The 144,179-nt window shown below is 36.8% G+C and overlaps 2 pseudogenes; both read left to right on the top strand.

The window, feature by feature from the left end:
* The first annotated feature begins 50,606 nt into the window (after positions 1-50,606).
* Positions 50,607-52,619, top strand: LOC110193260 (transcription intermediary factor 1-beta pseudogene; annotated as a pseudogene).
* A 4,051-nt stretch (positions 52,620-56,670) lies between these two features.
* Positions 56,671-114,403, top strand: LOC110193261 (large ribosomal subunit protein eL42-like; annotated as a pseudogene).
* The last annotated feature ends 29,776 nt before the right edge of the window (positions 114,404-144,179 follow it).

The raw sequence follows: 144,179 nt of genomic DNA, 5'->3' as shown, positions 1-144,179 counted from the left end.
TTTGGTCTAGTATATTTTTTAAGGTGTTGTTTTCTTCAGAATTTTTGGGTCTCCTTTAGCAAGCTGTTGACTAATTTTTCATGGTTTTCTTGCAGCACTCTCATTTCTCTCTCCAATTTTTCCTCTACTTCTCTTAACTAGGTTTTCAAAATCTTTTTTTGAGCTCTTCCATGGCCTGAGACCAATTTGTATTTTCTTGAGGGCTTTGGATGTAGGAATCTTGACTTTGTCATCTTCTTCTAGTTGCATACCTTCATCTTCTTTGTCACCAAAGTAAGATTCTATAATCTGAGCTTTTTTCCTCTGTTTGCTCATATTCCCAGTCAGTCACTTGACTTTTTAACTTTTTGTTAAGGTAGGCTGTTTCCAGCGTGGAGGGTGTATTGTTCCAAACTTCAAGGGTTTTATGTAGCTGTTTTCAGAGATACTTCTAGGGACCTGTAAGTTTTCAGTTCTTCCAAGGTGGTATGTTCTAAGGAAAGGCATTTACTCCTCTCCTGGCTTGTGCTCTGATCTATGAGTGACCACAAGCACTCTTCTCTGCCCTAGAAATGAGAAGAGACTTCCCTCTTCACTGCTGCCACAAGCCCTGCTATGCCAATGCTCTTCCTTCCCCCAGGACTGCCACCCAGGACTGGGACTCAAATCCAAACATGGGCAAAGCAAGAGAATCCCACCTCAGCACCAGCAAAGAGATCCCCACAATCCCTCTCTGATCAGTTGCTCAATTCACCCCACCATCTGTGGGCTGAGAGCTCCAGAAGCAGCCACCAGCTGTGACTGCTGCCCTGGGGCTGCACTAGGGCTAAGACTGGACTACTCTCCTCTCTCACCCAAGTCCAACAGACCTTTCCCACTGACCCTCTAAATTGTCTTTAGTATTTGTGGGTTGAGAAGTCTGGAAACTGCCACAGCTTCTCTTGATACAGTCCCTTGAATTCTCTGCTTGAGGTTTTCTGGGCCCCATCTTTGCCAGTGGTGCAGCCCATACTGAACTGTGCTCCTCTCCCAGCCCAGGGCAACATAATCTTCCAGTTGACCATCCAGGTTGTCTTGGTCTGGAAATTTGTTTCACTCTCTTTTTGTAGGTTCCGCTGCTCTAGAATTTGTTTAGAGTCATTTTTACAGGTATTTGGAGGGGTTTGGGGGAGAGCTCAAGTGAGTCTCTCCTTTTACTCTGCCATCTTGGCTCTGCTCCCATTGTTACCTTTCTTAAAATATAATTTTACTGTATTTTCACCTTAGATTTTTCCCTTTCCCACTCCTCCTTTGAGAAAGCAAGAAAAACAAAAACATTGTGAATACTTGTATTCAATCAAAATTAATTCCCACATTGGCTATATGAAAAAAAATGTACCTCAATCTGCCCTCTGAGTTTATCTCTTGTCTCTCTGTGGAGGTGGATAACAAATTTTATCATGAATCTTCCATATCTATAGTTGTTTTCCACTATGTTAAGTAGAATTTCTAAGTCTTCTGGTACAGCAATTGTGGAGAACAATCTGTTAGGTTTTCATGATCTTAAAAGAAAGGAAAAGAAGGGAAAGATCTATTTTTCAGGTCATTTGTTTTTGCTCTCAGATACCTCACATTTTCTTGTGTTTCTCAGTTTTTTTAAAATTTTGTTTGAATATTTATTTCTATCTCATGAAGTCAGCTTTTATTTGTTAAATTCTAATTTTTAAGAAGTTGTTTGTGTAAATTTTGTATCTCTTGTTCCAAGTTGTTAATATCTTTCTTCCTTAGCTCTCATTACTCTTCCCCATTTCCCCCTTAACATTCTCATTTTTATTAGCTCTTTTAAAAATATTGCTTGCCTTCTTTTAAGATTTCTAATTGGACACAAATTGTGCTCAAGCTGCATTTTTGAGGTTTTGTTACAGATATTTTTGAGTACTTTTCTTCTTTTGAGTTTGTGCCTTGAGCTTCTCTGTGACCATACTAGCTCTTTATGGTAACATTTTTTAAAAATTTGCTCATTTTTCTGGCCTTCTTCTTGACTTTGGACATTGTATTACAACTGGGGAAATGTCTTGGCCCAGCTTCTGTCCTCTTGGGTCCTTCTACTACTCTCACAATTCATGTTGTGTACCTGCAAGGTTTAGTACTCCCAAAGTGATAAGATTTAGGGCAAAGTCTGATCTCTGCCCTCCTAGTCTGTATTCTGTGAATTCCTGACTCAAGTTTCAGTCTTCCAGCTTGTACCTGGTCAGGAATTTCAGTAGACTCTACTAGCTTTGGTCATTATTTGCCTGCTGGGAGGTTCTGAGTAGTTGAACTCCAGGCTCCCTTTGTCATGAGATTCATGCCCTGGTTTCCCAACAGTTTGTGGGCTTTATCGTGGGCTTGAAATTAGAACTGAATCCCTGCTCTTCTTCTGGGATTGGGGCCACCTGATTATTGTTTGCTTCTGAACTTGTTCCTTCATCAGTAAACATCTAGGGTCTATGGCTATTAGTATTCCATATGACTATGCCAGTCTGCACCCCTTTCTGTCTCCCTAAGCTGATTTCAGCTAGATAAACCATTTGCTATGACTCTTTCTTGGATTTCCTGATCAGAATTTAGTTTAGTGCATTTTCTAGATCTTTGTGGAGGAGGTGCTGTGGACAAGCTAGGCTATATTTTTCCTGCTACTTTGCTATCTTGAGTCTACATTCATAACTGCATTATCAAAATGTTTCTTTCTTTTATTCATTTTGTTATGGTAAATTTAGTAGAAGGTACCATTGTTGCTTTATCTTGGATTGTGTTTTCTATCCAAAGAAGAATTGAAGGATACATGAATGAAATATTTTTCAGTGGGAAAAAACAACATACTGCATTTGTAATCAGATAAATTGGGTTTAAATTCTAGCTTTGCCACTTTGAAATTCTACATTTTAAAAAAAAATGTAACCACTTTTAATGCTTACCCAAATGTGATGTTGCACTGATAAAATGTAAAGGAGAGTAGAAGAAATAATTTTCTGGTAATTACATCAATGAAGACTAACAATTGCCATAATTTTCAATCAAGTCCTCAATTTTTCTCCATTTAGTTTCTCTCATCGAGATACCCACTGAAGCAACTGTTTCTAATCGATATAAATGGCTTCAGGAAGTCTCTTAAACCCTCTTGGTGTCAGTTTCCTCATCTGTAAGTGAGGGTTGAAAAGATGTTTTCCAAAGCCATCTAAACTCTAAGTTTATGATTTCATGAAGTGGTTCTTGGTCCCTCTGTGTTTTTCACTTAAGACCAGGCTGATTGGGAGAAATGGCAAGAGAAAGTTAATTCAGTAAAAAGTACTTAATAAAACCTGAGAAGACTTATATGAAATGATACAAAGTAGTGAGCAGAACCAGGAGAAAATTATACATAGTAATAGGAATTTTGTAATGATAAACAGTGAAAGACTTAGATATTCTGATCAAGACAACAATCTAAGACAATTCCAAAGGAGTCTTGATGAGAACTCATCTCTTTCCAGAAAGATAATTGATGAATTCTGAGTGCATACTGAAGCATATTTCTTTCACTTTATTTTTCTTGCTTGTTTTTGCAACACTGTTAAAATGGAGATATATTTTGCATGACATCATATGTGTAATTGATATCATGTTCCTTGACTTCTCAATGAGCAGGGGAGGGGGGCTACTTAAAAAAAGTGAATGTTCAAAATAAAGAAATAAAGTACTTTATAAACATTGAACTGTATAAATGTGAGTGGTTGTTATTCTACCCAGAGGAGCAGTTGTTAACAGTATTAAAGGTTTAGAGCTAGAGGAGACTTTAGAGATCATTTATTCCATTCCCTTCATTTTACTGAGGCTCAGAAAGGTTATGTGACTTGCCCAAGGTCACAGAAGTGGTATCACAGAGAGGATTTAAACTTTAGTCTTTTGATTTCACATTTAATACCCTTTCCACTGTACTATCCTGCCAAATGATATATTCTTACACTGGGGAGAGGCTCCCTGGCACATGCCAAGTGCTTAGAGTAAGTATATTCTCTCTCACACATTTTCAGAAGGGAAAGAGGAAGGAATTTCATAAAAGGTGAAATCCTCAAAGCTCTTGTCATCTGATTTTCAGTGAGTGAAAAGGAATAAGACTGGTTCATGGAAGTAGTCAGGCACTGAACCAAAAACACATTATTTTTCTATTTTTTCCCTTCTGGTAAAAGTAGATATATTTTGCTTATGTCAATGATGAGCTAAGGTGCCCATAAATATACTTTGGCATTATGTGATATTGAAACAGCTCAATGAAAAAGCTTCCTTTCTTTCCCTAGTTTAAATGATATTTAATCTCAATCAATAAAGTATTATCTACTACATATAATGCTCTGTCCTTGGTGCTGAAGATGTATATATGTAAACATGAAAAACTTCCTCTTCCATTAAGGAATTTACGTTGTATAATCAGAGACATCACATATACATATAAGACAAAGGTTTTTTTGTATTGTATTAATAACTTTTTTTCCTATTGTATTAATAACTTTTTCATTGAGCTGTTTCAATATCACATAATGCCAAAGTATATTTATGGGCACCTTAGCTCATCATTGACATAAGCAAAATATATCTACTTTTACCAGAAGGGAAAAAATAGAAAAATAATGTGTTTTTGGTTCAGTGCCTGACTACTTCCATGAACCAGTCTTATAAACTCTACAAAATAGCATACAAAGGGATTACCTTGACCTGAGGTTCATTATATTGACCCCAGGTTAAAAGCTGGTTAACTGTTAGTAACAATGTGGTTACTTAAATCTCTAGAGAAGAAAGCATCAGGAAGCAGAGGGTAATGGCAGAAGAAAAAATAAGTCAGTCAGTCAACAATAATTTGTGAGCCAAACACTGTAGTAACTTTTGTGGATATAAAGGAAAAGAAAAACAAAATCTTTATCTTCATGGAGCACTCCTTCTAATGAGGGAGCATGAAAATAACTATATATATAAAAGATATAAACAGTGGAAAATAGTCTCAGAGAAAAGCCACTAGCAACTGATTGAACCAGGAGGGCCCTCTACAGAAAGTGAAATTTGGTGGGGTAGTTAAAGAAAGCTAGCTAGGAGATAGAGATGAGGAAGGAGAGAATTCCAGGCAAAAAAGGGCAGCCAATGAAAATGCAAGAGATGGAGAATCATGTGCATGGAACAGTGGATATTTCTATGTCATTGGATTAGGGAAGTAAGGACTAGTCCCCTGGCTGGACAGGACAAAAGGTACACCTATTCAGGCCTTAGTAAGTTAGAAATGGAGTCTTTGAGTCTATAAATTACAGAGGAGTTGTGAATCTTCATTGGTGGAAGAAATTTTCATATTCAGGAGTTTCCCATAAGGATGATAGCACAGATCCAGTTCTCCTCATCCTCTCAAATCCAACATTATCATATTCAAGAAGACTATTAATATATTTAGACATAGACTTAAGGGTGATATTGCAAAAGTCACAGTTAAGGGACTTTTCTTCTTTTATTCAGTCCCTCCCCCCAACACTCTTTTGTTGGACAATTTTTCATTTCTGGTTGACAAACTTTGAGCTACAATGAAAAATATTACATTTTAAATTCTCACATTGTTTTATGCCATAATAAATATTATGGAACACTTGAATGACAACTTAAACTGAGCTATTGACTATTAATACCAATACAATGACAATATTGAAACCACACTAGTGTAAAATACCAACTTCCAGGACTGAGCCATTAGAATAATATATCTTTTGTGAAAATGTACAATGGCAAATTCCATAGCTTTGCTTCTGATGGGCCTCACACCATGTGCAGAAGCATGAAAAAGGACATTAAATCAATCTGAGCCCAGGATTTCCCCGATTTTTATTGATTTGTGTTTAACCTTTAAGAGCAAACTTTCAAAACTAATCCCTTAAATTGCACTTAAAAATTGTATGCCCGCTCATGCAGCAAAAGCCACATTTTTTAGGCCTGAAGTAGTAGGTTTTCAAGTGCCAAGGTACTATAACATTTCCAGGTCTTCATGTATTTTTTTCATTTTCTCACTTTAAAAATATCTTATTAGCTAAAACATCTCAATGGACTTTTTGTGGCTGCCAATGGTTTGAATTCACCGGAGGACTGAATAAGCAAAGTAGAGTTATGCAAGACTTGGCTCAGGTTCAAGAACATTATGCTTAATAATACACTTGGTGGGAAAAATTAAATTATGAGGACTATTTTCCCCCTTCCTCACCCAATTTTGTTTGGTAGGTATTATATAAGATTTCTATGATGGATTGCTGGTTATCACAATCTATAGCTGATGAGCCTGTGAAGCCAAAGTTGAAATTAGGGGAAAGGTGTCTTGAGAAAGTATTACTAAAAGACTCAGTCATTACTAAGAAATAAGGGAAAGTTGATCTTGAAATGAAGCAGTGCTGAAACATATCTCAGCTCTACATAATCTTATCATGCTCTGCCTACAAAGGCAAGTTTAGGGAGGGGTTGGAGAACAGGAGCAGTAATAGAAAGATACAATAAAGCCAACTATTTCAGAAAAGCTATATGAGAAGGCCAGGAAATAAGTGCAACACAGAAAGAGGTGTATAGTGTGGAATGATCTGGTATACTGTAAAATGCATTGACTAAAGCAGTTACTTTCTACCCTACCCCATTCCCATGAAGAAATAAGTTTTAGAATGACAATGTCAGGCTTGTTTTTACAAAGGAGGTCTATTGCTGCAATGTCAAATCTGATTCTGATTTAATCATTGACATAGAAAGCATTCCACTAGGTAGAAAGATAAAATAGGTGACCTTGACATCCCTCTAACTCTAAGATTCTATAATATTTTCTCCCTATCTCATAACAAATTGCTCTCACACAGTTTTTCAAATTAATAATCTCACATTTATGTAATATTTTAAGGATATGCCACAGATTTTGGCTAGGTATGCTAGAATTGTATGTAATTTACACTTGTAATTTCCTATGCATGCATGAACCACACAATCTCCTTTGGTGTAATCACAACAAAGAATAATATTGTGACACCAGCAAAAAAAAAATAAACAACAACAACAACAAAACTTTAAGGTTTGCTAATCACTTTCTCAAAACAAAACTGAGAGATTGTACAGAAATTATTTCCATTTTACAGAGAAGATAACTGAGCCTTGAAAAAGCTATAACTTGTTCAAATTGGCACAATCAATAAATTTGAAAGCCAAGATTTGAACCATAGTCTTTGACCCCCAGTATCAGAGTGTTTTCTGCATCAGACTGCCAATAACAGCATCAGCAACCCAAATTTCTATAACACCTTGATTAAAAAGTACTGTCCTTTGCCGACATGACTCAGATGCCTTCTTGTCTTGGAATTTCCCTCAGTGCCTGGGAACGTCTTCCCTAGGATATCCCTCTGCTATGCCAACCTCCTCTTCTCAATGATAAGTTCCCTCATGATGGTTTTGGTGAGGCAATTGGGGTTAAGTGACTTGCCCAAGGTCACACAGCTAGTGAGTGTTATGTGTCTGAGGCCAGATTTGAACTCAGGACCTCCTGAGTCCAGGGCCAGTGCTCTATCCACTGTGCTACCTAGCTGCCCCTATGATTTTAAGGATATTCCCAGTTTAGCCATGTTTCATTTCTCTCCCAGCTATGCTTTTGAATCTATGACTATTTTCATCATGTCCCTGCATGGGTAGCTTCCACTGTGCCTCTTCCCTTCACCCACTCTAACTCAATTCTACCCATTTTATGTCTTACATTTCCCTATCAGAATGTAAATTGGGAGCTGAAAATTGGTGTGTGTGTGTGTGTGTGTGTGTGTGTGTGTGTGTGTGTAGGCATCTGGCAAGGAAGTGTGATTTTGAAGTCCAGAATGTCAGGGATAGGGTCCAAAAGAGAACAAACGGGGCCTCTTTATTAATAAGAAAAGGAGTGCTGGCCTTACAAACAGGATATTCCATGGTGAGCTGGCCACAGGAGTGATAGTATGATTCAGGGTGAAGAGTCCCTGGGCTCTGAGAGAAGGTCCAGGATAAAAGAGAAAAATTGATATGATGTGATATGAAGTCAAGAAGGTCAGGAACAGATCTAGGAGAGGAATGAACTCAAAGAGTTCCTTAGTTCAAGACTCAGGCACTGCCATTCATGAAGAAGATTTCTTTAATAGTGTACTTTTAATAGAAGATCATTTAAAGAGAATCAGCCTTAAAATGAGAGGTAAGAAGATCTGGTCTTTGCTAACTTTCTCTGATATTTATCTGAGTAACTTGGACGGTGCATGTCTGAAGTGAAAGGGCAGTATTTGATTAGCATATCTACAAAGTGTCTACTCTTCAAGAGAAGTCTAATAAACTATTTGAGTATTTCATGTTTCTGAATTTACTCATGCACTCTATATATTACGTATTTTTGGTGTGATAAATACTCCAAAACCACATATACATTTAGTGCTTCAGTAAGAGCAGAGACTCTCTTTCCAACATTTGGAAACCTGTATAAGCCATACTATGCTTTACTCCTTTGTTCCTTTCATTTTACTTCAGAATGAGACCAATGAGCTAAAAGGAGAAATTGAATCTCTTATGGATCAGCCTCTAGGATAAAAAGAACTCAGTTTGTTAGAGCCTAGAGTCCCTTAGGACCCTGGATCCCTTGGAATAAGACACTGAAGTAAAGAATGCTACTCTGTTTTAATTTTACTTTGTATGCTTTCTTACCTGGATAAGGTGGCTGCTACAAACTGAGCTGACTCATTAAGTCTTTGAAGGATAAAAAATTTCTTCAAAAAAAAATAAACCTCAAACATAATTCTAATTTTCTTTCCATAAAACTCATTGAAAAAAAAGATAAAAATGCGTAAGGTGAAAGCATGGATTGTGTCTCCTTCTTATAAAATGTAGGGCTTCCATTTCATCAAATTTGGGGTTTTGAAATGATATGATCATAATGAAAGAAAGGAAAGAAAATTCTCAGAAAGTTGTCAAAAGAGTATTAAAATATGTGATTTGAATAAGACAGATCCAGTATTGAAATGGAAGATGCAGTTAGGTCACAGGCTTCCCCATTTTTTTTTTTTTATTGCCCACATTGTCTGGAAACTGTTCATCTGAACAAAGAGTTTTATGGATGAAAGACTGGTGTGAAGAAACATGAATGTCAACTCAGGCTCTGAAAGGCAGTCTGCTAATGAAATATTCTAAAAGTCATTTTCAAGGTGGTTGAAAGTCCTCACTGATGTGTGCCAATGTTTCTGATAAAAAGGATATCAAATAGTTATGCAAGCAGTTGCTCTGGGGACTGAAGTAATAACTAAGCTGATATACACTCAAATGTTCTGGGGAAGGTCTTACATGTCTTTTGTGTCTTTTAAATCTTCATGGGCCAGGTTTGACTATATATTTTGATTAATGCCTCAAATTAATGTGTTGTCTCCTGTAATCAGAATGTGAACTCTTTGAGAGCAGTGTCTGTCTCAAGTTTATATTCTTATACTTAGAATTTAGTGCAGTGTTTCATGCATAGTAAATGCTTAATAAATGTTTTTCCATTCCATTCTATTTTAAAGGTGAAATAAATTTTTCATGCTTCTTGGGTACCATTTATTTTCAACCATCATTGGGTATAGTAAGCATGAAGTTTGTGCCATAGTCACAAACTTCATGCTTATTGTATCCTTCATTATTTACTGTGGGACTTGATTACCTTTTAGAGAGTCTTCCACTTGACTTGGTTTGAGCCACTATTCAGAAATCTGGGGAAATTTCTACATTGAACAACTCAAAAGACTGTCACCAACTCCACAAACAGCTCACCCAATTACATTTGAGGTTTCCTTATTGTGGAGCCCTATTTGTTTGTCTTCTTCTGAGTGCAATGGCATCATAAATTCTGACCTTATACCCACTCGGAGTGCATCATCCCTTATCTCAGTCCAGTGGTTCTTCCAACAATTTAGGAGAGATAGGAATATGTCCTTTCTCACAGGACTACCCTTAATTCTTTAGTGATTAAATTGTGAATTCCTTTAGAGCAGGAACTGACTTTTTGCCTTTCTTTGTACCCTGGTGCTTAACCCAGTATTTGCCATATAGTAGTCACTTAATACTTATTGACCTAATTTGTCTTAGGTTACATTTCCATGTGATGAAATGGCATAAAATGTAAATTAAAAATGTAAAAACAGAACTGTAATTATATAGGTTTCTTAAAGGAAATAATACATTGAGAATGCTCCTTATAACCATTAATTATTATAAAGCCATATTTTTCAGTCATAATAGTTCTAGGACTTGAAGGGATTTTTAGAGGGTATCAATGCCAAACACTCATTTTACTTTACTTTTTTGTCCATTAATTTATTTATTTTTAGTTTTCAACATTCACTTTCATGAGATTTTGAGTTCCAATTTTTCTCCTCATCTCATTCCTCCCCCAACCCCAAGACAGTGTGAGTTCTGAATATCCTTTTCCCTAATCTGCTCTCCCTTTTATCTCTCCTCCACTTCTCTCATCCCCTTCTTCTATTTTTCTATATGGCAGCACAGATTTCTATACCCTATTGCCTGTACATCTTGTTTCCCAGTTGCATGTGAAAAAAATTTTTAACATTTGTTTTTAAAACTTTGGGTTTCAAATTTTCTCCCTTCCTCCCTCCCCATCCACCCTTATTGAGAAGGCAAGCAACTTGATACAGGTTATACTTATGCAGTCATGCAAAACACTTCAATAGTAGTCATGCTGTGGAAAACTAACTTTATTTCATTTAATCTTATCCTGCCACCTGTTTATTCTATTCTTTCTTTTGACCCTGTCCCTCCTCAGAAGTGTTTGCTTCTGATTACCCCCTCCCCAATCTACCCTCTCCTCTATCATTGCCCACTCTCTTATCCCCTTCCCCCCTATTTTCCTGTAGAGTAAGATAGCTTTCCATACCCAATTGAGTGTGCATGTTATTCGCTCCTTAATCCAAATCTGATGAGAATAAGATTAACTCATACCCTCTACCCTTCCCCACTTCCCTTCCACTGTAAAAGCCTTTTATTGTCTGTTTTATGTGAGTTAATTTACCACATTCTACCTCTCCCTTTCTCCTTCTCCCAGCATAATCCTCTCTCACCCTTAATTTTATGTTTTAGATATTATCTCTTCATATTCAACTCACATCCACCCATCCATCCATCCACCCATCTATCTATCTATCTACATACATACATATAATTTTTCCCTCCAACTACCTTAATACTGACAAAAGTCTCATGAGTTACAAATATCATCTTTCCATGCAGGAATGTACAGTTCAACCTTAATAAATCTCTTATGATTTCTCTTTCTTGTTTACATATTCATATTTCCCTTGAGTCTTGTACTTGAAAGTCAAATTTTCTATTCAGCTCTAGTCTTTTCATCAAGAATGCTTGATAGCCCTCTATTTCACTGAATGACCATTTCCCCCCTGAAGGATTATATTCAGTTTTGTTTGGTAGGTGATTCTTGGTTGTGATCCTATCTCCTTTGACTACCAGGAATAGTTTCACATGCAACTGGGAAATAAGAAATACAAGAAATGGGGTATAGAAATCTATCATGCCCTGCAGGAAAATAGAAGGGGGAGGGGATAAGAAAAGGGGGGAAGAGATAGAAGGGAGGGCAGATGAGTGAAAGGGGTATACAGAATGCATGTCATCTTGGGGTGGGGAGGAGAGGTGGGCTGGAGAGAAAATTTGGAACTCAAAATCTTGTGGAAGTGAATGTTGAAAACTGAAAGTAAACACACACACACACATATACACACACACACACACACACACACACATTTTTTTTTCTCCTCCTTGACCTGGGAACTCTGGAATTTGGCAACAATGTTCCTAGGAGTTTTCCTTTGAGGATCTTTCAGGTGGTGATCAACGGATTCTTCCAATTTCTATTTGATCCTCTGCTTCTAGAATATCAGGGGTGTTTTCCTTGATAATTTCTTGAGAGATGATATCTAGTCTCTTTTTTGATCATGGCTTTCAGATAGTCCAATAATTTTTAAATTATCTCTCCTGCATCTATTTTCTAGGTCAGTTGTTTTTCCAATGAGATATTTCACATTGTCTTCTATTTTTTCATTCTTTTGATTTTATTTTAAAATGTCTAGATTTCTCATAAAGTCACTAGCTTCCAATTGCTCCATTCTAATTTTTAAGGAAGTATTTTCTTTAGTAAGCTTTTGGATTTCCTTTTCCATTTCACCAATTTTTCTTTTTAAAGCATTTTTCTCCTCATTGACCTTGTGGATCTCTTTTGCATTTGGGTTAATCTATTTTTAAGGTGTTATTTTCTTCAGTATTTCTTTGAATCTCCTTTAGCAAGCTGTTAACTAGTTTTTCATGATTTTCTTACATCACTCTCATTTCTCTTCACATTTTTTCCTCTATCTCTCCTACTTGCTTTTCAAAATCCTTTTTGAGCTCTTTCACGGCCTGGGACTGATTCGTATTTTTTTGAAGGCTTTGGATGTGGGAGCTTTGACTTTGTTGTCTTCTTCTGGTTGTATGTTTTCATCTTTTTTTATCATCAAATTAAAGATTCTATGGTCTGACTTTTTTTTTTAAAGCAGTTTGCTCAGGATCCCAGCCAATTACTTGAGTTTTAACTCTTTTTGTTAAGGTAGGGATCTGCTTCCAGTTGGTGAATGTACTGTGCCATACTTTGGGGGTTGTGTGCAGCTGTTTTCAGAGATACTTCTAGAGACCTGTAGGTTTTCAGTTTTTCCAAGGTGGCATGATCAAGGGAGAGGTGTTCACTCCCTTCTCGGCCTGTGATCTAGTCTATGAGTGACCACAAGCACTCTTTTCTGCCTTGGAACTGTGAGGAGGATTTTCTATATACCACCACTACAAGCTCCACCATGCCACCATTCCTCCTTGCCCCAGGACCACCAACCCAGAACTGTGACCCAGATACAAGCACAGGCAAAGTAAGAAAATATTGCTTCAGCACCAGCAAAAAGATCCCTATAATTCCCCTGTGATCAGCCACTTGATTCCTCCTCAGTCTGTGGGCCAACTCTGGAAGCAACCACCACCCTTGGGCTGTGCCAGGATTGGGGCTAGGACCAAGCTTCTCTCTCACCTCAGTCACAGACTTTTCCTACTGACCTTCTAAGTTGTCTTTGGTGTCTGTGGGTTGAGAAGTCTGGAAACTGCCACAGCTGCCTGTGATTCAGTCCTCTGAGGCCTGCTCCAGGTTTGCTGAGGACTGTTTTATCTGCATGCTCAGGCTGAACTGCATTTTTCTCCCAGCCCGGTGTCATAGACCTTTCTAATCAACCACACAGGTTGTCTTGGGCTGAAAATTTGTTTCATTCTTTCTTTTTGTGGGTTCTGCTGCTCTAGAATTTTTTAAAGCCATTTTTTTACAGGCATTTGGAGGGGTTTGGGGGAGAGTTCAAGCAAGTCACTGCTTTTACTCTGCCATCTTGGCTCTGCTCCCCAAACACTCATTTTAAAGGGAAGGAAACTGAGATATAGATGTGCTGAATAACTTGTCCAAGGATGTCAAGGGGTACATCTGAGATTTAAACCCACGTCCTCTGACTCTCAATCCTTCCTCACTACCTGGTTACTCATCTCTGTCTATATCACCTGTGCCTAAAATATTCCTATGTTAAAGAGATAAATGGAAGAGGGGTCATGAACTTCCCATCAGTCATTGAGTCCCTTTCATTCACTCAACTCTAATAGTCACCCAATCTTGTATTTGCAGGGACTATTCTTAGTGTATCTATTATTGTATTTCTTAGAGTTTTTTTTTTTAATTCAACCTACTGTACATATGTCTACCTCTATCTTTTTTGCTTTTGTTAGTTTTAACATTAATTCTTGTTGTAGCCTTCCTCTCAACTAAATTCTTTAAAGGTTAAAAGTTAGAGGATACTAGAGGATACTAGAACAAACATGTATTTATTGACTTTACTTTTGTACTTCCTTAAATAAAATTGTAGGATATAATTTCCTTAAAATAAATTGTAAGCATTGTTCATTCTTTAGGAACATATTGAAGTCAAGTCATGTCATAGATATATTACTCTTGGTCAAAGGCCATTAGGAGTGATCTTTAAAAGGGATCACAAAGAAAAAAAAAAAGGACAATGCTAGACTGAATTTCCAAGCATAAAATTGGGTAATGTTTGACTCTTTTTCACAAAAGGGCAGATAAGAGAAATATGTTTTCATCTTGTTTTAGCTATAGAAGTTGAAATAATTTTATTTTTATTTTTGTTAAGCCTAATATAGTGAGGCTCTAATACTTATAATAACATGTTGAAGTATGAAAGCGAGTAAATTGTCTTTTCTAATATTGTTCCATAATGAACACTAGTTAAAATTACTCCCTCCCACCCATCCACCATGTTTATCCCTCTCCATCTCAATGATATTTGGCTTTTGGTGTGGTTTCAGGAACATTTTTTTTTAAATCAATGTTTCAAAGTTCTGTGATTTTATTGCTGTGGGAACTACTGACAACTAATGCAGATTGCAATCTATACAAGTCTAATTAAGGGTTTCATGAGTCACGGTGCTTGAAAATATTTGCAGCATCTGCTTGTGGTCTACTCTGGGTGATGAAGCACTTTGAACTTAGGCAGGTAAATGCTCAGATGATAGACATATAGACTTTCCAATAGAAGCCTTCATTAAGACTTCCAGATATTGCCTTCCCCTATCAGAGAGTTACCTCTATGTCACAAAAAGGCATGAGGAGAGAACTTTAGCATTGGTTGATGAATAAACTCAGGGGTGTGCTGAAATCAGCTTAAACAAGCTTTCTTTAAAAAAAATAGCGTTTATTTTCCTCCCAACTACACATAAAAACAATTTTTATCATTTTTTTAAAATTTGAGTTCCCAATTCTTTCCCTTCTGTTCTCCTCTCCCCTCTTATTAAGAAGACTATTTGATATTGATTATACATGTGTAATGATGCAAAATATATTACCATATTAGTCATGCTGTAAAAGAAAACACTGACTAAAAGGAAAAAAATAACAACAAGAAAAATAAAGTTAAAAAAAGTATTCTTTGATCTGCACTCAAACTTCACCATTTCTTTTTCTGGAGGCAGATAGTATTTTTCATCATAAGCCCTTTGGAATCATCTTAGATCATTGTATTGCTAAGAATAGCTAAGTCATTCACAGTTGAGCATCGTACAATATTGCTGTTACAATGTATAATGTTCTCTACTCATTTCACTTTGCGTCATTTCATGTAAATCTTTTCAAGTTTTTCTGAAAGCATCCTGCTTGCCATTTCTTTTAGCACAATAGTATTCCATCACAATCATATAGCACAATTTGTTCAGCCATTTCCTGATTGATGGGCATCACCTCAATTTCCAATTCTTAGCCATTACAAGAAGAGCTTCCATAAACATTTTTGTACATAAGGGTCCCTTTCCTTTTTGTTCTTGTTTTTGTATCTTTTTGGTGTACAATAATAGGGGAATTGTTGTGTCAAAGGGTACACTCAGTTTTATAGTTATTTGGAAGTAGCTTCAGATTGCTCTTTGGAATTGTTGAGTCAATTCATTACTCCACCAGCAATGCAGTTTCAATTTTCCCACATCCCCTGCCACATTTGTCATTTTCTTTTTCTGGCATGTTAGCCAATTTCATAGATGTATGGTGATACCTCAAAGTTATTTTAATTTGCATTTCTGTAATCAATCATGATTTAAAGTATTTCAAACTAGCTTTCAAAGCCAATTGTCAAATTTTCATTATGAGCATTTACCACTTGAAAATTTGCAAATGCTACAGATTGGGGCTTGAATTATTGTTTTCTTAAGTTTTGAGACTTAAGAAAGTGATGGAGAAAATGCTGATTGTAGATTCAACTTAAATGTGTGTCTGTTTTTTTTTTCCCCAAGAACCAGTGCAAACTGGGAGAGAGGTTAAGATAAAGGGAAAGTGTATCCTCTTAGAATCACATAATAGAGTTGAAAAGGACCATATAGGTTATGTAATCCTTTAACTATCTCATTTTGCAGATGAGAAGATGGAGAGCACATAGAAAAAAATGACTTCTTAATCATCACATAAAAGTAAGTGACAGAAACAAGACTAGAACACAGTCTTCCTTATTTCTAGTTCTGGGCTTTTTTCATTCCATGATTATATTCCCTCTTGATTATAGACTCTAAGGTCACAGTTTGGCTGGGCAGGGACAGATTTGTATTACCTGTGTCCAATGGTGTAACAATAGAAAAGTCAAAATTGCAAAGCCTGTACACAAGATGAGAGAAATCATGATGCTGTTTAAATTTTTGATAGGATATTACTAATACTCTACAACTATGCCTGGAAAATATCTTATCCTAATGGAATGAATACAAAAACAATATTTCTTGGACATGAATCAAAGTGCTATTTTTATTCCTAAAATTAGAAGGAAAGAATATCCATTGTCTCAGTAGAGAAAAAATGATGAACATGTTGGTAGGTTTGTAAAGCACAACAGAGGAATTAGATGATTTGACATTTTCTAGTTGTGGTGGCCTTGGACATAACAAAACAAATGAATAATAGTTAATATTAAGTGACCCTCTGAAAGGAAATAAATGTGGCAGGTGCTGGGGATTTATATACATTTATAAATATAATTGCTACTCTCAATGAATACAATATGCATACCAATCAGTATAATACAAAATTGGGAGTGATGGAGACAATTGAGAAATACAGGTAGTATACTATACAGGTATTTGGATGGAGGGAATTAGCGTCTGGGAAATCAGGAAGGTTACACACATGTAGAGGATGTGGCACCTGATCCATTGAGGAAAATAAATATTCTGAAAGGCAGAGATGAAGAAGCAGTGGGTTCAAGGCATGGGGACAGACCGTATCAATTCATGGAGGTGAACAACAGCATGTCAAATTCAGGGAAAGAGGATATGAACAGGAAAAAGTCACCAGATTTAGCATTTAAGTGTTCTTTGGCAACATATTGGTGAGTAGTTTCAGCAGAGTGGTAGGGTTGGGAGCCAATTTTCAGGGGTTGGAGAGTGTGTAGGAGGTAAAGAAACAAAGGAATGAATGTAAACTGCTGTTTTAAGGAGTGCACTCCAATGGAAAGATAGACAGTGTCATAGTTTTGTTGTTGTCATTGTTTTTGCGGTGGGGGAGGTTGAGTGATAGAGTCAAGGGAAAATCTTCTAAAGGGTGGAGAAATTGAAAGGGATGATCAAAAAAATGTAAGAGGGCAAACTCCTTAAGAAGAAGGGAAGAGATGAGATTAAGTGTTCTAAAATAAAGATTACTTTGGAAAACAAAGCATCTAATCCTATGACTCAGGAGCAAAGGAAAAAAGATAGTAAAGATACAAAGAAGTCTTTCAGGTATTTAGCAGGGGAAAGAAAAGTACCCAAATTCAATTGTCAATAAACAATAAGTGCCTACTATGCACTAGGCACTGTGCTAAAATACTGGGGATTCAAATATGAAAAAGTAGGTTCTTGTTCTTGAAGAGATTATGGTATCATAGGGGAAGATAATGCACAAAAGGAAGCTAAAATGCATGTTGGGGGAAATAGTGATGTTGCTCAAGGAGGGGACATTATAGAGAAGTCAGATAAGTACCAAAATAGTGCAAACTGGTGGAAAGGAGGATCTGCCTGTGCTGACTTCTATCCTTAAAAGGAGGCTTTGGAGTTCTACTTTCAAATTAGAGGGGCAGAATGTAGTGATGAATTGTGAATACCAGGACTGATTTGGTTTTGTAGGAAGATGAGGTTTTTCCCGATGATAACCTTTCTTGGGCATGGCAGACAAATCAGAATAATCCCAAAATAGTGAAGACAAATGGGAAATGAGGATGCATGGCAGAGGGCTTCAATTTTGTGAAGTAGGAAGTAAGATACGTGCAGAGACTACAATGTGTAGTAGTGGCTTTGAAGCCTAGAGAGAAAAAAAATTCATAGAACCATTAAATCTCAGAATTGGAAGAATTTTCAAAAGTCGTGTAGTCCAATGGATGCGTGAACAGGACTCCACTCCTCAACAGCACCCCCTCTCTGCACTAAGTGGCCACCCACTATTTGCTTGAAAACATGTTTGCTTTAAAACATGAGGAAGAGCTCATTACCTCAAAAAATAATCTGTCATTCTGCAACTTCCACATAATTTTGTTCTTTGTCACCAAGCAAAACAAACCCAATCCCTATTTCACGTGACAAGCCTTCAGAAACTTAAAGACAATTATCATATTTCCCCAAAGTACTAAGTTTTTTCTTCTCTAGACTAAATATCTATAGACTTTTCAACCAAATATAACACCAAAACCTTTAACTAATCTGTATGCTACCACTGGGCATGCCACAGTATAACATTGTTCAGTAATCCAGATGTAATTTCATAATGGTAGGTTACAATGGGACCATCATCTTCACTCTACAACAGGTATGTGAGAGTCAATCAAAAATAAATAACAATAATAATAGCTAACATATACCTAACACTTTAAGATTTGCAAATGCTTTGCAAATATTATCTTATTTGGTCCTCACAATCCTAGGAGCTAGATGCTATTAGTATTATTACCGTTCTAGTTTATTTTAGCTTTGCAAACACTGTAATTTATTTAAACAATGAGCAAAACAGACCGTAATCACTAAAGATAGCTACTCCCCTTTCAGATACATTTAAAAATCTATTTTTGAGTCATTGATAATAGCTTCCACTTACATAACATTTTAAGATTTGCAAAGCTTTTTCTAACAAGCTCATGAAGTATATAATCTAAATATCACAAACAATTTACAAATAATGAAATCTTAAAGCTAATGTTTGCATGAGGGGCAGTATTGTATAGTAGACAGAGCTAGCCTCAATCTAAGTCTCTGGTTGTAGGGGACTTCAGAGGTCCCAACTCCAGGACTCAAGCTCCCTGATTTTTTTAAATTTAATTTTAATTCACAAGATTCTGAGTTCCAAATTTTCTCCCCATCTTGCCCCTCCCCTGCCCCAAGATGGCATGCATCCTGAATACCCCTTCCCCTAATCTGCCCTCCCTTCTATCTCTCCTCCCCTTCTCTTATCTCTTTCCCTTTCTATTTTCCTATATGCAGGATATATTTCTATGCCTCATTTCCTGTATTTCTTTCCCAGTTGCATGTGAAAACAATTTTTTAACATGTGTTTTTAAAATTTGGGTTCTGAATTTTCTCTTTTCCTCCCTCCCCCACCCACCCTCATTGAAAAGGCAAACAACTCGATACAAGTTATACACGTGTAGTTATGCAAAACACTTCAATAGTAGTCATGTTATGAAAAACTAACTATATTTCACTTAATCCTATCCCACTCCTCATTTATTCTATTCTCCCTTTTGACCTTGTCCCTCCTCAGAAATGTTTGCTTCTGATTACCCCCTCCCCCACTCTGCTCTCCCCTCTATCATCGCCCTGCTCTCTTGTCTCCTTCCCACCCCCCCATTTTCCTGTAGGGCAAGACAGATTTCCATACCCAATTGAGTGTGTATGTTATTCCCTCCTTAAGCCAAATCTGATGAGAATAAGATTCACTCATTCCCTCTCACCTTCCCCTGTTTCCTCTATATTGTAAGAGCCTTTTCTTGTCAGTTTTATGTGAGATAATTTACCCCATTCTACCTCTCCCTTTCTCCTTCTCCCAGTATAATCCTCTTACCCCTTAATTTTATTCTCCAGATATCACCCCTTCATCTTTAATTCACCCTATGCCCTCTATCTATCTGTCTGTCTACCTATCTACTCTATCTATCTATCTATAATTTTTCCCTCCAACTACCTTAATACTGACAAAGGTATCATGAGTTACCAATATCATCTTTCCATGTAGGAATGTACAGTTCAACCTTAATAAATCTCCTATGATTTCTCTTTCCTATTTACCTCTTCATGTTTCCCTTGAGTCTTGTATTTGAAAGTCAAATTTTCTATTCAGCTCTATTCATCAGGAATGCTTGAAAGGCCTCTATTTCACTGAATATCCATTTTTTTCCCTGCAGGATTATACTCAGTTTTTCTGGGTAGGTGATTCTTGGTTGTAATCCTATCTCCTTGGCCCTCTGGAATATCATATTCCATGCCCTTCAACCCTTTAATGTAGAAGCTGCTAAATATTGTGCTATCCCGATTGTGTTTCCACAATACTTGAATTATTTCTTTCTGAATGCTTGCAATATTTTCTCCTTGACCTGGGAACTCCGGGATTTGGCTATAATATTCCTAGGAGTTTTCTTTTGGGGTTTTGTTTCAGGAGGTCATTGGTTGATTCTTTCCATTTCTATTTTACCCTTTGCTTCTAAAATGTCAGGGCAGTTTTCCTTGATAATTTCTTGAAAATTGAGGTCTAGGCTCTTTTTATTTTATCATGGCTTTCAGATAGTCCAATAATTTTTAAATTCTCTCTCCTGGATCTATTTTCTAGTTCAGTTGTTTTTCCAATGAGATATTTCACATTATTTTCTATTTTTTTTTCATTCTTTTGGATTTCTTTCACAGTGTCTTGATTTCTCATAAAGTCACTAGCTTTCAATTGCTCTATTTTAATTTTTAAGGAAGTACTTTCTTCAGTAAGCATTTGGACTTCCTTTTCTATTTGCCAGTTTTACTTTTTAAGGCATTCTTCTCCTCATTGACTTTTTGGACTTATTTTGCCATTTGGGTTAGGTTATTTTTTAAGGTGTTAGTTTCTTCAGTATTATTTTCGGGGTCCCCTTTAGCAATCTGTTGACTAATTTTTCATGATTTTCTTGCATCACTCATTTCTCTTTACAGTTTTTCCTCTACTTTTCTTACTTGCCTCTCAAAATCCTTTTTGAGCTCTTCCATGGCCTGGGACTGATTCATATTTTTCTTGAAGACTGTGAATGTAGGAGCTTTGACATTGTTATCTTCTTCTGGTTGTATGTTTTCATCTTCTTTATTACCAAAAAAGATTCTATGGTCTGCCTTTTTTTGCACCTTTATTCATAATCCCAGCCAATTTCTTGAGTTTTAAACTCTTTTTTAAGGTAGGGGTCTGCTTCCAGTGTGGAGAATGTACTGTCCCAAGCTTCAGGGGTTTTTTGCAGCTGTTTTCAGAGATACTTCTAGGGACCTGTAAATTTTCAGTTCTTCCAAGGTGGTATGATAAGGGGTGAGGTGTTTACTCCTTTCATGGTCTATGCTCTGGTCTGTGACTGACCACAAGCACTCTTTTCTGTCCTGGAACTGTGAGGAGGATTTTCTCTATATCACCACTACAAACTCCACCATGCCAGCACTTCTCCCCACCCCATGACCACCACCCAGAAGTGTGACCCAAATCCAAGCATAGGCAAAGCCAGAAATTCCTGCCTCAGCACTGGCAAAGAGATTCCTGCAATCCTCCTCTGACCAATCACCTGATTCCTCCTCAGTCTGTGGGCCAGAAGCTCTGGAGACAGCCACAACCCTCGAGCTGTGCCAGGATTGGGACTAGGACTAAGATTCTCTCTCACCACAGTCAGAGACTTTTCCCACTGACCTTCTAAGTTGTCTTTGGCTTTTGTGGGTTGAGAAATCTTGAAACCACCACAGCTGTCTGTGATTCAGTCCTATGAGGCCTGCTCCAGGTTTGCTGAGGCCTCGTCTTTGCCTGTACACCCATACCAAACTGCACTCCTCTCCCTTCCTGGCACAATATACCTTTCTGATCAACCATCCAGGCTATCCTGGGTTAGAAATTTGTTTCACTCTGGTTTTTTTGGGTTCTGCTGCTTCAGAATTTGTTTTGAGATGTTTTTACAGGTATTTGGAGGAGTTTGGGGGAGAGCTCAACCAAGCCATTGCTTTTACTCTGCCATGTTGGCTTTGCCCTATTACCATTCTATAGATGAGGTAACTGATAAAGATTAAGTCACTTACTTGCCCAGGGTCACAAAGCTAGCAAGTGTCTGAGGCTAAATTTTAAACTCCAGTTCTAGTCCTCTATTTACTACAATGTGGAATTCTGTGCAACAATAAGGCTCCAGCTGAGGTCACATTATGAGTTTGTAGTAGATGAAATTAACATTATTTCATGATATCCTCCACTACTTTTCAATGGTTTGATATTGCCATCAGAGAGTAAGTAAGGGATCACCCAGAGTTGATGCTTGTTAGGTCTTGAATTTTGGAAAGACAAGAGAAAAAGGGATTGAAGGGCAGAAAATAATGAGTAGTTAGTCAACTATACAATCAACACTATGGAAGGGAGAAATTTAGAATAAGGTTAAAAGATTAAGTTGGATAAAGGGACTTGTGATCATTGTGACAAAAAAGAGGTATGAGGTAGTGGGAGATTTATAGTGGTTCACACCTTACTTGAAGCCAGCAATGCTTTTGATATGGTTTCATGTTATGACTTACATGGTCATAAATGTTTACTTGTGTTAACAATACTGATGAGGAAGGTGATCATGAACATATAATAATAATAATGATAATAATATTAACTAATGTTTATTTAGCATTCACTGTGTACCAAGCACTATATTAAGCACTTTATAATTGTCATCTCATGTCATCCTTACAGCAACCATAGGAGGTAGGTGATATTATTACCCCCCATTTTACAGATGAGAAAAGTGAAGCAATCAGAGATTAAATGACTTGCTTGGGGTCACATAGCTAGTAAGTGTTGGAGGCTGGATTTGGACTTAGGTCTTGCTGCCTCAGGCCTTGCATACCAAAGACTGAGAGCATCTGATCCTGATCAGATGAAACTGGATTGAACTGGATTCCCTACCTTTAGTTAGTTATCAGTTGGATGCTGTATTTTGTGTCATGTACATTTCATTACTCAAATTTTTTAAATTCTCTGATTTTTAAGAATGCATATTACTGAAAGTAAATTTCAAAAAGTTATAGCTCTTAAAGACATCATTGCAATGAGAAAGATATTGCAGTGCTGTTTGTGTGAAGTCTAGAGTTTCAATGATCAAAGGAGATGACAATAAACAGGATTAGTCACCTTGAATGGCAAAGGGAAATGATGTCATAAATGAAAGACAATACCAAGTTTATATGAATTATAATTCTGAAACATTATAATTAATCATTAGAAAATAAATAAATATCTTATAAGTAGTGCTAGACCTGAAAAAAAAAATGCATACCAATGTGATCAAAGTCTGGTTTCACTGTGCTATGCACCAAAATATTTGAACTTACTGCTAAATTATGTAAAAAAAAAGCAACAAGTGTTTATAGCAAAAGGAGGACCTTTTATACAGTGTTTTTTTTTAAATTTGTAAAAGGCTTTAAAGTTTGTTGTATATTGTTTACTTCCCCCAAGTTATTTGACATATGAGATGGACAAAAAGGAGGAATTTCCAAGTTCAAAATTATGGAAAAGGAACATTTTTGAGTGATGTTAAGATCTGAAGTGGCTGAGACTGAAGTCAGGAAGAACTGAATTCAAATCTGGCTTCAGGTACTTATTAGCTATGTGACTCATAAGCAAGTCACTTAACCTTTATTCGCCGTAAATCAACGGAGAAGCCAATGACAAACCACTCCAGTATCTTTGCCAAGAAAACACCATGGACAGTGTTGCTGTGTTTCATGTCCATGGGGCCATGAAGAGTCAGACATGACTGACCAAGGACAAGATCTTTAAATCTTTCTTGTATTCCTGGGATAGAATAGTGAAAGAAGGCAATGAAGTTAAAGAAATTGGTGAATTGGGAGATCAGAATTATTTAAGGATCAGTTTGAACATTGAAGTTACTAAGGATTAGATGACAGCTTGTAGTAGAAATGAAGTTTGTGATAAGATTATGGAATTCCACAAGAAAGGAGGGAAAGCTTTCTGAAGGTTGTTAAGTGATGGTGACAAGTATCTGGATTGCGCATTTTAAAGGGATTTAAAGAGATTCAGTGAACTTCAATGAAAGAGAAGTTACTAAGCATGGGTGTGCTAGTAAATGTTTAACCATGACTGCGAGGAAACAATGTTTAATCTGCATTATTAGTAACTTGTCCTTAATATTCTTAAGTCTATGCAGTCAACAAAACAATGAATCAAGTCCTAATATGTAGCATTTGCCAATATCTGAGGTGTAAATGTTTACACTGAAAATTTAATAATTACTGCATGTGAGCTGTTTTGAACTACTTTCAGCACACTCCAGTTAACCAAGTAAAGGTGGATTTTCTTGTTTATTTGTTTCAATTGTGTCCAACTCTTCATGACCCTATTTGGGGTTTTTTTTTGGCAAAGATCCTGGAGTGGTTTGCCATTTCCTTCTCCAGCCCCTTTTACCATAAGGTTAAGTGACTTTCTCAGGGTCACACAGCTAGTGTCTGAGGCCAGATTTGAATTTAGGAAGATGAGTCTTCCTGACTTCAGGGCAGATACTCTACTCACTCTGCCACCTAGCTGCCTGTTGGTGGCTTAGGGTGGTTCTTTACATTTTAATCCATTTTTTGGAGTTTTTCCCTCTGGGTTAAATAAAACAACCTTAAGCCTACTTTCCCCTTACTACCCTTAAAATACTCAAAAAATTCTATCATTTTTACCTTGAGAATACTTTTCTACAGGCTAAAAAAATCCCAATTTCTTCAACTGATTTTTGTATTTCATTCATTTCCTCTGGAGACCATTTTTGTTGCCTTTCTTTTTATGCTGCCCATTTGTCAGTATCTAGATTGTGATTCCCTCAGAGTTGAATGCAAATATTTCAGATGTTGTTTGACTAGACCACACAAAGTAATAGTGGAACTTTAATCTCAAATATTTAGGACTCCATATCTTTTTTATTAAAGCCTAGAATAAAATTTTTGGGGATGGTTTCCATCTAAAACTCTTTACTTGTATTATACCTGCTATTTATTCACTCTCCATATGTCTTTCACAAAATCTATCTATACCTCTCCTGCCCTATTTGTGCATATTGTTCCCTGAAGTCACAAGTGAACGTCATAAAAATGAACAAATTTAGGATGACAGAGATGGGGGAATTTAACTACTGGGCATCTTGAGGTCTTGTTCATCAACATTACAGCAGCTATTTAAATTTTGCATTGAACCACCAATAAATCTACTGTTATGAAATCCAAAAAAGTAGAGGAAGTATAAAGGTAGAGATAAAGTATCATTCTGGATCTGATTCCAACTAATAGAGAGAAATCTTGCTGTCAAAGTGGAAAGGACAGGAGCAGCCTTGGGAGAAAAAGAAAACATTTCATCTTAGAGTTCATGATATATAAAGAAAAAACTGGGCATGGTGCACAGATTTTGGGTGAATGGAATCTTAAGATTTCAGAGAAAGAATAACTAGAATTTTGTTGCTGAAGATTCTTCAGGGTAAAATTCTTCAAGAAGAAACAAATTGTTAAGAACAAAATTCTAATTATAAAAAATCTACAAATTGTCCATGACAAAGAAAAAGGCAGCTTTCTAAGATGACTAATATGATACACAAGGAACTTATTAGTTAACTCAGATTTTTAAATTATGTGTATAGGACAACAATTACAACAATGTGAACAGAAAGAAGGACATAAACAAAATAAGGACATATACTATATAATTACAATGAGCAAATTTGACCCTGAAGAAGTCAGGAGAAAATGTACTTCTCCCTTCTTTGCCTAAATGGGGGATTATGGGCATAGAACATTGTTATGAATTTTGTAAAATGACTCAGTTTGTGTGTTTGTTCATTGTGCTTAACCTTTTTTTTCTCTTTTAGAGTCTTTTTAATGTGATCACTCCCTGAGTAGGAAAAGAGGAAGAGGATGTATTTAGAAATGAGGTGGTAAAAAATTTCAAATGCCAATACATATTAAATATCTTTGAAGTTGTGAGCAAAGCAATCAAGGAAGAGCTATGAATATTATTCATACATGAGCAGAGTTTGAAGTAAAAATTATGATAAAGTTAAAATATAATAAAAATATAGAGACCTTTGATTTCAAAGTAGTTAATGAAAGATGAATATAAAAATGGGACATTGTCATAGAAGGCTAATTTCAAGATTGCTAGAGTTTGAATTAAAAAAGCCTTTATAGCTTGAAATGTTTCATTTTTAAAAATTTATTTATTTATTTTTAGTTTTCAACATTTACTTCCACAAGATTTTGAGTTCCAAATTTCCTCCCCATTCCTCCCCTTTCCCTACCTTATGATGGCCTGCATTCTGATTCCTCCTTCACCCAATCAGTTATCCCTTCTATGCCCTCCCCCCCATCTTATCCCTTTCACCTTCTATTTTCCTGTAGGATAAGACAGATTTCAATACCCCTTTGCCTGTGTATCTTATTTCCCAGTTGCATGCAGAAACAATTTCTAACATTCTAACATTATAACATTTGAGTTTCAAATTCTCTCCCACCCTCCCTCCCCACTCACTCTTGTTGAGAAGGCAAGCACTAGGCTTTACATGTGTAGTCATGTAAAACACTTTCATAATAGTCATATTGTGAAAGACTAAGTATATTTCTCTCCATCCTACCCTGGCCTCTATTTATTCTATTCTTTCCTTTGTCCCTATCCCTCCACAAAAGTCTTTGCTTCTGATTACCCACTCCTTTAATCTGCCTTCCCTTCTATCACCCCTCCCTCTTCTATTCCTTTCCCCCCTACTTTCTTGTAGGGTAAGATAGATTTCCATACTCAATTTGGTGTGTATGTTATTCTCTCCTTAAGCCAAACTTGATGAGAATAAAGTTCACTCACTCCTTCCAGCATCTGTGGGCTGAGAGCTCAGGAAGCAACTGCTGCCACTGAGGTCACCACCCTGGGGCTGCGCTAGAACTAGGACTGCACCACACTCCTCTCTTATCCAGGTCTGATAGTCCTTTACTACTGACCTTCTAAGTTGTCTTTGGCGTTTGTTGGTTGAGAAGTCTGGAAACTGCCATGGCTCTCCTTGATTCAGTCTCCTGAGACCTACTCTAGGCTTGCTGGGCCCCCTTTTTTGCTGGCTCAGCCCATTCTGAACTGCACATCTCTCTCAGCCTCGCACAATAAACCTTTCCAATCAATTTCCAGGTTGTCTTGGGCTGGAAATTTGTTTCACTGTATTTTTGTGGGTTCTGATGCTCTAGAATTTGTTTAGAGTCATTTTTGTAAGTATTTGGAGGAGTTTGGGGGAGAGCACAAGTGAGTGCCTGCTTTTACTCTGCCATCTTGGCTCTGCCCCAGCTTGAAATGTTTTTAAAACCACTTTTGCTATAATGAGGGGAAAAGTAAGTAGGATTTTCAAACATAGATCATAGAATAATACAGATTTAGATCTGGAATGGGCCTCAGAGATCATCACAGCCAGTCTCCTAATTCTATATATCAGGAAACTGAAACCCAGAAAGGTACTTGTCTAGAGTCACAAATCTAGTAAGCATCCATTGCAGACTTCAAACTCAGGTCTTTCTGGTTCCAAGTCAAGTAACGCATCCACTTTAGCAACCTATGAGATGATTCTGATTTCTCCCCAAACTCTAAAATGCATTGTTAAAGGGATAATATATGAATATTTAGAAAGAGGAGCTTTGACCAGCATGAGCCAATGTGGATAAATAAAAAGTCAAACTAGATTAAACTAACTTCCATTTATTGACAATATTACTACATGGGTAGATTAGGGAATGCTAGTCATAGTATACCTACATTTCAACAAGATTTTTTTAAATTTTAAATTTGATTTATTTTTAGAAATTCTCCCTTTAGCATTGCCCTTTTCCCACCCACTAAGAAGGTAAAAAATATGACACCCATTATATATATGAAGTAATTTAAAACATGTGTTCTAGGGAGTGAAAGCCAGAAAAATAAAGACAAAAGAGAAAATGTTTCAATCTGAATTGAATATTCTGATTTCACCAGTTCTCTATTTGAAGATGAATAGTGTTTTGTATCAGGAGGCCTTTGAAATTGGGGTGGATCATTGTATTGATGAGACTTACTAAGTCTGATTGTTGTTATAATATTGCTGTTACCATACAGATTTTTTCTCCTCTGCTTGCTTCACTTTGAATCATTTCATATGACTTTCCAAATTTTTCTGAAAGTATCCCCTTCATTATTTCTTATATCAAAGTAATATGTCATCATATTTATATGCCATAACTTGTTCACCCATTCTCCAATTGACAGGTATCTCTTTAGTTTCCAATTCTTTACCACCACAGAATGGCTGATACAAACATTTTTGTACATATGACTTTAAATCTTGTAGGGTAGGGACCTAATAGTGATATTACTAGGTCAAAAAGTGTGCACATTTTAATATTTTGGGGCATAGTTCCAAATTGTTCTCCAGAATGGTTGGACTACTTCACAGCTCTATGCATAGTGAGTTAGTGAATCTATTTTACCACATCCCCTCTAGGATTTTTCATTTGCCTTTTGTGTCATCTTAGCCATACTGCTAGCTTCATTTTCTTTCTTTCTTCTTTCTTTCTTTCTTTCTTTCTTTCTTTCTTTCTTTCTTTCTTTCTTTCTTTCTTTCTTTCTTTCTTTCTTTTTTTTTTCTTTCTTTCTTTCCTTCTTTCTTGCAAATTTTTTGCAATCAAGGTTAAGTGACTTACCTAGGGTCAGACAGCTAGCAAATATCATGTGTCTGAGGTAAGATTTGAACTCAGGTCCTCCTGACTTCAGGGCCAGTGCTCTATCCACTGTGCCACCTTGTTGCCCCTACTTCATTTTGTTTCTCTGAAAACTCAATGTTCATTATTTAGGCCATTGATCAGTTGAGGAATGTTACTACTTTTGCCAATTTGGCTCAGTTCTCTACATATTTCAGAAATGAGACTTTTATCAAAGAAATTTCCTGTAAATTTTCTTTCCTGAATTCCTGCTTTTCTCCAAATTTTGGTTGAATTGGTTTTGCTTGTGTAAAACCTTTTAAATTTTATGTAATCAACATCATCCATTTTATATCTGGTGAACTTATTTACCTCTTGTTTGGTCATTAACTCTTCTATCTATCAATCTGACAGGTAATTTCTTCCATGCTCTCCTAATTTTCCTATGTTTTCACACGCTTTATCTAAATCCATTTTGAGCTTACTTGGTAAGTCGTGTGAGCTGTTGGTCTATGTTTACTTTCTACTAGATTAGTTTCCAGTTTTCCCAGAAATTTTGGGCAAATAGTGATTTCTTGTTCAATAGCTAGGATCTTTAGGTTTAACAAACACTGGTTTACTGTACTTATTAATACTCTGTATGTTGTGTATGTAATCTATTCCATTGATCAACTACTCAAATTCTTATCCAATACCAAACTTTTTATTACCATTTTATAAAATAATTTGACATCTGGTCCTGTGTGACTTTTTTTCTTCAAATTTTTTCATTTTCTTTGATATTTTTGACCTTTTATTCCTTCAGATTAATTTTATTATTTTTCTAGTTCTAGTTTTTCTAGCTCTATAAAATAATTCTTTGGTAGTTTGATGGATGTGGCACTGAAGAAGTATTAGATAGCATGTATTTTTTCTTACATTGACTCAGTCTATTCACAATAAATTAATATTTCCCAAATTATTTAGATCTGTCTTCATTTGTGTAGATAGTGTTGTAATGGTGTTTATGTAGTTCCTGTGTGTTTCTTGGCAGGTAGATTCCCAAGTATTTTATAGTGTATGCAGTTATTGTAAGTAGAATTTCTTTCTATTTCTTTGCTGAGTTTGCTGTTCATATGTAGAAATACTGATGATTTGTGTTGGTTGTGTTTATTTTATATCCTGCTTTCCTCCCCCCAAAATGCTAATTGTTTGATTTTTTTTTTTAGTTTACTCTCTAGGGTTCTCTAAGTATAGCATATCATCTGCAAAAAAGGTTTTTTTTCCTTCTTGCTTTTGCTTATTCCTTTATTTTTTTTCCTGTCTTGTTTCTAGATAATATGTCCAGTACAATATTGAAAAACAATGGTCTTAATGGACATGATTATTCCATCTCTGATCTTATTGGAAAGGCTTCAAGTTTATCCTTGCTATAGATAATGATCGCCTTTGGTTTTAGATAGATGCTACTTATCATTTTAAGCAAAGACCTATTTATTCTTATGCTTTCTATAGTTTTTAATATGAATGGATGCTGTATTTTTTCGAAAACTTTTTTCTGTATTTATTAATATAATTATATGGTCCTTGTTTTGTTATTAATATGGCCAATTATGGTTGTTTACCCTAATATTGAACCAGCCCTACTTTCCTGGTATATATCCCCCCTGGTCACAGTGGATAATCTTTGTGATATATAATATCCTTGTTAGCATTTTATTTTTTAAAAAAATTTGTCTCAATATTCATTAGAGAAATTGGTCTATAGTTTTCTTTTTCTGTTTTTGCTCTTCTTGGTTTAGGTATCAAGACCATATTTATGTAATAGAAGGAATGTGGTAAGACTCTTTAGCTACTTTTTCCAAACAGTTATATACTATAAGAAATCATTATTTTTTAAATGTTTGTGAGAATTCACTTGTAAATCCTTCAGGTCTTGAGTCTTCTTTTTTTTTTTCCCTTAGAGAGCTCATTGATGACTCATTTAATTTTATTTTTTAATATAGGGTTTTAAAAGTATTATATTTCCTCTTCTATTAACCTGGACAACATTTTTTTGTAGACATTTATCGATCAAAATTATCAGTTTTATTGGTACTCCTAATTAATTAATTTCATTTTTATTGGTTACATTCCAATAGAGAATTTTAAACAGCTTAACCTTGTTAAGTCCCTTATGTCTCACTCATGTTTACTTTTTCTAAAGTTTCATTTTTCCACAATTACACATAAAAAAAACTTTACCATTCTTTTTTTAAGTTTTGAGGTCCAAATTCTATCCTTCCCTTCCTCCCCTCTCTTTCCCTGAGACAGTAAGTAATCTGATGTAGGTCATATGTATAAAACATATTTCTATATTAGTCATTTTGTGGAAAAGAACTCAAGCCCAAAAAAAGGAAAGAAAAAAAAAAGTGAAAATAATATGATTAAATCTACATTCAGACTCCAGTTATTTCTGTGGAGGTGGATAGCATTTTTTTTTTTATCATGGATCCTTTAGAACTGTTTTGGATCATTATCTTTATCAGAGTAGCTAAGTCATTTACAGCTGATTGTCATACACTATTGCTGTTGCTGTGTACAATGTTCTCCTGGTTCTGCTCATTTCACTCTGCATCAGTTCATGTAAGCCTTTACAGGTTTTTTTTTTTATGAATACATTCTGTTTGTCATTTCTTATAGCATCATGTTTATATTTTATGCTTCTCTTGATTTCTGTGTTTGTATGTCAAATTTTCTACTTGGCTGTTGTCTTTTCATCAAAATTGCTATAAAGTACTTTTCATTAAATGTTTATTTTTCTCCTGTAGGTTTATACTCAGTTTACATGCATAGTTTATTTTTGGTTGTAATACTGCTTTCTTTTCCATCTTAAAAGTCATATTTTAAGTGTTCTGCTCCTTTATAGTGACAGCTACTAAATCTTAGGTGATCCTGACTGTGGATCTAAAGTATTTGAATTATTTGTAGGTTTTTTTTCAGTATTTTCTCCTTACCTGGCAGTTGGGATTTTGACTATAATATTCCTCAGAGTTTTCATTATGGTATTTCTTTCAGGAGGTGATTAGTGGATTCTTCAAATTTTTACTTTGCCCACTGGCTCTAAGTTATCTGGGCAGTTTTCCTTTGTAATTTATTGAAATGATTCCTGGCTCCTTCAGGTAGCCTAATTCCTTCAGATAGACTAATAATTCTTAAATTAACTCTTCTGGATGTATTTCTGGGGTTTTTTCCCCTATGAGATATTTCATATTTTCTTCTATTTTTTTCAGTCTTTTTACTTTGTCAAAGTATTTGACTTTTTCTCTTGATGTGTCGTGGAGTTATTAACTTCTACTTGACCAATTCTAATTTGTGAGGAGCTATTTCTTTCAGTGAAGTTTTGCAAGTCTTTTAATAGTAAGCCAATTCTGATTTTTAAGGAGTTATTTTTTTTCAATATTTTGTGCCTCTTTTTACCAAGCTATTAATTCTCTTTCCTTGATTTTCTGCATAATTATTATAGCTTTAATTTCCCTCCATTAGAACTCATTTGATTTTTAAAGTCTTTATTTTCTCTCTTTTATATGTCTTTATTTAGATCTTCTAGGAATTCTCATTGGACTTTTATCCAATTTGCATTTTTATCTGAGGCTTTTCTTACAGATATTTTCAAGTCATTGTCTTCTTCTAAGTTTGTGTTATCAGTTTTTCTGTCACCATAGTAACTTTATATTGTTAGGTTCCTTTTTGTTGTTCATTTTTTACCCATTTTTCTTCACTTTGGACTTCACGATAGAGTTAGGTTCTCCTCACCTTTAGGGATGTGAGTGTTTATGGCCTGGTCTTCTCTCTTTTATGTCGTTCTGCCATGTTCGAAACTTAGTGGAAGCCTATAAGATTGTTTGTACTTCCAATGTTGTGTGTTCTGGGGAAAGATTTGGTTACTCCTTTCCTGGTCTGTGCTCTAGTCCTTACACAGTTATGTCCCCTGCTCCCTGTTCTCCTTCCCTCCTCTCCACTCTAGAAGCAAGACCCAGAACTGGGCAACAAAACTGACAAATGGCACCAAATCCTGTACCTAGTGTTAGTACAGCACTTTGATACAGTGTTCAGATCCGTTACTATTCCTGGACTCTGGACAGCTCCCTGCTATGGCTGCAGCCATAGCTTACAGCCAATGACTCTTCCATCATACTCCTTCTCTATATCATAACACAGAATCTGAAGACTTCTCTTTCTGTGTTCCTAAGTGTTCTGGGCTGGGGGAAATGACACACCATGATTTTTTTTGTTGTTGAATTTCCATTCAGAATTCAATTTGGTGTGTTTTTTATTAACATTTTATTTTTTCTCCAATTATATGTAAAAACAATTTTTAACATTTTTTAAAGTTTTGAGTTCCAAGTTCTATCCTTCTCTCCCTCTTCTCTTCCTTCTCTAAGACACTAAGCAATCTTGTACAAGTTATACATGTGCAATCATATAAAACATTTCCATGTCAGTAATTTTGTGCAACAAGACCAGAAAAAAAGGGTAAAAGAGAAAAAGAAAGAAAGGAAAGGAAAAAGAAAGAGAAAAATTTTATGCTTCAGTCTATATTCATACAACATCAGTTATTTCTCTGGAGGTGGATAGCATTTTTCATTATAAGTCTTTTGGGATGTCCTTGGATCATTGTATTGCCAGGAATAGCTAAGTCATTCCGAGGTCTTCATTGTATACTATTGCTGTTAGTGTGTACAATGTTCTTTTATTTCTGCTCACTTCAATTTTTGTTAGTTAATTTAATTATTTCCATGATTTTCTGAAATCATCCTGCTTATCAATTCTTATAGTATAATAATACTCCCTTACAATAATATACCATAACTTATTCAACCATACCCCAATTGATGAGTATACACTCAATTTCTAATATTTTGCCACCATAAAAATAGTTACTAGAAATATTTTTTTCTGCAAGTAGGTGCTCCCCCCATTTTAAAAAATTTCTTTAGAATATAGACCTGCCAGCTGTTTTGCCAGATCCAAGGGTATTAAAAATTTTGTAGCCCTTTGGGCATACTTCCAAATTGCTCTCCAGAATGGTTAGATCATTTCACAACTCCACCAATAATGCACTAGTATCCCAAGTTTCCCACTTTCCCACCAACACTTAACATTTTCCTTTTCTGTCATATTAGCCAAACTGATAGGTGTGAGGTGGTCCCTCAAAGTTGTTTTAATTTTGAATTTCTCTAATCAATAGTGATTGAGAACACTTTTATATGGCTACAGACAGATTTGATTTCTTCAGAAAACTGCCTGCTCACATCACTCGACCATTAATCAATGGGGGAATGAAATATATTCTCATAAATTTGACTCAGTTATCTACATATTTGAGAAATGAATTGGCATGGTTTTTAAGTTGTTGTAGAGGGAGTGTGTCAGGAAAGGCTTATCGTCTTCCCCTCCCTTCCCCCCCGACAGGAGATTTGATGAATTTTCTTTTATTAATTTTTAAAAATTTTTTAATTAAATTTATTTATTTTTAGTTTTCAACATTTACTTCCACAAGGTTTTGAGTTCCAAATTTTCACCCCATAACACCCTTCCCCCCAACCCAAGATGGCATGCATTCTGAATACCCCTTCCCCTAGTCTGCCCTCCCTTCTACCTCTCCCCCTCCTTCTGTTATCCCCTTCCCCTTCTATTTTCCTGTAGGGCATGATAGACTTCTGTATCCTATTTCCTATATTTCTCATTTCCCAGTTGCATGTGAAAACATCTTTTTTAAACACATGTTTTTAAAACTTTGGGGTCCAAATTTTCTCCCTTCCTCCCTCCGCAACCACCCTCATTGAAAAGGCAAGCAACTCAATATAGGTTATACATGTGTAGTTATGCAAAACACTTCCTTAGTAGACATGTTGTGAAAAACTAACTCTATTTCCCTAAATCTTATCCACCCCCCCATTTATCAATTCTTTCTTTTGAACCTGTTCCTTCTCAGAAGTATTTGCTTCTGATTATCCCCTTTCCCATTCTGTCCTCCTCTCTATCATCTCCCTGCTCTCTTGTCCCCTTCCTCCCCTATTTTCCTGTAGGGTAAGACAGATTTTCATACCCAATTGAATGGGTATGTTATTACCTCCTTAAGCCAAGTCCTATGAGAATAAGATTCACTCATTCCCTCTCACCTTCCCCCGTTTCCCCTCCACTGTAAGAGCATTTTCTTTCTGTTTTTTTTTGTGAGATAATTTACCTTGTTCTACATCTCCCTTTCTTCTTCTTCTAGTATAATCCTCTCTCATCCCTTAATTTTATTCTCCAGATATGACCCCTTAATCTTCAACTCACCCTGTGCCCTCTATCTATCTATCTATCTATCTATCTATCTATCTATCTATCTATCTATCTATCCATCTACGTATATGTATATGTATATGTATATGTATATGTATATGTATATGTATATGTATATGTATATGTATACGTATATGTATATGTATACGTATATGTATATGTACACGTATACGTACACGTACACGTACACGTACACGTACACGTACACGTACACGTACACGTACACGTATACGTACACGTACACGTATACGTATACGTATACGTATACGTATATGTATATGTATATGTATATGTATATGTATATGTATATGTATATGTATATGTATATGTGTATATATACATATATACATGTACATATAATTTTTTCCTCCAACTACCCTAATACTGACAAAGGTCTCATGAGTTATAAATATCAACTTTCCATGCAGGAATGTAAACAGTTCAACCTTAATAAGTCTCTCATGATTTCTCTTTCCTGTTTACCTCTTCATGTTCCACTTGAGTCTTGTATTTGAAAGTCAAATTTTCTATTCAGCTCTGGTCTTTTCATCAAGAATGCTTGAAAGTCCTCTATTTCACTGAATGATCATTTTTTCCCCTGAAGGATTATACCCAGTTTTGCTGGGTAGGTTATTCTTGGTTGTAATCCTATCTCCTTTGCCCTCTGGAATATTATATTCCATGCCCCGCAGTCCTTTAACGTAGAAGCTGCTAAATCTTGTGTTATCCTGATTGTGTTTCCACAATACTTGAATTGTTTCCTTCTGGCAGCTTGTAATATTTTCTCCTTGACTTGGGAACTCTGGAATTTGGCTACAATATTCCTAGGAGTTTTCCTTTGAGGATCTCTTTCAGGAGGAAATCTGTGGATTCTTTCCATTTCTATTTCACCCTCCATTTCTAAAATATCAGAGCAGTTTTCCTTGATAGTTTCTTGAAAGATGATATCTAGGCTCTTTTTCTGATCATGGCTTTCAGATAGTCCAATAATTTTTAAATTCTCTCTCCTGGATCTATTTTCCAGGTCACTTGTTTTTCCAATGAGATATTTTACATTCATTCTTTTGGATTTGTTTCATGGTATCTTGATTTCTCATAAAGTCACTGTCTTCCAATTGCTCTATTCTAATTTTTAAGGAAGTATTTTCTTCAGCAATCTTTTGGACTTCCTTTTCCATTTGGCCAATTTTGCTTTTTAGGGCATTTTTCTCCTCATCGGCTTTTTGGACCTCTTTTGCCATTTGGATTAGGCTGTTTTTTAAGGTGTTATTTTCTTCAGTATTTTTTTGGGTCTCCTTTAGCAAGCTGTTGACTTGTTTTTCATGATTTTCTTGCATCACTCTCATTTCTCTTCCCAGTTTTTCCTCTGCTTCTCTTACTTGCTTCTCAAAATCCCTTTTGAGCTCTTCCAAGGCCTGGGACTGATTCATATTTTTCTTGGAGGCTTTGGATGTAGGAGCTTTGACTTTGTTGTCTTCTTCTAGTTGTATATTTTGATCTTCTTTTTCACCAAATAAGATAATATAGTCTGACTCTTTTTGCACTGCTTGCTCATGATCCAAGCCAATTACTTGAGTTTTAAACTCTTTGTTAAGCTAAGAGTCTGCTTCCAATGTGGAGAGTGTACTGTCCCAAGCTTCAGGGGTTTGTGTAGCTGTTTTCAGAGATACTTGCAGGGACCTGTAAATTTTCAGTTCTACCAAGGTGGTATGATAAGGGGAGAGGTGTTTACTCCTTTCCCAGCCTGTGACCACAAGTATTCCTTTCTGTCCTGTAACTGTGAGGAGGGGTTCCTTTCCACAGCCACTACAAGCTCCACCATGCTAGTGCTCCTTCTCACCCCAGCACTGCCGCCCAGAACTGTGACCCAGATCCACACACCACACACGGGCAAACAAGAGATTCCTGCCTCAGCACTGGCAAAGAGATCCCTGCAATCCCCCTCTTATCAGCCACTCGATTCCTCCTCAGTCTGTGGGCCAGAAGCTCAGGATGCAGCCACTGCCCCGGTGCCCAAGCTCTGTGCTCTGAGTTCTGGACCTGGCTCTGAGACCTAGCTCCTCTCTCAATGCAGAAACAAACTTTTCCCACTGACCTTCTAAGTTGTCTTTGGTGCTTGTGGGTTAAGTAATCTGGAAACCACCATAGCTGCCTGCAATTCAATCCTGTGAGGCCTGCTCCAGGTTTGCTGTGGCCTGTGCCCCCACACCCCACTGTGCTTCTCTACCCGCAGATTTTCTTGGCCTGGAAATTTGCTTCACTCTGTCTTTTTGTGTCTTCTGCTGCTTTAGGATTTATTTAGAGCCATTTTTTATAGGTATTTGGAGGGGTTTGGGGGAGAGCTCAAGCAAGTCACTGCTTTCACTCCACCATCTTGGCTCCACCTCCAAATTTTCTTATAATATCCTTATGAACAAAACAGAGTGATTTCGGTTGGGTGTAGTACAGTTAAATGGATTCAGAATTGGATGAACGACTACAGCCAAAGACTGGTGATTAATTGCTCATTGTTGATCTGGGAGAAGTAGAGAGTGGATAGTTATATGGTTCTGGTCTTGGCTCTATTCTTTGTTTTACTCTTTTTCAATGATATGAATAAGACTATAATACCATTTAAATTAAATTTGCAGATTCCACAAAACTGAGAGGGATAGCTAATACTTTAGGTGATGAAATTAAGAACCAAAATAATTTTATCAGATTAGAACAATAGTTCAAATCTATTAGTACTTAATGGTGATGAATACAGTGTCCTACAGTTGGGTTAAAAATAATTATAACCTAGCCTAGTCACCCATAGCAGCACCTCTGCTGGTAAAATAACTTCCTGCCCCCTCATATCCATCATTCTTGCCCTCACCCTGTCCTAGATAATTTTGTGGCTATGGCTGATGACACACAGAGGTCCATTCGGCATTCTAGGAGTGGTAAGTAAGAGCTCTGTCTCCCCTCTATATATTTTATTTAGGACAGAGGGCACTCAGGATGAGGGAAGGATGCTTTGAGATAGACTGAAGTTCTCATTACATTATCTTTCACTCCAAGTCCATCAGTCTTCCAGACTTCCTTATTACCATTGAGTGTGCTAGCATCCTTCCTAAGTTGATAACTTTGGTGTCATCTTTGATCCCTCACTCACTTTCAGGCCCTAAATATGCAACCTGCTAGTAAGTCTTGTCATGAATACTACCATATTTTTTTTTTCTGTTTGTTCTCATCTTTTTGCTTGTATAATTACAACTAGTCATTCAGAGAGCAGTTAGGTGGCATACAGTGGATAGCATACTGGGCCTGAAGTCAGGACTCATCTTCATGAGTTCAAATCCATAATCAGATACTTACTATGTGACCCAGGGAAAGACATATAACTTTCTTTGTCTCAGTTCCTCATCGGTAAAATGAGCTGGAGAAGGAAATGGCAAAGCACTCCACTATCTTTGCCAAGAAAACCCCAAATGGAGTCATAAAGGGTCAGACAGTACTGAAACAACTAAGCAGCAACAGTAATTCAGGACCTCAATGCTAGGTACATAGACACTCAGAACACTAGGTACTTTGCATTAGTCTCCTAATTAGTCTCTCTGCCTCAACTCTCTCCTCCTCTCTAATCCATCTTCCACTTAGCTACTAAAGTGATTTTCCTAAAACTAAGGTTTAACCATGTTAATGGTCAATAAACACCAGTGGCTTCATATTTGTTGGCTCTAAGATAAAATATTATTTTATTTTTGTTGTGTCCTTTGGGTAAGTTTTATCATGTGCATAATTATTAGCCAGTCAACTACTATTTATTAGTGACCAGTTATGTGCTAGACACTGTTAAGTGCTGGGAATAAAAGCCAAAATGATAACAAACAAAAAACCAACAAAAATCAAAACAAAACAAAGTAAAACAAAGTCCCAGTTCTTAAGGGGCTCCTAATCTAATGGAGGAAATAACATGCAACCAACCATGTACAAATAAGATAAATACAGAGTAAGTTGGGCTAGTCTCAAAATAAAAGCAGTAATTTTAAGAGGACTGGGAAAGTCTTCTTGCAGAAGGTGGGACTTTAGCCGAGATTTGAAAGAAGCCAGGGAAGCTAGGACGTAGAGATGAGAAAGGAGAACATCCCAGGCATGAAGGAGGGCCAGTGAAAATTTTAGGGGTCAGGAGATACAGTTTTGAGTGTGGGAGGAACAGCAAGGAGGTTAGTGACACTGGATAAAAGAGTATATGGAGTGAATTAAGGAGAAAAAATCTGGAAAGGTAGGAATGGGCCATTTTATGAAGGACTTTAAAAGTCAAACATAAGATTTGATGCTGTAACAATAAGAGTGGACACAATATGTATAGAGAGTTCCACCTGTTGCAAAGGAGCCTGTCATCATTGCCTCTTCTGCCCAACCTATCAGAGGCTTTCTCCATCAGGGACTTTCATTCTTATCAAGAGGAGAAATAGGAGGCCACAACTTTGCTGTCCTCAAAAAAAAGGGGGTTATGGGCTAGAAGGATATCTGTCTGCTCTCCTAAATACTGTTCATTGAGGGTATAAAACCAGGTTACATCTCATTTCTGATTGCTTTGTCATTTTGAGGAGAAGGGATGGACATAGTTGTTTGTATGTTATCTCCTCCATTAGACTGTACTCTCTTTAAGAACTTTAAAAAAATTTTTTTTATTTTTTCTTATTTTCCTTTCTTTGTATCTTCAGCCACTTAGCACAGTGACTACCACATAACAAGAACTTAATAAATACAAGTTGGGGGGGCAGAGCCAAGATGGCAGAGTGAAAGCAGTGACTTGCTTGAGCTCTCCCCCAAACCCCTCCAAATACTCATAAAAAATGGCTCTAAACAAATTCTGAAGCAGCAGAGCCCACAAAAAGATAAAGCGAAACAAATTTCCAGCCCAAGACAACCTGGATGGTTGATCAGAAAGGTGTATTGCGCCGGGCTGGGAGCGCAGCACAGCCCGGAATGGGCGTGCAGGCCGCAGCAAACCTGGAGCAGGCCTCAGAGGACTGAATCGTGGGCAGCTGTGGAGGTTTCCAGACTCCTCAATCCACGAATGCCAAAGACAACTTAGAAGGTCAGTGGGAAAAGTCTGTTTCTGTCGGTGCTCAGAGAGGAAGGTGGGGTTTCAGCTCCATTTCCCAAGAGCGTGGCCCTGGGGGTGGGGAGCTGCTTCCCAAGCTTACGGCCCACCGACTGAGGGGGAATCCAGTGGCTGATCAGAGAGGGATTGCAGGGATCTCTTTGCCAGTGCTGAGGCAGGAATCTCTTGCTTTGCCCATGGGATCTGGGTCACAGTTCTGGGCGGCAGTGCTGGGGCGGGGAGGAGCGCTAGCGTGGTGGAGCTTGTAGTGGCTGTGGAAAGGAACCCCTCCTCACAGTTACAGGACAGAAAGGAATACTTGTGGTCACAGGCAGGAAAGGAGTAAACACCTCTCCCCTTATCATACCACCTTGGTAGAACTGAAAATTTACAGGTCCCTACAAGTATCTCTGAAAACAGCTACACAAACCCCTGAAGCTTGGGACAGTACACTCTCCACATTGGAAGCAGACTCTTACCTTAACAAAGAGTTTAAAACTCAAGTAATTGGCTGGATCATGAGCAAGCAGTGCAAAAAGAGTCAGACTATATTATCTTAATTTGGTGAAAAAGAAGATCAAAATATACAACTAGAAGAAGACAACAAAAGTCAAAGCTCCTACATCCAAAGCCTCCAAGAAAAATATGAATCAGTCCCAGGCCTTGGAAGAGCTCAAAAGGGATTTTGAGAAGCAAGTAAGGGAAGTAGAGGAAAAACTGGGAAGAGAAATGAGAGTGATGCAAGAAAATCATGAAAAACAAGTCAACAGCTTGCTAAAGGAGACCCAAAAAAATACTGAAGAAAATAACACCTTAAAAAACAGCCTAACCCAAATGGCAAAAGAGGTCCAAAAAGCCAATGAGGAGAAAAATGCCCTAAAAAGAAAAATTGGCCAAATGGAAAAGGAAGTCCAAAAGATTACTGAAGAAAATACTTCCTTAAAAATTAGAATAGAGCAATTGGAAGACAGTGACTTTATGAGAAATCAAGACACTGTAAAACAAATCCAAAAGAATGAAAAATTAGAAAACAATGTGAAATATCTCATTGGAAAAACAACTGACCTGGAAAATAGATCCAGGAGAGAATTTAAAAATTATTGGACTATCTGAAAGCCATGATCAAAAAAAGAGCCTAGACATCATCTTTCAAGAAATTATCAAGGAAAACTGCCCTGATATTTAGAACCAGAGGGCAAAATAGAAATTGAAAGAATCCGCAGATCTCCTCCTGAAAGAGATCCCCAAAGGAAAACTCCTAGGAATATTGTAGCCAAATTCCAGAGTTCCCAGGTCAAGGAGAAAATATTACAAGCTGCCAGAAGGAAACAATTCAAGTACTGTGGAAACACAATCAGGATAACACAAGATTTAGCAGCTTCTACATTAAAGGACTGCAGGGCATGGAATATAATATTCCGGAGGGCAAAGGAGATAGGATTACAACCAGGAATCACCTACCTAGCAAAACTGAGTATAATCCTTCAGGGGAAAAAATGGTCATTCAGTGAAATAGAGGACTTTCAAGCATTCCTGATGAAAAGACCAGAGCTAAACAGAAAATTTGACTTTCAAATACAGGACTCCAGTGGAACATGAAGAGGTAAACAGGAAAGAGAAATCATAAGAGACTTATTAAGATTGAACTGTTTACATTCCTGCATGGAAAGATGATATTTGTAACTCATGAGAACTTTGTCAGTATTAGGGTAGTTGAAGGAAATAAATTGTATGTATGTATATATAGATGAGTTGAAGATTAAGGGGTCATATCTGGAGAATAAAATTAAGGGATGAGAGAGAATGATACTTGGAGAAGAAAGGGAGAGGTAGAATGGGGTAAATTATCTCACAAAAAAAACAGAAAAGAAAAGTCTCTCACAGTGGAGGGGAAACAGGGGAAGGTGAGAGGGAATGAGGGAATCTTATTCTCATAGGATTTGGCTTAAGGAGAGAACAACATACACATTCAATTGGGTATGGAAATCTGTCTTACCCTACAGGAAAATAGGAGGAGAAGGGCAAGAAGCAGCGGGGGTGATAGAGAGGAGGGCAGATTGGGAAAGAGGGTAATCAGAAGCAAATACTTCTGAGGAGGGACAGGGTCAAAAGAAAGAATAGAATAAATGGGAGGGCAGGATAGGATTAAGGGAAATAGAGTTAGTTTTTCACAACATGTCTACTAAGGAAGTGTTTTGCATAACTGCACATGTACAACCTATATTGAGTTGCTTGCCTTTTCAATGAGGGTGGGTGGGGAGGAAGGGAGAAAATTTGGAACTCAAAGTTTTAAAAACACATGTTTTTAAAAAAATGTTTTCACATGCAACTGGGAAATAAGAAATACAGGAAATGGGGTACAGAAGTCTATCCTGCTCTACAGGAAAATAGAAGGGGAAGGGGATAAGAGAAGGGAGGGGGGAGAGATAGAAGAGAAGGCAGACCAGGGGAAGGGTATTCAGAATACATGTCATCTTGGAGTGGGGGGAGGGTGAGACATTTGGAACTCAAAAACTTGTGGAAGTGAATATTGAAAACTAAAAATAAATAAATTTATATTAAAATTAAAAAAAATAAATACAAGTTGACTGTCTAATAATTATGCACATGATAAAACTTGGAATCAGATGACCTAGGTTTAAATTCTGATTCTGATAACTACTAACTTTCTAGCCATGGGGTCATCACTGGCCTTCTCTGAGCATTGGTTTCTTTAGTCATAAAATGAAGATGATAATTTTACTGCTTATCTCACAGAATTGTAAGGCACATGCTTCATAAATCTTAAAGTGACACCTGCATGCAAATTTGCCAATACCATTATTGAGAAAGACATCTTTTACTAGTAGCTAGAGAGGTAACTAGTTTTAGAATGAAGATGTGTTGAAGCTCTGTCTCTGAAACCTGTCAATTCTATAATCTTAGGCAAGTCATTGAGCTTCTCAGTATCTAAGAATGTAAGTTGTGGACAATAATCAGATCTTTATAATTTAAAGAAATTCCACAAGCAAGTTTCCGACATTGATGAAATTATAGTACAGACCCAACAAACAAACAAAAACACTAGAAAGCCATGTAATGTTTTTAGTTCAATATAATTAGTATAAAAGTGAGTTTTGATTTTTTTAGATGACTGAGATAAAAGAAAGTCATGGAGAAAAACAGTGCTGCACATAATAGCTACCCAATAAATATTTGCTGACTTGATTTGATAAATCAACAGTTTCTTTTGTCTTTTTTGGCCTGAATTATCCAAATTTGAATGATTACATTTATTGAATTTATAATAGGATTGCTCCTCTCCTGGGTTCACTGACTTTACGTAAAAACTTGAGATTTGGAGCTTGATTCAAGAAATAGCTAACAAATATCTCTATAAAACCATTCGGAGAAATAAATAATGCATTCTATAGTAATAGAATATACACTATTTTCTCTTTCAAATACATATTTATTTGATTCCAAATTAATATGGAAAGTTTGCTAGAGTTGATTATTGATCATTGTAAGTTTTCACACACACCCCACTCTTAGGAAAAGTACAACCATTTGTGTAATAATTTCCTCCTTAGCCTTTTCGTCCTTTGGCTAGACTACAAAACACAAAGACATTAACAAGAAGGTAATGATTATAACTCTGTGAACTTCTAAAAGGATAATTATAAAGAAAATAATCCTCCACTTAAACGCCTAACTTTTGGTGAGTTTGCAATATTTCTACAAATCTGAATAAATGTTTTGAGCTCTGGGTAAGATAAGAAATGTATTTTAAAGTTATTTAAACTTTTATTGTTTTGTTAAAATCTTTTAATGAAATGCTTAACTCTCTTTAGATGCATGACACCATCCATCACAATTTTATAGTTAGACACATAATAATGTATAATCTCAGCTTGCTGTCCACTTGTAAAAATGGGAATAGACTTCAAGAAATAAGCAATTTCCCAACAGAAAATTGGAAATTCTGCCAACCAATTCCAGGTGACCTGCCATCAATCAGTGTTAAATTCTCTAGAGCTATTGCTGAAGGGTATTGCTATTAGTAAAGGGCTTCACCTGGTGTCTAATGGTATATAACAAACACATTGGAGAGTTACAGGAGCCCTAAGAAGCTATAATTGTTAACTGTCAGCAGAAATGTTGCCTGGCAATTGAGAAATAAAGAGAGATTTTTACAACCTCCTTGCCATTTAGACTTATTAAAACATCTGAGATTTTTTTTTTGAGAAATTTGTTAAATGATTATGCCTTGCAGTTAAATTAAATTAGCTGACAAAATATTTTTATTATTATTAAACTGTTTAATGTGGGTATTCAGAATTATGCGCCATTATTTGGAGTTTGTACTAATATGACAATTATTCTGGTTCTGAAGTTAAATAATAAGTTCACATTTGCCATAAAACTCCTTGTACAATATTACTAAGTAATTATGATTAATGTCTGGAATGAAATGTTCCATGGTTCTAAGTTCCTTATTTGCTTGAGAGAGTATATTAGGAATTCAGTAAAAATGTAAGTTCTCACTTCTTCTGTAAAAGTAGTGATGGGGTTATTTTAATGCTAGTGAATATACTTCAGAAAAGAAAGCACAACTGTGGAGAACCCAGGCCAAGCAGATCAATTATGATGGATTTGGGATACCAAAAAGCAGAGATAGGAAAACTGATCTATTCATTGTCACAAATGAAAACCATTTGAGGTAAAGATCTAATTGTAAAGCAGACATGACATTTTCCTGACTCTCAAAAACATAAAGACTGAAGCAAATGACTTTACCATGAATCTTTAGAGATGTCTAGTATAGTGCCATGTGGGGTTATAGATCATGCTTGGTTCATTTCACACAAGTTTTTTAATCCTATTAGAGCAGGGATCCTAGGTCCCAAACCTAGGGCTTTGACAAATAATCACCTGAAAGTAGGCCCTACTGATCAATGTGACTCACAATGGCTTAAATATGGTTGATTAGAGAATAATTATAAATAGAGTCAAAGTCATAGTTTGAATCCCCACAAAGGATGGAAATTGAGAAAAATGCTAATTAAAGTTCTCTAGATTTGATTCTTAAAGGAGAAGTTGATTAGTGAAGTAGAAGGAAAAAGAACATTAGAGAAAAAGAGTCTGTGGTATCCAAGAGTGCATGAAGAAAAAAAAGAACCATAGTTAATCATGTCCTATAGATTTAGGGATAGCAGATTTTTTAAAAAATACATTCTTTATGGATATATTTTGCTTTTATGCTATCTATATTTCCCAATTAATTTCTCCCTCCAATCCCATAAAATATTAATTTTATCAAAGAATAAAAGGGGTGGGGGAAGCAGCTCAGCCATACCGTTATTATATAATTGTTCCAAATCCATGATTCCCCATTTCTCCAAATAAGTTGATGGAGCTGCCCTCTGAGACTTCTTCTTTGAGACCAAGCTTGGTCATTATTGCCTCAAAGCATTTACTTTTCATTCTTTGTTACCTCTCCTATTCATGGTATTATAGTAATTATGCACGCTGTATTCCTGATTCAGCCAGTTTCACTTTGGATCAGTCAGTATAAATCTTTTCCTGCTTTTCTGTCTTCATAACATAGTCAGTTTCTAACACAACAGTAATATTGCAATATATTGATGTTTAACAAGTATTTTGAATCTACTCTTTCAACCACCATCTCTGCTGGTGGCCTGGGTCATCACAGCAATACTGCTACTTTTTCCTTCAGAGTCTAGGACAGGGGTGGGGAACCTGTGTCCTCAAGGGCACATGTGGCCCTCTAGGTCCTCAGTTGCTGCCTTTTGACTGAGTCCAAGTTACATAGAACAAATCCTTTTATTAAGGGGGTTTGTTCTGTGATGTTTGGGTTCAGTCACTAGACTGCACTTGAGGACCTAGAGGGCCACATGTGACCTTGAGGACACAGGTTCCCCACCCTTGGTCTAGTAGTAGCTTTGAGTTGTTGCTCTCATGTTTTATCTCCTCACCATTTTGCTTCATTGCAGGATTGTTATCAATTAGACAGATAATTAGTTGCTCTTTTTAGAAGGAGGTTATTTACTAATGTAGAATATTAAGAAAAGTTGGTTCAAAAGATCCCTAACAATACCAAAAAAAAATCTGTGTAGGGGTGGAGCCAAAATAGAAGAGTGTGGAAGCATTCAGCTGAGCTGTGCCCAATTCCTCTCCAAACAACTTTAAATTGATGCCTCAAATCTAATCCTGGTGCGACAGAATCAACAAGAAGTTCATCAAAACCATTTTGTATATCAAGGCAATTTAAGAGATCAGCAGGAAAGGTGTGTCTTACTGGGTTGGTGATGGGCCCTGGGTGCACAGAACAGGTAACACAAGATTTGCTTTGGGGAGGCTGAATTGGTGACAGCAGCAGCTTCAGGACCTCTCAGCCCATGGAAGGTGGGGAGGTCAAACAACTGATCTGAGGGAAATTGCAGGGGATCCTTTGCTGATATTAGGTTCAGGACCCTGTTGCACTGCTCCTTTGTAGTTCCAGGTCATACTCCTAGAATCTAAAGAAGTGATAGCCCTCATGGCCATAATGGAACAGGGTGGAGAAGAGACCTTGTGGTCACTCATAGGGAAATAGGGACCATGGCCTCAATTCCAAAAGAGAGGCAAGCACTGGAAATTTTGGCTGCAGAAGAGCAGGGGAACTGGTCACAGTTTCAGAATAAGAGGAATTTTAGGACTGATGGCTATAGGAGAATAAGTTCTTTTCCTTGGTAAACCAGAGCACAGCCCATGAGAGCAGTGACCATACCCCTCCTTAGATCATACCACCTAGGAAACACTGAAAATTTATAGACACCCCTGAGCTAGTTCTGAAAAGAGCAGAAATAAAGGCCTGTAGCTTGGAAAAGCCCTCCCTACACCACAGGAGCAGAGCCCAACTTGAACATAAAGTTAAAAGTCAAGACATGGATTGTAAAAATGAACAAACAGCAGAAAAAGAACCTGACCATAGAAAGTTACTATGGTGACATGGATTATCAAGACACAAACTCAGAAGAAGACAATGAAGTCAAAACAGCTACATGCAAAACTTCAAACACAAAAGTTGAAGGTTTAGTTAAGCTTTTAAGGTACCCATTCCTTCCACTCTGTCTCTCAGATGGTATGTTTCTCTTTAAGAATTCTCTAATTTCTACCTTCTGTCTCAAAGATCATAATAGCTCCAAATCACTCTCAGGACTGAGAAGACACTACTTGTCTCTCTGAACTAAAAATCCCAAGATTCCAGTCAGTCCTCAAGAGAAAAGTACCTCCTTACAAACAGCTTCCTATTTTCTAAATCAGCGTAATGGGATATTTGGAGAACCATATTCCATGAATAAAAGTAAGGTCTTCAAAGCCTGGTTGTGCAAATCTCTGAAAACTATGATGCTTTAGTACTTCAGGAAAAGACAGTCACTCTTACCTGTACTTGAAGGAAGAGCACTTCTGCTTTCAGAAATGGGGAAAAAGACGTAGCAATTTGTTAGTTCAGCTATTTATTGTATTTCTCCTTTACAAGTATAATAAAAAGTTACCCCATTCTAATCAGGAAGGGATCTTTCCCCTTCCTTTAGCATGTAAAAAGATTGTGTTCTCTTTTCCTAGGGGCAATGACAAGCTTAATATTTCCAAAGGCTTGCATAGTCAGACTTTGGAGACTTCATTTCTGCTCATAGAAAAACTGACCTTCTAATGCCTTGCTATACTAAATTTCAACTTAGCTAGGAAGTTATTGAAATTGACAGGCCATGGTCCCTTCAGCAACTACCAGAAGTTTTCTGCAACTGCCCTCCAGCAAATTTCTTCGGCAAGAGAGATACTCAGAAATAAATTCTTTAAACAGTTAGCACTTGTAGCACGACTATAGGCAGTTATAAAAGAGAAAGCTTAGCAAGGTTGATAGAAATTTAAAAAATAGTCAACGGACATTTAGTGAACTACTATGCTTTAATGGAAGACTCAGTCCCTTCTTTCAAGGATCTGACAATTTAGTTTGAGAGAGAATACATGTATACATAAAAAAATTAAATAACACAATAATTTTAAAATAACTTGCATAATTATGTAGCACTTTGCAGTTTACAAGTTATTTTTCTTATAGCAACCCTGTTATGAAGTACAAATATTATGAAGACAGAACATATACACTAATCCTTTCTTACAAATGAGGAAACTCAGATTCCAGAGATATTAAATGATTTGGCCAAATCATTTAGCCAGTAAAGGACAGGATTGGAAGCTGACCCTGACTCTCCAGATCAGTACACTTTCCACCAAACCACACAGGAGTTCAAGAAAATAGAAGAGGTGCCATAAGACTTTATGTAAATAGTTGACAAATGACTTACAAGACTATAAAGGGAATTCATCACAGAACCATACCATAGAGATTAACATTTCTCCAACAGTTTTCCTTAATAAACTTGTGTGCATGAATTTCATGAAAATGTTTCAGTGGTAGTGAACCATCTTCAAAGAACTCCTTTCCTTCCCGAGACGGGATTATACTCATTCTCGCCTGTAGATTTGTCTCTAATTTCCAGCCCATTCCCTCAATGATTAGCGTCTTTAATCAGGAGGTTTTGCCCAGGACAGGGGACAAATGTTTATTTGTTCCATCTGGCCCTGCCAGGATCCAGGCAAATAATCTCTGTCTCTCCTTTCCCATTATAGCCTCCTCTTTCTTCTCCTCCATTATAACAAAAATAATAGTAGCTAGCATTTGTAGAGAGCTAAAGTTTGCAAAGTACTTTACAAATAATGTCTCATTTTATCCTCACAAAAAATCAGGGTAGTAGGTTCTATTATTATCTTAATTTTACAACTCAGACAGAGGCTAAATTACTCTCCCAAGATTACACCATTAATAAGCAAGTGATTGAGGTTGGTTTAAAGATATGTCTTCCTGACTCTTGGTCCAGTGCTCCATCCACTGTGCCCACCTGGTGGCTTCTGCTTCTCTCTCATCCAGTAACATTAACAATAACAAAAAAAAAGTGTGAGAAAAAAAGGATGTCATTGATTTGATTTCCATCTTGTAATTTACTTTTCAAGAACACAAGTGCTTTTTTATGAAGTACTGATTCTTAGGCTAGCTAAGACTCTTGCTTTATATTCATAGGTTCTATTGATGCATTTCAAAGTATCTCATGGCCAAATTTGATTACTTATGTGGGAATGGAACCCATTGAACAGGTTCTTTCTTAAATTATGGTTCCAGGGACAGACTTGCTTCTCCTTCTGAGAACCACCTAGATGAGTATGACAGGAGATATCACCAGTAGATTGGACATTTACTGATGGATTTTTTTTTTACTATGGCAATCCATTCTTTATGCAAAATAAAAAGAAAGGAAAAAAAGTAAGTACTATATGAAAGGATCTTGGAAAATATAAAGTCTGGCATATTTGTAAGATGTTATTATTCAAGGAACAGGAAAACTATAGCCTGCTTAAGAGTGGAGCATATGTTCATGAATTTGAGCATGTACTTAGATAATATCATGGAAAAAGGACTCATCAGATATGGGGAAGAGCTACATTTTAAATGAGTTTTTACATTTTTAAATTCATCATAATTTCCCCCAGTATTTCTCCCCTACCTCTTCCAGAAAGCTATTGCAAATAACAAATAGTATTTAAAACCAAAAATAATATGAAAAGGACAAGAAAAATCAGTATAAGAGATCAATATATTGAAAAAGTCTGAAAACATGGGCAATGCACAACATTTGTAAATCCCATATCTCTGCAAAGGAGTGGAGTGGGAGTATGTGTAAGTAGTATGCTGTGTTAGTTTTTAGCTCTCAAAAAGTTATATGATTAAAGATTTAAAGCTAGAAGTCACCTTATAGGTCATATACTTCAACCTCCAAGTTCTACTACAGGTGGGAGAACTGAGGCCCAAAGAGTTATAGTGTCTTATCCAAGAGGACTCAGATGGTAGGTAGTCAAAAGCAAACTCTTCTGCCATCAGAGTCATCAATCTTACTGTTGCACTGTGCTGAGTACTGAACAAGATCTGCATAAAGGTCATTTAAATGGGCCTGGAAAATTAAAATGAACAAGCTAAAGTTCTCTTCTAGAAATATGAAGGTTATGGGTGGATATTGGAGTCTATAAATATGAAAGTTATAGAGACAGGAGCATGATCTTGTTCTTTAAGTCCTAGATACTAGAACTAAGGTCACCTCTACTCCTCAAACCTTGAAGCTTAAGAAACAAGTTAAACTGGTGAGCTTTGGGACCCTCCACTTCCAGCCAGGTGAGCCTTGGCGTTAGGGGGCCAGTCAGGTGAGTCTTGGTCCTCTTGTCCCCCGACCAGCCAAATGAGTCATGCCCCCTCCCCCAACCATACACTAGAACCTTGGCTTGCTGCGGTCCAGCATGCCCCCCCCCCCCAGCTAGTTGAGCTTTGTTCATATAAACTCCTTCAACCAGCTCAGCCCACCTTGAATTAGAAGGAAGTCAGGCTTCCACCCAACTCACCCAACAAAGGGGTCCTGGAAATCAATTCTCTCCTTCCCCTTACTGTCTGGCCCCTGAGGAGCTGGGATGCCCCGCCTAGGTCACGTGGCCTGGCCCAGCTGAGGGCCAGACTGGGCTTTTTGGCTCCTTGAGAGGCCTGGAGGTGGCTTGTGCGTGCCTTCCCCACTCCCAGGATAGCCTCCTCCCGAGCAGTCTGAGGCCAGTGATGTCCGTTTATCGCCCTCAGTGCTGCACCAACTGCAAGGACAATGCCCCCGCCACCAGCTACTGCATGGAGTGCTCGGAGCCCCTATGTGAGACGTGCGTGGAGGCCCACCAGCTGGTCAAGTACACCAAGGACCACACCATCGGCTCCACCGGCCCCGCCAAGTGCCGCGTTGGGGAGTGCACCGTCTACTGCTTAGTCCACAAGCGCAAGCCGCTGGTCCTCTTCTGCGAGAGCTGCGACAACCTCATCTGCCGGCATTGCTAGCTCAATGCCCACAGAACATCAATACCAGTTCCTGGAGGAAGCTGTGAGAAACCAGAGGAAGCTCTTGGCCTCCCTAGTCAAGAGCTTGGGGGACAAGCACGCCATCCGGCAGAAGAACACCAAGGAAGTGTGCGTCTTGATCCGCAAGTGACGGATATGCAGAAGCGGGTGCAGGTGGATGTGAAAATGGCCATCCTGCAAAACATGAAAGAATTGAACAAGGGCGGCCGGTGCTGGTCAGTGACGCCCAGAAGGTGACAGAAGAGCAGCAGGAGTGTCTGGAGCGCCAGCACTGGACCATGACCAAGATCTAGAGGCACCAGGAGCACATCCTGTACTTTGCCTCCTGTATCCTGGAGAGTGACTACAACACGGTCCAAGAAGCTGATTTACTTCCAGCTACACCGCGCCCTCAAGATGATTGTGGACTCTGTGGAACCGTAGGGGGACATAAAGTGCCTGTGGGACCTCAACGCTTGGACCAAAAGCTCCGAGGCCTTCAGTAAAATTGTTTCGGAGAGGAGTGGTGCCGGTTCCATGGTTCCCCACCCCCCACCCCCGGCAAGCCTGGAGGGAATCAGGCCATGGACCTGCAGGAAAGCTATGGGAGCTACGGCCCAGATGACCCCTGCAGTGCTGAGCCCAATGTGTCCGGAACAAAAAGGTTCAGGTCGGGCGAGGGCGAAGTGAGTGGCCTCATGCGGAAGGTGCCCCGGAAGAGCCTGGGCCGCCTCTATCTGGACCTGACGAGAGACATCCAGCCCCCCTGACTCCAAGGTCTTCCCGGGGATCACCAACGAGGACTTAAACCTCATCGTCATCGAGGTGGGGGCAGCCGGGGGCTCCAGGGGGTCCTCCTATGCCTGTCATGGCCAAGGTCAAGGAAGAAGAGACAGAGGCTGCCATCAGAGCCCTCCCGCCCCCCCCGGGGAGGAGGGGCTGGAACAAAACCGCTGCTGCCGCCTCCCCTGGACCGCTCCGGAACCTAGGATCCCCACCTGGCCTTCCCCAGTAGCACTAGCTCTGGCCTGGAAGTGCTGGGAGGCCCCGACGCAGCCGCTGCTGCCACTATCGCCACAGCGGCCCCGGAGCCGTAGATGACAGCGCCACCATCTGCTGCGTCGGCCAGAAGCCAGGGGACCTGGTGATATGTAGCCAGTGGGAATCCTGCTTCTATTTGGAGTGTTACCTGCCAACCCTGCAGAAGGTGCCTGGGGAGGAGGGGAGCTGCTCTCTGTGCCAGGGGTGACGGATTACAAAGACGAGGTCCCTCTTCCTGGCCCCGAGAGTGTGGCCTAGACCCCCTATGGGGTCACCTGCCCTGCCAAGCTGTCACCTACTAACCAGCAGAATTGTGAGCGTGTGCTGCTGGCCTTGCTCTGCCACGAACCGTGCTGTCCCCTGCACCTACTAGCCAAGGACCCCAAGACCTCGGCGAAACAGTGTGACAGCCTGGACCTCACTCTGATTCGCGTGCCTCCAGGAGAGGCTGTCGCCCCCATACAGTTCCCCGCAGGAGTTTGCCCAGGACTTGGGCCGCATGTTCAAGAAATTTAACAAATTCAGGAAGACACAGCTGATTGTCCAGTCGATCAATGGCCTACAATGCTTCTTTGAGACTCGCGTGAACAAGGCTTTTGGGGATAACAAGTTCTTAACTATTCTGGTGGATCCCCTCCCTCTCTTATTCCAGGTTCTAGCCTGACCCTTCCAGAGCTGGTGGGCGGCCCCAGCGACGGTAACTGAGCCCCCACCTTGCCCCAGAATGACTCCATAGTCCCCTCACTCATTCCTTTTTTCACCTATTGGTCCTTCTGTACTCTACCCCCAGACGCGGTTTTTACTTCTCTCGATATAATAAAAACGTAACCCAGGAGTCAAGGTCCCACAACTCGGGTAGACCCAGAGCAAGCGGGGTGTCCTGGGGGTCTCCGGCAATGGGGCTGACTGGTGGTCATGGCAGCTCCGTGGCCGGAGCCCCCTCCCCCCTCCCCTTAGCTTAAGACTTCACTGGGATGCAGCCCAGGGACCTCAGCCCCAAGGCTCTCGAGGGGCCTTTCCCCTTCCATTTGGACTAGATAGATAGTCTTCCCGGGGCCCATGCACCGGCTTCCGGCCCCCAAGGTCCGAATGGTTTGGAAGCAGGATTATTTTTCCTGATAATCTCTCCCTGGAGAAGCTGGGGCTTGGAAGTGGCTTTGGGGAGCTGCCCCTCCTGAGTGGGGCCCATGGTCTGCCTTGACTTTTCTTTGTCATCTGCTTCTTGTAGTGAGGTTGGAGTTCATTGAAACACCCATCCAACAAACTCGCCAGCCACGCCTGTCCAGGCCCCCCCCAAAAAAAATCCAAGAACCAAAATCAACCAACCAACCAACCAAACAAAAACAAACCAAAAAAAAATGTTAAAGACAAAGGGAAGTCCTACTTTATGTTGCCCTAGCAAATATATGGAATTCAGTGCCTAAGAGATGCTACAGGTTTGAACTCATAAATTATTTAGATAAAAATTGAGATAAATTGGTATATGGTAGATTCAACTGGTTTCTATAGATTATATTAAGAAAATGTCAGGATGTTTTGGGGTCCCTGTTCTCCCCTACAAGAAATAATTTATAGTTACATAGACCATATAGCTGACTTAGAATGGCATTTCTTAGGTTTTGATGAGAACATTACAGCACAATTCCTTTCCTTAATGGGATAATTCATCACCTTTAAATGTTAGTTTTAAAAATCTTTTCCCTTTTTGAAATTATAATTTACATGATGGCTATAAATAGGCTGATGGGTATTTCTAATGATGATTTGTGGATGAAAAGTGCTGCAAAAGATTTCACTGAGACATACAACAGTATATATAATGGGAAAGTATTAGTCAATAAACATTTATTAAGCACCTAAATGTGTAAGGTGATAGGACTATCATATAGTGAAAATGAGGGATAACATACATATTGCCTAAGTGATACATTGGCATCCATCTTTTTTTTTTTTAAAGAGGGGACATGTAGTGTGTTGAATGGATCTTGTGTGGAGGATTTGGGGACAAACTTGGATAAAGATCACACAGAATGGAAAGACATACATGGGCTTTGTAATAGAAGTAATGAAAGGAACATGCATAACAATTGGAACACAGATACATTGAAGTATCAACATACTGAAACAATGAGGCATAGTTGATAATCTGTACTTCAGAATAATTAGTCTAAATTTAGAGAGAAAGCCTGGAGCATTGACATACTTATCCTAAAACAATGTAGCCCTGAGTAAGTCAGGAAAAAGTGGGGGCCGGATGTGACAGTGGGTGTGCTTTGGGGTTCTGTCTGATAGTGCTGCTAGAAGAAATTGCTAAGTGTCATCGATTCATAGCTTTAGAGCTAGAAGGAAACTTAAATTGTTAAGACCAATCCCTCCATTTTACAAATAAGATAGTGAGTTGCACAGGACTTCTCAGCCAGAATGAGAAAAGAATAGAAAAGCTGGTACACGATAAGCTGAAAAGCAATAGTTTGTACCTAAGGTAAAACTTATTCTGGAAAGCTCATAATATTCTTATATGAAAAAAGAAAGGCTTTCAAAAAGAAAAAAGTATTTTCAAATGTCCCTTGTGATTGAAGCAGAGATGAGTAGACTCTTTGAAATACAGACCTAGTTGTAAAAAGAAACTTAAGACAGTTTTTTTAAAAAGTCCATATAACATGTAAAGGCCTAGTGATAACTATTTGCATGCTGGAAGAAGAAAATTGAGTCTCCTTCCTTAGAAGTTTCAACTAGCCTAAATATCATTAGAGACTTGAAAAATAGAACGGTTATCGGTTAATCTTTTAAAGGGTAATCAGATAGACGTAGCCCAGAAAATGGAAGGAGATGAAAAGAAACGAAGTGACTTTAGATTTTAAAAAGCCATAATTAAAAGATGAAAGAAAGGAGTGGTAATAGGATGAAGACAAAAGCGCGGCACATACCTAAAAGAATAATGTCAAGAACACTAAAGCAAAGTATGAGCTGGTGGGGAAAGCTATGGATAATATACATGGATTTTCTTTTAGATCTATACACTTTGAGAGGTTTCACGACCTAGTAACTAAAGAGCTAACCTTGAATCAGAAGACCTGAATTTGAGTATTTCCTCTGACACATATCAGCAGTTCGACCCTTGGAAAGCAATTAAACTTTTGAGTTACTCTAGGCTACATTTTAAAACTTTTAAGTGGCAGAGCATGTGCCAATCTGAATTAGCGAAGGAAGTTTTCCCTTTCAGGATTTTGCCAATGAAATCATAGCTCTATTCCCTATCTTTATCTCTATACTGGAGAAAAGAGGTATGTAAAGGAAGGATAGGAAAACTAAGTAGTTTGGATGATGATGGAGAAAAGATCAGATTTTCTTCTTCAGTTTTCTTTGTCAAGGAAAATGATATGCAGTTTGGGGGGAAAAAAAGAGAACAAAAATAGCTGATATGAAGTAGAAACTGAAGATGACTAGGGACAACGAAAGAGGCTTCCTACTTGTCCATGATGAGGTTACATCACTCAGAGCCAAATGAAAAACATCAAAGATTCCTAAACAAATTTGTTAATGTAATAGCTGAAGCCCTGTCAATAATCTTTGAAAGATCATGGAGCAAGGAAGAGTTTCTATAGGGCCAGGGAAGTGTAAATGTTTCTATTTTTTTTTTTAAAGGAAAAGATTGAAGCCTGCAAAGTATAGGCTAAGGAACCTGATTCCAATTTCTGGCAAAATTCCAGAGTGCACTATCTAAAGGGTGGTTATTGAGAATTTCACAGTGTCTGGAACAGAGTAAATGCTTAATAAATGTTTATGGATTAGTTGATTGATTGTTGATCACAAAACATAAGTAAAGATCTTGCTAAATTAACCTTATTTTATTATTTGAAAAGGCCATTGAATATGCACATGTGTACATGCATATTAATATGCTTAAAAATAAAATTACTCTAAACATATTTCAAAATAAAAATGACTTTATATAGTTACACGATGAGTAATAGCTTCAGCTAGGTCCTATACTTAAAAGGAGAATATGTCCAAGAAACACCTAAAATCAAATTCAAAAGAGCTTTTAAATTTTTCAGATGTAGTTTTTGAATGAAATACATACATAAGAGAAAAAAAAATCAAAAGTCAGTGATATAATTATACATACGTGTGTATGTGACTATCTCCAAATTTTTATATTTTTGTCTATATCTTTATCTATGTCTGCCCTATACCTACATTTACATCTATATGTAGTTTTGCATCTACATCTACACCTATGCTTATACCTACAACTACATTCATTTGTCTCTGTATCTAGACCCAACTTGTGCTTCCACTGTTATTGGGAACTCACTTTACCAATTCAGCTTGGCACATACTATAGAATTCATAGCCCTAGAGAATTTTCTGAGAATAATAAAAAGAAAAGGTCTTTGTCTAATCAGTATGTGTCAGGGAAACTCAGTCTTCCCAATTCTGAGGCTGATCTTCTACTCTCTAAGCCACATTACCTTTCTGATACAGACAAAGTTTACCTCTATTTAGCAGTGTCTGGTATCTTATCCTGCCAGGTGATCTTCAGAATCTTCCTAAGATGATTCGAATGGAACTGGTTCAGTTTCCTGACATGGTGTCTAGGTTTCACTGCATACAACAATGAAGTCAGCTCAACAGCTCAGTAGGCCTCCACTTTGGTATGTAGCCTAATACCTCTTTTCTCTCATACTTTCTTTCAGAGCTTCCCAAATACTGAACTAACTCTGGCAATGTGTGTGTCAACCTCATCATCTACATGGACATCCCCGGAAAGTATACTGCCAAGGTAAGTGAACTTATGTTATGCACAGCATTCAGAATCACTCCATTTCCTGCAACCAATGGTTCCACATATGGATGGTATAGTGTTGACTGGTGGAAAATCTACTTTCTTGGTGTTAATTGTTAGGCCAAAATTAGCCCAAGTGGCAGAGAATAGATGCATATTCCTTTGCATTTCAGCTTAAAAGGCTGCATTGATTGCACAACCATTTGCAAACAAAAATTCAAGCACCAATTCTCCCTTTACTTAAATCTTGGCTCGTAGCCTTTTCAAGTCAAATAATTTACCGTCAGTGCAGTAGCTGACCTTGATGCCATTTTTATCCTCATTGCTGGTGTTTGACAACATTGCTAAAACATCATGCTAGAAACCATGGGAGCAAGCACACAGCCCTGCTTCTCTCCATTGGTCACTGGGAATAGAGTAAAAACATTATCCATTATCCAGAGCCCATGTAAGCATGCTGTCATGAAACTGGCTTACACTACTGATGGACTCCTATGGCAACCAAATTTTACCGTGATCTTCTACAAACCCTCATGATGGCAGTATCAAAGGCCTTGGTCAGATCAATGAATGCTGTGTACAGACCTCTGTTCTGCTCTTGTCATTTGTACGGGACTTGTCAGTCTGCAAACACCATGTTGACCATTCCTTGGCCCTTTCTGAAGTCACACTAGCTCTCAGGTAAATGACCATTTGCCAGGTGCAGGATCAGCCAATTAAGGAGGACTCTGGCAAGAATCCTGCTGGTAATGACTAAGAGACAGACTCTCCTGTGATTGTTACAGGGTGACCTATTTCCTTTTCCTTTACAAAGATGGATAATGGAGGTATCCTTGATCTCCTGGAGCATCATGTCCTCTTGCCATGTAACCCAGAATATTTTCCATAAACTTTTCTTTGAGTTTTGGACCCCTTGTCTTATAGATCTTTGCTGGAATGGAATCAGCACCAGGTACTTTGCCACATGACAGGAACTTAATGGCATTTAAAAACTTCTTCAGTTGCAAGTCTAGCTAGAGAAGGATGGACTTCCACTTGAGATATACAGTCAATGACTTCAACATTGGTTGATGATGGTCTGTTGAGAACAGCATGGAAATGTTTAGCCCATCTTTCCAGGATCATGTCCTTATCAGTTTGGCTCTATCAGAGTAGCTGAGATGCAGCAAAGATCTTTGGTCCAAAAATAACCTTCAGGCTATCAGAGAAGTGTTTTGGATTGTTACTATCAGTGTAAAACTGAATCTTATCTGCAGTAGTCTACCTCCTCTGCAATGAGTTCAAGTGGGTACATTTTCTCCCTCTAACTTTATGACCATACACAAGTCATTTCTTTTATTGGAGCTACAGTCTTATCATTTATACAAGTAGGAGGTTAAACTGCATAATCTTTAAGGTCTCTTTCATTACTAAATATTATGATACTGTGGTCCAATGTCAAGAATATGGGGCAAGCCAAGATGGGCAAATGGATCCATAAAGCCTTATAATGACCAACTTCAAGGTATATGGTAGTAATTGTATTACTGAAAGGGAAGCAATGAAAAAACAAAACAAAATTAGGCATTTCTGAGGTGCCAAGAATATTTTTCTTTTCTATATTACCTATTTGACCTTGGATAGGTCCTTTTTAAAATGATCTTTTTAAACAGTCCTTTCAATTACACCTTCTTAGATGTATAGATAAGTATGCTAGAAAATCATTAACAATCCGCTCTCTGGGGAAAAATGCAACACACTTTTAAGTTTAATCTGAATTATTAACATTTTACCATCACTTCTTTAAGTCTAGAAATCAGCAAAACAATAGATCAAATCCTGATTTGCGGAATTTGCCAGTTTCTAATATGTAAATCATCACACTGAAAATGTAATGCTCAACTCTCTCTAGCTGGTCTGACCTTTCTGCATTAACACTCTTGAATCTGAGTACAGAGTTGGGTCATAAGAACACAAATTTAGAACTTGAAAGACCTTTGGAAACATCTAGTATAATCCCCTCTTTTTACAAATGAGGAGCTGATACCTAGAAAGGTTAAAGTACTTTGCCCCAGGTAACACATTCAGATAATATAGATTCATGTGCATAAAAAAGTAAATTGTGCGAAAGAAACAAATAAGACTTTTTCTACAATGTCTACTAGCTATTCAATTTGTATTAAAATAAAGCATTAGCAATTTAGCACAGATATGGATTATGCATTTTTCCTTGATTTGTATGAATAATTGTTTTATGACCCAGATTTAATGGGAGCTGATTGCAAATCAACTTAATAATAATGTTTTTATGCTTTTCATGTTATTTAAAAAGGTGTAAAAAAAACCAGTTAGGTTCATTAATAAGAAGCTGGTTATGTAAGAGAAATAGTTGATATTGTTAACTTTTTTCCACCTGGATTCTTCAGAAAATCAATGATCATTATTTTAACAGTGAATAATGCAATTGTTCTGTGATGGAAGAAAAGAGAAAAAGGGAAAATTGACTTTAAATATTCAAGGAGTCATCATTGTTGACTATGCATACTAATTCCTACCTTTGCCTGTAGGCATATGTTCCTTCTCCTGCAACCATCCACATCTAGTTTCTTTAGGTAGTCATCAATGGCACTCATGACAAGAGCATGAAAATGGGAAGACAGATTAGAATAACCATGTAGAATAAAATATTTTAAGGCATTTAAAAATCATTTATCAGAATAAAGATGTTTCTAAAGTGGTATTAGGCAAGTGAGACATTTAAATTTGTTTTTAAGGACAAAGAAAAAGAGTGTTGAAATAAATCAAGAATAATTGGCTCTTTGTTTCCATGTGGAAATTAAGCACACAAATGTGAAATTAGTTTAGAGTTACTTGTAGTGAATTCTGTGACTGAAATTAAACAGAAGCCGGAAGGTATTCAGAAAAAAAAATTTTAGACACATATAAAATTGATCAAGTAAAAGGTGATGGAAGATGTGTGACCCAATAATTAATAGAAATTAGTAAGAGATTAGTAGTAATTAGTAGGAAAAAAGATCTATGAGTTTTGTATACTACAAGCCTAGTATAAGTCCACAGTGCTATGTGTTAGCCAATAAAGTCCAATTTAACTTTAGGCTTCATTAAGAAGATATGGTTCAGCATTCAGGATGAGGGAGGTATAGTACCACTGTATTCTGCCCTGATCATCCCACATCTACAATACTGCTTGTTTGTTGTTGTTGTTGCTGTTGTTTTTTGTTTCTTTGTTTGTTTTTCTGAGGATCATATTGTTAGAAAGTCATTATCAAGCAGGAATGCATCTGAGGGAGTGCAGCTAAGGTAATCATAGAACCACTGGATAATAGATTTAATAAGGGCTAGCATTTATATAATTTTCAGGTTAGCAAAATATTTTATAAATAGCCCTTGCAGCAACCTTAGGAGGTAGGTGCTATTAATTGTACTCATTTTATAGGTGAGGAAATTGGGGCAGAGGATAAGTGATTTGCCTAGTATAACATAGCTAATAATAATCTGAAGTCAAATTTGAACTCAGAACTTCCTGACTCCAAGTTCAAAGATCTATCAATCCACTGTGCCATATAGCCACCTTAGAGTTGGAAGAGACCTTGAAGGTTATCTGGTTCAAACCTCCATCTTCCCCCATGAACCTAAGAAGCACAGAAGAAAGAAAGATGTGACAGAAAATGATTCCTTCAGGTTGGAAAGTGTCCAATATGCTACTGGGGCAGAGCAGAGGACAATTGCAAGTAACTCTAATACTAATCAAGTGGCTGGGCCAAAGCTAAAAGAAAGCTCAACTGTAGATTGTCTGGTGATGAAAGGAAAGTTTGATGCTGTAAAGATCAGTATTTCATAGAAACCTGGAATATAAGATCTATGAACCAAGGCAAGTTGGATGTGGTCAAACACGAGATGGAAAGAATAAACATCGACATCTTAGGTGTCAGTGAACTTAAATGGATGGGAAAGGGTGAATTTAATTCAAGTGATCATTATATATGTTCCTGTGGTCAAGAATCTCCTAGAATAAATTGACTAACCCTAATCAATAAAAAAGCTGAGAAAAGCAGTACTGGGAAACAACTCTGAGGTACCACATTACACCTATCAGATTGGCTAACATTATAAAACTGGAAAATGACAAATGTTGCAGGAAATGTGGGAAAAGTGGAAGACTAATGCATTGTTGGTAGAGTTGTAAACTGATCCAACCATTCTGGAAAGCAATTTGAAACTATTCCTGAAGGGCTATAATACTGTGCATACCCTTTCATCCAGCAATACTACTACAAAGTCTGTATCCCAAAGAGATCATAAAAACAGGGAAAAGACCATACATACAAAAATATTTATAGTAGCTGTTTTTGTGGTGGCCTAGAACTAGAAACTGAGGGGATGCCCATCACTTCAGGAATGACTGAACAAGTTGTGGTATATGAATGTAATGCAATACTATTATTCCATAAATAATGAACAGGCAGATTTCAGAAAAATCTGGACTTACATGGACTGATGCTGAGTAAAGTGAGCAGAACCAGGAAAACATTGTACACAGTAACAACAATGTTGTGCGATGAAGATCTGTGAATGACTTAGCTCTTCTCAGCAATGAAATGAACTAAGACAATTCCAAAAGACTCATGATGGAAAATTCTATCCACATCCAATGAACGAAGTATAGAGTCTGAATGCAGATCAAAGCATATTATTTTCTCTCTCTCTTTATTTTTTGTGGTTTTTATGACATGACTAATGTGGAAATATGTTTAATATGGTGGTACATGTATAGTTTATATCAGATTGCATGCTGTCTTGGGGAAGGGGGAGAAGATGGGGGGAAATTTAGAACTCAAAATCTAATAAAAGTAAATATTGAAAACTAAAAATAAGTAAATTTAATTAAATAAAACAGTACTGGAGCATAATCTCAAAAATAACAGAATGATATCTGTTTGAATACAAGGCAAAACATTCAACTTAATAGCAATTCAAATCTATACTCCAATCACTAACGCCAAAAAGGCCACAGTTGATTAGTTCTATGAAGATGTAAAAACATCTTCTACAAATAATGCCAAAAATATGTTATCTTCATCATAGGGGATCTGAATGCTAACATAGGAAATCAAAAGATAATGGGAAATCAGGCAAGTTTGGCCTTGGAGTACAAATTGATGCTGGCAGAGACGAATAGAGTTTCGTCAAAATAACTTGCTGGTCATAGCAAATACTCTTTTTCAGCAACACAAAAGGCAACTGTACACTTGGGCACCAACAGATAGGCAAAATCAGATTGATTATATACTTTACAGCCAAAAGTGGAAAAGTTCTATGCAGTCAGTTAAAACAAGTCCTGGAGCTGACTATGCCTCAGATGATAAGCTTCCAATTGCAAACTTCAGAATTAAATTGAAGAAAGTAGAGAAAACCATCAGAAATAATGAACAGATTTAAGGGATTTAATTTTTTAAATTTAATTTATTTTAGGTACATTTTAAGTTCCAGACTGTGTCCCTCCCTTCATCCCCACCCCACACTACAGGAGGCCACCACTTGACAAAAATTATACATACATATATAAGTATATATGTACATGTGTATTGTGTAAAACCATACTATGCATACTTCTGTTTCAGTTCTTTTTCTGGAGGTGGACAGCATTTTTCTTCATAAGTCCTTTGTAGTTGATTTGAATGTTTATAATAGAACAGCTAATTATTTATAATTATTCTTTGAATAAAATTTTTGTTACTGTATACAACATACTCTTGGTTCTACTAATTCACTCTTCATTATTTCATGCATGTCTTCCTATGTTTTTCTAAAATCAACCTGCTCAGCATTTCTTTTGGCATAGTAGTACTCCATCACAATCATATACCACAACTTGTTTAATCATTTCCCAATAGATAGGCATCCCCTCATTTTTCTTTCTTTGCTACCAGAAAGAGATCTGCTATAAATATTTTAGAAAATGTAGGTCTTTTTTTTTTCCTTTTTCCCTGATCACCTTGGGAAACAGATGCAATAGTGGTATTGCTAAGTCAAAGGGCATATACAATTTTATGACTCTTTGGGAATAATTACAAATTGCTGTCCAAAATGATTGGATCAGTTTGCAGTTCCACCAACAGTGTATTAGTGTCTCAATTTATCTATATCCCGTGCAACATTTGTAATTTTCTCCTTCTATTATTTTAGCCAATCTGATAGGTTGTGAGATACTAACGAAAATTTTTTTAATCTGCATTTCTCTAATCAATAATGATTTAGAGCATTTTTCATATGGCTATATATGCCTTTTATTTCTTCACCCAAAAACTGCCTGTTCATATACTTTGACCTTTTATCAATTGTGGAATGATTCACATTCTTAAAATTTTGACAAAGTTCCTTATATATCTGAGATATGAGACTATTATCCAAGAAATGATCTATAAAATTTCCCCCAACTTTTCTACTTTCCTTCTAATCTTGGCTACATTAGTTTTTATTTACACAAAACTTTAATTTAATGTAATCAAAATTGGCCATTTTACATTTCACAATGCTATCTCTTGTTTATCCATAAATTCTTCTCCTATCCCTAAGTTGATAGGTTTATCTATCTCATACATTGAGTGCCTTAAGAATGATGGACAGAGATTTGCAGTATTCTATAGAAAGTAGCCGCAACAACAACAACAACAAAAATATTTCAAAGAAAAAGAAAAGCAAGAAAGCAAAATGGATGTCTGATGAGGCTTTCCAAATAGCTGAGGAAAGAAGAAAAGTGAAAGATAAAAGAAAAAGGGAAAATATACCCAACTGAATACAGAATCCCAAGAATATCAAGAAGAGATAACAAAAGTTTCGTAAATGAGCAATGCAAAGTAATAGAAGAAATCAAAAGAATGAGAAAGATGACATCTCTTCAAGAAAATTAGACATATCAAGAAAACATTTCACGCATCATGAGCATGATAAAGAACAAAAATGGTAGAATTTAACACAAGTAGAAGAGATCATGAAGAGGTGGCAAGAATATATAGATCGGGGCGGAGCCAAGATGGCGGCGTGAACGCAGTGACTTCCTTGAGCTCTCCCCCAAACCCCTCCAAATACCCATAAAAAATGGCTCTAAACAAATTCTAAAGCAGCAGAACCCACAAAAATATAGAGTAAAACAAATTTCCAGCCCAAGACAGCCTGGGTGGTTGATTGGAAAGGCATATTACACTAGGCTGGGAGAGGAGTGCAGTTCAGCATGGGCGCGCAGGCCACAGGGAACCTGGAGCAGGCCTCAGAGGACTGAATCACGGGCAGTTGTGGCAGTTTCCAGACTCCTCAATCCACAAACGCCAAAGACAACTTAGAAAGTCAGTGGGAAAAGTCTGTTTCTGCAGTGCTGAGAGAGGAGCTAGGTCAGAGACAGCTCCAGAGCACAGAGTGCAGAGCGCGAGTGCCAGGGCTGTGGCTGTGTCCTGAGCTTCCAGCCCACACACTGAGAGGGAATCAAGTGGCTTATCAGAGAGGTACTACAGGGATCTCTTTGCCAGTGCTGAGGTAGGAATCTCTTGCTTTGCCCATGCTTGGATCTGGGTCACAGTTCTGGGTGGTGGTCCTGGGGTGAGGAGGAGTGTTGGTGTGGTTGAACTTGTAGTGGTGGCGCGGAGGATACCCTCCTCATAGTTCCAAGAGAGAAAAGACTGCTTGTGGCAGGTCACTCAAAGACCAGAGCACAGGCCAAGAAAAGAGTAAACACCTCTCCCCTTATCATACCACCTTGCAAGAACTGAAAATTTTCAGGTCCCTACAAGTATCTCTAAAAACAGCTATACAAACCCCCGAAACTTGGGACAGTACATTCTGCACATTGGAAGCAGACTTTTACCTTAACAAAGAGTGTAAAACTCAAGTAGTTGGCTGGGATCATGAGCAAACCTCACAAAAAGAGTCAGACTATATTATCTTACTTTGGTGACAAAGAAGATCAAAACATACAACCAGAAGAAGACAACAAAGCCAAAGCTCCTACATCCAAAGCCTCCAAGAAAAATATGAATCCGTTCCAGGCCTTGGAAGAGCTAAAAAGGGATTTTGAGAAGCAAGTTAAGAGAAGAAGAAAAACTGGGAAGAGAAATGAAAGTGATGCAAGAAAATCATGAAAAACAAGTCAACAGCTTGCTAAAGGAGACCCAAAAAAATACTGAAGAAAATAACACCTTAAAAAATAGCCTAACCCAAATGGCAAAAGAGGTCCAAAAAGCCAATGAGGAGAAGAATGCCCTAAAAACAAAATTGGCCAAATGGAAAAGGAAGTCCAAAAGCTTACTGAAGAAAATACTTCCTTAAAAATTAGAATAGAGCAATTGGAAGATAGTGACTTTATGAGAAATCAAACACAGTAGAACAAATCCAAAAGAATGAAAAATTAGAAACAATGTGAAATATCTCATTGGAAAAACAACTGACCTGGAAAATAGATCCAGGAGAGAGAATTTAAAAATTATTGGACTATCTGAAAGCCATGATAAAAAAAAGAGCCTAGACATCATCTTTCAAAAATTATCAAGGAAAACTGCCCTGATTTTTAGAACCAGAGGGCAAAATAGAAATTGAAAGAATCCACAATCTCCCCTGAAAGAGATCCCCAAAGGAAAACTCCTAGGAATATTGTAGCCAAATTCCAGAGTTCCCAGGTCAAGGAGAAAATATTACAAGCAGCCAGAAAGAAACAATTCAAGTATGTGGAAACACAATCAGGATAACACAAGATTTAGCAGCTTCTACATTAAGGACCGCAGGGCATGGAATATAATATTCCGGAGGGCAAAGGAGATAGGATTACAACCAAGAATCACCTACCCAGCAAAACCGAGTATAATCCTTCAGGGGAAAAAATGGTCATTCAGTGAAATAGAGGACTTTCAAGCATTCTTGATGAAAAGACCAGAGCTGAATAGAAAATTTGACTTTCGAATACAAGACTCAAGTGGAACATGAAGAGGTAAACAGGAAAGAGAAATCATAAGAGACTTATTAAGGCTGAACTGTTTACATTCCTGCATGGAAAGATGATATTTATAACTCATGAGACCTTTGTCAGTATTAGGGTAGTGGGAAGGGGAAAAAATTATATGTATGTGTGTATAGATAGATAGATAGATAGATAGATAGGTAGATAGATAGATAGATAGATAGAGGGCACAGGGTGAGTTGAAGATGAAGGGGTGATATCTGGAGAATAAAATTAAGGGGTGAGAGAGGATTATACTAGGACAAGGAAAAAGGGAGAGGTAGAATGGTGTACATTATCTCACAAAAACAGACAAGAAAAGGTTCTTACAGTGGAGGGGAAACAGGGGAAGGTGAGAGGAAATGAGGGAATCTTATTCTCATAGGATTTGGCTTAAGGAGGGAATAACATACACACTCAATTGGGTATGGAAATCTGTCTTACCCTACAGAAAAATAAGGGGAGAAGGGGACAAGAGAGCAGGAGGATGATAAGAGAAGGGCAGATTGGCAAAGGGATAATCAGAAGCAAATACTTCTGAGGAGGGACAGGTTCAAAAGAAAGACTAGAATAAATGGGGGGGCAGGATAGGATTAAGGGAAATAGAGTTAGTTTTTCACAACATGTCTACTATGGAAGTGTTTTGCATAACTGCACATGTATGGCCTGTATTGACTTGCTTGCCTTTTCAATGAGGGTGGGTGGGGAGGAAGGGAGAAAATTTGGAACCCAAAGTTTTAAAAACACATGTTTAAAAAAAAATGTTTCCACATGCAACTGGGAAATAAGAAATACAGGAAATGAGGTACAGAAATCTATCCTGCCCTACAGGAAAATAGAAGGGGAAGGGGATAAGAGAAGGACAGGGAGAGGTAGAAGGGAGGGCAGACTAGGGGAAGGGGTATTCAGAATGCATGCCATCTTGGGGCAGGGGGAGGGGCAAGATGTAGTGAAAATTTGGAATTCAAAACCTTGTGGAAGAAAATGTTGAAAACTAAAAATAAATAAATTTATATTTAAAAAAAAGAATATATAGAACATCTACAAAAGAAAGTTCTTAACATCATCTATAACCATGAGTGGTTACTGATCTAGAGTGAGATAAACTGGAGAATGAAGTAAAAGGGACCTTAGGAAGCATTGCTAACAATAAGGCTAGTGGAAGTGACAAAATTACAGCCAAGCTATTTAAAATCATAAAATATGATGCTATTAAAGTGTTATAGTCAATATGCCAGCAAGTTTAGAAAAATTAACAATGGCTATTGGATTGGAAAATATCAATTTATGTCTCAATCCTAAAGAAGGATAATTATAAAGAATATTTAAATTACTGAACAATTGTACTCATTTCACATGGCAGCCAAATTATTTTTAAGATTCTGCAAGCTAGACTTCAGCAACAAGTGAACCAAGAATTACCAGAAATTCAGGCTAAATTTTGAAGAAGCAGAGGAAATAGAGACCAAATTGCCAACATTTGCTGCACTATTGAGAAAGTAAGGAATTCCAGAAAAAAACATCTACTTACACTGAAGTCTTTGACTATGTGGATCACAATATAATGTGGCAAGCCCTCAAAGAGATGGGAGTACCAAATTATCTTGTCTGCTGACAAACCTATATGCAGGCTAAGAAGCAACAGGTAAAACTGTGTATAGAACAACTGGTTGGCTTAAGATTGCAAAAGGAACTCAAGAAGGTTGTATGTTATCACCTAATTTATTTAACTTATATGCAGAATACATAATGAAAATTTCAGATAGGATGAATCAAAAGCTGGAATATAGGTCAACAATCTTAGATATGCAGACTAAAGTACTCTCATGGCAGAAAGTGAAGAATTAAGAAGTCTCTTGATGAGGGTGAAGGATGAGAATATAAATGCTAGCTTGAAGCTTAACATTAAAAAAAACCCCTGAGATCTTGTCAACTGATTCCCTCACTTTCTGGCAAATAGAGGGAGAAGAAATGGAAGCAGTGTCAGATTTGATATATATCCTTGGGCTTAAAGATCACCGCAGATGGCAACAGCAGCCATGAATTAAAAGACATTTGCTCTCTTGAAGGAAAGCTATGGCAAATCAGGACAGCATGCTGAAAAACAGAAATCTCACCTTGCTAACAAAAGTCCAGATAGTCAACAATACAGTTTTTTTCCAGTAGCAATGTATGGCTGTGAGAGTTTGGCTATATGGAAAAATGAGTGCTGCAGAATCAGTGCTTTTGAACTGTGGTACTAGAGAAGATTTTTGGGAGTCCCTTGGACAGCAAGGAGATCAAATCAGTCAATACTTAAATAAATTAATTCAAACTATTCATTGGAAGAACAAATACTAAAGCTTAAATACTTTGGCCACATAATGTGAATACAAGCCTGATTGAAAATCTAAATTCACCTACAAAACAACTGGAGTTCATCAGAGTATAATGAGAACGGGTATGTCTTGAAATGAATACAGTAAATTTACTTTTATTGGGTGAAAACAATTTCCAAAACTTGGTTAGGACAAATCAATACTATTTACTTTGATCTGGTGGTGTTGTTTTTCAGTGGTTAAGTCACATCAAACTCTTCGTGACCCCATGGACCATAGCACACCAGTTTCCTAACCCCCACAAATTCCTGAAGTCTGTCCTAGTTCATGTTCAATTCTTACATGACACTATTTATATATTTCAACCTCTGCCATCCTCTACTCCTTTTGCCTAGTTGTTTTGTCTTTATACATGCAGAAAAATGATACAGCAAAGTGTACCTTAGAGAAGCATTTATCTCCCCTCATATGATCTGGAAAAAAAAATGGATAAAAAGAGAATTTTTAGGTATTTTGACTATTGAAATCTTTAAAATGACTTATTTTAATTCATTTTGACTGTTTTCCTAAAAGTGTGTTTTGAAAAGCTTCAGAGAAGCTGAGGGGAAGGAGTAACAAAATGACAGAGACACTAACGTGCAAAGGGATGAGCTTTCAGATGAAAACATTTAAGTCATCAACAAACTTTATTACTATGTTAAATACTGAGCATACAAAGAGATGCAAAAATGGTCCACGCTCACAAAGATCCTACATTCTAAAGAAGACAAAATTTTAAAAAAATGTATATCATGTATGTGGAAAATGCATATACAAGATAAATATATATGTATATACACACACACACATATGTGTGTATACCTACATCTTATGTATATATCGATATATATGTATATGCATGCATAAGTGTACATATATATATACATACACATACACACATATATATATATACATATATACACATACATATACACATCTATGTCTATCCTTAGCTATGATTTTATATCTATCTATATATTTGTCTCATCTATCTTTATCTATCTATTAATACTGTAAATAGAAAATCAGAGGTAAGCTCAGAGGGATGGCACTAGTAATGAGGGGAATTAGGAATCTCTCTTACAAAAGACAGTTTTTATTATGTTTTTTTATTATGTTTTTATTCAGCAAGCATTTACTTAGAGCCTGTTGTTTGCCCAACAGTACATGCTAACCTTCTTATATAGTACTTTGAAGTTCACTAAATTCTTTTCTTTACATCCCCATGAGGATAATAATAAAATCACTGAACTTTACCTCACAAATGAGGAAACAGAGACTTAAAATCTTAAATGACCTGTGTAGAGTCTTACAGCTACTAAATGTCAAAAATGGGATTCAAATTCAGGTTTCTTGACTTCAGGGGCAATAGACATTCTACTATATCACACTTCTTCTATTGTAAATAATACCCCTCCTGGTAGCAGATGGTGCAGGTAATACCCCCTCTAGCACCTTAGAAGGATGTGGTGGCACAGTAGATAGAACGTTGTCCCAGGAGTAAAAGTACTGATTTCATATTTGACCTGAGACAGTCCACAGCTATATGACCCTGGGCAAGTCACTTAACTTCTGTTTGCCTCAGTTTCATCAACTACGAAATGTAGATAATAATAGTACCTATTTCTTAGAGTCGTTGTGAGTATCAAATGAGATAATATTTGTAGAAGTGCTCAGCAGAGTACCTTATAGAAATAATATAAATGCTTATTGCTTCCCTACCACATACCCAGTATCAAAGTAACATCAGTAAAACTACAAATATAATAAACACATGTTAATAATTTAACATATATAATCTATGTTAATCATTAAAGGAGATCTAAAAATTACATAATGCTTGTCCTTAAGGAGCTTATAGCTTCTTTGGATGACATAAACACAGATAGCTATAATATGCAATATCATATGACAAGAACAAAAAGTTTTTATGAAACAGTGTTCTATCCGAGGAAGTAGGTAGTCATTATGACAATGGGGGATTAAGTAAGTCTTCCTGGAAAAGCTGATATTTTTGCTGTACTTTTAAAACTGGAAAATTTTCTTTTTTTTTATATGATATATTTATTTGAAGTTTACTGTGAAATCTGTAACTTTTTTTTAATAGGCAGTTGGGGTTAAGTGACTTGCCCAGGGTCACACAGCTAGTAAGTGTCAAGTGCTTGATCAGAGACCAGATTTGAACTCTGGTCCTCCTGACTTCAGGGCTGGTGCTCTATCCACTGTTCCATCTAACTTCCCCAGTAAATTTTCTTATAAGCAAAGGTAGAAGAAACATTCCAGATACAAGGAATATCATACTTTAAGGCACTGAAATCAGAGAAAGCAGGGAGTGACTTCCTGAAGTATGAACAATTACCCAGTTTTGCTCAATCATTGAGTTCATGGAAAGGGATAATTTAAGTATGGAAAGGTAAGATAGTAACACATTGTGAAAGGTGAAAGAATTTGAACCTTAATTAGTAGACACTAGGGAACCATGAGCAATTTATGAGAAGGAGTCACATGGCTAACTCTAGTAATTCAACTCACAAGCACTTTTTAGAGCACCTACCAATGTGGAAAGGGGTATCTAGGTGGTGCAGTGGATAGAGCACTAGGTCTGGTGTTAGGAAGACTCATCTTCATGGGTCTGGTCTCAGACACTCAGCTGTGTGACCCTGGGCAAGTCACTTAATCCTGTTTGCCTCAGTTTCTCATCTGTAAAATGAACTGCAGAAGGAAATGGCAACCAATTCAGTACCTTTGCCAAGAGAACCCCAAATGGGATCATAAAGAGTCAGACACAATTGAAAATGATTGCTCGATAACATCATATGGAAAGCTAGGTATTGAGAATGCAAAGTCAAAAAGGAAAAAGCTCCTGCCTTGGAGGAATTTACATTCTACTTAAATAACTTTTATAAAATTAAACACATTTCAGATTATTTGAGAAGCCAAAAAACATTGATAACATAGGAAATCAAGGAAATTTTGACAGAGGAGACAGTGCCTAATTTTAGCCCTGAAGTATTCCAAAAGGTAGAAATGACAATGTGTGAGGTAGAGGGAATGACCTGAAAACACATCAAGTCAGTAAATGGAACAAGGAGTTTGTGAAAGTCCAAACTGGCTTGAATATGGAGTATTTGAAGAGAAGTCATTTTCTGCCTTTTTTTTTTTAGCTGTAGTACTGCTTCTTGGGATAGTCCAATCTGATGTTTTGTTTGTTTGTTTGTTCGTTTTTGGTTTTGTTCTTACTCAGCTTTTTTTTTTTTGGTGAGGCAATCGGGGTAAAGTGACTTGCTGAAGGTCACATAGCTAGTAAGTATCAAGTGTCTGAGGCCAGATTTGAGCTCAGGTCCCCTCGACTCCAAGGCCAGAGCTTTCTCCATTGCACCACCTAGCTGTCCCTTGCTCTGCTTTTCCATAGAATAAATTCTCCAAATGAATGGTGGGTTGTGTCCAGATCATAGAGGGTTTTAAGTACCAGGCTGAAAATTTCTATTTTATCATATAGGTAATTGCCATGTGACATGGTCAGATTTGAACCTTAAGATTATTTTGTCGGCTATGTGGAGGAGAGATAGGAGAAGGAAAAACCTGGAATCAATAAACTCAAGTATGAACTTTGACTAGAGTATCAGTGACTCTCCACATGTGCGGACCTTCTCTGTGTCTATCTTTGTGGGCCATGGGCCTACTCTGTATGTTTCTATGTGAAGGCCTACCCTAATTTGTGAAAATTCCCACTTACTGCCACAGACTCTCATCCAGGTTCCCATCTGTAGGTATTCTGTATATACCTGTTTGAGTATATGTTATGTCCCCTAGTAGAATACAGAAAGTAAAGATTGTCTCATTCTTTGTCTTTTTATCTGAAACATTGACACAGAGTAGCCACTTAATAAATGCATGTTGATTCATTGATTCTTATAAAATAATCTCTGGGAGATATTAATAGCAAAAGTTTATGGCACCTCCACTACAGACTGAACTTCTTTGATGCTTTATCATAGTATTGAGATGTCCAGAGATACTGGTTAAAGTAAAGGTGGCAGGCCTCATTCTCTCTCTTTAATTTCTGATTGATCTTAGTGGTAATCTGAGGTTGTTAGTTAATGATATCAGCCAAGCCTACTGTTTCTTGGACAAAACAATTTTACACGTCTTACCTTTCTCTATCATGCAAAATAAGACAAAACTACCCCATCTTCCTAAAGTATTGAAGAAACTCTATGATATCAGAGGTTATGCCAGTAAAGCGCAATCTTTGTTAGACTGCACCAAGTTGAAAAAAGTTCAGAGTACAAGCTGTACTGTCATTTGAAGACTAGTCTAGTTAAGGTCAGAGTAGGTCATCACCAGAAGACTGTTCAATAGATGAATGTTTTTAACCACAGTTAATTCACAAAGTCTACCTATTATAGCAAGGAGGGATTCTAGTCTTCACTAGTTGGTGGTAGTGGTTGGTGGGGGCTCCTATGCTAAAGAAGGTTGAATTCTATGGAATGGAGAAATTCACCCAACAAGTAGGTATCAAGCATTTCCAAAGTCCAAGCCAGTAAGCTAGGTGCTGGAATCGCCCTAAAGTCTTGTCTGAAACTAAAAGTGTAATATATGGAGCTGAAAAAAAATATTATTTGCCAACAAGTTTTGAAATCCTAGGACAAAAATATTGTGAAATTCTTTCTTAAGAGGATTCAAGACCAACATAGATTCTAATCTTTCCTGAGTATTATAGATTCTGTCTTGGAGGGAGGGCATCTGAATGCAGTGACCTTAGACAGCCTTAATTCCATCATCATTACTCCTGGCCCCACTATCTATGGCCCCTATGTTCCCCATCCTACAATTTTTCTGGGTATAATCTGGCTCTATTTTTCACATCAGAGCCTCAAGTAATTGAGCTTCAGGCTATAAAAATGCAATAAACTAAATAAATAACTAAGCAAAAGAGAGTTTAATTTTCAGCAAACCTAATATGATTTACTTGGCCATGTGCATTCATTTTCTAGATCATGAGGGCAATTACTGTGAGCATGGGCTTCTGGTTTTCTTTCAGTGTGCACTTGGAAGTCGCATTAGCATTAATGAAAGTTTCAGCTCTGTATTGAGGGAAGAAGAAAACCCAATTTGTGCTTTCAGGTTTGTTACTTTTTAACTGCAATTATGCTTTAGAGGCAGTGTTGCTTTAAGAACCACCTATTTAATTTTCTTAGGCTTTGAAAACCTTTCGATAGAGTAATTGCCTGACATAGAACACCTAGGAGGTGAATTTAAATGAAAAGCATTTTCCAAGCCGCGAAGAGAAATTAAATGCTTGATTAGAAGATCTATGTCACTGATGCCGCTTCATTGTGGAAACTCTTAAATAGCAAGTCTGTACTCTTCTCTCACAGTCTGGATTCATCCACCTGTGTTTCTTTGCTGTATTTTTCTGTGGGATAAGTTGATTTAGTTTGGAGGGTATTTTTAAGCTCTTCACATAATTTCCCTCCATCATCCTCCACAGGAAATGTTGGACCATAATGTGAAATTACCCTCAGGTAGCTTAGTGGATAGAGCACTTCCTGACTTGGAATAAGGAAGACCTGAGTTTAAATCTTCCCTCGGAGAGTTACTTTACTAGCTATGTGACCCTGGACAAGTCGTTTAACCTCTCTGTACCTCAGTCTCCTCATATGTAAAATGGGGATCATAATAATAACAAACATTTATATAGTGCATTGAGGCTTGGAAAGCTCTATACACCTGCTACCTCATTTTGATCTTCACAATGCATCTTGGAGTAGGTACTATCTTCAGTATACTGATGAAGAAATCCAGGCAGAGGAAGGTTAAATGCTTAGTTTATTGTGACATAGCTAGGAAATGTGTGAACTCAGGTCTTTACTTAAAGTCTAGCACTCTACCCACCATACCACCTATCTGCATAATAATAGCAGCTACTCACAGGGTTGTCGTAAGTTTCCACTAAGATGGTAATATGTAAAATGCTTTACAAACTTTAAAGTTCTATGTGAATGTTATTGCTACTACTACTGCTGCTGCGCTGCTACTACTACTACTACTACTACTACTACTACTACTACTGTTTTTGTTATTATTATTATCACTACAAGAGGTCCGGTGTGCCCCTGGGAGTTTATAAACTAGCTCACTGGATAAAGATTGCATATTAAGTCACAATAGTTGATTAGTGTTTGTAGATAACAAAAACAAACAAACAAAAAAAACAACCTGTTACTCTGTTATAACACTATATTGGGGGCTGCTCCCAAATTTCCAGATGAACTTGAATTTTGGATCCTCAAGAGTGACTACTAGCCTTGGATTTTATGAGTAATCCTAAGTAACTATGCATAACAACATAGTTCTTTATTCTTCAACAGTGTGCTTACCATTTATTATCTGCCAATAGGCTTAATTAGCTTTCACCAAAGGTCTTTACTGAGATGATATCAGAAGAACAGTTGGTACAAATATTCTCCCCCAAAAGACTAGGCTATATTCACCCACAAATACACATAGCATTGATGGAAAGAGTGGACTCCAACTTGAGGTATATGTGTAGGATAAACACATAGCAAAGGTAACTCATGATTCCTATTATTAAGTGTCTGGAAATCTTTTCTCCCTTTGTAGAGTCCTCCTCACATAATTCTTCTTGGGCATAATGTTTGTAATGTTGTGGTTAGTGGAGGTAGGTAGGAAAGTTGATCTCCTTTTCCTTCTCTTCAAGAGTCAGTCCCTCTCAGGGGACTATTTCTTTAACTTCTGACTCCAAGTCTAGAACTGACAAATTCTGAAACGTAACTATTTCATTGTCTCACTGGTCAATTCCTACATTGATTTGCTGTTTTTATATACCTCTATATCGTTGCTTTGATATTCTACTACAGAAGCCATGTAGGTAATCTTTTTCTTCTTACAAAGGGCACCATTCTTCAGGAATGTTGCTTTTCACCAACAAGACAGGTCTGCAAACTCCCAAAATTGAGGCAAGCCCCAAACTCCAAAGCTGTATCTATCCAGGAAATTTGCATCTGCCCACAAAGGTAAATTTTATGGTAACTTAAGTTACCCACAAGACAACTCCCAAGGGTAGCACAGAATGAAGAAATCTCTTTTGTGGCAAAACCTCTAGATTTTATCATCACATTAACTAGGAAATTAAAAAAAAAAAACTTTCCACTTGAGATTTGGCTGCAGGAACTACCCCACTCCCCACCCCTTCCCCTGGACTTAGTGGGTGAGTACATTTGCTTTTGCCATATACTTCTATAGGAATTCTATCAGCTGCCATTTCTCTGGGAAAACCCATTCTAGATGAAGTCTTAGGTCTCATCCATCTGTATTCCAGGATGCTTTTTACAGAGAACAGTTACATGTTACAACAGACCAACCCCCTCCCCCCAAAAAATAAAGCCTGAGTCTTTCTGACAAGACTGAAGAGCAAATTTTGGCTAACCCTCTCCCTAAAAATGCTTTTATTTTTAAAAAAAGGGATATATAAACTCCATTAAAACCCAGGACAGTAACTAGGAACTTTATTAATTCTGTTGCTTAATGGTGGAATTTTCCAACAACTAATGAACACTAAAACAAGATGGAAAACCTTTTTTTCAGCTTACAAGCTCACTAAGAGTAATCCAAAATAATAAATCTATAATGCTATTCTAGCAAAAGAGAACTGCTGAAAATTGGTCCTGTCCAAAGTAACCCTTTTAACCAAGACTTAAAGCTAAGAATCCATTCTCTGTGCTACAGTACTTTCTCAGGTTCTTCCTCTCTAGAAAGATTGCAGGGGTTAAAAAAAAAATCACTCAATGAACCAAATTTAATTTTTCTCAGCTGAGGTCTGGCTTGCATAGCAATATAAATGTCTGATGACTTAGAGGCCACTTCCTCATATAAATGTGCAGTAAGAAAGGATGTATGTGAAGAATTCAAAGAAACACAGGAATGCTCATTTAAATGGATGAATAAAGTAAGCTAAAAGGGCAACTGAACGGCACGGTGGATAGAGTACCAAGTCTGGAGTCAGGAAGACCTGAGTTCAAATCTGGCCTCAGATACTTACTAGCTATGTGACTCTGGGCAAGTTACTTAACCCTGTTTGCCTCAGTTTCCTCATCTGTTAAATGAGCTGGAGAAGGAAATGACAAACCAGTATCTTTGCCAAGAAAACCCCAAATGAGGTCATGAAGGTTGGACATGACTGAAATGACTGAACAACACTTATGTGACCATGAGTATGTCACTTAATCTCTTTGGGCAACCATTTTTTCATCTACAAATTGGGAATAATTAACATTGTACTTATTTGTTATGCAAGCATATAGGAAAATGTGAGCTATTGTGTTTTATACTTTATATGCTATATAATAATAGGTGGCATTTGGATAGCTTTTCAAGGTTTGCAAAGCAGCTTATATATTATCCCAGACACTTACTAATTGTGTGACTCTGGGCAAGTCATTTAATCTCTGTTTGTCTCAGTTTCCTCATCTACAATATGGGGATAATAATAGCACCTCTTCCAGGGTTGTCATGACCAAATGAGATAATAATTGTAAAGTGTTTAGTCTAGTGTCTGGCACTAAGTAAGCACTAAAGAATGTTAGCTATTATTACTTTCACTAATTATCATCTCATTTGATTCTCACGATAAGCCTCTAACAGAGGTGTTATTAGCTATTTTTACAGATGTGAAACTTGAAGTTGAGAGGGGTAAAATGACTTACCCAGGGTCACATAGTTAGTAAATGACTGAGTCAGGAATCAAATTCAGCTCTTCTTGATGCCAAGTCCAGCATACTGGCCCATCTGCTGCTTATTTAAATGTCAATTATTAATATTATGGTTCCAGACACTTACCATCCTGGTTATCATAATTTAGACACATTCCAGGTTATGATGCCATTTCCTAAAAAATAGTTTTCCTAACAAGGTTCTTTCTGCCTATGTGGATATAAGGAAAGAAGTATCAAGTTTTTTTTTTTAAATTAAGTAGTCAGTCTCAAGCAATATATATCTTAATAAGTTATCAAAGAAAAAAAGCGAAGATTTCCATGAAAATATAGACACAGAAAGGCAGAATCAGCCTTCTCAAATATTTTATTGTGCTGAATTCGAGAAGGGTTCCCAAATCCTGAGTACCATTATATTAACTATTTTTCAAGCTAAGAAAATCAGGGTTGTTGGGGCTACATTGAGAAGATGCGTTACTTGCATCTAATTTGTATGTGTATATTAGAGGTGGGGTATATTGGGGAAGGGTGGGGTAGTAGGAATCTATTTTCTTCATGTAAGATATATTCCTCATTGGAGATCTTAGACTACAGGCTCAGTATATCAGTAAGGAGATGAAGTAGTCAAGGTTGGTAGTTAGAATTCTAAGTTTCAGAATTTGAATGGGCCTGAGGCAACAGCTATGCTTAAGAAGAGGCTAGGTCAAAATCATGGGCACCACGAAGTCAGGAGGCAAAGTACAAGTTTCAGGAATCATGGATTCAGTAGCTGGTATGCCATAGGGTTTGAACTAAACAAAGAAGGCTCCAATTTGCCACACTTTCCACTCTATTAATGCATGTGAGTTTTAAAGCCAGGCTGTGCACAGCAGGTTCCTTCTCTCAAACTTCTATTGAACTCTCTTCAGCTAAAGATCTCCTGTTACCCTCATTAACTTCCTGAGCAATTTTGAAACCTATGCTATGGTGAGCAGTGAAGACAAGGTCCGTGTCTTCCTTTATCCCTGTCCCTGATCAAATGCCTAGTCCTATGTTCTTCCGTAGTATTCAGGTAATCTTTTTATTTATTTATTTATTTTTGTAGAAGTTAAAGTGGAAATAAGATGTGGCAGGAAGCATTTTTAATAAATACAAACTGGTTAAGATGGTTTGAAGATAGAAAAGGGGTTAAAAAAATAAGGATGAGAGTAACAGATCAAAATTCAACTCCTTTTTAATATCACCTTAATATGAAATTTTGAATTTTGAGTTGGCTTAAAATGAATTATCGAATCAAAAGTCACAGAACCTCACAGTTGGAAGAGACCTTGGAGATCATCTATGTACGAAAAAAGAACCCCCAGGTACAATATCTACAATATATAGTCGTACAATCTTTACCTAAAGACCTCCAGTGAAAGGTAGCCCAACAACATGAGTTGCCTATTCCCTTCTAAGGGAGCTTAGGCCTTGAGAAGATTTTTTCCTTTAATCAGGCCATGATTTGCCTCTCTACAACTATAATTCTTTGCTTCTAATGTCCAAGTTTTTTTTTTAAGTCTAATCTTTCTTTTGTAGAGAGATCAGAAAGAAACCCAGGTGTGATTTGTTGTTGGAAGTAAGTAGGTCATAAGTCACCAGCCTTTTCATTTTTCACTAACCAGCCCAGAACTTTCATATAACAGAGTTGTATAATGGAGAGTGGTCGAAAATAATTTCTTCATCAGTATTAGGAAGGCAGTCTGGTTTGTAATAAAGACCACTAACTCTGGGTCAAAGGATCTGGGTTCAAATTGTGTTTTTGATGCTTTTGTAACCCCAATTCCAAAGTCCATTGGTATGGGACTCTTTCCTTGTTAGTGCGGATGAATTTCCTGTCCTGCATAAGGGGGAGGGCAGAGTTGGTAAGACATCAGAGAGCTCAGACTTTTTCCAGTCAACTTTGAGTCCTCTTTGAAGGACTCACCAAGCTTCAAGTTACTCTTCAGGATTCTTCAGGGTCAATGCCCCTTTCAAGACTCTCCAAGTGAGAGTCTTCTTTGAACTAATCGTTGAGTCAGCTTCCATCATTAAGAGAGAAAATGGAAGAGGTCAATTGTACTTCAAGTTGCTGAAGGAAGACGCTGGGAGTCTTCATCTGAGAGGAGTGGCTTGTCCATCATGTCCTTATTTTCAGTTTGCTATTCTAGATGCTTTGCAGAGTTTCTGTTTGGATAAAGTCTAGGGCTCTCTCTTGGTTGAGCTGAGTTATTCTGTTCCCAGTAAGAGACCTCTTTCACTCCATATTATATGTCATATATTCTTTTATCTATACTTCTCTTATTTCAGTTTTACTTTTTATTATTTGAATGAATAGATTTCTTTGCTATTTGCTATGTATGTCAATTGTGGAGCTGGCATTAGGTGGGGAAGGGATAAAGATTTGGATGTAAATTTGGGGTCCCTTCTTCCCTACAAAATGATCAAAAGTTAGCTTAAATCTGATCATATCCCCTAGACTTATAATCTTTAAGGCAGCAGATCAATATTCTTCTAACCTGGTAACCCTTCTCTCTGAGGAGAACAAAATGGTGGCCTCTGGGCCCAATGTCCTGCTTTCCCTCCTGGCAGGAATGAAAGACTCCCATTGAAGTAGGATGGAAGGAAAAAATGCTAGAGATTTCTATTTTGCCTTCCTTTGAGCCACTGTCAATGATGGGCCTCCCATAACATGTGGGACTCTACAAATGTGGGGCCCACTGATTACTCAGAGAGACTCAATAACCACAACATTCCCAGCAGAAGTTGGGCTGAGTGTAACGTGGCCCCAGGGATAACTAGATAGTTGAAAACCTATTGGAGAATGAAGCAACATACAATGGGACATAACAAAGAGAAGCATTCAGTAGGAGCAGAGTTAGCAACTTGATATCACCAAAAGACATCAAAAGTTGTAAAACATTAGAGGTATGAGTTGATCCTCTCTATATTTGCCCAGGGAATATGTGTATGCTCAATAAATGATTACTGTGAATAGTAATTCTTCCTGGTGTGTGTGTGTGTGTGTGTTAGTGAGTTCACTCATGGGCTAAATATTATTATTTTTATTGTACCATTTCTTTGAATGACTTTTCTTTAAATTGTGACTTCTGAATTTTCAATTTCTTTGACAAGCATCTATATTGCATGGTTATAATGTAAGTGTCTTCATTATCCTTTTCACCTTTCTCTGGACATCTGGTTTATCGCTTTCATTGATAAAAATGAGTACCTAAACTGAATATAGTACTTATTGTGTAGTCTGATTAGGGAAGAATATGGCAGGGCTACCATCTTTCTTGTTCCAGTGCTATGAACCCATTAATTCAGAAAAATTCAACTCATTAAAACCCAATCGACATTTATTACATATCCATTATGTTGCAGAAACTAAGGTGGGTGCTAATGGTAAAAAGATAAAATCATGACTGTACCTGTCTTCAAGAAACTTATATTCTATTAGGGGGAAGATGTAGCATATATGAAGATAAGTAAATACAAACTACATGCAAAATAAATTGATAGTGGCAACACTAATAACTGTTGGGGGGGGGTCGAGAACCAGTCTCTGTGCATTTTGTACTGAACCTTGAATGCACTAAGGAGTACCAAGGGGGAGGAAAATAAGGAAGGAAGGAAGGAGGGAGGGATGGAAAGAAGGAAGAAAATAAAGAATGAAAGGGAAAGAGAAGAAAGAAGTAAGGGAATGAGAGACAGAGAGAGAGAGAGAGAAAGAGAGAGAGGGAGAGAGAGAGAGAGAGAGAGAGAGAGAGAGAGAGAGAGAGAGAGAGAGAGAAACAGCCATTTATTAAGCTCTTACTATGTTCCAGGCACTGTTTTAAATTCTGAGGATACAAATATAAGCAAAGAGAAAGATCATGCACTGTGGCCACAGTCCAGTAAAACCATGTTGGCAGACAGCTAAACCAAGTTGAATATAACCAACAGTACTTGAGCCTGTCAGTGACTTAGGGGCTATCCACCCTAGCACATGAAGGCTTCCTCTGGCCTAATGGGTGGATGAGAACAATCTCTTCCAATGGCCATGAAGGTGGCTGAAGCTGGCACTGTGGGATGCATAGAATTTTGTCAGACATTGAAGACAACAAGATCATCCAATGTATCCCAGACCATTACCAGTCATCTCAACTTTTGTCTTGCCACTGGTCTTTGATGACTCTGGAGAAGGGAGTGAGAATGCATATTTTTAGCAGCTCTTAAATCCAGTGCATTGGCAAATCAAGACATCACCCTTGTTATGTCATTGGCCCTCTTGGAAACAAAGGATAAACAATAACAACTTCTAATGATGCAGAGAAATCAATTAGGAGACAATTACATTAGTCTAGGAAACAGATAACAGGGCCTGAACTAGAGTTGCTATAGTGTGAGTAGAAAGAAGAGGCCATTTCACATGACAGGTATTGCATAAATAGAATCAATGAGACTTATCAACTGATTACATATTGGAATATATGTGATAGAGTATGGAATGCTGAGGTTAACTTTCAGTTGTAAAAGAAGCTTATATTCCATTTGGCCTTTAAAAAAATAAATATCATACTTTCATAGAGTTGGCAGTATACTAAAACTGTTATGCCTTCCTCTATGTGACTGTTGCTAGCCATGCCTCCTTTGGCCCATTTGTGTGTGTGTGTGTGTATGTGTGTGTCTATGTGCGCCATTGATTTAATGTTCTGATCCACGCATAAGATTTTACATTTTTCCATATTATCTCTGATCATTCTCCACTAGAATCCTAATTCTATGCCTCATTATAATGTAGAAAGTAGGAAGGAAGCAAAGATGTTCTTTAAGTCTGTTTCAAAAGATCACAAGGTTTGTGAGGTACATCAAAGTTGAAAAAGATTGTACTCAGTACAAACTTAGCAATGGATTGTCTATTGTGTAAGAGCCAGCCTGCTCAAGAGGGGAAAGGCTCACAACCCCAAAGAATAACAATAGGACAATGATTTTTTTCCAGGCTTAGAAATTCACAAAGATCATCCAGTAAAGAATCAAGGGGTTATGATCTGCATCGTTAGTCTCACTCTTAAAAACAATCACTGATTTTTCAAATAGTAAAGTAAATTTTATTCATTACATTGAGTCTGTTGAGATCTTTTGTGGTCTTGGCTTAGTATTCAAACATGTAAACTGCCTCTTTAATTTCTCTTTTATCTATTTTGACCTTATTAATCCTACTTCCATGACCCATGGGTAGCATCTCATTGCCTTTTGATGGGACTATTATAATAATGATGTAACAAGCTTTCCCATTTTCAGTTTCACCCCAACATAAAATAATTTTCTGTATTAAGTAGATACTCAGGATATATTTGCTAATGTCAGAACATGACCCAATGCCTTTCCCTGCTATCCCAATAAAGTGATCTGAGCTCACATAGATTGAGATTGATGGTATGGAGTACTTACCCTAAGGGGGTAAGTTTCTGTTTCTTCTTCTGTAAACATTCTAGGGAAATGTAAAATTTCTAGTGTAAAATTCTAGGGAAATTTCTAAAACAAAACATAAGTATGATTCATATCTAGGATGTCCACCAAATCAGGATTCCCTCCTACAAAGATACTCAGTGAAAATATACATATTTGAATATGACTGTTTCCTTTTTTTTATTTTTTTCTTCCACAGAAAACTATATAAGATGCAAAGGACTCATAAGCATTCATGAACAAATACTAAAACATAAAACATTCAAATAACCCTTTACATTCATTGTATTCTCAAAAGTAAAAGTCCTTTGTGCAACTGCCAAAGAGATATTTTGTATTTATTTCAGGCTTGTACTTTGCAAGCAACTCAAACAGTTGTCAAGATATAGACCTCCTGACTCTTTCATTGCGTGGTTTTACTCCCCAAGTCACAAGCTGATTTCTGGTGCTGGTCTTCTCATGCTCCTAGAAATGTGTTGTCAAAGAAATCTTGTCTCTCTTAGAAACTGATTATCTGACTCTGGTATTCAGAATTACCCACAAGGCGAAAAAAAAAAAAGCAAGAAAAATCTATTTTCAGGATTGCTAGGTGCTTACCTGTGGTCAGAAAAAGAAACATAAAAGCAGAGGAAAACAGTCTGGAACTTGAGGTTACAGGGACCTTAGGCCTCTCAGTTTGGTAAATATCACTTCTTCCATGTGTTTCTTCCATTTCTGCCTATGAACATGTATATATGAGGGAGGGGGTGAAATAAGGAGAAATTTGTTTTTTCTTCCACTTTGCTATAATTCCAAGGAAAAGAAAATAGAGGAAAAAAAGAAGGGTCCTAAATGAAGGGGGTGAGTCATTTCCAAAGTTCACTTTGATAGGGCACAAATGGGGACTATTCCTAGGAGAACAACCCATGCCCCCGACCCCCCGATTCTCAGTCATCAATCATCTTTGAGTCTCTAAGGTAGTAATCTGGAAATAGTGACATGATAGAAGTTCTATATATCAGCTTCTTCCTGGAATCTTTTCTCCTTTTGTGAATCTGAAGAGAAATTGGAATCACATGTCTCTTTCAAAGCTAGAAGCCCAAATAGCCCAGGACCTCATCTCTCTCCTGTCCCCCTCTCACTAAATCTGCCTGCGCCTCACACAGGAATGGGACATTGAGTAATTAATGTTCACCAAAGAAGAGAGAGTCCCATGCAGTTGGCCTTTTACTCAAAGAGTTACAGAAAAAACAATTCTTAAAAATTAGAGCCGTCCCAAGGTAGAATAGACTCTCTCCGGAGGTAGTCATCTCCTGCTGTTGATCTTCAAGCACAGGTGAGATAATTGCTTTGTAGATATGAAGCAGTGAGAAGCCATTTGGGGACAAGAGTTGAGATAAATGGCCACTGTGGTGCCTTTAACTTTTCTCCTAATGTGGTTCTATGATTCTGAGGAACCAAGAGTAGAAGTTGAAAGAATCATGTTTAGGCTAAAAATAAGGAATAACCATTTTAATAGTTAGAACTATTGAAAAGATCTGCCTTGTAAGCTAGTGAGTTCCCCATCTCTAGATGTATTCAAAATGAGGCTGAATGATCACTTTTTGAGGAAGTGAGAGAATTTTTGCTCATTTATGGGTTAGACTGGCTTTTGAGGTTCTTTCTAAATTGGAGATTCTGTGATATCATGGTTTTATATATGGGTAAGTTGAAGAAAGACTATTTCAAGATTTTCCTTTGTTGCACTTTCTATTGAACCCTTGTAAAATATGGGCACTTTGGGGCTTATGTCCAAAATCCAATTTGATGGTGGAATGTAACTAAATTACACCCAGACAGAGAGGAACGAAGAAAAGCAATTTGATAGAGCAAAGCAGAGCCTGAAAAACAGATCACAGAATAAATTCTAATGTGGTCAAACTACAAAGCAGCTTAACTAAGGACAAAAAAGTCCTTGTGCATAGAATACAGAATTGTGCCTTTATAAAAGTTGTACTTCTGTTTCCTTTTTGGCTCCTCAGCCTAATCATTATTTCTTATCATCAATTTATATGCACTAACATACCCTAATGAAGAGTGCAGGCACCAAATGTTTACTTGCTCAAAAACATTAGGTTGAAATAGACCATTAGATATGCTACACAGACTGAATTCACATTGTGTTGTGAGTGGGGGCAGTGATCAGCGTTTAGCCAGCAAATAAAACATTTTCCTATAGAAGTGCACGATATATTTTAATATATACCATTTTCCAAGTATTTTTTTATCATTTTTAAATAGAATCTATAGATGCATAAATAGTTAAAGAATTCTTACTTCCATTCCTTTTCTTAACAATATGAGATAATCATTTTTCTATCATATAAATGACTTTTATTAACTTTGGAATTTCTTTCACAAAGACATTTAAGCCAGAAAGAACCTTCCACTCCTCCCTTCACCCATCACATCATTTTGCTTTCTTAAATGCAAGCTTAATGCCAAGTTAAATGATTGCCTCTATGTACCAATTATCAGCATTTAAGATGAAACTAAGCCACAGATTATACAAATGAATGGAACAAAAATAAAAGCATTTTATATAAATGAGGGCAGAAAGACAACATGTTCTAGTCAAAGATAAATATAGATAAAGCCTCTGAAATTACCAGGTGTCAGACTAATCCAGAGAAGCATTTTATCTCAATGCTATTATGCTTCAATAATTGAGAAAGTAACTTACCAACATCCAGAAAAGGTAACTTTTCAAGGGAGAAATAAAAACTTTCTGAGGTTTCAGGCTCAGAATCATAAACTCTCAGAGCTGGAAGAAATGTTAAAGACTGTTTAGTTCAACTAGCAATTGATAAAATTGTTTTACAATCAATAATCCATACTTGGGGACAGCTATGGATAGAGCACTTGGCCTAGAATCAGAAATACCTGAGTTTAAATCTGGCCTCAGTTACTAGCTGTGTGACCCTGGAAAGTCACTAACCCTGTTTGCCTCAGTTTCCTCATCTGCAAAATGATTGAGAAGAAAATGGCAAATCACTCCAGTATCTTTGCTGAGAAAACCCTAAAAGGGGTAATAGTCAGGCATGACGAAAAGTGACTGAAAAACAGTAACTCACACCAAGAAGTCATCCAGCTTCCACTTAAAATCCTTGAATGAGAAACCTTCACCTACAGAGATAGCCAGTTTAATTTTCTGATAGCTGTCATTTTTAGGAAGCAATCATTTAAATTTAACTCAATTATGCCTCTCTGCAACTTCTGCACATATCAGTATGATGTGTGTAAAAGGGTTTGGAAGCTTCAAAGTGTTATATATTAGTTACTGAGCCGTTATCATCATCATCATCATATTATCATCACTATCTTCATCATCATTTTCTCTTTCCGTTTCTACTCTCTACTATTAAATGTAGAATACGTTTTCTTCCATATTAACTATAAAATATTTAAAGTTAGCTACTATCCCCTCTATCTTCTCTTTTCCATGATAAATACATTGAGTCTCTTCAACCGACTCTTGTGCTTCTGTTTTTACCACACTGCCTTACATTTTGTGAAACGTATTCCATTTTGACAATGTCCTTCCTCAAATGCAATGTCCAGAAAGAAGTACCAGATATCAAGTATAGTATGACCAAGGCATAATAAGGAAGGATGATAATCATCAATTGTTTTGGACGCTATTCCTAAATTAAGTAACCTAAAATCTTCGTAGCTTTTCTGAGTTCCTTGTCACATGGTTGAGTCATATTATTTCAAAGACTTTAAAACTCTCAGGCCTTTTTCCAAACAAGCTACTTTCAAGGCACTCCTTACCTCACAATATATTATGTAATTGATATTTTAAATCCAATTTGAGACTTTTCATCTATCCCTATTACACTTTCTCTCTTGGTTTTGGCTCATTGCCCCAACTTATTGGGAACTTTTTGGAACTTTGACTCTGTCATTGAACATATTACTGATCTCAGTTCCCTGTCACACATAAATGTAAGTATGTCATTTATGCATTCATCCAAATCAGTCTGTAGATCAAACAAACAAACAGCACAGAGTCAAGGACATACCATTAGAAATCTCCCTCCAAATTTACATAAACCTATTACTGACTGCTCTTTGTATATTACCATTCAACCAGTACTGTACCCATTTACCTGTCCTACTATTAAGTCATATGTCTTATCTCTTGTAATAGAATGTAATGAAAGAGTTTTTCATATACTTTGCTGAAGACAAGTTGAGATAGTGACCCATCCATGTCCTCTCATCCTGGGAAATCCCATCACCATTCTATGAATTCTTTAGAGAAGATGCATAAATATGCTGAAGGTATATCTTTAGATTTTCTTTTTTTTTTTTTTTTTGGAGGCTACCAGTGCATTTTCATGGGCTATCCAATGGTCATCTCTCCCTTTTCTTACCCAACCAGCTCATTTCCTTTTCCATTCATGTTTCCTGTTTACATTCTATGCCTTTTTTTTTTTTTGCAAACAAGTGATTGTCTGAATACTTTGCAGTTTGCTAATGCCCACCATATGTGTGTCTTCGTTGATCTCAACATTAATTAAAAGTTTATTAATTAAAAAAAAGATTTGAAGAAAAAAGAATAAAACATGTGATTTAACCCCATTATATTTTAAAACTTGTCTTGATTGGGGCAACTAAGTTGCAGTGGATAGAGCACTAGCCCTGGATTCAGGAGGACCTGAATTCAAATCCAGCCTCAGACACATGATACTTACTAGCTGTGTGACCCTGGGCAAGTCACTTAACTCCATTACCTAGCAAAAAAAAAGTAAAACATGTCTTTATCAAGAATTACTTGAACTTATAAATGTGCTACAAATAATAATCAAATGACTGTCATTTGCTTTATTAAATTCCTTTCAATTTGAAACTACACCTTATGGGACCATCACTATCTTTTCATTTAGATGAATATTAAATAAAAGCTGATGAAAGATTTGTAGAATCTTAAAGTAATACTAAACATCTTCCACTAAAGATTCACCATATATAGTACATAATACATATGTGTATACATAATGTTTGTGTGTATATATACATATGTCCACACATAAATATAGGTAGGTGTATAGATATATACATATATAATTATTGCTCAGGTATGATTTGCATATGAAACTAATAATGGATGTAGTATAGGTGATGCGATGGTTTGCCTGCTACCTACTATTTAGCAAATTCAATAAAAATATATTAAGTATCCACTACATTTCTTAAGCCAAAGATTATGTTCTAGGCATTGGAAATTCAAAGATAAAATTAAAATAATTTTTATCCTCAAGAAGCTCATATTTTGCTGAGTGTGGGGGTAAAGAAGATTGATGGACACAAGTACAATACAAGGCAATTTTAGGATGCAGAAAAACTGATAGGATTAGGAAGGCTTCATGGAGAGAATGTCTCCTGAGCTAAGCCTTGAAGTCAAAGACTTTGAAAAGTGGAGATAAAGAGAGAATATACCAGACATAGAACTAACTGAAATAAATGCAGAAACACGAGGAGTGAGGTGTCAAATTGGGCAAACAGCAGTCTGGTTTGTCTGGAATCTGGAGGTTTCTCTTTCTTTTTTTAATGGAGAGTGGTATGAAATAAGCCTATAAAGGTAGACAGGAGAAAGAACATTAAGGGCTCCATGTGCCTGACTTAGACAATTGTATTGCATCCTAGAAGCAATGAATAATCAATACATTTTTTTGAAAAGAGGATCGATGCAATCATATATGTGCTACGGAAAGATTATTCAGGTAGCTTTGCAAATGATGAATTGGAGAAAGCAGAGGCTGGATTGAAGGGGAGTAATTAGAAGGATATTACAATAATCTAGGTGAGGAATGAAGAAGGCTAAATTAGGATTTTTCCATGTGCCCTCCTTGAGGGCAGGGGATGTTTTTTGCCTCTTTTTGTATTCCCAGTGCTTAGCCTGGTACCTAGCACATAGTAGGTTCCTAATGAATGTTTGCTGAATGAAGGAGTGAAGAGAAGGGAATAAGGTAAATGTCATAGATATTATCAAAGCAGATTTAATATGATGACAACTGATAGATATGGAGGCTAAAGTAAAGGGAAGAATAAGGGTGATCCAAGAGATTATGTATGAGTATTACCATGAGTATGGTGATATTTTTGACGGAAATAGAAGCAATTTGAGGAGGAAGTCAATTTGTGAGGAGAAATAATGAAGTTTGTTTTAGATGTGAAATGCTAAGGAGATTTTTCAGGTGGATATTCTGGGGGCATTTGTTAAAGCAGGATTGTACTTCAGGAGAGAGATTAGAGTTGTATATATAGATTTAAAGTCACTTTTAGAGATACTATACTTGAACTTATGGGAGAAGAAGAGATCATGCTAGGAGAGAGTATTTAGAGAGAAGAGTAGATGGCCTAGAAAAAAGACTTTGGATTCCATCTCCCACCCCATACACACAAGCCCAAGCTAAGCAATTAAGGTAGGAGATATGTCAATGAACCAGTAAAGTACACTAAGAAAGAAGAGCAAAGCAGATAACAGGAAAATCTTGTTCAATGCCTGGAAGCCGAAGTAGAAGAGAGCAACAAAAGTTTGTTCAATCAAAGTTGAGCAGCAAGAACTCATTAAATGTTTATTGTGTATAAGGCATTGGGCTAAGTACTGGGGATACAAAGAAAGGTCAAGCTGCAGAGAAATGAAAGAAGAGAAAAGGACATCAGGTTTAGATATTATGGAAGTCATTGATTGCATCAGAAGGAAGAGTTATAATTGAGTTATACCTGCTAATTCAAGTCAACTAATCACCAAGAGCCTTCAAAGTTCCCTAAATATTACACTTCCATGTTTTATTTCACCCTTCACTTCAGCTAAATTTGTAGAAAGTATCTAATGTTCTGAGGAAAAGGCATTCAAGTCTTTGAGGCTTACTTACATAATCAGGTTGTTGGAGAAATGGAAAAAAAAAAAACTCTTTTTTTACTTCTCTCTCTCCAGAGATGTTAAAAGACTTAACAAAGATTCTATAATTTTATAATGGAGTGAGGAATGCTTGAAATTAAGTCATTGCTTTAAATTTTTTTTTTTGCTGGTGCCTCTGTATCTCTGGCTCCAATCAAAGGTGATGTTAATATTTAGAAGAATCATAAGATCATAGATCTACAGCTAGAAGAGGCCTCAACAATACTCTCATCTGATTCCTTCCTTTGATTGATAATGAAACCGAATTTAGGAAACTTAAATGACTTGCCCAAGTTCACAGATAATAAGTTATGAGAGGCAGAATCTTCAGACTCTGGAGTCAGGATTCTTTTCATAGGACTTTCCATGCCCCTTATTTTGTGGATGAGTAACCTCTGAACTGAGGAGGTTAAGTGACTTGTCCAGGGAAATATAGTTAGTGGTAAAGCTAGCACACAGATCCAAATTTATTGATCTCAGGTCCAGTGGCCTTTCTATTGTTCTTCATTGCAGTAGACATTGAATACAATTGTAAAGAAGTTGTCATGTCTATATTTTGCATATAGTTATATGCTATATGTACATATATGCTCTCATTGATAAAATGTAAAATCTTTAAAGGTAGGGACTTTCAGATGTCTTCATATCACCAGTGCTTAACACAGTACTTGGCACATAATGGCCACATAAAATAAATGCTCACTGATTTATTGATTCTAACATAGGCTCATGTTTCCTACTTCTTAAAGCTCAGAAATTCAGAGGCCATCATAGAATCTGTTATGCCAAATATAAGCTATGATCAAGGTCTCAGAACAACTTATTTAACAGTTTTTGCTCATCTGTAGAGTAGAACCCAACTGCCTCAGGACGCAACTACTCCATGTTTACTTTTGACCACTTGCTTTAAACTTTGGATCAGATATTTGGATTCTGTGCTTATTCTAACATATGTGTAGATATCCCTTAAGTGTTTAATAATATTTCTTCAGTCAGGCTATTAAGAGCTTTTTAAAAACTGGGTGAATGTAGAGAAATCAGTGCAAATAAAGTACCTAGCACAGTGCCTGGCATACAGTAAGTACTACATAAATGTTATTATTACTATTATTATTACTAATCACATACCTAAATACCCAAATATTTGTGTGTTTTCCTCATATGCCTGCTTATCTGGCAGTCCACTTGATTCCTACTTAATCTCATCATCCTCTACAAGAGATCTATGACCCAAATATATTTCTGATTTTCCAAATGGTAGCTGCTAAAATATGTTTCTCATGGGTGAAAATTAAACTTCTAAATAATGCCTAAAATAAATGTAACCAAGGTAGCAATTTGGTGCTTTTTGTTAAATTAATTAAATAAAACCTTCATGATTTTTTGTGTTTCATTCAAATACTCTGACTCATAAAAAAGACTGAATTTGGAAAGTATTTCTTCATTTATCCTTACCAGTCAATACTAATTTGTCTCATAGGGGAAGCAGACTTGAATAGCTAACTAATTCATGTATTTGGTGAACACTTCAAGAATCCCTTCATTGCTGCCTGATTCACAGAATCCATCCTAGACCTACTGAATTCCTTTGTCTCCTGGACTTTGGCTTGGCAAATGAGTTGATGCCCCTTGTTTTCCACCTTTTCAGTACTTTTCATTAAAGATGTCTTCCCTTGCCATTAGGGCTAATTACTTGGACAAGACTATTTCAAAGCCTCCCTCTCTCCTCCTTAACCAGGAGTTGACATCAATGGTCAGGTTGATGTCCTGACTCCTATTGTGATATACAGCCATTTTGAATTTGACCTTGTTGAAAAAGTGCTTTGAATCTCATTACTTTAGGGCACATGCTTTCCAGGTTTGAAGCAAAATTATTAGAACTATGTTCAATCCATTCATCAACAAGTGTATATTAAGTACCTACTGTGCACTGATCATTATGCCAGCTGTTATAGGAAGCCCAATCCAATTTAACTTCTTTTAACAAGAATTTATTAATCACCTGCTATATGCAAGGTACTATGACAAGTACCAGGAATAGAAAAACAAAAATATAAAATAATAATGACTCATTTATACAATGTTTTAAGGTTTTGTTGTTCAGTTGTTTCATTTGTGTCTTACTCTCTGTGTCCCATTTTGGGTTTTCTTGGCAAAAATACCAATGTGATTTGCCATTTCCTTCTCCAGGTCGTTTTGTGATGAGGAACTTAGGCAAACAGGGGTAAGTGACTTGCCCAGCATCACATAGCTAGTGTCTGAGGCCAGATTTGAACTCAGGAAAATGATTCTTCCTAACCAGGCCCGGCACTCTTTCCATTTCACCACCTAGCTGCCCTGTTTTAACAATTTCAAAAATATTTATAAATTCTATCTCCTTTTATCCTTACAACAACCCTGGGAGGTAGGTGCTAACATTCTTTCTAGTTTACAGTTGAAGAAACTGAGTCAGCGAGCTTATATGATTTGCCCAGGGTCATACAGCATGGAAGTGTCTTAGGCTGGCTTTGAACTCAGGTCTTTCTGACTCCAGGTACAGTGTTCTATCTACTGTGCCACTGATCTGCTTTGTCAAATGTTCCTGCCCTCAAGAACTTCCATTTTACTTCACAAAGTTTTGAATGTTCACATGTTTTATTTTTAAGGAATTTGTATACTACTCCATTAAGAAGAAGGCCTGGCAGTGAAAAATATTTATTAAGTGCCATACACTGTGCTGCTTTCTACCCTCAAGAAGCTACAATTCTAATGCCAATAATTATGTACTTGCAAGATATATACAATGTAAATGACAGGTCTACTAGGAAGCTGGCAGGTAGAGACAAGGGGGGGAGAGTATTCCAGGAATGGGAAATAGCCATTCCAAGTACAGGAAACAGGTATATAGAATATCAGATATAAGGATTATTAAGTGTCAAAAACAGTGAAGCATGAGATTAGAAAGGCGGGAAGGGCGCCTGTTGTGAAGGGATTCAAACACCAAAAAGGGTTTTGTATTTGATCCTGGCGACAATATAGAGCCACAGAGTTTACGGAGTAGGAGGTGATGTTGTCGGACCTGAGTTTTAGAAAAATCAACTATGTAGCAGAGTGGAGGCTGGATGAGAACGGGGAGAGAATTTAGCCAGAGAGACTAATTAGAAGTAATTGTAGTCTAAGTTGGGGTGGTGAAGATCTGTACTAATGCTGGCTATGTCAGTAGAGATAAGAGAGTATAAATGAGAGATATGAATTTAGAAATGATGCTATTTGGCAACAGATTGGATTTTTGGAGTAAGAGCAAGTGAGAAGCCAAGTTGGACATTGAGGCTTGTGAGCCTGGGTGACTGTGATGACGGTTGTACCTTTTATAGTGATAGAAAAAGTTGGAAGGAAAGCAGGGTTTGAGGAAAGATAATGGGTTCTTTTTTGGACCTGTTAAATTTGAGATGCCTACTGGATGTGTAATTCATGATGTCTAAAAGACAATTGCTTATATGGGACTGGAGCTCAGCAGAGAGTTTTGAGCTAGAAATATGATCTGGGAATCATCTGAATAGACATGGCAATTGAATTATGGGTTCTGATGACATCACAAACCTGCCTAAGAGAAACTTCATGTTATCAAAGTATTTAAGTTACTAAAGTTTAGATTTAAGAAAACCTGAGTGGAGGGCCTGTCAATGGTATTTGCAGTAACGATGTTGGCTTCGGTTTCAAAATACTTTGTTGTAAACATGTTATCTTAAATATAGTTAGAGAAATAGAAATCATAAAAAAGAGAGAGAATGTTTTGTCCTTGGATGTGAAACATGTGATTTACAAGACATGAGGATTGTAAGAATGCACAATCAATAGTCTCACCAAAATAACCAGAAAACAAACTGAAGCACTGATAACATAAAGTTGGTATGACAGGAGTTATCTCTCCATCCTTAGCTGCACCTTGGTTTGACCATGTGTAGGGCTATGAAAATCACAAGAAACAGTAGTAGAAGTGCAACATCTGGAAGCTATGACTGAATGCATTTGGAGAAAAAGGAGGGAGGAACACACCTGCCAGAGTCTGAATATTGGGAAGAGATCTGAAAAAAGGCTTATGAAATATAATGCTCTAGGTCCAGCGGGAGAGTTGTACTCAGGTTATATATGCACAACAGGCTTGCTTCAAATTGTATTTAGTCAGACTTATGAAGGCTTAATAATGTATTTGGATCATTTCATTATATTACTTTATGGTTTATATACATCACTAAAATGCCTAATGATTGCAACAGTGGAGAGGGTCTGGGAGCAAGAGAAGAAACAAGAATATTTTGGCACTGTTTAAATAATATGTGTACATGTTAATTGCTTATAATCCTACTCGTATGGCATGTTATTTGTTTTCTATTTATTTTTCATTTTGCTATATTAAAGATGCAAAACCTCTGGTGGACCAAAACAAAAGGGATGCAATTTTCAGATCTTGTCTAGTGATCATAGTTGCCATATCCCAACTCTGTGAGGAAGAAAGAAGACACACATGAAACAACAGGGAACTATAGAAGATAATCAACAGAGTGATATCTTATTTATCTAGCATCATAATATTTAACTGTAAGCTGCCTTGTTAAACTAGAAGCTACATGAGGACAAATACTATGTCTTAAGAGTCCTTGTGCTTATAGAAGATGCTTAATAAATGTTGACTGACTGATTGACTGACTGACTGACTGACAGACTAAATGAATCTTTGGAAAATAAAGTTTGTTTTTAAATCTCAACTAAAGTCTTCATCAAATGATTTATTGGTATTTGGTTCTTGACGTTCTTGAAGGCTAGTTCTGATAGATTAGTACAAGGTGAAAAGGTTTTAAGTCCCGAGTAGTTGATGGACTGTCTGTTGGCCAGCGACCAGACTAGTTAATGTCATAGAGCTTCAAGGATTTGCTGCAGGATAATAAAATACTTTTTTTTTTGACAAAAATCGCTCTCAAATGTCACATTTTGGACACATAGATTAGACAGATAGATAAATAGATAGACAGACAGACAGACAGATAGATAGATAGATAGATAGATAGATGAAAAGCACCAATGATAAAAAAAAAAAATTCCAGGTCCCTAAAGTACAAAAATAAGAAGCATTTTCAAGAAAAGCAAAGATTATCTTTCAAGCTCCAACTTTTAAAAATTAAACATTTTAATAGAAGCATTTATAAAGTAGATTATAGCCTCATTTCTTAAATAAAGAAAGTGGAAGATAATTTAACTTGTTCACGATGACTCAAAGTCATCATCATAATCTCCATTATTGTACTGTGCTTTAATAAAGTTGTGTGCAAGATTTTTTATTTTTCTTTTTCCTTTCCCAGTGTCAGGTTGTCAGCTGACATTTCTGCCATCATCATGTATAATTCAACAGTTATACCACCTACTTCTAGTTTGGTCTGTCTAAGATGTTGCAGGTTGAGAAATCAGATGAGTAAGCTTCTTAAAAGTATGTTAAAGGAATCAATAAGTAAGTTGGGTTGATTTGGGTTTAGAGCATTTTTTATTTTTAAAATAATTTTAGTTTTAACCAATAACAAGTAAATTTTTAAACATTTTTTAAAATAATCTTGAGTTCCAAATTCTTTCCCTCCCTCCTTCACCTATTCTATCATTGAGAAGGCAAGCAATTTGATATAGATTATACAGGTACAGTCATGCAACACATATTTCTTTATTAGTTATATTGTGGAAGAAAATACAGAACAAAAAAAAAAAGAAAAATCAAGATTTAGGAAAACGTGTGCTTCAATATGTATTCAGACTCCATCAGTTCTTTCTCTGGAAATGGCCAGAATTTTTCATTATGGTTCCTACAGAATTACCTTAGATCGTTGTATTACTAAGAATAGCAAAGTCATTCACAATTGATCATTGTAAAATACTACAGTTACTGTATACAATATTTTCCTGGTTCTCCTTAGTTTACTTTGCATCAGTTCATGTAAGTCTTTCTAGGTTTTCTTTTTCTTTCTGAAAGTATCCTGGTCATCATTTCTTATAGCACAGTAGTATTCCATCATAATCATATAGTATAACTTGTTTAGCCATTCCCTAATTGATGGGGTTCTCCTCAATTTCCAATTATTTGCCATGACAAAAATAGCTGCTGTAGATATTTTTGTACAAATAAGTCTTTTTATTTCCTTACTTCCTCTCTTCCTTCCTTTCTTCCTTCCATCCTTCCTTCTTTCCTTCCTTCCTTCTTTCTTTCTTCCTCCTTCCTTCCTTCTTTCCTTCCATCCTTCTTTCCCTCTTTGGGATACAGACTTGGTAGTGCAATTGTACGTCAAAGGGTACGCACAGGTCCATAGCTTTTTGGGAAAAGTTCCAAATTGCTCTCCAGAATGGTTGAATTAGTTCAGAACACCAACGAATAGTACCCTAGTGTCCCAATTTTCCCACACACCCTCCAACATTTGTCATTTTCCTTTTCAGTCATATTAGCCAATCGGATAGATTCGAGGTGGTACTTCAGAGTTATTTTAATTTGCATTTCTCTAGTCAACAGTGATTTAGAGCATTTTTTCATATAACTATAGATAGTTTTGGTTTCTTCATCTGAATTTTGTCTGTTCATAACCTTTTGAACATTTATCAGTTGGGGAATGACTTGAATTCTTATAAATCTGACTCAATTCTCTATATATTTGAGAAATGAGGCCTTTATCAGAGAAACTTGCTGTAAAATTCTTTCCTCAGTTTTCTGCTTTCCTTCTAATCTTGGCTGTATTGGTTTTGTTTGTGCAAAACCTTTCTAATTTAATATAATAAAAATGATTCATTTTATATCCAGTAATGCTCTCTGTCTCTTGTTTGGTCATAATTTCTTCCGTTACCCACAAATCTGACAAATTTGCTTATGATATCACCCTTTACATCTATATCATACACCTATTTTGACTTTGCTATACATTGTGAAATGTTAGTTTATGTCTAGTTTCTGTTCAATTGCTTTCCGGTTTTCCCAGGAGTTTTTATTAAATATTAAGTTCTTGTCCCAAAAGTTTGGATCTTTGGGTTTATCAAGCACAAGCTTGCCATGGTCATTTACTACTGTGTATTGTGTACCTAATCTCTTCCACTAATTTCACCACTATATTTCTTAGCAAGTACCAGATAGTTTAGGTGATTATTGCTTTTTAATGCACTCTGAGATCTATTACTGCTAAGCCACTTTCTTTCACATTTTTCATTTATTCCTTTGATACTCTTAACCATTTTTATTACAGAATAATTTCATTATTTCTTCTAGCTCTACAAAAATGATTTAAATACAATTGTCATTTTTACTATATTGGCTCACTCTACCCATGAGCAACTAATATTTCTCCAATTATTTAGACCTGATTTTAGTTTTGGGAAAAGTGTTCTGTAACTGTGTTCATATATTTCCTGGGTTTGTCTTGGTAGTATTTTATATTGTCTACAGTTATTTCAAATGGAATTTTGCTTTCTATCTCTCGCTGCTGAACTTTGTTAATAATATATGGAAATGCTGATGATTTAGATTGGTTTATTTTATATCCTGCAACTTTGCTAAAGTTGGTAATTATTTCAATTAGTTTTTTGATTGATTCTCTAGGATTCTGAAAGTATTAACATCATATCATTTGCAAAGAGTGATAGTTTTATTTCCTCATTGACTATTCTAGTTCCCTCAATTTCCTTTTCTTCTCTTACTGCTAAAGCTAGCATTTCTAGTATAATATTGAATGATAGTGATGATGATGGGCATCTTTGCCTCACCCTCAATCTTACTGGGAAGGGGTTTGACTTATTCCCATTACAGATAATGCTTGCTGATGGTTTTAGATAGTTACTACTTATCATTTTAAGGAAAGCTAAATTTATTTCTAAACTTTCTGGCATTTATAATGTGTTATATGTTTTCAAGAGCTTTTTCTGCATCTATTAAGATAATCATATATTTTTTTTTGCTGTTTTTGTCATTGAAATGGCCAATTATGCTTACAGTTCTTGAATACTGAGAAAGCCCTGAATTCCTAGTAAAAATCCCACTTGGTCATAAGATATCACCTTTGTGACATATTTCTGTAATCTCCTTGCTAGTATTTATTTTTAAAAAATTACATCAATATTCATTAGGCAAATTGATCTACATTTTTCTTTATTTTGTTTGGCTTTTGCTGGTTTAGATATCAGCACCATATTTGTGTCATAAAATGAATTTGACCTCATTCCTTTATTTATGTTTCCAAATAGTTTATATCATAATCAAATTAATCATTATTTAAATGTTTGGTAGAATTCACTTGTGAATCTATCTGGTCCTGAAGATTTTTTCTTAGGTCATTCATTGATGACTTGTTCAATTTCTTTTTCTAATTTAGGGTTATTTAAGTACTCTAGTTCTTCTTCTGTTAAACCAGCCAGTTTATATTTTTGTAAATATTCATCCATTTTACTTAGGTTGTTAGACTTATTGGCATAAAATTGGGCAAAATAGCTCCTAATTGTTGCTTTAATTTTATCTTCATTGGTTGTGAAATCATTCTTTTTATTTTTAGTATTGGTATTTTTTTCTTTTTTTTTTAATTAGATTAATCAATGATTTATTTTATTTTTTTCTTAAGCCAGCTTACAATTTTATTTATTAATTCAATTTCTTTTTTTTTTTTTACTTTCAATTTTGCTAATCTCTCATTTGATTTTCAAACGAACAATTTGGTGTTTACTTGGAAATTATCAATTTGTTCTTTTTGTATTTTTTAAGGTGCATGCCCAATTCATTGATCTGCCATTTCTCTATTTTACTGATGTAAGCATTTACAAATATAAATTTTCTCCTAAGTATTGCTTTGGCTGTATCCCATAAATTTTGACGTGTCTCATTGTTATTCTCCTTAATGAAATTATCAATTGTTTCTATGATTTGTTCTTTGGCCCACTAATTTTTTTAAGATTAGACTATTTAGTTTCTAATTTGTTTTTAATCTATGTTCCCCTGGCTCCTTATTGAATGTAATTTGTATTGCATTATGATTTGAAAATGATGTATTTAATATTTCTGCTTTTTAAAATTTAGTTATAAGAATTCTACACCATAATATGTAGTCAGTTTTTCTATAGGTTCCATATGCCACTGAGAAAAAGTTACATTACATTCTATTTCCCTACATTTTTTGCAGAGGTCTTTCCTATCTAAATTTTCTAAACATCTATTCATCTATAAATTCATCATATATATTTTATTAGATTTATCTAGTTTTGAGAGGGGAAAGCTGAGGACCACCACTAATATAGTTTTACTCTCTGCTTTTTCCTATAACTCATTTCACTTTTCCTTTAAGAATTCGGATGCTATGCCATTTGGCTCATTTATGTTTAGTATTAATATTATTTCATTGCCCATGACATTTTTTAGCAACAAACAGTTTCCATGCTTATTTCTTTTTATTTGATCTATTTTGCTTTTGCTTTGTCTGAGACCACGATTGCTACCCTTGCTTTTTTTTTTTTACTTCAGCTGAAACATAATAAATTCTGCTGTAACCCCTTACCTTTACTTTGTGTGTATGTCTCCACTTCAAATGTGTTTCTTGTAAACAACACATTGTAGAATTCTAGTCTACTCTGCCATCTGCTTCCATTTTATGGGGGAGTTCATCCCATTCACATTCACAGGTAGGATTACTCTGGGTATTAGACCCTGTGTATTTCCCTCCATCGAGCTTTTCTCCCTATTTATCCTTTTCTCCCTCTCCTTTTATACTGTGCCTCCTCAAAAGTGTTATGCTTCTGACCACTGCCTCCCCCAATCCTTCATCTCTTTTATCAGCTCCCCCTTCTGTTATCCTGCTCCCCTCCTACTCTGTAGAATATTATATATTTCTATATCCAATTAAATTTATATGCTATTCCCTCTTTAAGCCAATTCCAATGACAGCAATATCCAAGTGTTTTCTGCTACCCACCCATTTTCCCTCTTTTGTAAAACCTCTTTCATTTCTTTTATGCAAGAAAAATATCTCATTCTACTTTCCCCTTTACCTTCTTCCAGTATATCCCTTTTTTCACACATTAATATTTTTAAACTTTTTATATAATCTCATAATAGTCAACTCACACCCATGACCTCTGCCCATATATACTCCTAACTCCTCTACTGTTCTTAGGAGTTACATGTATCATCTTACCATGCAGGAATATAAACACTTTAACTTCATTAAATCCCCTATGATTGCTCTTTCCTGTTTACCTTTCTATGTTTTTCTTGAGTGTCATAACTGAAAGTCAAATTTTCTATTCAGCTCTGGTCTTTTCATCAAGAAGACTTGAAAGTCCTTTATTTCATTAAATATCAATTTTTCCCCTGAAGATTGTATTCACTTTTACTGGGTAGGTGATTCTTGATTGTAATGCTAGCTCCTTTGCCTTCCTTTGTATTCTAAACCCTTTGATCTTTTAATTTAGAAGCTGCTAAATCTTGTGTTATTCTGACTGAGGCTCCATGATATTTGAAGTATTTCTTTATGGCTGCTTGAAATATGTTCTCCTCAAATTGTGAAATATGAAATTTGGCTATGATATTCCTGGGAGTTTTAATTTTGGTATGTCTTTCAGAAGGTGATCAGTGGATTCTTTCAATTTCTAATTTACCCTCTGGTTCTGGTATATCAGGGCAGTTTTACTTGAAAATTTTTGAAAGATGCTATCCAGGCTCTTTTTTTTTTTAATCTTGGCTTTCATGTATTCCAATAATTCTTAAATTATCTCTTCTTGATCTATTTTTCAGATCAGTTATTTTTTCCACTGACATTTCCCATTTTTCTCCTTTTTTTCCCTTCTTTTGATGTTTCATTGTTTCTTAATATCTAATGGAGTCAGTAGCTTCCACTTGTCTAATTCTCATTTTTAAGGAGTTATTTTCTTCAGTAAACTTTTATACTTTATTTTCCATTTGGCCAATTCTACTTTTTATAGGGTTCTTCTCTTCAGTTGATTTTCAGGCCTCTTTTAGTATTTGTAAATTTTTAGGGTGTTATTTTCTTTAGTATTTTTTGTGCCTCCTTTACCAAGCTGTTGACCTTTTTTTCATGATTTTTTAGAAATCTCCTGTTACTCTGTCATTCCTTCTCACCTTTTGTTTTCTTCTTAACATTTTATTTTGTTTTTATTTTATTTTATTTTTGAATGGGGGAAAGCAAGACAATTGGGGTTAAGTGACTTGCACAAGGTCGCACCGCAAGTAAGTGTCAAGTGTCTGAGTCCAGATTTGAACTCAGGTCCTCCTCACTCCAGGACCAGTGCTCTATTCACTGCTCTACCTAGTTGCTCCTTCATGATTTTCTTGCATAACTCTAATCTCTTATTCCAATTTTTACTCTACCTCTCTTATTTTATATTTCAAATCCTTTTTGAGCTCTTCCAGGGCCTGAGACCAATTAACATTTTTGTTTGAAACTTTGTATATAGCTACTTTGATTTCATTGTCTTCTTCTGAGTTTGTGTTTTAATCTGCCATATCACCATAGTAACTTTTTATTCTTTATGTTCTTTGATCATTTTTTTTCCAATTCCATTATTTGACTTTTAACTGTTTGTTAAAGTAGGGCTCTGCTTCTCAGGTGGAGGGGGCACTATCCTCAACTTCAGGGATTTTTTTTTTGTGCTGCTATTTTTAGAGCTCATTTTTGGGGTCTGTAAGTTTTCAATTTTTTCTAAGGTGGTATGATTTAAGGTGAGATCTTGTCACTGTTCTTATAGCTTGTTTTCTTGTCTGTGTAGAAGTATAAGCACTTTTTTTTTTCTATCCTCAAACTATGACCATGATACCTGCTGTTTCTAGTGTTCCTTCTTACCCTGGGACTGTGAGTTGGAATAATGTATGGGCAAAGCAACAAAGTCCTGCTTACAGTTCCAGCAAAGGGTCCCCTGTAATCTCCTTCTGACCAGGTGACCAACCCCTTTGACATCGGTGGGCTGAGAGCTTAAGAAGCTGCTGCTACTGATTTAGTCATGCCCCCGTGTCACGCTGTTGACTTGCCTAGCATTGGCTGTGGTGGCTCAGCCTGGGCTGGCCTGTGTTCCACTCTGACCCCAATGAGACACGCTTTTCTGCCAACCTCCTAAGCTACCTTGGCCTGGAAAATTGTTTCTTGCTGTCCTTTTGTTTGTTCTGCCACTCCAGAATTAAATTTTGAGGCATTATTTAAATGTTATTTGGACCTGCATTTGAGGTAGTACAGTCTAGTCCCTGCCTTTACTTAGCCTTCTTGACTCCATCCCCAAGAATATGGTTTTAGAACAATGGTTTAGTCTTTTCAGTTTGGGATAGTGTTGCTAAAGATTGAGGTTGATTGATATCCATCAAGCAAATGGATAAAGATACTCTCCCCAAAAATAAATTGCTAAATTTTGTAATATGGTACCAACAATGTGAGGGTATCTAGACGATACAGTGGATTGAATGCCAAGAAAAGAGTCAGGCACACTCATTTTCCTGAGTTCAAATGTAGCCTCAGACAGTTACTAGATGTGTGACCCTGGACAAGTCACTTAACCCTGTTTGCCTCAGTTCCTTATTTGTAAAATGAGCTGGAGAAGGAAATGGCAAACCACTCCAGTGTCACTGTTAAGAAAATCCCAAATGGGGTCACAAAGAGTCAGACATAACTGAAAAACAACTGAACAACAACCAGTTATATAGATTAGCCTCTTATATGCAATGAACATTTGTAGAACAAAGAGATTACTGAGGATTGGAATATCCATTGAAGTCAACATAGAAAAGGCACTTGAGCCACACCTTGAAGTATCAGTAAGTCTTGGATAGGAAGGAAGGGAAAAGGAGGTTGATAGACAGGTGGATGAAGGAAGAAAAGAAAGAATAGACATGGAGTAACTTGATGATCAATCAAGTCTATGTAGAGAGGAGGTGCACATTAAGTTATAGTAAAAAATATGGTTGAATAGATAATGGTATGATTAAACTGTCTCTTTCTGTTCCCTATACCTGAATTTACCTCTTAGGTATACACTACTATCTGCAGGTCAAATTTTTAGGTCAAGCTCAATAAATATTGGTTCTCACCATGGTATGAAGCCTATAAAGCAAGAATTCTTAAACTAGAGTTTCTGAAATTGTTTTAAAAATATTTTGATAGCTATATTTCAACATTATTTTGTAATCCTTTGTATTTTATTTTATGCATTAAGTTATCATTCTGAAGAGGGGTCCATGTCATGGAAAAATGTAAGAATCTTGAAGTATAATTGTAGTTAAAGCTTAGCTTCAGTCTCTTACAGCTTTTGTACATTTTAGTGGTTAATAATATACATTGCCTTTGAAATTTATATTTGTCTTGTTTCTCTGATTTCTTGATTTTGATTTCTTCCTTGGCCTCTGACTTGTTAATATACACATCTCTCTTAGATTTGTTCTACTTCTTTGGAAATATCAATATACCCAGTTTTCTTGGTTTGTTTCCACCTTATAACCCAGCTTTAAAGGTATAAGTATGCTATAAGTCCTTAAAAGCTAAATCACAGAGTTTTGAGAAGACAAGTGACATAATAAAAGAGGTATTTTTAAAGGTTAATGTGGTAGCAGTATGAAAAGAAGAACTTGGCAATCTACTTAGCTGTCAAAAGAGAGTAGTTTGAGACAAAGAAATTAAATTAGTTATAGTTATTTGAATGACAATAGCAATCTCAATAGATGTTGATTGAATGGGTAAATATACTTGCTGGAAAAGTCATAGAATCACAGAATATCTGATGTTTTTCTAATCTAACTTGTTAAGCTAAAACATCAGATATGTTAAAAGAATCAGATATAATTCCCTACGTGATGCTATATGACTTTTAATAATAAAACAACACAAACTTAGAAGAATCAAAACGACAGGTACCCACCAAGGGCATTTGAAATATATTTTGTGAGAATAAGCAGGATATTCATAATTTATATCTATTTTCATAATAATGACTTCTATGATAGAATTTAGGCTTCCTGAGTATAGGGACTCTTAAGACTGTATATCCCAAGAACCTAGGTAACAGAAAATTATTTCATGGCAACTCTGGTTATTTTATATTGCAATATTGATAATATCTATTCAAAAAAGGACCATCATAAAAATTGCAGCTTACATGTCAACATATAGGTTGCTTGAGATAAAGAGGTAGAAAAATTATATGAAGAACTTGAGAAGACCTCCCAAACTCATGCACTCAGTTACTTCAATTGAAAGATGTATTTAATTCATTTGACAAGGGATGATAGATGGATTACAGGAGTGATGCTCTATTATCCTCATGATATCAGGAATACATGAAGGAAGCCCCTAGAATGTTGGCTGGATCACGTGTTTCAAACAGAGGATATGGAGAAGTTGTATAGGTATGAATGACTTGTGATCTGAACTTTGGACCAAGACCCTAAAAACTCGGTATCACAGATCCATTTGAGAATTCTTGTGCTGTGCCTAGCACAATCTGTGACCCATAGTAGGTGTCTAATAAATGCTTAGTGGTCTATTTGTTAATTGAGAAGTATGATTAGATGAAGAGGGGAGGGAAGGCTTAGAGTAAGAGTGAAAGATAATAAGAACAAGAATAGAATGTTCTAATGATAAATCACTTTTACAATAATTAGATCATGAAATAGATGTCCTATATTGTGGAAAACTTGCTTCTTTCCCTTCTGCCAATAATGCTACTTGACTATTAAATAGTGATATATTGAGAACAAACTAATTTTGGAATATTGGTTTGGGTAATTCATTTGCTAGTACTTGAACTATATGATACAAGATGATTTCTTGAGTGCTTAGGCAATTACATTCCTGTAACAGGCTACAATAATATGCAAAACTGAGCCATTAAGTACGAAATTATTTTCTTTGGTTTTGCCTGATAAGCTGTAAGATTCAAGGAAAGGGGTAGATATAGCATGAAGGTAGTGGAAAGAAAAATGATTTTGTTCTCATAAGTACTGAGTTCAAATGTCAAGCTCTATAAGCACCTGGGCAAATAACACTCCTCTCCAGGACTCAGCTTCTTCATTGGCAAAATGAAGAGGCTGAATCAGAATTTTTTTTTTTAAAGTCTCTTCTAGTTAAACATGCAGTGACCCTAAGAAATGAAAAAGAAACCATAATAAAAACATAAGATTGTGAATGACAGCTTGGCTGCTTAGGATTTTAACCTTACCCTGTATTTAAAAGATGGTCTCTGATTTACTTTCTCTCTACCCTTCTATTTTCAGGCATATTAAATGTGAATAATAATGAAAGATTTTAATTTGCAACTTATTGGAAGTAATGATATAAGCATTTATTAAGTGACTACTGTATGCCAATTACTGTGCTAAGCACTTTACAAATACTATCTCTTTTTGATCTTCACAACAACCCTGGGAGATGAATGCTATTATTATCCCCATTTTACAATGGAAGAAACTGAGGCAGACAGCGGTTAATTTATCCAGGTCGTATAGCTAGTATATGTCAGTGGTCTGATTTGAACTCAGGTTTTCCTGACTATAGGCCCGAGTGCTCTATCAACTGTCCCACCTAGCTGCCTGACTATACTGATACATGCAAGATCATGTTTCCCCTAGAGAAGCCTCTCCTAGCAATTTGGAACTATGCTCAAAGCGCTATAAAACTGTATACCCTTTGATACAGCGATACCACTACTGGGCCTCTTGACTTGTGGTCCTCTCACAGCTTGCACTTCAATGAAAGATAGGGTAGAGGAGATATAGTTCCCAGGAAAAGGTGAGGGACCAAAGTCCATGAGCCAACAGAGTATAAGGATGATGAAAGGATGGTCTATAACTGCATCTCAAAGTTGGAAATCTTCTGTGTCCAACGTGGTCTTTTAAAGAGTTTCAGTAGCCCAAGGACTGCCTAGAAAGTAATAGATCTCCTCTCACCTTAGGTAAAACTTACAGTGGAGACCCCCTCCAAGTAGGAATGGTTTGGAGACAGCTGCAACTGGCTCACAAGCTTATTGTTAAATTTTAGGTGTGAGAATTTATGTCTTGGAAACATACAAATGCTACAAATCAGAGCTTAATATATTGTTTTTTGGATTGTCTAAGTTTAAGAAAATGCCAATAATGCAGAATAGACTTGATTTCTGTCCTGTATACATTTTTTTTTCTCTCCTAGAGAGTTAGTTGTCATTGTAGTTCTTGTTTTCAGGAAAGTGATGTCATGACTTGCAAGTGAATTGGATTTAATTGTGCAAATCACAAGCCTCACTCTCTCCTCCTAAGCCATCTGGCTCCAGTGCCAAGATATAGATCAGGGTGACTGGAGAGAGCCCCAATGCAATGGGAGACTGGACTTTTTAAGCTAAGGTCTTTCCCAGATCTCAGTTTGTCTGAGGCAAAGTCCAATCAGTGATTAAAGGTGGGAAAGAAGTGAGACAAAGAATGGCCTCTTTTACCCAGATTTAAGGTGGAAACTCCTTAACTGAAATTTAGTTTCTCAGTGATTTGGAGCATTTTTAATGCATTGCTCACTTAGATTTCTTTTGAGAATCCTCTGATATAGATTTTCATACTTTAATGATTTATCCATTGAGGACTTGATGTCATTCTTTTATATCTGAATTGATCCCTTATTTATCTCTGATATCTGAATTTTATCAGAGAAACATGCCATGATGTTTTTTCTCAAGTTAGCTACTTCTCTTTTATTTTGAGTGGCATTGATTTCTTTTCATTTTAAGTTTTTCATGATCAAAATTGTCAATTTTACCTTTTATGGACTTTTCTGTTCTTTATCTGGGCATTAACTCTTTTCCTACCCATTTATATTTATTGATCATTATGAATTTTGGAGAAAGCAGTATCAGTTGAGTAATTAGGTCAGAAGTCAGATTACTGAAGGTTTTCAAGAGAGTAGGAGGAGAGGAAGTGGAAGAAAGAAATGTAGATATACACAAACTAAAGTGTGCACATCTTCACATGAACACACAAAGCAAGGAAGATGTAGGTTAAATGGAAAGTACTTGTAGGAAAGTATTAACCAACAAAGATGAAATTCCATCTTTTCCTTTAAGGGAAAAATATTTCTTGGCAACTGGAAATTCCACTTGGTCATTAATCAAGAAGCAATTATTAAATGCTTCTTGAATGTTGAATGCTTGAGATCCACACAGCCATAAATAAAAGTCCCAAGTCCTCAAGGACCCTTAGGAAACTTTTGCCAATGGGCTTCTAGGAAACCTAAGGGAAAATAAAAGCAACTGGAGTGTATCCACACACTTTGAACAACACACCCCATTGCAATACTCTATCCTAGAGTCAACTGTCTCACCTGCTCCTCTCTCTCTACACAGAAATACAGGAATTGAGTATTTCTTTGGCTTTTTTCATATGCATCAATATATGCATGGTGGAGAGAGATAATAATAATATTAATGATGATAATGATAATGGTGATGATGAGCTAGAATTTATGTAGTGATTGAAGGTTTAAAAGACACTTTACATATGTTAACTCATTTGATAGACTTCTTCACAGCGACAATCATAGAATTCCTACAAGGTATTTTTCCATTGGCTAAGGAGAAGTTTGGATAAAGGGAAAACATGGGAAAGGGCTTAAAATAAGTTTCTTTTTTTCCTTACTACCCAGGGGAAATATGTTCTTTACTTCACAGTGGCCCTCACCACTGCTGGGCAATCCTACTATATCTTCCTAATGAACTCATTATCCTTCTCTCCATAGCATCTCATCTGTCTGAGGAGAGGTTAAAAAGTTTCATTCCTCCTCAGACCTCCCATCGCTCCTCTTCCACCTACACTCTCAGGAGAGAATCTTGTCTCATTTTCTACTGAAAAACATTAAGGTCATTTGCCATGAATTCTATCTTTTCCCCTCCTCATCAACTCCTATCAGTTGGATGCCTTCTGCCACTGTCTCCTCCTTCACCCCATCTCCTGTGATGAAGTGTCCTGACTACTTACCAAGGCTAACCTCTCTGTTTGTTCAGGCAATCCCATTCCATTCTGTCTCCTCCAGCTGATTGTCTTCTCTAACTTCCCTACTCTATTACTAATTTTAGTCTCTCCCTGTCTACCAATTTATTCCCTAATTCCTACAAACATGTAAATGTCTCCCCGATCCTGAATCCCCTCACTTGATTATTCATCTCCATTTATCTTCCTATATCTCTTCTGCCCTTTGTAAGTAAACTCCTTTAAAAGGCCATCTACACTAGGTACTTCCACTTTTCTCTCATTCTCTTCTTAACCCCTCTGATTCATTGTGGCACAATAATTAATAGAGATACAACATTGCTTGAACAGAGAACGGAGGCATAGTTCAAATGCAAAATCCAGAATTATTTGTTGGGTGAGTACAACACATGCATACAGGGCACAAGAGATTGGGGGTTTAGGGAATGATTTATGGGGTCAACAAAGGGAGGCAAGAGAATAGGAGGAACACAGAGTACCAGGAACCAGGATGTTCATTCACACTCTGTCTGTTTGGCACCCATATGAACCAGTTTGAGCTGGCCCTGTGGTTGCTGACACAGCAGAGGTGTTCTGGGTTCACCCAGTGGACACCACAAAGGATCATTGGTATGTCAAACTCAAACAACACTGATTTTGCCTCCTGATTGGCTGGTTATGATTTCCAAGTTATTTCAGCTTCTCCTGGAAGTTCAAGCAAGTAGTGATTTGTAAACTCATTATTAATTACATTTTCCACACCTTAAAATCTAGTTTCTGACTTTATTCTACCAAAACTACTCTTTCCAGTTCCCTCCTTTTGTCCACCGACACTGATGCCACTCTAGTATAGGCTTTCATCACCTTGTACCTTGATTATTGAAGTAGCCTGCTGATGACTCTGCCTGTTTTAAGTCTCACCCCACTCCAATCCATCCTCCATTCAGGCCCTAAAATGATTTTCCTAAAACACAGGCTTGATCATGTCACATATGTGCACACACACACGTGTGTATACACACACACACACACACACACACACACACACATACACACTTCTAATTCAATAAACTCCGGTGGCTTCCTACCACTTCCAGGATCAAATACAAAATCTTTGTTTGGAATTCAAAGCCCTTCATAACCTATTCCCCTTTTACCTTTCCAAGTTTTCTTACATCTTACTCCACGACATGTATTACTTGACCTACTGCCAATGGTTTACTCCTTCTTGTTCCATGAACAAGACACTCCATCTCTCAGCTCCAGACATTTTCTTTGGCTATCCTACACGCCTGGAATGCTCTCCCTCCTATGTTCTGATTACTAATTTCTTATAAGTCCCACCTAAAATTCCATCTTCTATAGGAAGCCTTCTCCAATCCCCCTTAACTCCCTCTTAATTATTTCTTATTTATTCTGAATATAGCTTGCTTTGTATATATTTATTTTCATGTTATCTCCTCCACTAAGTTGTAAGCTCCTTGAGGGCAGGAACTGCTATTTTCCCTTTTTTTAATTCCCTGGTACATATCACAATGCTTGACACATAATAGGTGCTTAATAAATTTTTTGATTGATTCAGAATACAAAGTAAAAATGGTCAATGGGGTAAATTTCTTAGAAGCATATGATCTGTAGGGTTTGGGGATAGGGAATGGCTACCCACTACTGTGTAATACCATCCACCTGCTGCCACAAAATTTAATCCATGTAATGAGGCTTGGGGTGGCAGGTTATGGAAATTTGTGATAACGTGGAATGGAAGAGCCTACCTTTACACTTCAGGACATGCAGAGGTATTCTATGACTGCTTCTTGTCTGCTTAAGGCAAGGGAAGAAAGTCCTTTAAATTGGCTTTTAAACTGTAACATAGTGTGCCTACAAAAAAGATTAATTAGCGAAATTGTTCCCTCTTTCCTATCCTGATGGCAAATGTTGTAAGATTCTAAGTGGAAATAAAAAGAAGCTTTGAACTTTTATCTACCCACCTTTCCCACTACCACATAGACTGTGAACAAATGGCCCCATTATTGCTTCTGGCCTTGTTGTGTCTATATTTTTCTGCTCTTAGATGTAGTCACTAAAGGCAGAACTGATTGTGCTAAAGACATTGCAAGCTTTGGAAGTTCAGAGGAAAAGAGATCCAGTGATAGAAATCCACACTATTCTTTGCCAACACCAAAGCCTAGTACTCCCGCACAGCCCTTAGGAGTGACATTCAGGATTCATCCCAGTGATATGTCAATTCAGTAGCCAAGGTGCCATTTTCTACAAGCAATTATCAACTTGTCCAGAGAAGCTGTTATTATACCTCATTGGAAGTAAACTTCCTGGAGGGAATACTTCACAGAAAATACTTCAAGTTTGAGCTATTCTCCCCAGGAGCCAAGGTAATTGTGAGGAGGATGTGTCCCTAGTTCAAAGAGATATTTTTATACTTTGGTTCTTTCTATATATTTTTACTTAATATCCATCTGTAAAAGCTATTTGATGTTAATTAGTACCATTGAGGTACTAACTACTAAGTCATTCAGTGATATAGGGGAGATATTAATGGTGTCTAGTGATTAATATTGAGTAGAATACACAAAAACAGTGGCTTGAAATGATAAAAGTTAGAAAACCCTTTAAATTTCACCTAAAATCTAAGGGAAGATATAGCCTACTACACTCTGGGGACTTGCTGCCTTGACAATGCAAGTGGGAATTGGATAAGGACTTCTATAGCTTACAGATGCTTCAATGGCATCATAATTTAGGGCTGAAAAGAAACTTAGAGATTATCCAATTAAACACTTCTAATTTACGGTAGAGGAATTTGATGCTAGAGATATTGAACGATTTGCCTAAGGCCACACAATTCAGTATCACCTCTATGTATAAGACCCCCCCAATTATATATCTATATCTATATCTATATCTATATCTATATCTATATCTATATCTATATCTATATCTATATCTATATCTGTATCTATATCTGTATCCGTATCTGTATCCGTATCCGTATCCGTATCCGTATCCGTATCCGTATCCGTATCCGTATCCGTATCCGTATCCGTATCCGTATCTGTATCTGTATCTATATCTATATCTATATCTATATCTATATCTATATCTATATCTATATCTATATCTATATCTATATCTATATCTATATCTATATCTATATCTATATCTATACCTATATCTATATCTATACCTATACCTATATCTATATCTATATCTATCTATATCTATATCTATATCTATATCTATATCTATATCTATATCTATATCTATATCTATATCTATATCTATATCTATATCTATATCTATATCTATATCTATATCTATCTATCTATCTATGTATCTATGTATGTGTGTATGTATGTATCTATCTATCTATCTGTCTGTCTGTCTGTCTGTCTATCTATCTATCTATCTATCTATCTATCTATCTATCTATTTATATTATATATATCTTCTTGAATTGTGCCTCGAACTTTAGTATAACATAGATGGCTATTTACTTTGCTTTTAACTCTCCATATGGTTACTTCATTTATATCTTTAACTCAACATCCCCAAAGAAAACTCATTATTTGATACTCCCTCCATCACTGTGCACCCTAATCACTATCCCCCCAAGCTCACCTTGCTCCCCCATCAAATCCATTTCCTCTTCTGAACTTCCTTACTTCAATGTGCCAAAATACAGAATGAAGCCAGGCAGACTAGGCAGAAATTTATGCAAAATATCTGACAATTTTAATTGACTCCAAGTTTAATACATGGTTAATGTAAAATGGTAGCTAGAAAGCTAAATTATACTAATGTAATCTGAGGCTACATTAACATTACTGTAGTGGTCAGGGTAAAAGAGGTGATGTTTCTGCTGTCCTCTGTTTCAGTCAGGTGAGATTGACAATGTCATGTGCAATTTTGTAAACCACATTTTTGGAAGACCATTGGCAAACTGAAAAAAAAAATATTCAGAGCTGGACAACATGAATGACAGAATCAAAGCCATGTTACAGTTGAAAGAATCTGTGTATTTAGCCTGAGCAAGAATCAAGGGGCAAAATAGTTGTCTTCAAGTGTTTTAGGAGCTGTTTTATGGAAGAGCAATTATACTTCTGCTTGGTGTCAGTGGTAGAATCAGGAGCAGTTTGTAGAAGCCAATTTTTGTCTTGATATAAGTGTACATGTGTGCCTGTTTATTCTTAGCAAAAGTAAAGGAATAAAGGTCAAGAAAAGAAGCAGTGGATGTAAAAGTCAGGTCTTTTCAGGGATAAATGAGTCATTCCACACCTTGGAAGGGATTCTGGGGCTTTGAGTAACTCAGCTATATATCAAAAGGCCAGCAGCAGCAATTAGCTTGTGTAAGTGCATAAATTGCCCATTCCCCCAATACTTCTCCTCCAAGGCATTCACTTGTATGAGTTCCAATCAAAATTTGGGAAATGTATTGGGCTAGTTATAATACATTAGGGTGATATCCCTAACTGACAGATCTGGAAGGTCATCTGGAGATGAGACTTTGAAGAAGAAAACCTAAAACTACTTTTTCCCACTTTAGGCCAATTGTCCCTGACCTTTCTGAAAGAGTGCTGTTAACATCTCAGCTGAACATGAAGCTCTACAGGGTCGATAGTGAATATGCCACTTGAAAAACAAGCATGGTGGGTAGACATATCTAGCAAAGATATCATACCTCACGAGGAGCAAGCCTGGTGGCCAAGCAACCTTTCTAGCCAAGCCTGTCAGCATCTATGCTGTATGAAGGGCAAGGAGTACCCTAACTGGCTCAAATTATCACATATGGATACCATGACCCATTAGGATATGACTCAGCAACCAAGAAGTCTTCCTGGATTCACAAATTGGCAGGTCAACATAGCCATCAAAGATGCTTTGACCTAAAATGAATAAGTCCAGCCGAGTCACCAACCTTTAGGGGGAATAATGTCAGTCTAGCAGAAGAATGACTTGTCCATTATTGACAATACCCAACTCCACAGTAAATTTTATGAGGGCTTTATAAAAATGGAAAGAGCATTGAGTCCCCATGATTCTGAAGTTCTGAGTTTCATTGATAACATGTATTTCCTACATGTATTTTTCTACCATTGTACTTTGAGTTTTTGTTCGCTATTCCTACTATGAACCAGGTATATTTATATGAGAATGAATTACAGATTTTCAAGGAATACTTTATAACTTTTACCTGCTATTCCATTTGAGTGAATGACTTTTCTAAAAGCTCACTATTAGTTGATTATTAATGGAAAACCCACTGATGGGGGCTCATGAGCTAGAGTAACAAGATTTATCACCCACACAGCCATCCCTAGAACACATGATAGCAATTATCTATACAGCGACCCATCTTGCCATTATAAGAACAGGTTGATGGGGTGTGCATAAAAAGGGTTTTATACAAGGAAAAACAAACCAAACCAAACAAACTTTCTGAGAGCTGTCCAAAAACGAATTGCAGTGGCTTGGTATTTTAGATGTGATGACCCTAAGGGATATAAATAATGAAACCTTACATATAGGTCCAGTTTATGACATTTTACAATGGACTGTTTGCTGCTCAGCCTACACAGCTAACATCAGGGAAGCAACTCCTTTGGAGGAAAGCCCAGCCAAACCCCACCAGCTTCTGAACAAATTCTACCTATGTCATAGGCAATCAAACCTTATCTGAAGCAGCAAGTCACCCTAAAGTAGAACAAGAAATAACTTAGTCCAGGCAAGTCAAACCACTGCCACTGCCTTGACCATTTCTTCCTCTCAAAATTGAGAATAATTTATCTAGGACCCAAAGTTTAGAAACCTAGGAATAGCAATGCCTCCTCGCCCCACTCATATTCCACTAGCTTTGCTTCTGTATTGACCCCCACAGCCATAATTGAGGGAAGAAATTAATGTGTAGAAGGAGTGCATCTACTTTACCACCCCACCAACAACAATCTTTTGACTTACTGCTACCAAAAACCTCAAGAGCCCTGGGTTTAGTAGCACTACCCAGACTACTAGTCCTGCTTCAAGCCAAACTTCTGCAGCTATACCTGGGGTATACCTGGGGAAGTTCTTACTCACGTGGAGAAGAAAACATCCACAACCACCAACTACGACCAACTGCCACCAATAGAGCACGTAAACCAATCTAGCTAAAGCAGAAGGGCACCCTGAGAAAGAGGCAGCATGTGCCAGACAAGTTACACCACTGCCACTACTTTCACTTTATGGAAATAGTCCAGAGTGGAGAGATGAAGCCAAAATGGCAGAGTAAAGGCAGGAACTCACCTGAGCTCTCCCCCAATCCCCTCAAAATACATTTAAATAATGACTCTAAACAAATTCTAGAGGATCAGAACCCCCCAAAATACTGAGTGATGCAATTTTCTAGCCCAAGACAACTTAGAATGTTGGCAGGAAAGGTCTGTTGCACCAAGGTGAGAGAAGGGCACAGTCCAGCACAGGCCATGTGAGGGCAGACTGGGCCCCAGAAAACCAGAATGCCTTGGGAGTTACTGAATCAGCAGTGGCAGCAATTGATTCTGGAGCTCTCAGCCTACAGACAGTAAAAGAGTCGAACAACTGGTCAGAAGGAGATTACAGGGTTCTCTTTGCTAGCACTAAGACAGTACTCTGTTGTTTTGTCCATAGTCAGATCCAGATAGCAGTCCTGGGAAGGAGTCCCAGGGTGAGGAGAAGCACTAGCACACCAGACATTGAAGCTGCAGTGGGGCAGATCCTTGTCACAGTTCCAGGGCAGAAAAGAGTTCATGTGGTCATTCACAGACTAGAGCACAGGCCAGGAGAGAGACCTCTTCTGGTCTTCCACCATCATCCTTCGAAGACAGTCATCTTCTTCAGCTCCTCTTTGTCCTCGGCCGAGTGCTTCCCTTTGAATGATTGACCAAGGGATCCCAGTGGCCTAGACATCAGAGAAGCCCAGTTGGAAGCATGGTGCTATTCTTTGGTGAATATCCCTAAAACCCACAGAACTTTCTGCAAAAAAAGTATGCCAAGCACCAGCCTCACAAAGTGATGGAGTACAAGAAATGCAAGGATTCCCTGTAGCCAAAGGGAAAAAGGCGGTATGATCAGAAGCAGAGTGGCTATGGTGGTCAAACAAAACCAATTTTCCAGAAAAAGACAAAGACCACAAAAAAGATTGTACTAAGACTTGAATGTGTGGAACCCAACTGCAGGGCTAAGAGGGTGCTTGCCATTGAGAGGTGCAAGCATTTTGAACTGGGAAGAAATAAGAAGAGAAAGGGCCAAGTGATCTAGTTCTGAGTTTCATTGTTTTGGTCTTAATAGATGAAAAACAAAACAAAACAAAACAAACAAACAAAGAAACAAATTTCCGTTCCTTGGTTTTGTGTTTTCTGTCTTTGAAGGAAGAGGCTTGAGTCAAACCAAGTCTTATACTATGTGAAGCTTTTCCTCCAGTAGGAAGAGTTCTTGAGGATATGGCTGAGTGTTGTAACTTCAATCATCTACTTAATGAGATTTATGTGTCATGGAGAGAAAGCCCAGCTGGACATTTCTGTGGGGTCTAGGGTCCTTGGTTATTAGTACTATGGCTAAAATAGTTACTGACAGCCTGGATTCCCAGGCAAATTGGGAGTGGGGAAATTAGGGATACAAAGTTAATAAAGATGGGAATAGCTAGCCCCTATTTTATAGGCTTTCAGCAAATCCAATTCATCACCTTCAGGGACTGCCCTGTTTTCAAAATATTAATGAAGTGCTTTCCCATATCTATTTGGGTTGTTAGGGTTCTTTGTGGAGAACTAGTAGTGATTGAATTGCCTGGTCATTAAAGGGATGGCCTATTAATTGAAAACACATTTGTACCTTGTTTTCAAAGTATTAATCAAATGACTTCCCATACTTATTTGGGTTAAGTTAATCCTCTATGGAGAAGTAATTAATAGTGATTGTAGTAATCTGATCATTAAAAGCATGGCCTGTTAATTGAAAATTGATATTAATTATATGTAGAGGTGGGTGGAAATGACATCTGGTCAAGACTTGAAACAGTAAAGAATGGAAGTCATTATTCCTTTATTTTACATGATTTTTTTGTATTACATAAACCCATATTAGGCTTTAAGTTTTCTTGAGGGCAGCATGTTTGTCTGTGTCAATCTTTGTATTTTGGCATGGTGCCAGCACCATGCCTTTCACACTAAAGGTGCTTAATAAATGTTGAGTCTTTCTTAAAAAATAAATAAATAAACACCTCCCCTTCAATCACACCACCTTAAAAGAACTGAAAACTTACAAATCCATAGAAGTATCTCTGATAACAGTTACACAAAACCCCTGAAACTAGGGGTAGGGAAGCCACCACCCTGAAAGTGGAGCCCTACTTTAACAAAGAGTTAAAAGTCAAGTAATAGGATGGGAAAATGAGCAAACAACAGAAAAAAATGTGGACCATAGAAACTTACTATGGTGACAAGGAAGATTAAAACACACTCAGAAGAAGATAACATAGTCAACATTCCTGCATGCAAAGCCTGCAAGAAACCTATGAATTGGTCTGAGGCCATACAAGAGCTCCAAAGGGATTTTAAAAATCAAGTAAGAGAGATAGAGGAAAAATTGGAAAGAAAAATGAGAGTGATGCAAGAAAATTGTAAAAGTGAGTCAACAGATTGATAAAAGAGATGCAAAATAATACTGAAGAAAATAACACCTTAAAAAACATACTAGGACAAATGGTAAAAGGGATACAAAACCCAATGAGGAGAAAAATGCCTTAAAAAACAAAATTGGCCAAATGGAAAAAGTCACAAAAATTCACTGAAGAAAAAAGCTCCTTAAAAAGTAGAATTGGCCAAATGGAAAAGCAGGTACAAAAGCTCACTGAAGAAAATAATTCTTTATAAATTATAATTGAGCAAATGGAAGCTAATTATTTTCTGAGAAATCAAGAAACAATAAACCAAAATGAAAAAAAAATGAAAAGAATAGAATACTGTGAAATATCTTATTGGAAAAACAACTGACCAGGAAAATTAATTCAGGGAAGATTATTTAAAAATGATTGGATCACCTGGAAGCCATGATGAAAAAAAGAGCCAAAACATCATCCTTCAAGAAATTATAAAGGACAACTGCTCTGATATCCTAGAATCAGAGGGTAAAATAGAAATGGAAAGAATACACTGACCACTTCTTGAAAGAGATTCCAAAATGACAATTCCCAGGAATATTATAGCTAAATTCCAGAGCTTCCAGGTCAAGAAGAAAATATTGCAAGCATCCAGAAAGAAATAATTCAAGTATTGTGGAAACACAGTCATGATAACACATGATTTAGGAGATTCTTTATTAAAGAATTGGAGGGCTTAACATATGACATTCCAGGGCAAAGGAGCTTGGATTACAACCAAGAATCACTTTCCCAGTGAAACTGAGTATAATCCTAGAGAGAGGAGTTTCAGTGTAATAATGAGGGCAGAAGAGATATTGTACAGGGTTAAGAAGAGAGTGAGAGGAAAGAAAATGTTAGCACCTATTATAGAGGCTCTTTTCAGAGTTTAGCTACAAAGTACAGAAGAGATATAGGACAATAGTAAGTATGGAAGGACAAAGAATTATTTGAGGATGAGGAGAAATAGAAATGCTTGTAGGCAGATGGAAAGAAGCCAGCAGATCAAGATTGAAAAATAAGTAATGGAGTGGGGATGTCAGAGGGTGCAATCTGTTGGAGGAGATAGTGATGAAATGGCATTGGTCATGTAGGAGAATGGGTTAGGTTTGGGAAGTAGTAAAACTATTACTATTTTATCCCCATTTTACAGAAGGGGAAACTGAGGTTCAGGGAGGGTGTGGCTTGTTTATAGTCTCACAGCTAGTATATGTCAGGGACAGGGTTTCAAAGCAAATTTTACTGACTTGCTACCTAGCACTCCCTCAATTACACTGTACTGTCTTTCACCAAGTGAGTTTTGAGTCTTGTCTTTGCATCTGTTTCAGTCCTTATTCAATGAAAAAAATGATATAATCTGGAAGACCAAACAAAGGTTATATTAGTTCAGACTTGTGAAGGTCTTCTATCTCTTCCACCACACCTGAAACCTGATCCACTGGAACCATTCATTTTGAGTTACAGTGAAAAGTTATTTGCTTATCAAAGATCAACTAGCAAATCCCCTTTTAAAATTGGTGGGGAGTCAGGGCTGGCCCATGAAGGCTGTATAAAACTTTCCACCTGCAGGTCCTTCTCAGTCTGAAATTTATCTATCACTGACTTTTTTTGTCTTCCTGTGACTCTCTTCTTTCTCCTCTCTTCCTTTTCCTCTTTCTCCTTTTCCTCATTCCTTCTTTCTTTTCCTCTCTCTACCTTTTCCCTACTTTGCCCTCCTTCCCTCTTTTTCTCTCTCAGTCTCTTTCTTTCTCTGATTCTCTATCTGTCTTTATTTATATCTCTGTCATTCTGCCTTTGTCTTTATCTCCATCTCTCCATGTCTCCGTGTACCTTTCTGTATGTTTCAACTTATCTGTTTATTTCTCTTTCTCTATTTCCACCAGTGTTTGTGTCTATGTCTCTGTGTATCTGTCTCTCTGTCTCTCTGTCTATCTCTGTCTGTCTGTCGCTCTCTGCTTGTATATTTACCTGCATTGATCAAGCATTCCTATCTATATGTCTCAGGCTTTCATGCTTGTTCCCTATAATGTCATCTAACTAGTGCCCTGATTCCCTCTTTAATAATCCATTCCATTATTCTGGCTCCAGACCCTTAGTTTATACCTTTGGTTTTCCTTCCTGTATACTCCTTTTAACTTTGTCCTTGTTCCCTAACTCTAGTTAAATCTTCATATACCCAGTATTCTGATCTGAATTGTTTCCCTCTAGCATCTCCTGCTAGAGTGCATCTCATGCACTAAGATTTAGTGAGAAATGTGTATATGTTAATAACACTATGGTTATAAAAGATTTGAATATATTAAGAAAACATGTATCTATATCTTTTGAAATTCCCTCATAAGTTCCTCCTTAGATGGGGAAGATTACTGAGATTACCAAGTTGAGAGCTACTTACGGTGCCATTTATTGGTACAACAAGGTAACTGTGAATGTAGAATCCATGGAGATTCATATATGTGTAAAATGGGTATACCTATCAAGTTACATTCTCTAACTAGATTGTGAGCTCACTGGAAACAAAGGCTGTGTCCTCCTTTTATTTCCTATTACTCACAGTGTTTAGAAAGGCAGTGTAGGATGGTGAATAGAAAGCCAGGAAAACAAGGGTTCAAGTCAAATGGCTTACACATAATTGTTACATTATCCTGCATAAATCACAACCTCATGGTACCTCTAGGAAACTCTCTAGGCCTCTAACTTGCAGAATAATTATTGATTTCCTTTGGTAGTGGGAATTTTCTCCCCAGGAGCTACTCACAGCAATGCAATTACAAGTCCACTTTAAACAGTACTATGCTGGCTACGCTTCTGTTTCTTATTATTTTTCTTTACAGGATAATAAGATTTAGATCTGTAAGCAATATTAAGGTAAATGAGAATCAGTGAGACTAACTGACTTGCTAATACATAGAAAATCTGAGATTATCAGGCAAGTCTTTTGACTCCTTTCCCTCAACTGTAAAATCTGCAAAAGGACATTTGTCTATGTAGAGTGAGTGACTCCCTTTTTTTCTTATGCCATCACTGAATGATCCCAACAATTTAGATTTCCATGTTTTAAGTTTTAGAGCAGGCTCACACCAAGTGCATTTTAAAACAGAATAAAAAAATCTTCTTACTTCTGTACTGATTGATTCATGTGAACACTATTTTCCATTAGATATGATGATGATGATGATGATGATGATGATGATGATGATGATGATATTGATGATAGATACCATTACCATCCCTAACCACCAACCTACCTCTGAAAAAATATGACTCATGAAGTTGTGTTTATGGAGAAGAAGCCTATATTCAAAACAAAAAATAATTTATAAGAACTAAGAAACTAAAGTCACTTCTTGGTCTATACTGTGTACCCTCCCAAAAGTAGTTTAAAAAAGGCACTCAGTCTTTCAGCTGCCAAGCTGCCAGGTGCTGCTTCTGGGCAAGCTCTTTGGTGACTTGGCACTTTGGTTTTGCATTTACCATTCAGGGGCACAACAGAAGGAATCAGGTGACGATGGAGAAAATCATCTCTTTCAACTGTGTAAATACATTCTATAGATCATTTAGTGACTATCCAAAGAGAGTTTTCAAAGTTAGCTATAACAAGTTGGTTCTAAGAGACTGAATAATAACAAAAAAAATCAAATAAGATAAAATTCCAACCCTTGGAATCTCCTAGGGAGGGCAAGGTACAGTCCAGTGGTTAGAGAATTATTCACAGGCCCAGAGGCTGAGAGTTTAGTACTGCCTTTGATGTGCAGTCATTGTTTAACTATGACCAAGTCATTTATGCTCTTCTGTTTCTCTGTCTATCAAATGGGGATAATTCTATCAGCTCTCTTCACTTCAGTAAAGGTCAAAGAATTTAAAGAAGAGATGTGAAAAAAGCAACCATGACATCCCTCTGTCCTGTGAAGGCCTGTAAAGTATTCATTTGACATTCAACAACCATATGTTAAGCTACTATCTGTAAAATTCTGTTCTTGCTTGTCCTTCATTTTCAAAGATGACTAATGACATGATGGGGTGATGTCTTGACTTGCAAGTGAATTGAATTTAAGTGAGGCAGAGTTGCACAAAGCCGTTAGCCTCCCTTTCTCTTCCAGATCTATTGAAGTCCAGTGGCAAGACAAAAGTCAAAATGACTAGTGATGGCCTGGGCTGCAGTGGATGACCTTGAAATCTTCTGTATCTGACCAAGTTCTAAGAGTTCCACAGTGTCTGCTTCAGGTATCTTTATGGCTGTTGGAACAAATTGTCCTCATATGCCAGTTCCTCCAGGGAAAGTCTCTGTATGCCTAGTTGAGACATCCTCTAATTCACTGATGGGTTTAAGGACTGTCAGTTACCCTCAACCTGATTTAACCTCTCTGCTGAGACAGTTTTACTAGGATGTGGCCACTGCACATAATACAGCTTCTTGGAGCCACAAATGAGAGTTGAGTGCCAAGTGGATATCAAAGGTAGATGAGCAGCCTTGAGAAGGGCACAGCAAACCCTCACAGCAGAGGTGCTAGTCCTCCTGGAACACCCCATGCACCCCAACAAATAACCATAATAAACATATACTCACAACATAATATCAAATATATCTATATCATGTAATATATTCACATATATCTTATAGAAAAATGTTTATGAGCAAAAATACTGAGGCAGAAAAACTTGCCTAGGATTACACAGCTGGACATTATCTCTGGTGGATTTGAACTCAGGTATTCATGACTCTAATACTAATGCTGTATGTACTGCCCCACTTAGCTGCACACACACATTAGACTCTTACAGAATAAGCTTCTAAGTGAGGCCCTAGGGGCCTATTATTATTGCCTGGTGGTGAGAATGTTCCATGAAGCAGCTAAAATTTTATTTGAGGTGTAAAGAATGGGTCAGAATTCACCAGAAGATGAAGAGAAACAAGAACACCCCACGCTCAGTTCCATTTAATGTTAATTCAACAGTCATTTATTGAAACCCTAGATGTTCAGGGAACTTTAATAGGTATTGAGGATACTGGACAAAAACAAATAATGGGTCTCTATCCTGAAATAGCTTCTAGTTTGCTACTAAATTCAACAAATAAATTGAGAAAGATAATGTAATTTGTAGAGGAAGAGAATATTAACAACTGAAGAGATTAGGAAATGTTTCAAACAGGAGGTGGCTACTGAGGTGGGAAGGAAATGAAAGGCAAATTTCAACCTCTCACTGTAGCAAATGGAATGAAGGCTCCTTGAGCAGGAAGAATAAATATGAAACATGATCCATTCTCCTACCCATTACAAGTCTTTTCTTTGGTGGCAAATGCCTCTCTAAGTGTATGATTCTGCAGTAATCCTGCATCCACACTAAGGAGTTGAAAAGGAAACTCAAGAGACTTATTTGTCTAGAAAAAGATTGATGAATATCCTTTACAGCCAAACAAGGTCTCAATTGGGCTGCAGATGAAAATGGGATATTGCTGTCCTCCAAATATGCATCTGAATTGGGATGGTGACATGGCAGCTCTAAAGGTGGCTTCCAAGAATTTTCTTTTTTTATAAGAATAGTTACATCTCTGATGAGTGCTCCAGGTGCTCACAGCTTTTCAGGGGTTCCAAGATGGTATCTGGTAGATTAAGATGTTATGCATCTCTTCTTCCAGATCTATGATTTAGTATCTTTTGAGCAATTATTTGTTTATAGGCATGAGAGTGAGAAAATGAGATATTCTCTGATTTATGAAACTTAGCTAACAGATATGGCATGCCACATTTATGATACTAGGTTCTTTGGGGCCACCTTGGCCCAGCTGAACACTTTATCTGTAAAGTTATTGGAAAAGAAATTAGTTCTGTACTTGGGTACTGGCAGTAGAAATTAAGAAGAGGCACATTTGAGATATTATGTAGAAATAGATGACTTGGCAGATGAGAGTTGGGCAGGGGGAAGAATTCAAGATAATGCTAAGCTTTTGAATAGGAGAGACCAGGTAAGTGGAAGTACCACATATAGATAAACAGAGCTAAAACTAGGGCAGGAAAGCTGGACTTTGTTCAGGCACTAATATTTAGAGATGTGCTATTTCCTTTCTCTGCTGAAGCCACAGATAAATTAGCTACTGGCAATATATGTAAAAAGAATCAGACTACCAAGGACATTGTCCCTTTGTTTCTTAAACCAAAAATCTAATGTGGGTAGGGATTCCTCCTGCTTGGTACTAATTTCCTCTGTTCTGAATACCATTGAGTCTTTTTTCTCCATTCTTGTGTTCTAGTAGCAAAACTTTTTTTTTGACACAAAGCCTTAATAAGTTTATAATACTCTAGTGCTTTTACCCCAAAGTTTCTAGCCTTATTCACCTTATTAGTTGGGTGTGGGGGAGTGGTTGGGGGAAGTTTTTAGGGTGTTAAAAACCATTATCATTATGAATCACTTTCATTTCACTGATAGTAAATTCTGAGTAAGGTACAGGCTTGTTTCCCCTGGGGGGAGGGGGAGAAATTCTTCCAACTACCAACATCTGCGATTAGAAAAGATTTCCAGAGTAGTTTTAAAAGCCTCACTATCAGAGGACAGCCTGGGACAATTCATCAAGAGTGGGGATTTCCATAGCAATCTGAAGGTGATGGAGAGCTGAGTCTGGAGTACTGGGAGGGAGAGGCTGAGAGTTTTGGAAAGAAGTATCCCTTTGCCTCTGGCACCAAGACATGGGTCCCACATACTCAACTCTTAGGTATTTCTTTGCTTGGGAAAGACCCCTACCTCCTTACAGCCAACTGCTCAGAAACCATTACTCCTTTCTCTGTGATGTCTTATTTAGGTGTGGAGAGTCATGAAGAGTCAGTCCCGATAGATAGTATACCTGTGTCTGACCACAAGTGGCTTAAAGGAAAATCACTAATGATATAAAGGTAAAAATCAACATTGTCTCACGATTACAGTTCTTAGGACTTAGCATACTTTGGGTAATTTTGTCCCTGAACTGGTTCTGTTCTTCCCTCTCAAAGCTGGCCTCTTGGGCTTTCCCTCCTTCCCTTCACCCCACACTCCATAATTCTTAGTCACAAGTCTGTGGACAGCTTAGCTATCCTGTGGAGGAAAAAAAGCAATTTTTAGAAATGAAACATTTCTTCACATGGCCACACAAGTCAGCTTCTTGAGAACTGGAAGATTTCCAGTTTTCTTTACCTTTTTTTTTAAACAAAGGTCACAAGTCCCTTCTAAAGTGTATATTTCAAAGAAGGTTAAATGATAAGTTATTCAAACAGCATGGCACAAACTAACCTGTTTCCGGCATTTCTATTTACTGTAGAGATTTTCATTATGAACAAGAAAAGTATCAAAGGACAATGGTAAATATCAATGATGAAAACAAAGAAATAGATTATTTAAATGAGGGTGAGACAATAGCACTATTTATTCTTTTCTCTTCACTTGAAATTTACCATGGAGGAGGTGATATTCAGACTACAGTTTGTATTGCTAAGAAGGTAAGGCATAAGAATGCTTTCACAGATTTCAGACCCTGGATCAGGAAATTGAAATGGAAATGAATGTTCTGATTTCATTGAGTCAGCTGTTGTCAGAATCAAATCATGGGCTGGGATCAGGGTAAGAAAATTGGACAGACTGGGCAAAGGAGCTAGTGCATTGTCAATGCAGAAGGTCTCTAATAAGGATCATGAGATCATAGATTTGGAAGTGGAAGGAACCCTGGAGACTACTGAATCCAATACTCTCATTTGATGGATAAGGAAACTGAAGCTAAAAGAGATTAAGTCACTCTATTAGGGTAATGTAGCTAATAAGTGTCTGAGGCAGGATTTTATCATCTGTCTTCAAGTCCAGTGCCTGAATCAGTTAATACTAGTGTCAGGCTTAGAATAAGTTGTACTAATCAATACCTATGGAAATTTGCATGTTACTTATACAAGCCTGGGACTCAGTTTCCTTATTCATAAGATAAAATTAGAATTGTAATAGAGAAGAAATAAGAAAGAACCCACTGTACACAAGTATATGCAAATAAAATAGTTACCTAAAATAACTAAATTAATAAAATGCAAATTAAGATCTTGATCCAATTTCAGAAACAAAGAAAGTAAACAAGCTGAAAATATGCTTTAAAAGTAAGGAATCTCTTTTCTAGATATATTTAGAGGTGAAATTTTCAAAGCTTTTAAACAATTGAAACCTTATACTATACAAGTTATTCCCAATTGAGGAAGATTTTTTTTAAATGACCAAACTTCTTTTAACGAGACAGAAATAGTTCTAATACCTAAACCAGAGAAGGAGAAAACAAGAGACTTATAGACAGTATCATTCATTCATATCAGTTCTAAAATTTTAAATGAAATCATGGCAAAAAGATTGCAGCAATATATTCCCCAAATATTCACAGCAATGAATTCATACCAGGAACACAACTATGTTCAACATTATTAGTGAATCAGTCAACAAGGGTTTATTAAGCACTTATATGTCAGACACTTAGCTAATTGCTGGAAATGCAAAGAAAGTTAAAAAAAAATCCCTTGGCCTCAAGAAGTGTACTTCTTATTGGGTGAAAAATATGTAAATAACTAGGTCCATACAAAAATATAAAGAGAATAGGTAAAGATAGCTTGAAAGAAAAGACATTAACACCTAGGCAGTAGGGGTGAGTAGGAAACTGTCCGAAAAAGGATAGGATTTAAAAACATTAGGAAAAGAAACATACAAAAGTATTTCAAATCGTGTAATTACCTAAATCCAGAAAAAAGTCTTTGAGAGAGTATTATAATCATTTCTCTTGACAGCCTACTAATCACAGTCCTTTCCTAATATGTAATAAGAATATCCATCTATCTGTATATACACAAACACACATATGTGTATATATATATATGTATGTATATATATACATGTATGTTTATATGTACATATACATATGTATGCTTATACGTATACATACATACATACATATATACACACACACACACACATACATTTTAGCATTATTGGTAATGGAGAAAAGCTAGAATGTTTTTTTTAGTAAATACAGTAGTAAAGCAATAATGAGCCCTTTCCCTTTCCCTTCTCATCTCAAATTCTAGAAATGCTAGCAATAGCAATAAGAGAAAGAAATTAAAGACACAGCCATTGTAAAAGAGGAGGCAAAAAGGAGACAAAACTATATATTTTGCAAAGATAATTTACAAAAGTTTACAAAGACAGTTTACAAAGAAACAAAAGTTTACAAAGAAAACCCCAGAGAATCAGTAATTAGTAGAGCAATTAATAGTTTCAGTAACACAGCAGGTTACCAAATTAACTGCCCAAATTTAATATTTTTCTATGTAGCAAAAATCCAAGAGGAAAAAATGGAATTTATTTTAAATAACTACAACATGCATAAATGATCTGGCATTTAATCTACTAAAGTAGAATGAAGATTTATTATCTTTAATTGTATTTTTATACAAAACTTTTAAAATAAATAATGGGAGCTTAAATAACTGAAAGGATATTTAGTACTCTGGGTAGTACTAATATAACAAAAATGATGATACTACCTAAATTAATATAAGGATATGCCATAAAACCCAAAGTCAACAATTTAGTATTTGATAAACCCAACAATAAAGACAGCAATAACAAAGAAGAATTTGACAAAAGCTATTTCCTTGTTAAGAATGCTAAGAAAACTAGAAAGAATTTTGACAGAAAATAATTTTAGACCAATGGCATTTGCCATATACTACAATAAGGTCAAAATAGTCATGGGACTTGAATACTAAAGATGACCATAAAAAATTAGAAGAGAACCAAATTGTTATTTTTCACAGCAATGACTAGGGAAAGAATTATTAAGTAAACTAGGAATATAGGTGGCTATAAATAATAAAACAGAGACATGATTATATGAAATTTAATAAAAAAAACAGCTTTTGCATTAGTAAACACATTTAAGATAATAAGGAATGATTTACTGGATAAATATATTTGTATCAAGTAACTATGATAAATGTCTGTTAGCAATGATAAATGTGTATTTATTACAAATGTATAAGATAAAAAAATTCCCCAGTGGAAACAACGGTTAAAGGATATGAACAATTTCCAAAAGAATTGTAAACAATTAACAACTTATGAAAGATTGTTTCAAATTATTAATAGCAAGAGAAAATAAAATCAGAATGACTCCAAACTTTTACCTCATGTCTAGAGAATTAATAAATATAACAAAAGTTGTGAATTATAAAACTTGAAGCTTTGCAAAAAGACAGTCACACTAATACAGTATTGATGGAGAAATTAATTGTTTCAACCATTTCAGAAAGTAATTTGTAACTACACTAAGAAAATATACAACCAGAGATTGGGTTCTAGGACTCCAACACACAATAGAATTCAAATTGGGCAACAGAGAAGTGGTTGTGTCCATTCAACAGTGCGACTGAGATATAAATCACTCATGCTAATTTGTGTATCATTTTCCTTATATCTGCTTATATAATATACAATTGCTGACATCTATCTACTATTTTAAGGTTTGGCAAAAAATTTACATACTTTTTCTCATTTTATCTTTATATCTATTCTGTGAGGGATCAGCTTTTTCATTAAATGCCACTCTAGATTATGGCCATCATCCACCTTCTGCTCCTACTGACAAGTTGCTGAGCATTGCTGGATGAAGTCCCACTACTCTACTGACTGTGCCTCCTATAAATTTATAGTATCAAAAATCAACTGAGTAACTCACTATATCACTGCCAATAACATTTATTCTGCATTTTCTTTCCTCATGCTACCTAAATTGTTCAATATCCCCCCTCTCAGCAGAGATTTTCTTTCATAATTTACTGAGAAAATGGAGATTAGGAGTTTTGTCATTTCCACAATTCTACACCTCAAATTTCCTTAACATCTTTACTCTTTTCATTTTTACTCAATCTACAGGGGAAGAGATGATTTTCCCACTTACCAAGTCCAACTCCTCTTCCTCTACTGTTGACCCTAGTACCTTCTTTCTCCTCTCAAACCTTGCTTTTTTCATTAGCCTCTCTCTTTTAGAATATTTAACATCTCTATTTCGACTGTACACTTTCATAATGCCTACAAACACTTCAATATCTCCCTTGGTCTTAAAAGAAGCTTAAGCTGTTATATTACATATCCTTTTAGTTTTCATTATGAAACTCCTAAGGGGAAAAAGATTGATGTCTAGACACATTGCTTCCATTTTCATAATACCTTCTGATTTCTCAGTCCCTTGAAACATCATTTTCAGACTCACCATCTAACTGAAATTACCATTTCCATGATGACCAATTATGTCCTAACCACTAATTCCAGTGATCTTTTAAAGTTTTTATCCTTTTAATTCCTTTCTACAATTCCTTACCATTACTTCTAGATAATTGTTCCTGTCTAGGTTTTCAATGACTTTTATGTTCTTCTGTTTTCCTCCTACCTGTCTGGCTTTTCCTTCTTAGTATCCCTTGCTCAATCATCATAAACATCTTATCTCATTTTCAAAGGAGTATCCTAAAGCTTTGTACTTCTTTTCTCTCTAAATTCTCTCTCATTCATTTCATCAGCTTCAATGAGTTTGAATTCTCATCTCAATTCAGGTAACTACCAAATCTATATCTCTATCACTCATCTCTTTACTGAGCTGCAGTGACATAACCAGTAACCTGCTGGACTTTCCCACCTTGTTATCAAATAGGCATCTCAAATACATGTCCAAAATATAACTTTTTTTTAATCTTTCCTTCCTCTTTCTGACTTCCCTACTTCCTCATTGGGAACTGCCATCCTTCCACTCATTAAATTTCTCAGTCCCAGTCGTACTTTACTCTTAATTCTCTGTCCCTCCTTATGTCAGCTCCATTGCCAAGTACTAGCAGTTCTAGCTCCACAACATCTCTCATATCTTTCCCCTTGCCTCTCACCACAATCATCCCGATTCAAGTTGTCATCTCTTTTTTCCTGAACTATTGAAATAGACAGCTGATCAGTTTCCCTGCTTCTCATCTCTCTCTTTCCAACCCATCCTCCACACAGCTGGGCAATTTGTTATTTCTAAAGTACAGGTCTGTCCACATCATCCTTCTCCTCAAGAAGCTTCACTGGTTCTCTATCTCCCTTAGGATAAAATACTGATTGTTTGCCATTTAATGATCTAGACAATCTGACTCCATCTCAATGTGAGTCCATGTGAGTGATCTCATGCCACACTCCCTGATACATATGGTAGGTCAACTAAACTAGCCTATTTACTGTTCCCCACATAAGACGTTCCATCTTTGTCCCTTCTTTCTTTCTTTGTATGGGATGTCCACAGTGACTAGAACATTCTTCCTTCTCACCTTTGCCTCATAAAATCCTCAAGCTTCTCTCAAAATACGCATTAAGTGCCACATGGGTATACCCTTTTTGATCTCTGCAATTGTTAATGCTCTATCTCCATCAAAATATACTTTATATTTACTCTGTATGTGCTTACCTGTGTATATTCAAAATGTTTCCTTATTCCCAAACACTCTTTGTCCTATAATATGATGTGCATCACTGTGGTGAGGACAAATAGGGACTGGCACGTGTGGCAATTCCTCAGGTGAGGGAACATTCCATAGCTACTTGTGACAGATGATTGCTTCATAGAAAGGAAATCTATCTTCTAGAGGATCTATGAAGTTCCAACACTGATTATTGTCTTAATGAAACCATTATGATCCAGAAAGGAAGGTCTTCAATGCACTATAATTACTTTGTTTTCCATGCCCTTTGAACCTACCTCAGTTCAGGACATGTTACTTCTCACTAAGACTTTTATAATAGCAACATTGACCCTTCTCCCCTCTCTAATTAATCCTCTTATACATTTCAGAAAATCCGTCTAAATGGCAACCTATTGAAGCCTATGGTCTCCTCAAAATTAGGTTTATTATCTATTGTCATTATCAAAGGGAATACTAAATTTTAGAGCTTAGTAAAAGTACAGATGTGATTTTTCCATGTTTAAGTTTACAGACACTCCTTGCTTCCCAAATCTGTTCATGGACTTCAGCTTAGGACCTCTTGCCATAATACATAGGTTTAACCATGATGCTTTCATGCTCCCAAACCCTCAGTAATTACTTATTAATTATAAGTTAAAACACAAACTCTTTACCTTTAGTAATTTTACCTTAGTATTTTACACTTTCCATAATTTGGTTCTGACATAACTTTCAAACCTATTATCTTTCAAATCCCCTATTGGAGAGAGTTTTCCCAGGATAATTTTGGTAAGGCTTTTATGAATCACTCTGTGTTTTGGTAAGGAGATTTGAGATTCTCCCTCTGAAAGTCAACTTTTGGTTTATAAGCATGATGGCATCTCTTTGTTTAGAGATAATAAAAAATATCCTGGGGTTACCACATTGATACCAATTAAAAGATGATTGATAGGATAGTTATATACTTGGGCTGTGCTCTTAGACTTAGCCTTTAAGAAAAGAGTTAGAAAACAGGAGTCAGACACATGGAGAGGACCAGAGCTAAGAAATGCACAGAAGAGAGTGAGGTTCAAATAGAAGCTCAGAGTCTGCTCCCTTGAGGACAATCACACAAGGGATGTACTTAAACATGATAACTGATGGAAGCTGTTTCTACATGATGATTCTCAAAATGGGAATTGTAGGAATATATACCATTAACAGTTGAGTAATAATGGAAAAGTTGCAGGACCTAACGCTAAGCCTAAGAAATCTTTCTATTTACTATGATGGCCCAAGGAAAGGCATTGGTTTCCTAGATAACCTGACTGCTTTCCATGTGCAAAATGCCTCAGCTTCTGGTGATATTGTATGTTTGAGAGGCTGAATAAATTTAGGGGAATGTGGGGGTGTAAAGTAAGGGTAAAATGCCTGCCTTGCCCAGATTTCAGATTCAGGAAATACCTTAGTGGCCAACTAGTCTGATCCATGTCAGAAAAAAGGGACCCATACAATATAACACACGTGAGAAATAGAAATCTGGCCTTTGAGTGGAGATTCTCAGTGAAGGGGAGTCATCATCGCTGGAGGTAATCAACATGTTTTTGGATAACTCATTCTTAAGAAGTTTGATCTGAAATCAAACCAAAATTCTCCCCTCTGAAATTTCCATCTCTTGTCCCTTGAATTCTTTACCAACCTCTAAGTTTTTTGTTTTATTTTGTTTTATTTGCCCTATGGTGATGGTGGAACCAGGGTAGTGTGATAAATCAGTTCAGATGTGTAAATCTGATGAAGTGGAGCTTATAATAAAGAAAGAGAGTTACAAAAGGTTTAAGGATGGAAGTTTTATTTCTGTTGACTTAAATGAAGCCCATCCTATTTAATGGTTCATTGGTTTGAAAGCCTTTTTCCTTATCTGTATAAATGTAGACATGAGCCAAATTGTAATGTTCTGAGGTAGTCAAAACAAACCAACTTCTGAATTTTCCAAGGAAAAACTGAGCCAAAGAAATATGATAGTATGATGTCCTCAAAGTTTTTCAATGTCAAGCTGTCATGAGCTTTGGTTCTTGGCCATGTTTTATACCACATTCTGATTAAATCAAATGCAGATAGAAAGACCAATAGATAAAGCATTAATTAAATGGGTTTTTTTGGCCAATATTGTGCTAAATTCTGGAGATACAAAAGTAAGAAAAAAATATAGGGACATTAATTGAAAAGGCTTATTTGTCTTAGATTGTAAGACCCGAGAAGGCAGGGACACTGGCTTTTCCTCTCTGTTCAGTAAAGTTACATAATGCTTTTATACAAATCACTCCATAAAGAATAGAAAACTGTTTTTAAAGTGGTCATAGGGATCCTTATGCTGATCCTTATTTATTCCGCTGCCTGGCATGACTCTAGTAGGCAGTGTTTTGATCTGATTATTTCTGATTAATATCAAGACACAGCTCTTGAAATGACATATCTTTGCTATATATGTAGAGAAAAAGTCCTTTATAGTCTTCAAATATGGACATTACACTAAGACCTGCTTAACTATCTATAATGGGCACATAATATAATTAAATATGGTATTATTATGCTTTATAGCAAAGTTTATTGTTATTTTTTTAACCTGTACATAGATAGGAAAACCTAGGAAAAAGATGCTCTAAGCCCATTACTCCCCAACTAGCTAGGTCTTGTTGTGAAATTTGGACTTATTCAAGTGTTTTGCTACCAAGTTCTTTATACCTGCTAACCCTATATTATTATTGCAATTTCAGAGTTGTACATTTACTATGTGGCTTGCATGTAGCAAGCATAGAACTGCAGAGGGATCACATAGAAGCTAGGAAGGATGTATATTTCAGAAGCTATACTAACATCCTCCATAGAAATAAAGGGATTTTATGATGGATAACAATTAGAATGTTTGAAGACAAATTAAGGGCAGCCTTTTGTCATTTACTTCCCTATGCCCAGTTTTTCAATCTCTAAGCCTCACCTAAGACTGGTTAGATGGAAACTAAAGCTGGTGATTTTTTTTTTAATTCACATATAGAAAGATGTCAGATAGAATACAATCTATTTATCTCAAATAAAAGAGATGTATTGCTAGGCATTTTTTCACTTTTTAAAAAATGAGAGCTCTAGTTGGTGATGACAAATGTGGGATTTAATTTCTTAGTTTTTTTTCCCCCAAGGATCATGAATTTTTTCCACTTGATAGCATTTTATTTTTACCAATTACATGTAAAGATAGTTTTCAACATTTACTTTTATAAGATTTTTAGTTCCAAATTTTTCTCCCTCCCTTTCTCCCCTATCCACTTTCTAAGAGGGCAAGTAATTTGATATAGGTTATACATGTGCAATCGTATAAATTTATTTCCACATTAGTCATGTTTTGAAAGAAGGAAAAAGAACAAAAGGAAAAACCACAAGAAAGAAAAAAAAAGAACAAAAAAAGGTGAAAATAGTATGCTTCAATCTGCATTCAGTTTCCATAGCTCTTTCTTTGGATTTGGATGGTATTTTCCCATTATTAATCTTTTCAAATTGTTTTGGAGCATTGTGCTCCTGAGAAGAGCTAAGTCTATCATAGATTATCATCACACAAGGTTTCTGTTACTCTGTACAATGTTCTTCTGGTTCTGCTCAATTCACTCAACATCAGTTCATGTAAGTCTTTCCAGGTTTTTCTGAAATCCACCTGCTCACTTATCATTTCTTATAGCATGTAATATTTCATTACATTTATATACCACCACTTGTTCATGCATTCCCTAATTGATGTGCATCCCCTCATTTCTAATTCCTTGCCACCACAAAAAGAGCTGCCATAAATGTTTTTGTACATGTACACCACTTTCCATTTTTTATTATTTCTTTGGGATACAGACTTAGTAGTGGAATTGCTAGATCAAAGGGTATGCACAGTTTTATAGTCCTTTGGACCAAGTTCCAAATTGCTGTCCAGAATTGTTGGATCAATTCACAACTCCACTAGCAATGGATTAATGTTCCAATTTTCTCATGTCCCTCCAACATCTATCATTTTCTTTTCTGTCATATTTACCAATCTGATAGGTGTGCAGCGGTACTTCAGAGTTGTTTTAATTTGCATTTCTCTAATCAATAGTGATTTAGAGCATTTTTCGTTTGACTATGGATAGCTTTAATTTCTTGACCTAAAAATTTTTTTCTTTCTTTTTTTTATTAATTTATTTGGATTTATCAACAATTATTTCCATAAGCTTTTGAGTTTTACATTTTTCTCCCCCTCCTTCCCTGCTTCCCTCCCCAAGATGGCACGTAATCTAATATAGGCTATACATACACATTCTTATTAAACATATTTTCATATTAGTGATGTTGCAAGTAAGAATTAGAACTAATTGAAGGAACCACCAGAAAGAGGAAACAAAACACAACAGAAGAAAAATTAGCAAATAGGATGCTTTGATCTGCATTCAAACTCCATAGTTCTTCTTTGGATGTGGATAGCATTTTCCAACATTAGGCTTTTGGAAATGTCTTAGATCCTTGTATTGCTGAGAAGGGTTAAGTCTATCAAAGTCAGTCATCACTCTATGTGGCTGTTACTGTGTATGACTTTATCCTGATTCTGCTCACTTCACTCAGCATCAAACCATATAAATGTTTCCAGGTTTATCTGAAGTCTGCCTGTTCATCATTTCTTATAGCACAATAGTATTCCATTATGTATATCATATTTCACAATTATGATAACTATATATGTCTTTCTCTTCATCCCTTTTCCACTCTGTTTATGCTTTTCTTTCTCCTTTCTCCCTCTCCCTCCTTACTAATGTTTTGCTTTTGACCACAGCCTCCCTCAGTCTCACCTTCCTTCTATTAGCCCTCCTCTGTTCTTTACCCTTTTCCCTCCTATTGCCTATAGGGCATGTTAGATTTCTATACTTAACTGATTATGTTATTCCCTTCTTAAGCCAAATCTGATGAGAGTAAGGTTCAAACAACACTCATCTGCCTCCCTTTTCCCCCTCTGCTCTAATAGATTTTTGTGACTTTTCCTGTGATGTAATTTACCCTTGTCTGTCTCCTCCTTTCCTTTTCTCTCAGTACATTTTCTTAGATCAGATTAATTCACTTACTTGGATCCATTTGACCCACTTGATTAGATTTTTTTCATCATTACATCAAAGTCAGTTCATACCCACCCCTTTATGTATACCCCTTTAACATGGTGTAATAACCATACAGTTCTCAAGATTTACAAGTGTCATCTCCCATGCAGGGATGTAAAGAATTTGCCATTATTAAAAACATGTTGTTTCTTTCTGTCCCGTTTACCTTTTTATGTCTCTCTTGTGTCTTGTATTTGAAGATAAATTTTCTGTTGAGCCATGGTCTTTTTATCAGGAAGGTATGGAAGTCTCCTATTTCATTGAATATCCATCTCCTCCCCTGAAAGATCATGCTCATTTTCTCTGGGTAGTTGATCCTTGGTTGTAATCCAAGCTCCTTTGCCTTACAGAATATTATTTTCCACACCCTACGGTCTTTTAGTGTCAAAGCTGCAAGGTCCTGTTTAATCCTGACTGTGGTTCCATGATACTTAAATTGTTTCTTTCTGGCTGCTTGCAGTATTTTCTCTTTGACCTGGTAATTTTGGAATTTGGTTACTATATTCCTTGCCGTTTTCAATTTGGGATCTCTTTCAGGAGGTGATCACTGATTCTTTCCATGGCTATTTTACCCTCTGGTTCTAGGACCTCAGGGCAGTTTTCCTTTATGATTTCCTGAAAGATGTTGTCCAGGTTTTTTTTCTTTTTTTTCATCATGATTTTCAGGTAGATCAATAATTTTTAAATTGTCTCTCCTGGATCGATTTTCCAGGTCAGCTGTTTAACCAATGAGGTATTTTACATTTTCATCTATTTTTTCATTCTTTTGTTTCTGTTTGACTGATTCTTGCTCTCTCATAGAGTCATTAGCTTCCATTTTCCCAATTCTAATTTTTAACTAATTGTTTTCTTCTATTAGATTTTGTACCTCCTTCCCATTTGGCCAATTGTATTTTTTAGGGACTTGTTTTCTTCAATGTACTTTTTTTCTAGTTGGCCAATTGTATTTTTTAAGGACTTGTTTTCTACAGTTAATTTTTGTCCTTCCTTTTCCAAGCTATTGACTCCCTTGCATACCTCTCATTTCTTTTCCCCTTTTTTCTTCTACCTCTCTCATTTGACTTTAAAATCCTTCTTGAGCTCTCTAAGAAGGCTTTTTGGGCTTCAGACCAATTCATATTCCCTTTTGAGGTTCTAGATGTGGGTTTATCGACAATGTTGTCCTCTTCAGAATTTCTGCCTTGATCTTCACTCTTCCCATAATAAGAATCTATCATATGTTTCTGTTTGCTCATGGTCTTTGCTTATTTCCTGGACCTTAAAGAGATTGAGCTCTCCTGCTGGGGAGCAGAGGGCACTGACCCAAGCTTCTTGTTTCGGGAGCCCAGGGCCTGGTCGCTGGCTTTGTGTTCTGGGGCCTCCATGTTGGCAGTTGGAGGATGTAGGATTCTGGCAGCTTACCTGGTATTGGGTTGGAAACAGCACACTAGAACTTTAGCGGTATGGATGGGTAGTGTGCCTCTTGGAGATTTCCTGCTCACCCAGGACTTTCCTTCCTTTTGCTTTCTTCAACTCTTTTCAGATGGATGTTGTAGGGTGTTTATCCACCTGGAGCCCCTTGGAGCCCTGCTTCCCTTAATTTTGCTGAAGCACTGGAAGAGGCAATTTCTGTAGAATGTCAAGGCACCTGGTGGTTTTCTGAGCTAGTTTCCACTGGTTCCCTGCCCTCAATGAGGCACTGGGGTCCAAGTGTTGGTGTTAGCCTGCTCCACCACCTGGGCTTCAGAATCTCCTCCTGGTATGCTGAGGTAGGGCTTTCCACTAGCTTGCCAGGTCACCTCCCATTCTGTACTGCTCCCCTTCCCCCAGGGTAAGAGGGGCCTTCCCAGTTAATCCTTCAAGCTATCTGGGCTACTGCACTGCTGCATGCCATCTTTCTTCTGGTTCAGCTGTTCCAGGGTTTTTCCTGGGGTGATATTTTCTGGGCTTTCAGGGGTTAATAAGGGAGAATAAGAGAGACTCACCTGTTACTCCACCATCTTGGCTCCCAGAAGTGGAAGTCCTCTTCTCCTGAAAATTGTCTTTTCATATTCTTTGACCATTTATCATTTGGGGAATGACTTATATTCTTTTAGATTTGATTTAGTTCTCTATGTATTTTATAAATGAGGCCTTTATCAGAAACACTGGCTGTAAAAGTTGTTTCCTGGATTTCTGCTTTCCTTCTAATCTTGGTTGCATTGTTTTTTTTTATGCAAAACAATTTTAGTTCAATGTAATAAAAATTATTCATTTTACATTCCATAATGTTCTCAGCCTCTTGTTTGGCCATAAATTCTTCCCTTCTCTACAGATCTGACAGATAAACTATTCTTTGCTCTCCTAATTTGATTATGACATCACCCCTTATATCTCAATCATGTACCCATTTTGACCTTATCTTCATATAGGGTGTGAGATGTTGATCTATTCCTAGTTTCTGAGTTCTTATCCCAGAAGCTAGAGTCTTTGGTTTTTTCAAACAGTAGATTACTATAGTCATTTACTACTGTGTCTTGTGTACCTAACCTATTCCACTGATCCACCATTCTATTTCTTAGCCAATAACAAATAATTTTGATGATTGCTGCTTTATAATATAGTTTTAGATATGGTACAGCTAGGCCAGCTTCCTTTGTAATTTTTTTCATTAATTCCCTTGATATTCTTGACCTTTTGTTCTTCCAGATGAATTTTGCTATTATTTTTGTTTCTAGCTGTATAAAATATTTGTGTTAGTTTGATTGGTATGGCACCAAACAAATAAATTAATTTAGATAGAGGAGCTGTGGATAGACAACAATACATGTCAAAATACTGATGTATCTTAGTGGACAATTGGACTGTATTGATAGAACTAGTGTCCAGAAAAAGGTTAAGAGATAATCCTACTTATACTTAACACTATTAAGATCATATCTTGAATATGGTCACCACATTTTATAAAAGAAAAGGGAAATAACATCAAGAAGAAGGCAACCAAGAGAAGCCTTGAAATTATAACATGTAGATCATTGAAGAAATATGAAGGAGGAAGGAACAAACATTAAGTTTCTCCTAGGTGGTAGGCCTCGTGCTAAGCACTTTATAAATACATGTGATCCTCAAAACAGCCATGGGAGCTAAGTGCCCATTTAAAGCTGATGAAACAGCCAAAATTTAAGTGGTCATTTAGAGATTAAATGTCTGAATTCAAATCTGAATCTCCATGACAGTAAGGAATTGGGGAAGGCTCAGTCATATTCAGAGAATCATATAATTTCAGAGTTCAAAGGAACCTCAGGGGTTATTTAGTAGACCCAATTTCTGAATAAGAATTCCCTCTATAAAACACTTGGGTATCATCACTGCCTCCCAGTGACCATAATACAGAGAGGCCAAGTTGGAGTTATATACCTAATTTTATTTAGCTAGAACCTTAGTTTTTAAAACACTGAGGCCCAAGAGGATTCTGGGAATATAGCAAAGTATGTCAGAAAATTCCAAACTCTTAAGATTTCCCCACATAAAAAAGCTAAAATAGCACCTTGGGGCAAAAACAGAGTGGTAAAAATAAACAAGAGTACAGAACAGGAGTTCTCCTGGAACATTCAGAAAAGATCTGAAGAAAAATCCCAGAGCCAGGTTTGGTCCCTGTAATGAACAAACATCTCCAGGCTAGAACTGCTTAAAGAATAAGCAGCAAGCCTGGGCAGTTAGCTGGGTTGGGAGGCTGCCTTGGCCCCAAACTTCCCTCCCCCCATCCACAGACAGTGAGAAAAGTTGGGCATTGGAGCCATGGGAAGGTCAAAGAAACCTCTGCTGACAAAGAATACCAGATCTAGCTGTGTTGTGGCAATTCAGCCCTGGACAAGAAGGAACCAGCACATGCTCGGTGAGTGTAGAAGTAGTGGCAGGAATGCAGCTGGTTGTGGGCACTTACAGGATACTGGAGGTCTTGGTTCTTGTTCTAGGTCTGAGTGGAGAACTGAAGGAGGATCTGAAGCCAAAGGCACCACTGCCCATACCCTAGGACTAGAATTGATTACAAAAACTAAGCTACTGCAAATAAAAATAAATGCACAGGCAAAGGAGAAAGAATTCAACCATAAAGAGTTACTATGCAAATAGAGAAAACTGGGGTTTTTCTTCAGAGGAGGATACTGAAACAAAGAAATCCTCTTCTATTCCAAGGCATAACATCAAATGATCACCTGCCCAAAAAGAGTTCATAGACTTAAAAAAAAAGACTTTAAAAATAAAATGAGAGAGATTGAGGAAAAACTAAAAAAAAAAAAAGAACAATCCAAGAAAAAACAAGATTATGACAAGAAAGTCAATCAATTGAAAAAGGAAATCCAAATCTTAAGGAAGAAAATGACTCCCTGAAAATCAGAATTGGGCAAGGGGAAGCCAGTGAAGTGCTAAGAGATCAAGAAATAATAAAACAAAATGTAAAGAATGAAAATAATAGAAGAGGATGTAAAACATCTAATAAGAAAAGCAATTAATGTGGAGAACAGATCAAGAAGAGAAAACAAGAATAATTGGGCTACCTGAAAGCTATGATCAAAAAAAGAATCTTGATACAATAATACAAGAAATAATTAAAACAAATTTTACTGAAGCATTAGAACAAATGAGGAAAGCAGAAATAGAAAAAAAAATCTATTGATCACCACCTGAAAGAGATCCTATGAGGAAAACCCACAGAAATATTATAATCAAATTCTGAAACTCCCAGCACAAGGATAAAATATTACACAGAGCCAGAAAACAAAATTATATATGGTAGTGCCACAATTAGAATCACACAAGACCTAGCATAGATGACCCTAAAAGACCACAGATCTTGGAACACTATATATCAAAGAGCAAAACATCTGGGGTTCCAGCCAAAAATATCATACGCAGCAAAGCTTAGCACAATCCTTATAGCTTATAACTTATACAATGTACCTTAAGTATAAGGTGCATACCAAAGACTAATTACAATGGACTCAATAAGGACAAGCTGTTTAACTTTTATGTATGTAAAATGTAAAACATGTCCAAGATTGCTATTAATATTTGGTTATTTCATAAGAAAGATTGGGATAGACCTGAGCATGATATGATTTTGAATAGTAAAATCATTTAGGAATAGCTAAAAATAGTAATTATACAAATCAGTTGTGAGAGGAAGAACTGACACAGAAGAATTAGATTGGGGAGAAGGACTGTTAGTTCTGGAAGCCTACTTTCATCAGGAATGGGTTCAAGAGGGAACAATACATTTATATCTAGAAGAGTATAAAAGTCTTCTAAATTTAGAAAGAAATAAAATGCTAAGGGAATAAGGAGGGGGAAGAGGATAAGGGAGGGATCTTTAGAGGGAAAGTTGAGGGTACAGGTTAAAGGGGCTTATAGAAGGGTGTTTAGATTAATGCAAATGTGAGGATAAGAAAGGAAGCCTGGGCAGGGGGTTAGGTTAAGTAATAGGAAGGCAATATAGCAGGTAGAAGTAAAGTAGAGAAGTCAGGAGGGATAGGAAATAAGAGATACATGAAAATATAAAAAAACAAGATCAGGAGTAGAATTTGTTAGGGAAAGTACATTTCTATATATGTATGTATGTATTTATGTGTGTATATATATATGTGTGTATCTATGTCTATCTATCTTTTATCTATCTATCTATCTATCTATCTATCTATCTATCTTTCTATCCATATTTAATTGTAGCTTTCTGGGGAGGGAAGGAAGAAGGGGGAAAAAGAACAAAGTAAAAAGTGCACAGCAGAGAACAAAAGAAAACATACAAAGAAGCAAAGATGGACAACTCTCAAGAAATCATGTAGTATTTATTATATAGGCTTTCTTGAAATGAAAATTTATTGCTATATATTTTGAATTCTCTCACATTCTGCTGCGCATATGACATGCTTTTTTTCTTATTTTGTATTTAAGTTTATATGTTTCTTTTTATTTTCTCTATTTACGTATTTAAGTTTAAAACAAAAATAAAATGAAAGACTGAGGCCCTGGAACACAAGCTTTTACACTTCCTACCTAGCTGAAAAAAAATGTGAATTTGTTATCTGAAAACTAATGTAAGTATAAAGAAACTTATCATAAGAATGTTCACTATCAAATAGTAGTTTGTTAAAACTACTAAAAGCTAAAGCTAGTGTGTAAACAAGCTAGAGTAGGTGTGTGTGTATGTTGGGGGGCAGAACTGAAATCTGAAAACAACTCAGGTCTTGGAAATTTGTGTGTAACACATTGAATCTCAGGCTTTCTTTCTTTTTTTTTCTTTTCTTTTTTTTTTTTTTTGGTCAGGCTTTCTTTTCCTGAAAAATATGGACCATGGTGTCCAGACATGATGTATTGCTAGAATTCACAACTTTATAGCTATAATCATTAGGGCGTACACATGCTTTGTAATTTTCAGCATTTGTAAGTTTAGTTAGCTTGATGATCTATCATTTCTACCCTAATTTGTACATGCTTCTCACTAAAATTTTAACTAATCACAAATCCAAAACCTTGGGGCTTAATTTGACATATGCCTAATCTTTCAAAAATCCATTTGGGCATTGTTTTCTTTCTAATGACTTTGCGATTTTGAGGGAAAGAAAACAATATATTGGGCTAACCTTTAAAATTTTCCCCCTATGCATGCGTATTCACCAGGTAAACTAGTACCTGGTGGCTATTTGAGCTGTGTGTACTGGAAAGTTAAACTAATTAACCTCCCCAAACAAAGGTTCTGCCAGCTCGCCAAGCTGATTATAAGTAAAGCTCTCCACTGGAGATGAAATAGAAAATTAATTCCACAAAATTATTTACATGGAACGGAAATGTTTAATAAACATTGGAATTGGTTGCTTTTAGGAGCAGGTGTCTCCTGTGGACAACATTTGTGATTTTGGCCTGTCAATCATTTGAAAATGCTTATATCTTAGGCTCAAATGATTTTTTGCTCATAGGTTTACCTCTGTGATAATCACATATGAATGTCATGAGTTTTATTTTTCTACTTATTTGTTGATTCTACCTCTGTTTCTCTCACACTTTTCCCTTTTCTCCAATCACATAGCTGCTACCCTGAACCAGACTTTCACCATCTCTTACCTGGACCACCTGGCTTTTCCACCTCCAAATTGACTTTACTGCCTCCAGTCTCTTCCCTTCCCAATACATCTCCCACAATCAGTCAAATTTATATTCCTAAAACAAAGATTTGAGTATGCCATATGAACACCTATAAGTATTCCATGGGTACTCACTGCCATGGAATAACATATTAAATCCTCTGCTTGGCTCTTAAAACCCTTTACAATTTGGCTTTCTACCTTTCTAATATTATTTCATATTACTCTCCTCAACAGTAGAAGTGGGGCATTTAGGTGCTACAGGGGTTAGAGCACCAGCCCTGAATTCAGGAGGACATGTGTTTAAATCCAGGCTCAGACATTTCTATGTGACTTAGCTGTGTGACCCTGGGCAAGTCACTTAGCCCTGATTTGCTAAAAAAAAAAAAATCACTAGATGTACCAGTTGCATTAATTGACACTCTCCATTTTAGTACAGCTCTTCTGATAGTTGTTCTTCTTAGATAATATTTCATTTCCTATTTCTATGCCTTTGTACCTCTGGTACTCTATATCTTGAACACATTCCTTCTTTATCTTTGCCTGGTAGATTACCCAAGTTTCTTCACAACATAGCTCAAACACTACTTCCTAGGTGAGGTCTTTCCTAATAGCATGTTTCTATTTTTCAAGTCATTATTAACATTCTCTCTCACTGTATTTGCATAGTGATATACATATTGCAACTCTCCAGGTAAGATACAAGCTCCTTGAAGGAAAGGACTTTTTTTTTTTTCAGTTTTGTCCTTGTAATCTCAGTGCTGAACACTATGCCTTTTATGTAGCAGATACTTAATAAAATGTTTGCTGAAGTGATTCCCCCTGACCCAGGAATCTTTTTTTTCTTAGCTCCTGACTTACCCACCAGAAATAGGGCCAGTATAGCTTCTCCCAGTTCCTACTTCTCCCTTTGGGCAGATGCCTTGTACTAGGGAAGATTTCATCTTGAAGTGATGAAGTACTAAGCTTATGGTCAAAGTCTCATTATACATTTCTCTCCTCTGCTCCCTACCTGCATTGTGGGAATTAGACTAAACAGGGAGAAGAAGGAAGGAAAAAGCTCCTCTGTTGATCCTTTTCTACCTAGTCTGCAGAGCAAGGAGTAGTATAAAAATCTTTCCCCTGAAAAGTGTCTTTTTGAATCATTCAGGATTTGAGGTAGCAAGGCTACAACGTTCCCCATAATGAGGAATTAGGTTTCCTGGCTATGGGTTCACAGCCTGTAATGAATTAATTTCACTGCTGATGGGGCTATTGGATTATATCTCTTTTTGTGTAAATTCACTTGAATCTATAACTGACTCTTTTGTGTAGTCATATCTGGTAGCTACCACATGACTCAAAGTTTTCAAACTGTACCAACTGATACTAGACCAACTTGACCAACTGGTATTGGACCAACACTCCTCATACTAACTTATTGAATATGAGCTCTTATATAACCACAGCTCCCTTATTCTCTAATTCTGATGGGAAATATTTGAATTCAAGTGCACAGGTTTGCATTTACTTTAGGGCTATGCTCTATCTCTCCATGTTAGCTCTAGGTTTGCTGAACTTTGGTAGAGATGCGATCATTCCTACTCCCCACGGGTGAATCTGTGCTGGAATATTGACCTTTCCATTGCTATGCCAGACGTTGGGAATTGGAGATTCCCTGCCTTCTGTGGCTACTCTGCAACACCACAAGGAGACACATGGTCTAGAACAAGGCCTTACACACAGTATTTGCTCTTTGAATGAAAACCATTTATGTTAAAATCACTATAAAAAAGGACATTGAATTTATAGATTATGAAGCCTACTGTATTTGGAGAACTGTAAGGTTTAGTAACCGAATTCTAAGATCATTATGTATTTGTATGTTCATGGCCAATGTGAGAGCCAATATTTGACAGCATGTCAGCCTTGGAGTCGGGAAGTCTTGGGTTTAAGCCCCACTTCTGACAGGCACTAGGTGTGAGATTTTGGGTAAGTCATTAACTTCTCTAGGCATTAATTCCCCAAGCAACTGGGGATTATACTGAAACTACACTGAAAAGAAGAGTTGGTAATCTACATTGACACAAGGAGTTCCCTTCAACAATGAAAAAGTATTATGCTTACAAAATGAACCACATAGCCTGATATTTATTACCTAAATTACTGTAATAACTTTTATGTTTGTTTTATGTAGCCAATAAGCATTCACATTTTTTTCCCTCCAGAACCTGGGAAGATGAGGATGTAACTAAGTTTTTTTTTTCTTTTTCTGATATTAGCTGATTTAGTTATGGGGAGGTGGTATTATACATTTAACATTTTAAAGAGGTCTGCTATAAACATTTATGCAAGAGGAATGTGATTAGCCTGCTTAATAGCCACTTCAATTTTCAGTCAGTTACAGATTTCTTTTTAGATGAAGATAAAATGACATCTCAAGATTACTTTATTTCCCCTGAAATTTAAATGTGGCAAAGGAATGAGCAACTAGCTATCTGTGGAGATCTCAAAGTTTCCAAAACTAACCTGATCCTCTTAATAAATTCCCTTCTTCTGGTGTGGCAGAATGGAAAAGCAAACAAAAGATAAATCTATGCCAAGTGCTTGGAAATTTCCATTCCACAAGAAGGGGGCTTCTGAAAGAAGCAGGAGAAGTATGACTTGTTTATTGCCATGAAGAATTTTATAGTCTTGCTGAGGAGGCATTTAGCAACTGGAGATTAAGATGAGGTAACACAAGATAGAGTACTAAAATGCAAGGCCAGGCAACATGTCCTGTCAAGACCTAGTTTTTTTTTCTAAAATACTTAAAACAAGTCTCCAATTTTGTCACATATTACCCCAAGGTTTCCTGTTTGAATAAATGAAAAAAAATTAAGCACTTACTGTCTGTCCTTGCTTGTACATAGCTGGTTGCATATTGTCTCCTCCAGTGGACAGAGTAGGGCTATTTTTGCCTTTCTTTATGTCCCCAACACTTAGCACAGTATCTGGCAGGTAGCAGGTAGTAGTAGTACATGATAAAGACTGTAGAACTTCGGAACTGAGCGACAGCATAGGTGATAAGCTCTGGTGGTCCTCTGTTTTTCTAGAAGGATGGTTCTTGTGACTCCCAGATTGTCCAAGTGCTGTGAGCAGCTATGTTACTCTTACTGTCCAACTTGCCCAGAGGTTCTGATTACTCTGAAGGCTAGGTAAGAGGGGGAAGGGAAGAAAAAGGGGTAAGGAAATTCTCACTAGTAGCTCTTTCTGCCCTTAATAGTGTTAGTTTTAATATTTAGTTTAAATATTGTTAGTTTTAACCTTATTTAATTTCACATTAGTACATTTTGCTTATTGTTCAAGCCTTGTGCTTTATTACGAATGAAGTCCTCCAACTTTCTTATCAAATAAGACATACTCTATTCTTTTTCTTTTTTAGGGGTGGGGATGGGAAATGGGAGTTAAGTGACTTGCCCAGGGTCACACAGCTAGTAAGTGTTATGTGTCTGAGGCCTGATTTGAACTCAGGTCCTCCTGAATCCAGGGCCAGTGCTCTATCCACTGCACCACCTAGCTGCCCCCAGAACATACCCTATTCAACAAACATTTACTAAGCAGCTACTTTATGACAAGTATCTTGCCAGGTGCTGGACATGTAAAGATAAAAAAATAAAACAGATAATACTGATGATAGTCAGTGCTATTGAATCAAGTCAGTTCTTTTTCTTTTCT

Source organism: Phascolarctos cinereus, unplaced genomic scaffold (assembly GCF_003287225.1).
Source record: "Phascolarctos cinereus isolate Bilbo 61053 unplaced genomic scaffold, phaCin_HiC Scaffold_2;HRSCAF=192, whole genome shotgun sequence".
In the NCBI taxonomy this organism is placed as follows: domain Eukaryota; kingdom Metazoa; phylum Chordata; class Mammalia; order Diprotodontia; family Phascolarctidae; genus Phascolarctos; species Phascolarctos cinereus.
The sequence above is the reverse complement of the archived record's forward strand: the minus strand, read 5'-3'. Positions and strand labels throughout refer to the sequence as shown.